The 112600-nt window shown below is 62.7% G+C and overlaps 2 protein-coding genes across 3 annotated transcripts in view; both read right to left on the bottom strand.

Annotated features, from left to right (window-relative positions):
- Positions 1 to 6787: 6787 nt before the first annotated feature.
- ZFPM1 (zinc finger protein, FOG family member 1) lies at positions 6788 to 82429 on the bottom strand. Its single transcript, XM_025371116.1, has 10 exons — positions 82080 to 82429; positions 50546 to 50650; positions 47685 to 47807; positions 25274 to 25407; positions 15008 to 15110; positions 13691 to 13897; positions 9718 to 9951; positions 9207 to 9302; positions 8982 to 9128; positions 6788 to 8791 (listed from the first exon to the last, which is right to left on the bottom strand). Exons 1-10 carry the CDS (start codon positions 82117 to 82119, stop codon positions 6972 to 6974), a joined length of 3009 nt encoding a protein of 1002 aa, XP_025226901.1. The 5' UTR covers positions 82120 to 82429; the 3' UTR covers positions 6788 to 6971.
- Positions 82430 to 94778: 12349 nt separating this feature from the next.
- ZNF469 (zinc finger protein 469) overlaps positions 94779 to 112600 on the bottom strand; it is a 61851-nt gene continuing 44029 nt past the window's right edge. Inside the window, exons 2-4 of one of the 2 annotated variants that reach the window (XM_025371115.1) lie at positions 110586 to 110650; positions 104959 to 108257; positions 94779 to 104868 (exon numbers count right to left, since the gene is read on the bottom strand). In XM_025371115.1, coding sequence (XP_025226900.1) covers positions 96234 to 104868; positions 104959 to 108131 — 11808 coding nt within the window. In that variant the 5' untranslated portion in view covers positions 108132 to 108257; positions 110586 to 110650 and the 3' untranslated portion in view covers positions 94779 to 96233. Of the gene's footprint in view, positions 108258 to 110585; positions 110651 to 112600 lie in introns of both variants that reach the window. The other variant, XM_025371114.1, reaches the window with a different exon arrangement.

The following is a 112600-nucleotide window of genomic DNA, read 5'->3' as shown; positions in this document are numbered from 1 at the left end:
AAAAAAAAAAAAAAAAAAAAAAAAAAAAAAAAAAAAAAAAAAAAAAGAAAGAAAGAAAAAGAAAGTCCTAAGTAATCTGCTCCTCAATTTGCATTAACCCATCCTTTAATTTGCATGTAATTGAAAGTGGGTTTAAGTGGTTATAAATACAGTGGCCAAGAGCACGGTGGACTCTGGGTGCACTGCCAGGGAGTTAGCCTCGCTCTGCAAAGAGTAAAATTGTTTAGTAACAGACTGCTGCCGTCTGACACCCCAGCCTGCCCTTGAATTCTTTCCCGGCTAAGCCTCAATCGCGTGGCCCACCTGTCCTGCATCAAGAAGAGAATCAAGGCCACGTGCTGCCGGCTCACGGCAATAACAGGGCATGTGGGGCTTGGGTCTCTGGCTCAGGCACCACACCTGCCTGGCTCTGCCTCAGGCTGGTGGCAGATGCCCATGAGAGCATATGAGACCTTCTCTGAGCCATCAGTGGCCTCCTGGGGGAAGCTGGGCTCTGCAGGAGGAGCCCAGAATTTGAGACTGGAGTTAGGGTGTGTGTCATGCCTGCTTCAGCTTCTCCCGGCTGCTTGGGGCTTGTGGTTCAACATGGAGGACTAGGATTGGCCAGGATACCAAGGCCCTCTTCACACTTCCCTGACCCTTTGCGCCTCCTGCCTGCACGTACCACATTCTCCTAGGCATTCCTTCAGCCTCGGCCTGTGCCCTGCGTTTGAGGGTGGGGCTACTGCCCTCGACACCCTGTTCACCAGGAGTGTCAGAGAAGGGGAGGGCCAAGCATGCACTCTGCGCAGGGCAGGACATGGCCCCTGGGCAGAGATCTGGGTCTGGCTCTCTCCCTGCCTTGTCCCTGCCTCAGCTGACGAAGGCCTGGTGAGCAGGGCTGTGTCTGCTCCTGCTGGTGAGCTAGTGGGGTCAGCGCCCATGGTCTGGGCACCTGCTGTGTGTGCAGTTCTCACACCTGCCAGAGAGCAATCTGCTGGGAGCTGGTTAAAGGCAGATTCCCAGGCCCTGGCTGGTAGGGAGGGAAGCAGCCAGACAGAACTACACTTTGGTCAGCGCTGCGGAGGCCGGGGGCTCTGAGGGGACCCTGGGGCTAGATGGGGAGACCATGCCGGCGTGAAGGCCGCCGTGTGCAAGGCAGGGCTTGGGCTGTGTGTGTTTCCCTTGCATCTTGATGGTTACTCCTGTGACCCTGGGCAAGTCGCCGTGCCTGTGAGCCCCCTGCTCCCTGCTGAAGGACAGCATCAGAGGATGTGCCTCCAGGCTCGTGTTGGAAGCAGCCTGGAGCAGCCCTGTGAGGTTGGGATTCTGTGGGGTTCGCCACTCTCCCCAGGTCCGGGCCGTCTGGCGGCCAAGCTCCTCCCGGATGCCCCTTCCCTCCCTGTGGAAAAGGATGCTGTGAGACCTCCTGCTCTGCACCTCCCTCCTCCATGCGTCCTGCCCTAACCCTAACCCCAGCCTGGAGCTCCCGACCCTCCCCGCCCCTGCCTGGCTCACCTCTGAGACACTCCCAGCCCGAGGTCCGGAGAAGAGTTTTGTCCACAGCCACACGGTTTGCTGTTCTCTTCACCTCTCCCAGGTGCCTCCAAGGAGGAGGGGGTTGGGTGTTGAGGGGGTGGGGCCGCCTCATCCCACCCCTCCTCCCACCCTTCCTCCCTCCCCCTCTGCAACGCCCCTGCAGATGCCTCCTGGCGTCCTGAGGCTCCGCCCGCCCGAGACTCCAAAGCTGGGCTCTCCCAGGGGTAGGCTGGGGGAGGAGCAGGTGGGGACGGGTTTTCAGAGCAGACCCATCCGATGGTTGTCGGCTCATGCAGCCCCCCAGCCACAGATGATGTCCTGCTCTGCATGTTGGTGTCCCGGTGTGGGAGACAGGGCCAGCAGCCGGAGCCCTGTCCATTCTCACCCTTCCTCAGGCAGGCCAGGGTGGGCTTCTGCTGGGCCTGAGCTTTCTGTAAGCCAGGGCGTGGCTGGGAGCCAGAACCCAGCAGTATGGCTGGTGGTCAAGAACCCTTGGGTGCTGAAAGCTGGCAGCGGGACGTGCCTCGGCCCAGCTGTGCCCGCCAGGTGCCTGGGCAGGAGGCGTGTCCCGATGGAACCTTGGTGCCCTCATGCAGTCAGGGCACCCAGCCCATGGTGTGGCTGAGAGGCCAGTCGCTGTGCCTGGCAGACAAAGGGGCCTCAGGAGGGCGAGGCTGCCCTGCATTGTCTCGTGGACGTTGAGTCCCAAGTGGTGTGAGTGACTCCTGGCAGGCTGGGCTGACCCTGCCTAGGGGTTGCCAGCCTGCACACGGCTTTTTATTTTTTATTTTTTTTTGAGACGGAGTCTCGCTCTGTCGCCCAGGCTGGAGTGCAGTGGCCAGATCTCAGCTCACTGCAAGCTCCGCCTCCCGGGTTTAGGCCGTTCTGCTTCAGCCTCCCGAGTAGCTGGAACTACAGGCGCCCGCCACCTCGCCCGGCTAGTTTTTTGTATTTTTTTTACTAGAGACGGGGTTTCACCGTGTTAGCCAGGATGGTCTCGATCTCCTGACCTCGTGATCCGCCCGTCTTGGCCTCCCAAAGTGCTGGGATTACAGGCTTGAGCCACCGCTCCCGGCCCTGCACGCGGCTTTGAGCTGTACGCAGCTCAGGTAGACGGGGGCAGGAGCCCTCCCGGAAGGAGGAGGGTGGAGGTGGGAGGCCGATCCTGTGCAGGGCAGGGGAGAGGCGCAGCCTGGCTGGGTGGCCCCAAGGGGGAACTTTTAAGCCAGTCTTGAGGGAAGGAGTTTCACAGATAAAGGTGGGGGGAGGGGGAGTGGGGGGAGGAGGGGGGAGGGAGCAGTTGGAATGCAGGGGTCTTAGCAGCTCAGTCACACAAGGGACTCAGTGGACAGTGTGACTGGAGAGTGGGCTGTGATGGTGGCTGTGCGCCATGTGCCACGAGTGGATCGTGTGGCTGGGACAGTGGGAGTGACTGCTGGGCGTGGGGAGACCAGTGGACCGTGTGGCTGGGACAGTGGGACTGACTGCTGGGCGTGGGGAAGGGTTGGCTGTTTTGTCTGTGGTCCACATACACCCTGTGACTTCAATGGATGCAGGCCCCTCCTCGGTGCCGGCCACTTGTGGGTGCCTGGGAGGCAGAGGTCCAGCAGGCGCAGCCCCAGCTTTCACAGGAGACAGGCCAGTAGGCAACGGGCAAGAGGACAGAGATGCAGAGTGACCGTTCCCACACGGAGTGAGCCGGGGACAGAGATGCAGAGTGACCGTTCCTACACAGGAAGAGAACTGGGGACAGAGATGCAGACTGACCGTTCCTACACGGAGTGAGCTGGGGACAGAGATGCAGAGTGACCGTTCCTATGCGGGAAGTGAGCCGTGGACAGGTGTGAGGGCCAGATAAGCGGACAGCCGGATGACAAGGGAAGCCTCCGAGGAGGAAAGAGGGCATCAGGAGGCACTGCCTGGAGCAGCCAGCTGCAGCAGGGGGTCCAGAGGGCGGTGGACTTGGCGGGGTCGGGGGCTGCCGTCAGGAGAGGCCACCATCGGGAGGCTCCTCTCCTCTGTGTGGAGGCAGAGAAGGGGGACTTCTGATCTTTGAAGGTGGGGCCAGTAACGAAAGAGTTTCACATGTGAAGCACAGGCACCCAGGGGTGGGGCCGGGCCTCAGAGCAGGGGAGAGGGGAACAGTGGCAGCTGTGTGGGGAGTGGACCCTCGAGATTTGGAAGCGGCTGTTCAGAGAGACCCAAGGCTGAAGTCCCAGGCCTGGGAGTCGGCGATGGTGGATGGGTTTGGGAAGCGGTGGGTTTTGGACAAATCAAGCATTGCTTTGACAATGAAGGGTGAGTAGGCAAGGCTGGTGCTCTCCCCCTTGAGGGGCGGGGGCCAGTGAGGACGCCTGTGCAGGTGAGGGGAGGGGACAGTGAGCCAGGGGGATGCTTGCACAGGTAAGGGGAGACAGGTGAGACAAGGGGATGCCTGCACAGGTGTGGGGAGACAGGTGGACTGGCGGGGGGGTGGGAGGGAAGCCTGCGCAGGTGTGGGCAGAAGTCACAGGTGTGTGGGGGGTGTAGTCACTCATGGTACATCAAGGGCCTGGAGGGACACCGGGGCTGTAGGTCTGCAGGTCTAGGGCTCAGAGGACGGGTGGCTGGACTAGAGAATTAGTGGAGAGAAGACCATGAGCCCACCCCAGGAGTGTGGAGGGAGAACTTCAAGGGGAGACCGGGGCAGACTCAGAGCCTTGAACCTGGCTCAGCAGAGAACCAGCTGGGGGGGCGAGGGGGCATCTGCGAGCAGGGCTGGCAGCTTCCTGGGGAGAGTTGGAGAAGGCCTGGGCCACCACCGCGTCAGTGGCTGCAGGGGAGGCATAGGGTGGAGGTCCAGGTGGGGGTCTGGTCGGGGGGGACTGGGGTGATGGCTTGAGGGAGTAGGGGTGACTGATGGCGTCTGCCAGGTGTGGGGGCCCCAGGGTCTGTGCAGAAGACGTGAGCCAGAGGCGAGTCCTGGGTGCAGTGGGGACAGGCTCCGGCCGCACACTAATTACCTGGGATGGGCGAGGGCAGTGGTACCCAGCCCTGCATGCTGGGGGCAGTGGGGGGTCATGCAAGCCAGGAAAGGTGCAGGGCCCTTCATGAGGCTCAGTGTGCTGCCCTAAAGCTTCACGTCCGGGCCATGGTGGGGCTCTCCGGGGTGACTTCAGGTCTGGGTCCCGGTCACACGGTCCTTGTTGCCTGAGGTGAGCTCCCAGAAAGGGCTGCAGGGCCCAGGAACTCCCACTCCTGTGGTGCAGGGTGGGTTTGTGCAGCGCTGCTGGGCTCTGTCTTCCAGCCTCTCCTCTGTGTCTTCCATTACGGGGCCTCACTTGGTCAGGTTTGGGGTGGGGCTCAAGGTGGGTGAGGATGCTGGAGTTTTTTTTCCCCCTTTGAGCACCTGTCGCTCACCAGAGACTGTATCCTTAAAGTTTCTAGGCACCTTTAAGTTTACTTTTAAATGAATACACAGTTGACAACCCCCACCAAGGTTTCTATTTCTTAGAACATCTTGTACCCTCTGCCTGCACCTGGGGAGGACCTGGGGGCAGAGCCTCCTGAACCCTCCATGCAAATTCATGTAGAACAATGCAAATGACGAGCAGGCTGAGGGATCCGTGCCTCCCGTCCCCATGATCACCTGGCCTTCAACAAAAGGGGTGTCTGTGAGGAAGAGGCTGCTTGCCTTCCCCGGAGCTCAGGCCCCTGGGAGGGGGTGGGAGCCCTGTCTGTCCAGTGGCCTTGGCCACAGGCCCCATCTGGCCAGACACCCTAGTGGGCAGGTGGACAAAGACATCAGAGACCACTGAAAGCGTTGCAGACCCAGGCCCAGGAGCTGCGGGCGGGAGAGTGAGCCCTGGACCGGCTGGGAAGTGCCTTGGGCTTCTGAGGCGAGACCACTGCCTCGTTCGCTTGCACTCACCAGGGCTGCTGGGCAAAGCTGAAAAAAATGCAGCTAGTTCAAGTAGAGCTGGAAATGGGCTGGGAATGGTGGCTCGCGCCTGTAGCCCTAATGCTTTGGGAGGCTGAGGCTGGAGGAGCACTGGAGGTCAGGAGTTTGAGACCATCTTGGGCAAGACCTTGTCTCTATAAAAATTTGTTAAGTTAGCCAGGTGTGGTGGGTCAAGCCTGTAGGTGGGTCAAGCCCAGCTAGTCGGGAGGCTGAGGCAGGAAGATGGTTTCGGCCCAGGAGTTTGAGGCTGCAGGTGACTTACGATCGTGCCACTGAACTCCAGCCTGGGGAACAGAGCAAGACCTCAGCTCTAAAAAAAAATAGGGTTGGCCAGCCTGGGCAACATAGCAAGACACTATTTCTACAAAAAATACGAAAATTAGCTGGGCATGGTGGTGTACACCTGGAGCCCCAGCTACTCAAGAGGCTGAGGTGGGAGAATCACTTGAGCCCACAAGGTCAAGGCTGCAGTGAGCTGTGAGTGTGCCACTGCACTCCAGCCTGGGCAAGAGAGTGAGACCCCGTTTCCAAAAATAAAAAAATAAAGTGACGTTGGGAATGGAGAAATGTTTTTGTTCTCCAGTGAGAAAGCATGCTGGAGGCTGCCCACAGCCACCCAGCTGCAAACGGCAAGGTGACGCCGTGGCTCACTGTGGTCAGCCACGTATTCCCTCAGTGTGGCCGGCCCATACAGCCCAGCACGGCAGGGAAGACAGGGTGGGGTGCCCTGGTCCTTGCACCGACTCTGCCATCACACAGCTGTCCCCAGCCCCGGTTCTGAGGGAGAGGTGCACCCACCAGTGAGCATCAGGACCCCCCTCGAGGCCAGGGAATGCTTTGCCCTTCGTTTTCCTCTCCTGTCCACCTACTCGCCCATTCTTCCCCCCCGTTGGCGACCACAGGGCTTCATCCTCCCCAGGGCGCCCCCACCCCTGCCATCCCTGGTGGTCTGTGACTGGATGGGGGACATCGGACCCCGAGGACCATGCAGGGTTGGGGGATGGTCAGCCAGGACAGTGCCCTTCCCTTCTGTGTCTGGTGGCCAAGTAGACCGCGGAGAGGGTCAGCAGTGCGGAGGCTGCCCTCCCTAGGGGTTTATGGACAGGGGTGGGGTGGAGTGGGCCCAGAGCGGCTGGCCCTGCAGTGGTTCAGTGTGTGCTGTGGTCTCCAACCTGAGGATCGGTCTAGCTCTTAGCACCACCTGCGGTGTGACTCCGGCAGGGGCCCAGCCACACTGGGCCGCAGGGGCCTGTGTACAAACCGGGGGTGGAGGTGACGCTGGCTGCGTGTGCCTGCCGGCTCGGAGAACTAGGCTGGTCCACCACCATGCTCATCAAACTGTACTTCTTTATTAAGTGCCAAGGGTCCAGGCGGGCGCTGTCCCTTGCGAGCCCCTCCGCCGAGGCCTGTGCATGGCGGGGTTCCCAGGAGCCAGAGTCCCTACGGCCTGGGGGCGGCCCCCCCACCGCCTCGCCGGGGGGCGTGCAAAGCGTCTGCGGCTGTAGTGTGGCGCTCACTTCACGTGCTCGGCGGCGTGCGAGGAGCAGTAATACTTCTTGTGGGCGATGAAGGTGGACAGGCTGCTGAACTTGATGTTGCAAAGGCGGCAGTACCGGTGGTTGCCGTTGGGTAGGGGCGCCGGCGTGCCCTTGCTGGGGGTCTGGACGCCCTTGTCCGAGTAGGAGGGGGGCGCCGGCGGGGGTGGCACGGCCTCGGGCGCTGCGGCTGGGGACGGGGGCGGGCCCGGCGGCGGCTCCTGGAGCTCCGGGCCGAGGCCGTCCCGGGGGCCGCGGGGCTCGGGCTGCGGGGAGGCAGCGGGCGCAGGTGCGGGCGAGGGGCCGCGGTCGGCCGGCGTCCGGGGCTCGACCCCCGGGCCGGCCAGGGGTGCGCCGAGCAGCAGGCCGTGCGCCAGGCGGAAATGCTCCAGCAGGTCCCCGCGCACCGGGCCGTTCGGGGGGCAGTAGGGGCAGGCGGCGGCGGGGAGGCCGAGGGCGCCGGGCGGTGGCGCAGCGGGGCACGAGTACTTCTTGTGCGCCAGGTAGGCCTCGAGGCTGTGGAAGCTCACGCGGCAGGCCGTGCACTCGTGGTAGTCGGCCAGCGCTGGTGCCGAGGCTCCGGGGGGCGGGCGCCGCGGCTTCTTGCTTAAGTCGATGGGACCGTCGGCCGCCGGGCCTGGCGAGCGCGCAGGGGCAGTGCCGGGGCCGCTTCCGCTTCCGGGCCGCGGCGACTCGGGGGCGGGGGCGTGGCCGGGCGGCGGGGGGGGCGGGGCGCCGGCCGCGTGCAGCTCGTAAAGCTTGCGGCGTCTGCGCGTGCGCAAGGGCGCGACTGGGGCGGGGGCCGGGGGCGCGGCCGGCCCGGGGGTTCCCGGGGGCGCGGCCGGGCGGCGCGGCGGCGGGTCGTGGCGCGAGGCGCAGTAGTAGCGCTTGTGCACGCTGTAGGTCTCGTGGCGGGTGAAGCGGATGTTGCAGGCCTCGCACAGCGTGCGGCTGGGGTCGTCCTCCGCGTCGTCCACGGAGCTACCCGGGCTCTGGCTGCCCTCGCTGCCCCGGCCGCCGGCGCCGTCCTCGGGCGTGGCCGCACCCCCGGCCCCGTCCTCGCGCGCTCCGGGGCCCGGGGACGAGCGCGGCGCGTCGGGCTCGGCGGGCGGGCCAGGGGGCGCGCGGGCCGGGCCGGGGGGCGCCTTGGGTCTGCGCGCGGCGGACGCGTCCTCGGGCGCGCGGCGGCCCGAGCAGTAGAGGCGCTTGTGCACGTAGTAGTTGTTGACGTTGCTAAAGGTGATCTCGCACTCGAAGCACGTAGCGCCCTTGGGGGCCCCCGCGAAGAGCCCGGTCTGCGCGCCGCCGGCTCCCGCGCCCGCGCCTTGCTGCAGCCTGCTGTGCACCAGCTCGGACATCTTGGCCAGGATCTCCGAGGCTGGGGGCGCCGCATCGGGCCCGAACACGTACTGCGGCAGGAACAGGGCCCCGGCCAGGCTCAGCTCGCCTGGCACCGGGCTGGAGACCGGCGTGGGGCTGGACAGCTCGGCCTTCACCCTGGCCGGGGCGGGGCTGCGAGGCGACGGCGTCCGCGACGGGGCCTGGGGCCCAGGCTCTCCGGTGCCTGGGGCGCGGGCGGCCTCCGGCTCCTCCACCGCCTCCACCTTGATGCTCCTGGGGGCCGCCGGGGGCTCGCTGCTGCCTCCATTCTGGGGGGCTGCTCTGGCCTCTCCGTTGGTGGCCTCTGCCAGGGCCTTTCTGTCCAGTCCTGGCGATGGGGTGGGCGCCAGACCCAGGTCCGCAGAGGCCAGGGGGCCGTGCAGGGCCGTGTGCTGCTGCTGGAAGCTACCCAGACTGTCTGCAGAGAGACCGCAGGGGTGGCACCTCAGGCCTGGGGCAGGACTTGGCCGGTCAGAGCTGAAGGGCGAGCTCCGGGAGGGGAGGGGTGGGCGGAAATGGTTTACACCTGTCTTGGGCGACAAGCCCGCTCCCTTCCCTCTGCTCAGGGGGCCCAAGGGGCAGGGGGTGGCCCCCACAGGGCTGCTCACCTGGGGGCAGCTTGGTTGCTGGGTGTCCGGCCCCTGGCGAGTAGATCTCACCCTTGGAGCCTGGCTGGCAGACCATGTGGTTGGTGACCAGGTGGCTGTAGAGGATGTCCCTTGTGGTGGAGATGAAGCCACAGCTGTGGCAGACACCTGTGGGCCATGGCGAGTTGGTCAGGGCCCAGGGCGGAGGGCGGGCCCCACACATCCCCCGGCCCCTGTGGCGCCTACCGCTCAGCGTGTCCGTGTGCACCTTGAGGTGCCGCTCGCAGTTGGCCTTGGTGGTGAAGGCCGACAGGCAGATCAGGCACACGAACGGCCGCTCTCCTGGAACACAGGGCGCATAAGAGCGGTGCCCGGGCCAGCTTGACCTTGGGACTCCGCCAGGGACGAGGAAGGCAACTGGGCCCAGGGCCGTGAACTGTGCCGGACGGGGGGAACCCTGTGCTGAAGGCTCTTTACACCCCTCCCCCTCCTCGGCCCTTTGTCTCTCGGGACTGCAGTGGGCCCAGCCCTCAGCTGACTACCCAGATAGCCCATAGGCTGGCCTGCCTGCTCTGGGCCCCTGCGGGGGTCTTGGGTGTGCGGAGACCACACAGGTGAATCGTGGCACTGTGGGTGCTTGCATGTGGGTTTTCCGGGGCGGCCTGCAGGACTGGGTGGGGAAGCAGCCGGCATCCTGAGGACCGGCGTCCGGGGTGGGGGCTCACCGCTGTGGGGGCTCACCGCTGTGGGGGCTCACCGCTGTGGCTGCGCATATGGATCTCCAGGGAGCTGGCGCTGGGGCAGCTCTTGCGGCACTGGGGGAAGGGGCAGACGCGTTCGTTGGGGTAGGTCTCCTTGGGCTTCTCGTCTGCAGCAGCTGCGGCCGGGGAGCCAGCGCCCTGGCGGCTGGCACAGTAGTAGAGCAGGTGCGCCTGCAGGTTGCGCTCGCTGCGGTACCAGATGCCACAGTCCTTGCAGGGGAAGACGTCTTCTGTGGGGTGGGAAGCAGGTGGGGGCAGGCTGAGGGCCAGCCGGGCAGCCAGGGCAAGGCTGTGGGCGGAGGGAGGGCCTGGCCCTGACAGACCCCACTGTCCTCCCCACCCCAGGAGCTGAGGCTTTGACCCCTCTCTGTAACCATAAGCCTCCTGGATGGTCCTGTGACAGCCCCACTCCCTTCCGTAGATCCCAGAAGCCCTGGGACCTGTGGGGCGTGGGGTCTGAGTGAACCCCCGTGGGTCCCCTTCCAGTGGCAAGCCCCATAAGGAGACGCTTTGGCCTCATGGGGGCAGAAGAAAGAAGTGGACACCGCTGGGCGAGGCCAGCATCTATGACATACTGAGGTGACCGTGTGGACCCGGGAGGCCGTGGAAGAGGAAACGTGTGTACAGATGTGCGTGCAGGTGCGTGGGAGTGCCAGGCTGCGAAGAAGACCCATGTGCACAGTCTGAGCACTCAGGCACACGATGGCTGCTGACTGGAGTTCTGGGGATGTGGGGCGTGAGACTAGGAGTGCAGAAGTTAGGAAGCCCCCATGCGCCCACACACCTGGGTGGCTCCATGTCAGCGACTGCCTGGCTGCTCAGATTTGCCAAATTCACCACACTGACCCCAAATGGGCTGCTTGTAACTGCTGAGAGTTTTGGGGGCTTGCACTCTGCTTAGGGTGGTTTTGCTAGGGGGGAGGACTTCTCTGGCATGTTCTCAGTTTGTCTTTATAGCAGTTTAAGGAATGTTCTCTGCCCCAGAGCCCTGCCCCACTGTCTGCCTGTGGCCCCTTGGCTGAAGACACGGAGGGGGAGGGCCTGTTCAGCGTGGCCTTGGCCTCCGTGTGGAACCCAGGGGCCCTGGGATTCCTTATCTGGCTTTCAAGCCCATTCCACTTAGAGCCCGATGTGATATCTGGTTTCTGCCTCTGCAGGTGAGTGCTGGTTTCTCACCCGGCTTCTCCCACGTTTATCCTGAGTCCGCAGTTAGCACGCAGGGGTGGCCCCTGCCCCGCGCCCTCCCCCCTGCGGCCTGCTTGCCCCCTCTCGCCTCTCAGGAGGAATTTCGGTGCCTGCCTGGGTGAGGTGGCTCTTCCTCCCACACCTAGTTGCTCTGGCGACTTTTCTGGCTCACGTCGCCCTCCTGTGCTCTTGATTAATGTTTCTCAGGTTCCTTTTACTTGGGGGCTGCAGGCGGCTCTGTCCTGTCTCAGCTGAGGCCTTGAGCTGGGTCCCAGATCTGGGAGGCCACCGGGTGGGTTTGTTTCTGCATCTCCCAGGTTATTGTGGGGACTGTTGCTGCAGGGATGTGGGGGGAGGGGCTGTGGCCGTGCAGTTTAGAAAGGCTGCCTGCCTGCTGATGACCACAGGCCAAGTCCGGTGGCCTGTGGAGGGGCCTCCAGGCAGGTGCCTCTGCATCCCGCTTCACAGGTGAGACGGGCCCAGAGTGCTGGAGGCTCAAGAATTAAACTGGATCTGACTCTGGAATTGGTTCCTACGGCTCTCCCAGAGCAGCAGCCAAGCAGCGGCTGTGCCCTGGACCTGCAGAAGCGCTAGGGCAGGAGTTAGGAATGTCAACAAGACGTCTTGCCCTCGGTGGTGACCTTCCAAAGCAGGACACTGCTGCCTGGGGATAAGGCATGTCAGACCCATGAGGGGGAAACCGAGGCAGAGGCTGAGCCTGGGGCACCCGCAGCTGCCCCTCAGAGATCGGGAGCTGGTCTCCGCAGGCTGTGTGGGCAAGGACCCGGCTGGAGGATTGGACCCTCCCCAGCCTACTGTCCCCACTGTCTCACTATCTCTATCAGCGGGGCACTCCCCTGGAGTTGGGTCTCCCGGACACCCTGAGACACTACAGGGGCACCCCCTCCCCATCCTGGTGGAGTGGCGCTCTGGCCTCCCATTCCCTCCATGACTTCTCCTTCCAGGGAAGAGACGAAGGCAGATGGGGACCCACTTTGCTCCCGGCTTCTTCCAGTCACCTGTGGCCCATGTTCTCTTTTGCCCTCCTGGCTCCCTCGGGCAGTGGCTTGCCCTGCCCAGACCCAGCCTCCAACCTGGGCTTGGGTGTTGACCTGGCCGCTCTGCCCCTTCTCTCCAGTGTCACCAACCGTTGCCACCAGCACATAACGTGAGCCGTTATGTCCTGGGTACCAGGCACACAAGCCCAGCCCCCTCTGGCCAGCTGGCCCCTGCAGGCCTCCTCGCTGACCCTCACTGGAGCGGCCTCGGTCAGCGTCATGGCGACCCCTGCACTGTCAGGACCAGCAGTCATTTCTCTGCCGTTGGTCTCGCCACAGCCTGGATGTGGCAGACCACCTGCCGCCCTCCAGGGCCCCCTCTAACCTATCTCAACTCACTCTCTGTCCCTTGGGAGATGTCCCCTGTCCCCTGACTCCAGGGTCCACAGGCCCCAGGGCTCCCTGAAGTCTGTCGTTGTCCCTCGACAGACTCTGTGACTTCTCTTGTGCATCTGGCAGGTGTCTTGAGGTCAGGACATTCAAAGAGTGGGGATCTGCTCCCCAGACTCCCATATGGGCCGACATCCCCCCAGTGGTCACACCAAAGCCGCACACTTGGCCCTGCAGGTCCCTTTGGCCCTAACCACTGGTTGTCTCCACCTACTTCAAGCTGTCTTCACATCTGACTTGCTCACAAGGGTCGCTTTTCTTCCAGTTTTGTAACTCTTTAGTCACCAAAGCTAAACCTGAGTCTTACTGTCCCCCTCCAAATGCTCTCTGGCACAGTCCCCGTTCCCCTGGGAAGTCCCAGCTGCTGGCCGGAGCCAGACTTGCCGTGTGTCCCCTGCATGCCTTCTGCCTATCCACGGTGGCCACACGCTGTCCTTGGCCACACAGGTGCACGGGGTGCACCATCACTCTTGGCTAAGTTTTAAAAGTTTTAGCTGATATGGGGTCTTGCTGTGTTGCCCAGTCTGGCCTTGAACTCCTGGGCTCAAACGGTCCTCCTGCCTTGGCCTCCCACAGTGCTGGGATCACAGGTGTGGCTCCTGCACCTGGCTGGGGGTGAGTGACTCCTGATTCCCACAGCCACCCTCAGAGGTTCCAAGAGAGTCACTGCAAGAGTGATGTCTGTCCACTTCAGGCGTCCCCAGGGGCGGCTCTGTCCCCAGGGACATGTGGCCACGTGTAGAGAGATTTTGGTGGCATGTGCCTGAAGTCCCAGCTACTCGGGAGGCTGAGGCAGGAGGATGGCTTGAGACTAGGACTTCATGACCATCCTGGGTAACAAAGTGAGACCTTGTCTCGAAAAACAACAGAAAACCAACAGGTGTCTGGTTGTCACCACTTGGAGGTGGTGGCAGCACCTAGTGGGCCCGGGCCAGGGCTGCTGCTCACCACCCATGGTGCCCAGGAGACCTCCACTGTGGTATGACCTGGCCCCAAACACCAGGAGGGCCGAGGTGAGGGTCCCGCAGTCAGGGCTGCCCCCAGGGAAAGCACAGGCTTCTGGTGTGGTATGCAGGGCAGAGCTGAGTCTGTGCCTAAGCCCGCTTGCCTACTGGCAGGGGCTTTCCCTGTGGTGGCCCTGGGCTCTGGGGACCCTCCTGTCCCTGTGTGTTCTGAACTTGGGACCACCCACATCGCCTCCTTCCCCACCTTCCCTCTCACTCTGTCGGCAGCCTGGGGCCCTTGAGCTTCCCACCCTCACCTCCCACCCTGTCCTGCCCTGCCTGCCCCTCCTTGGTCGAGCAGCCGCCCCGGGCCTGGGGAGCCCAGCACTCACTGTTGATCACTGCGGTGGCAAGGATGGAGGCCATCCCGGCCTGCTGGGGCAGGAGCTGGAGGTCGTGTGCAGGGGCTGGGCACGTGGGCTCTGCTGGCTCCTTCTTCACAGGGTGGCTGGGGGTGCTGCGGGGCTCGGCCGTGAGGAGCACGCTCAAGAGTCCCCCTGCGGGCACCGGCTTGGTGACCCTACACCAGAGTGCGTCATCTGGAGGGAGACAGGTGTCCAAACCTAGGACCTTGTGCCCCACTTCCCTGTCCCATCTTAAACGACAGGTGGAGGATGGGGTCAGGAGAGCGGCCACCCCGTGTTCACAGCTGTGGCTGGCTGGCTGCCAGGGCCATCTTGCCTCGGGGGCGAGGCTGGGTGGTCCCCTGTGGGTGCTCACAGTCTGCCTGCCTCCAGTTCTCCCTGCCCTGCGCCCATCCTAGTGGGAGGGCCCTGGGGAAGTCTCCCAGGAAAGGGATGTCATGGAGGGTGGGTGGTGGAGTAACTAGGGGAGACCATTCAGGGAAGGCAGCCAGAGGTGGGGCCCTAGAGTGGACCCTGCTCTCTGGGAAACCGTCCGAGGGCGTGTTCTTCCTGCTGTGGCCTGAAGGGGGCAGCCTTAGCCCACAAAGCCCAGGCTGCGCGGGGCCGGCTTGTTCACCTGGGGTGCCCGGGCTGTGCATTCTCTGCGGTGCTGGCCTCAGGCCTGAGCCGGTCCCGCCTACACACACCACAGCCCGTCCTCACCCTGTGCTGGGGCCAGGGACTCCACTGGCCAGTGGACCTGCCTACGCCCAGAGGGCCTCTCGCTTCATCCCTGGGCGCCCAGAGGTGCAGGCTGCCCAGACGTGCCACCCTCAGTAGCAGCAGCATGGCAAGGCCCCTTGTCCTTCCTGGATGGCCACCTTGACTGTTCTGGAGCCAGCCTGACGACGTGGAGCCCTGGTCCAGTGGCACCTGCCAGCTAGCCTGGCTTTGGGGTCCCTGCTGCTGCCCTTGGTGGGTTCCCAGAGGAGAAGCCAAGGTAGGGAGGAGATACGGGGCTCATGGTGTCCCCCAGAGGGGCAGAAGCCGCCCCCATTCCCCCTGCCACAGACACCTGTCGTGGCTCAGCCTGCCAGGCGAGACCTTCATACAGGGACTCGTGGTCTGGGCTGACTGGTCCCAGGGGAGTGTCTGCTTCATGCTGCAGCGCCCGGTTCCAGCAGTTCCCCGTCCCCCATCCCCGGCCCTAGCAGGCTGGTTTCCCTTTAAGAGCCCAGCCCAGGGACAGCCAAGTGACCCCCACCTTCCGGAAGGCTTGGGACGGAGGCGCCGCGTCATACTGACCCTTCCTGTGGATCTCTGTGTTGGCCTCGGCCTCGGTCAGGGCCTGGGGCAGCGTCCTCAGCCAGCAGGCTTCGTCCACCAGCAGCAGGGTCAGGGCTGGGCTCTGGGGGGGCAGGAACACGTGGGGAGGGGTCTGTCAGCAGCCTGCCTGGGGGTGCCCGCGGGTATGTGGGGCATCCGTGACATGGATCTGCCTCCTGGCTTGGCTGCTAGACCAAGCTGTGGACAGTCGCTGGCCCAACAGCCTGCAGAGCTGTGGCATGGGCCATCTGTGCCATAGCTGGCCGGCATGGCTACACCATGCTGGGGCTGGGAGGCTTGGCAGGGAGTGGTACTTTCCAGGGTTGGGCACAGGGTTCTTGTGGAGACTGAGGCCCAGAGAGGTCAAGCAACATGCCCCAGGTCACACAGCCAGTAAGCAGCAGAGCCTGAAGTCACACTTGTGTCTGCATATCTGTGTATCAGTGTTCTCCCCCCTGCTCGCCCACCCTGGCCCCAGGTGTGCTGGGTGTGGAACCACTGTTCCCACACGGGCTGGACCTGGTAGAGGCTCCTTCCACACAGGCCCTAGATACCTCCAGAATGACCTCTGTGGGCTGGGGCCGAGATTAGCCCAGAAGATACAGCACCTCCCTAGCAACCCTCAGGCCTCAGTGTCCCCCTGACAGCATGGCTCCCCTCCCTGCCACAGGGTGTGGCAGGGCCACCTGCGTTCCTGCTCGCTTCCGGGGCCAGCACACAGTGGATGCCAGGGAGCACCCACTGGACTCAGTGAGTCTGTCCCCACCCTGAGGCTGGTCAGCCCTCTTCCTGTGGGCCTGAGACACCAGCACTGTGTTGGATCAGCCCTGGCCCACCTGGCTTCACTGGCACCCTGGAAAGCAGGTAGCGCCCTCCTCTCCATCTCATGGGTGAGGAAACAGGCCTGGGAAGGGGAGGGACAGAGCTCATGCCAGTGCCTCAGGCCGTGCCGTGCTGTCGGCGGTGGCTTAGGCTAAGTCTAGAAGGAAAACACTCTGGGCTCAGCCCTCAGGGTGGCTGCCAGCGGAGCCTGTGGAGGCCGCCTCATTTCCTGTGTCCCTTGCGCCCCGGGCCCCAGCCGAATGGCACAGGAAATGTGAGGGGCCCCATCCCAGTGCAGTCTGGGGCTGGGACAGGACGAGGTGGGGCGGGCAGTCCGTGGCCTCGCTCTGTGGTGCCCAACACTGGTCAGTCATCAAGGGGAGAAAGTGGTGGTGGAGGAAGGGGTGACCGCCGTTGCCCCTCAGGCCTTGGTCCCTCCTGCAAGGCTGACTCAGCCTCAGCGCCCTGACCCTCGGTCCTGTGCTGCTGACTGCACTGGTGGTCCCCAGGCTCAGCCACCTGGGTGCCCAATCCGGAGGCACAGCACATGCACGTGCTCCAGCACTTCCTGTAAACACACTCACTTTTTCTATACAAATAAATGCCTTTTAATCAGAAACTTCCTACATCATGACCTTTGACTGAAAAGCCAGTGTCACCTACAAATGCTGCTGTTGGCACTGGACAGGTTTGTGCAGCCCTGTGGTGAGGACGGCAGTCGGCCCAACCCTGCCATGGTAGAAGGGGCCGGGCTGGTGACAGTGCAGGGGTGTCCCCCGTGGGTCTGGGGTACCTCCCCACCAGGTGCCAGCCCATGAGCTTTCCTGGCCTTTGCCAGCCACGCGTGGGACCCTGTGGGCCGCAGAGCTGGGCAGCGGGGTCCCAGCCAGGCTCGGCCTCCCTGCTGTGACCATGGGCAGGGCACGGCCAGACCCGTATGCAGGGACCCCTCTGGGCCACCCATGCCTCTCGGCCCATCTGCAGGGCACTGAGGAATCTAGCAAGATACAGCCTTTGGGCTGGGATGCTGAGTGACTACTCAGGCAAGGTTGGGGCAGGCTGGCCAGCAGAGCAGGTGACTTCCACACGGCTCAGCCACAGAACAGGTGAGCAGAGCTAAGCTGGCCCTGGCCGGGGTGGGTGCAACCCTGCAGTCCCAGTGTGAAGCCATCCCAATTCCTGGCTCAGCTTCTCTGCAGATGGGGCTCTGCCCTCTCCCACATGGCTGTTAGGGGGACGGAGGGGAGGCCGAGCCCCTGCTCACTCTGGACCCACCCCAAGCTCACCACTAGCCATTGGGGCAGCCTCAGGGGGGTCAGTCCCATCTCCCTTGACTCAGTTTCCTCCCAGTATGTTGGGAGGCTGTGATCTGTGTGAAGCCTTTTGCCTGCCTAGCAAGTTGCCAGCCTAGCACGTTGCCAGCCTAGCAGGTTGCCAGCACAGGATGCGTATTAGCTCCAGCCCTGGCTATTGCTTTGGGTTGGCCTGGCAGGACAAAGTGGGCAGGGGGTGCCTCCAGGCCCCAGGGGATGCCGTCCACGGGGCATATCTGGGGCAGCACATGCTGGGTGTCCACTGGGGTGAGCGGCTCCCCTGAAGAAGCTGCTTTGTGCAGGCTGGCATCGGGTGGGTGTCCCCCTTTTAAAGGACACCCCAGTGATTCCCAGGGCCACAGGGCAGGGCTCAGGAGCTGCATGCCAGCTGTGGGGCTTGGCCAGCTTGGACGGGGGCTTCTGCTGGGGCAGGCCGGGGGCAAACCCCAGGGGCAATGGGCAGGCACGTTCCTGGCACAAAGGTGGGTGACCAGCGGCTACTGTGTCCCGGCTGCGCCCAGGTCAGGCAGTCAGTGCTTGGAGAGGCTGCTGGGGCCTGGCCCTCCCCACTCTGGCCTTCCCGAGCCTCTAATGAATATTAATGAGTAGAGGAGGGTGAAAAAAATTAATCTGCTTGATCCTCCGATGGGTGCTGCGGTAACGATATGAAATCTAATTATTCGTCCCAATATTTCTAAACCCTCAAACTGAGACTGACAGCCTCCCGGTCGGTTAAATGCTTATCACTGCCAGGAGCAGCGTGTTCGCAGCATGATAAAAACACGCGCCGCAACTTTGCTGACGCTGCACAACCCCCCGATTTTTCTGTGGCAGTCCTGAGTGAAGGGAAGGCGCCATGTTCCCACCCGGCCCCGCCGAGTGTACCCCACGTTTGTGGGGCACGATGGGGCACCTGCCCTGGGGGTGCAGGTGGGGAGGGGCATGGGGAAGGAGGGCAAGGCTTACGTCTGGCACTCGCCCCCGACCCGGGAGGGAACAGGTGGGAGAACTAGGGGTGCAAGACAAGAAGCTCGGGCCGCCCTGCCACAGTCCCCCCTGCAAACACTCTCAGGGGGGCCTGCCACTCCCACTTCTGTGACCACAGGCTGGGAAGGGGTGAGGGCCTCCCTGCCAGTCTGCCCTGTCTTCAGGGGCCACCCCCAACACCTCCCAGGGGAGAGGGGAGTACAGCCTCACCCGGGGCCACCAGGGTCCCCAGCCTGGAGGTGGCGTGGACACAGCCAGCCCTGAGCCAGTGTCTTGCCCGGTGCCGAGTGGCAGGACCCCTGAAGCCAGCCTGGGGCCACCTGCCCACCCTGGGAGCCACTGCTGGGGCTGGGGCCAGGAGACGCTGGGGCAGGAAGCCAATTTCAGCTCCTGCTTCCCTTGCGGAGGGGCTGGCTGGGCACAGGTCTGTCTGTTGATTTTTTTCTCTGTCTCTTCTTTTTTCACCACCTCTGATCAGGCCTGCAGCAGACCTTCCTGACCCTGCTCTGCCTGTGGGCAGTGGGGAGCAAGTGGGGAAGCGGCCAATTTTTTTTTTTTTTTTTTTTGAGACGAAATATTGCTCTTGTCACCAGGCTGGAGTGCAATGGCGCGATCTTGGCTCACTGCAACCTCCACCTCCCGGGTTCAAGCGATTCTCCTGCCTCAGCCTCCCAAATAGCTGGGATTGCAGGCGCCCGCCATCACACCCAGCTAATTTTTGTAGTTTAAGTAGACATAGGGTTTCATCATGTTGGCCAGGCTGGTCTCGAACTCCTGACCTCAGGTGATCCGCCCGCCTTGGCCTCCCAAAGTGCTGGGATTACAGGTGTGAGCCACCGCGCCTGGCCTTGGGAGGGGGCCAATATTTTTTTTTTTTTTTGAGATGGAGTCTCGCTCTGTCGCCCAGGCTGGAGTGCAGTGGCCGGATCTCAGCTCACTGCAAGCTCCGCCTCCTGGGTTCACGCCATTCTCCCGCCTCAGCCTCCCAAGTAGCTGGGACCACAGGCGCCCGCCACCTCGCCCGGCTAGTTTTTTGTATTTTTTAGTAGAGACGGGGTTTCACCGTGTTAGCCAGGATGGTCTCGATCTCCTGACCTCGTGATCTGCCCATCTCGGCCTCCCAAAGTGCTGGGATTACAGGCTTGAGCCACCACGCCTGGCCTTGGGAGGGGGCCTATTTTTAACTTCCCAACCCGACCCTTCTGCCAAGACTCTCGGAGATGTGGGCAATGGCTCCCAGGGTGCCCCAGGCTCAGCACCCATCCTGGTCAGGCAGGTGTATCCAGGGTCCGCGGAGGACCCTAGAGTCCACTCTGCTTGCCGCCCCTCGGGGTTGCCTTGTCCCTCCTCCGGGCCCTGGCCGGCCCCACCAGCGGCGGCCACTTTAAATTCCCCGGGTGGACCTGAGAATACTCCTTGTTTCCTCCAACAAAGAGGTCAGTGTCTTGATTCTGCGGTGGCACCGATAGCCATCGGAAACCCTATCTGCACCGCATCCGCTGTGACAACTTTATCTGAGGCCGTTCCCAAACCTCGCTGTGCAGCTTGCAGGGCTGCTGAGGTGGCCCGGCCCAGGGAGCCAAACAGCTGGTTCTGCAGAAGCCCCCCAGAAGCCCCCGTAGATGTCCTGCTCGGCCATCCCCAGGTCACTGCGGGGTAGCAGGCCAGCAGTGGGTTCACGGGAGAGTGGGGGCTGAGGCTGAGGCTGCTGAGCCCATCCTGAGAAGTCCTCCACCTCCCCGTCACCTTACTAGAGACACCAGCTGGCCCCTCAGTGCCTCTGTCTCCCTCAACCACGCAAGAAGTACATTTCCCAGGTGAGGGCCTGAGGCCTGCAAGACTAAAGCCAGGTCTGTGAGACCCCTGCCACCTCGCTGCTGCCACTTCATCCACTCAGTCACTCACTCACTCATTCACTCCCTTATCCGACAGGCAGGGCTTGTGCATCAGCTGTTGCCAGGTGTGGGGAGCACAGTGAACAGAACTGCATCTCCCGTGGATGCTGGAGTGTGGAGCTGGCCAGAAATAGCAGGTAGGTGCCTGGAGGGGGCGGTGACAGAGACACAGGACAGGCTGAGACAGGAAGTGGGGGTGACTGTGCCAGGATGTTGGCTGAGGCCTGGAGGGTGAGGAAGGGAGGGTGTGGATATGAGGGGGCCAAGGAACAGCATGGGGAGGGAACAGAGAGGAGGGAACAGTACAGGGGAGGGTACAGCATGGGGTTGGGGAACAGCATGGGGGAGGGAACAGCACGGGGTGGGGGAACAGCACGGGGTGGGGGAACAGCAGAGAGGGGAACAGCATGGGGGGAATAGCACCTGGGGGAAAAAGGGGAACAGCATGGTAGGGGGAACAGCATGGGGGAGGGGGAACAGCATAGGGGAGGGAACAGCACAGGGTGGGGGAACAGCACGGGGGAACATCACAGGGGCAGGGAACAGCATGGGGGAGGAAACACGGTGTTTGTGCTCAGGAGACCTTAGCAGGCGGTCCCTGACCCATGATGGCCTGAGGCTTTCTCACCTGAGGATGGGGCTGGGACCCCTGGAGACACCACAGGGTCTCAGCAGTCCTCTGAAACCATGCAGGAGCCCCAGAGCCTGGCGTCAGGGGTCATCGTCATGGCAGAACCTGATCTCATAGCAGGGGAAGGCCGGGCTTGGGGAGCTGAGTCAGGCTACTCTCCCTTTAGTTTTCACAGCACGGGGGAGGGAACAGCATGGCGGTGGGGGAACAGCGCGGAGTAGGGGGTAACAGCGGTGGGGGGAACAATGAGGTTGGCCTCAGGCCATATATCCGTCTATCCATCCAGCCATCCATGCATCCACCCACCCACCCACCCATCCACCCACCCATCCATCTATCCATCCATCCATCTATCCATCCATCCATCCATCCATTCATCCACCTGTCCATCATCCACCCACCCACCTAATCATCCATCCATCCACCCATCCACCCACCCTCCCATCCATCCACCCACCCTCCCTCCCTCCCATCCATCCATCCACTCACCCACCTAATCATCCATACATCCACCCCCCACCCACCCTCCCTCCCATCCATCGATCCATCCATCGATCCATCCATCCATCCACCTATCCATCACTCACCCACCTAATCATCCACCCCCCCCACCCACCCTCCCATCCATCCATCCATATACCCATCCATCCATCCATCCATCCATCCTTTCAGCCACCCACTCATTCATTCATCCATTCATCTATCTACCCACCCACTCATCCATCCACCCATACATCTATCCATCCATCCATGTGGTTATCCATCCACCATCCATCTACCCACCCACCCATCCATCTATCCACCCATTCACCCACTCATTTATCCATCCATCTATCCATCTACCCATCCATTCATCCATCCACCCATCCATTCATCTATCCATTCGTCTATCCACCCCTCCTTCACCCACTCATCCATCCATCCATCCACCCACCCACCCACTCATCCATCTATCCATCCATCCAGCTGTCAATCCATCTACCTACGCATCTGTCCATCTACCCATCTACCCACCCATACACCCACCCATCCATCTACCCATGCATCCACCCATCATCCATCCATCCATCCACCCATCCATCCACCCTCTCAGCCACCCACACATTCATTCATCCATCCATCTAACCACCCACCCACTCATCCATCCACCCATACATCTATCCATTCATCCACCTGGTTATCTTCCCATCTGTCCACTTATCCATCATCCATCTACCCACCCATCCACTTGTCTACCCACCATCCATCCTTCCTTCCTTCCTTCCATCCATCCATCCATCCATCCATCCATCCATCCATCCATCCATCCTCTCAGCCACTCACCCATTCATTAATCCATCCAACTATCCACCCACCCACTCATCCATCCACCCATACATCTATCCAGCCATCCACCTGGTTATCCTCCCATCCATCCACTTATCCACCATCCATCTACCCACCCATCCATCCACCTATCCACCCATTCATCCACTCATCTATCCATCCACCTATCCATCTATCCATCCATTAATCTATCCACTCATCCATCTACCCACCCCACCTTTACCCACTCTCCCACTCATCCATTCACCCACCTATCCATCCATCCATCCATCCATTAATCTATCCACTCATCCATCTACCCACCCCACCTTCACCCACTCTCCCACTCATCCATTCACCCACCTATCCATCCATCCATCCATCCATCCACTCACTCATCCATCTATCCATCCACCCAGCCATCCATCCATCTACCTACGCATCTGTCCATCTATCTATCTACCCACCCAACCACCCACCCATCCATCTACGCATGCATCCACCCATCCACCCATCATCCACCCATTATCCCCCCACCCATTCATCCATCCACCCACCCACCCACCCATCCATCTGTTCATCCACCCCTCCAGCCACACATCCATCCATCCATCCATCCATCTACCCATCCATCCATCCACCTACCCCTCCACCATGAGTGTTTCTGTATCTGACTATAAATTCTGAAGCTGGCTGGGCCCCTCGGGTCCCTTCCTGCAGCCCCGGGTGTGGCAGAGGTGGGAGCAGTTGCTACATCAGGGAAGCGACCTGCCCCAGGTCACACAGCAAGTCGGTGCCAGAGTCCATACTCCTGACTTGGCTGGGGACTCGGGCACTCAGTTTCCTCCCTGGGTGCTCACCCCCCACTGTCCAGAGGTGGAGGACTGAGGGGGATGCCACCCTGGCCCCATTCACCCCTGCCTGTGAGCGAGCCCCAGGCCTGTGGAGGCTGCGGGGAGGGTCACAGGGTCGCATCTGCACCCCTCCCCCTTCTCCTTCTACAAAGAGAGAAGAAAAACCAGCAGCAGCTGGGGCGATCCGGGGCAGGAGGCGACGTCCTCCTCAGGGAGGGGTCGGGGAGAGAACTGGGACCTATCAGCCAAGAGCCACAGGGGCCCACTGAAACGCAAAAATATTTAGACAATAAATGAAGTATCGGAAAGGCGTGCATATCTTGAAGAAATCAATCATCTTGTACGGTGTGTCTGGACACTCGGCGCCAAGGCGGAGATAGCGCCTCGCTGGGGAGATAAGGGTTAATCAAGGATTTAATTCTGCAGGAGATAAAGCAGAGGAGGGAAGAGTGGAGCGGGGGCTCCTTCCTCCCCGGGCTCCCTGCAGAGCCTCAGCGGCTCCTCTGGCCTTCGCTCCCCTTGTGCCCCCAGACGTTATCTCCCCACTTGGGAGGGTTTCTAACCCTGCGCCCGTCTCCCCAGGATGGCCTGTGCCCCAGGCCAGAGCAGGACTAAATGCGGAGGCAGGAGGGCAGGCAGGGAGGGGTGACTGCAGCCAGGGCAAAGGGCAGCCCGTGGGGATGACTCCCGGGCGGGTGCCAGCCCCTCAGCCCCATCATTAAGGAGTCTGCGAGGGTCTCCGGGGATGGGCAGATGTGGGTTCTAGTTCTCCCTCTGCTGTTTGATCCTGGGTACTTGGGCAATTGACTTAGTGTCTTGGAGCCTCAGTTTTCTCATCTGTCAAATGGAGTGGCAGGACCCACCTCGTAGGATGCAGGGAGGAGGAAGTGAGGCTGGGCCTGTGGTGTGTCTGGAACTCACAGAGCCCTCTAATCTCAGCCCCTACGGCCTTCGCCCCTGGTGTCTACCTATGGGTTTTCTTGACACTTTGAGAGTTCAGAGATGAGAGCCACGGAGCTCCCAGCCCATCCGTTCCTTCCTCCTGGCAACCATAAACGCCTGCCAACATCCCCACATCCCAGCACTCCAGAAGGATCGACTGCCACTTGCACACGTACAGTGATGGGGAGCTCACGCCCCACAGAGCCAGCTCTGAACACCGTGGCTTCCTTCCTGTGGTGGAGCTGAAATGTGGCTCCTTCCATGGAGAAAACTGACCACCACTGAGCTTCCACTGCTATTCTTCCACCTCCCTGCTCCAGGCCACGGGGCCAGGGAGCCACCCCTCCTGCCGGGCTGCCGGCCGCAGCGCCCACTGAGCCATGCCCCGTGCCAAACACCACTCCTGAACATCTCACGTGACCTGCCCAGCTGCCCTGCCTGGCAGGCAGGGGTGCCATGGGCTTCCCTGCTTCACAGACAAGCTTGCAGCCCTGCCCATGCCCCTTCTCAGGGTCTGCAGGCTCAGACGTAAAAGGAAGCTTTAGGCGCCCCTGTGTCTCACCCAAGGTCCCAAAGGCTGAGGCAGTGGAGGCTCACAGCGGGCAGGGGCCTGCCTGCAAGGAAATGGCATAAAGGCAGGAGACTCCAGGGCCTAGCAAAGGGGGACGCCCTCTGTCCTGGGCCAGCTTCCCAAGGAATCCCTGAGCGGTCTGGGACACGCATCTGCCTGTTGAGCGGCAAAAGGCTGTGTGAACGACCCAGGAGGCCCCAGACCCTATGCCGCCCATGACGTGGCCCCACGCGTACTTACAGGTTTCTATATATCAGTGCCCTTTCTTAGCTGAGACGTGTTTTAAAAGAAACTGTTATACCATCTTCGGAGGAAACCGTACTGACTTGTCGTAAGTCGGAGGTGGCCCCAGAAGTACATCCAAGACAAACCACACAGGCATTCGTGTCTAGCAGCAAGGGGCTGCCTTGGAAGCCTCTGCCAGGCAGGGGCTATCACCAAGGAGGTGAGCACTCGTGCCGAGGCCATGGAGACCACGGGCCTGATGGCCGTGCCTATTGTCAGAAGGGTCTGCGGGGACAGACGCAGAACTACCCTCTCGCCCTCTGCTGCAGCGTCCTCACCGTCCCAGTACCCCCAAGGCCTGGGCCACTGCTTTGCTCCTCCCTCCCCTTGAATGCTCTTCTCCCCTGTCCCAATGCCCAGTCATCTGTCAAGGTCCTGCTTAAAGAACCCCTCCTCCAGGAAGTCCTCCCTGAGGCACCAAAGGCCCAATATCACCTCCTACAGGAAGCCCTCCATGGGCCCCCAGGCAGTGAATCCCTCCCTGCCCTCCAGGTCCCAGTGTCTCAGGCCCAAATCTTCCCACAGGCTCTACACACAGTGGCCAGAGCTCCTGGGCTGGCGTCTAAGCTGGGCCTGTCCCCTGGGTCGGTGTTGCCCTGTATCGGGTGGGTGGGCAGGGGCGGGGGTGGGGGCTGCTTACCGGCTCCACCTGCCCGGGCGACGAGGCTCCGGTCTGGACACTCCCGTGGAACGGGCCCCAGGACAGGCCCATGGCGAGGCTGAGTCGGGCCCGTACACGCCTCTGCCCATCCTGCATCACCGGCTCCAGCTCGTCTGCAGGGAGACATCGCAGGCATGAGGCGTGCCCGGTCTGGGCCTGTCCAGCCCACCTCCCGCCAGGGTTGGCCCAAAGGGCAGTGGAGCGTGGCAGTCCTGGGGGCCTGGGCTGAGTGGCAGGGGCCGGCAGGTGCTGGGTCCCGGGGGCCTGGGCAGCCCTGCAGCATGATCTCTAGGGCACTGTGGGGTATAGCGACGCAGCCGGGAGGATGCCTGCGGCTGGGTTGTGAGCCCTGCGATGGTCGTTCTCCAGGGCAAGGGCTGCAGGTTAGACAGGGCCCACAGAGCCCGGCCGCACGGTGCAATGCTGGCATGAGTTTGTGTCATGGCTGACGAGTGGCCCCCAAAAGATACACCAGCCTGCAGTCTACGAACATGCTCATATTTAGAAAAAGGGTCTTTGCAAATGTAATTAGATTAAGGCTCTTGAGATCAATGGGATTATCAGGTGGGTCCTAAAACCAATGACAAGTATCTTTCTAAGAGACACAGAAAAGGAGACAGGAAAGACCATGAGAAGATGGAGGTGGAGATGGGAGGCAGCCATGAGGGTTGCCTGAAGCCCCCAGAAGCTGCGAGTGGCAGGAGGGGGCCCCTGGAAGGAGGCTGGCCCTGCCGACACTTGGACTTGGGACTTGGAGCCTCCAGACTGTGAGAGGACACACATCCGCCGTCTGAACTTAGCACGCAGCCCAGGACACACACACACCTGGCCCTCACCCGCCCCCTGGAGTCTCAGCCTCCTCGGTGGACAACAGGGACGTGGCTCCTTCCGGGCCACACACCCTCTGCCCAGGAAGGCCGGGTCACCTCTACCTCTCCCGTGGCCAGGGCTGCCTGGGCCCACGGAGGCCTCACGTGGCCTCGCCTGGTCCCCTGGCCGCAGTGCTGTGGCGGCCCCACTTCCTGGAGCCCCGATTGGGCAGGCTGTGGCCTTAATGGGCCTGATGATCAGATAGCTGCTTGCCTAATGGCAGAGATAACATGTAAATACGCCGGGAGGCCCTGCTAAAACGTTTTAACTGGGTCTTTGTCTTCCCCAGGGCAGATAAGATGGCAGCGAACCAGGACTGAGAGGCCGAGGAGGCCTGCGTCCCTTTATCAGCCCCCAGGAGGGGACGAGCGGACTGGGGGCAGCAGGAGCGGCTCTGCCGTCTCAGCTTCGTGGCTGCCAGCCCACCCAGAATGCCTGGGTCCCGGCCCAGGGCTCTGACCACTGGGCCTCCCTCCTCCCCTGCCCCTGCCCCTGCAGGGCGTGGCACCAAGAGGGTGACCAGTGTGAGCTGGGTCCCAGTATCCCATTCACATGGGCCAGCCAGCACCACACGGCCCTACGGGGTCATCCCCCTGTACAGACGAGGACATTGAGGCCCCTAGAGGCTATGCGGCTAGCAGCAGGGCACTGGGGTCCAAAGCCCTAGGCCTGGCTCCAGGGGCACCCTGTGTGTGACAGTGGTGGGGGGCCTGGCCCCTCATGTCCTGGCTGCACCTGCGTCTCTGGCCCCTACCTGGTCAGGCCTCAGGGGTGGACATGGGAGAGAAGAGACTCCCCAGAGGGGAGCTCCCAGTGTGTGCTCATCCGTCCCTCTGTCTGTCCAGTCTCTGGTGGGTCCTGAGTGCCACCCCTCAGTCAGGGCTGGGGCCACAGGGAAGCATGTGGAATCCCATCCGGACCGTCAGAAACACTCGCAGCTTCGTGGGTGGGGCCCTGCGTGCGGGCCTCTGTTCTGGCGGGGCAGGGCGGGGTGGGGGGCAGAGGACCCTTGTCTGAGAAGCCCCTGAGGGCACATCTGGACCCATGAGTGCTGTGACTTCCTTTCAGAGAGGGAAGGGGTCGCATGCCTTCCCCTCAGGTTCCAGAACATTCCTGACCAGAGTCCCTGGGCCTGCTGGGCACGGAGCCCCCACTGGGCGCCCCTGCTGTTCCTGAGACACTGCCGTGCACCTGGAGCTGGTGCCCACCTTTCCAAGGGTAGGAGGAGCTTGGGCCTGCAGTGTCCACACCTGCCACATGTCACACTTCAAGGGTGTTGAGGTCCCTGTCCTGGTGGCCCTGGGCTCTCGCTTGCCCCCTGCCCTCATGGGGAAGGGGGAGGGCAGAACTGGTGCCCACCCTACCCGGTCCACGCTGCACCCACAGGCAAACGGTCCTGCTCCCTAATCAGAGCTCCAGGGCCAGCTGGCCGAGCCTCCCAGATAAGAGCGTGGCTGGCATTTCCCGTGGCGGCCGCCCCTTCTGGGTATCACGCACCGCCAGAGAGGGCTGGCTCCGATAAAGGTGGCCGTTCCGCTCGCCCAGGGGCAGAACCCACCACTCAGGGATGGCCAGGAGGCTGGGCGAGGGGCCTCCAGGGAGTCCAGGGATCGGAGGCGTGTGGGGCTGGGGACCAGGGCGATGGTCACCACGACAACCCATCTCCCTGGACCAGGGTTCAGGTTGCGTCTCCAAGGGGCTGTGCATGGGAAAGGTGCCTCTTGGGGGTGGATGCAGGGCCACGAAGGTGCCTGGATTGGTAAGGGGAGCATGGCTGATCTTAGCCCCAGCTCACCCCAGGTGCCCTTGTGCAGCTTACAACCTGTGCAACTGAACATGGAGGCCGTGGTGGTTCGCAACACTCATCTGCTCACGTAACCTATTTCCAGCCCCCTGTTCCTGCAGAGACCCTCTCCCAACCAGAAACAAAATCGCATTGGAAAGTGGGGGTGGGTGAGGCTCCTACTCCTGGCAGATGGGGTGCCTCCTGAGGACTTGACTCAAGGCTGAGAATGGATAGAAATGTCCGTGAGTGAGGGTGAGAGGCCTGGGACTGGGGGCCAGGGGATGCTGAGCTGGGTGGGAATGGGCGGGAAGACACAGGCAGATGTTTTTTTAAATGGTCTGTAAAATGGCTGGGGGATCCAGACAGTGGCAGCCATGGAGATGGCCAGCACCCAACCCCACCACCAGGAAGCCCAGGGCCCAGCGAGGCTGAGGAGTGCCCAAGCCACACTGGGAGCTCTGGCTGGAGGTGGGACCAGAACCCATGGTGAGCTCTGTGCTTGTCCCACCACAAAACCCTGTGGGGAACCCGGGGCAGCAACAGGCAAGCCACAGTCTTGGCCTTGGGGCTCCCAGGAAACACAGGCAGTGGCCGGACACCCCCATGGCACCAACAGCTCTGCGGGCAGGCCAGTCAGGGTGGGCTTCCAGGGGGAGGTGTCCTTCCCTGCCAGCCTCCTGTGACCGGTCTCTCTGCTGCCTCTTCCCCAGCTCCAGAGCAACTGGGGTGAGCCCAGCAGAGATGCCAGCTCCAGCCAGGTCGTCTCTGCAGATGAAGAATGGGGACACCAGCTGCGGCTCCCAAATCCCCACGGACCCAACATGAGTGCCCGCCCCACGGACCCAACATGAGTGCCCGCCCCACGGACCCAACATGAGTGCCTGCCCCACGGACTGAGCCTCAGCCGGGCCCAGCAGGACTTGCGGGGATTCTTCCCAGCTGCTCTGAAGTTACTCCTCCCAACACACGTGGGGGAGACAGCTCCAAGAGGTTCTGTCTCTGGCCCAAGGGTAGGCAGCGGGGGGGTGGGTTAGAACCAGAACCCCAGGGGTCTTCTGAGCTGGGGTGGGAGGGAGCGGCTGGTGGCCCCGTGGCTGACTCTTCCGGCTGTGGCCTCAATTTCCCCATCTCTAGACGGGTCTCCTGAGGAGGGGGCGGGCCCGAAGCCACATAGGTGAGCCCCGCAGGGGGCATGGGGCCGCCACTATAGGCACAGCACTGGGAAAAGGATTAATTTATTCAGGCAAACAGGACTGCACACGCCATCTCCAGAACAAACACACCGTGCTGGGATTCAATTTCACCCCCAAGCATCTGCGAGGAACCAAATGAGAAGTTCCAGCCATTGCATATTTATATGATTGAAACGTCCACATGGGTCTTAAAACCCTCCAGTGATACTCGCGGGGATGGAAGCAGTGGGGGGCTGAGGACCAGGCAGAGCTCAGCGCTGCCGGCTGGGCCAACCCCACAGAGTGGGGAGCCTGGCTGAGGGGAGCCTGGTGGGTCTGGCCAGGGTCCAGGGCCTTTTGGGGGTGCCTGGGGAGGGAGAGCTGGGGTCTGGAATCCACAGGCCTGGGGCCAATCCTGCCTCTGCCCAGCTCGCCAGTGGTTGTGTGTGCTCTGAGTCTCGGTTTACCCATACGGAGAAGGGGGTGCCCCCATGATGTTCCCCTGGGCTCATGCCATGAGGGTAGGGGTGTGTCTGCCGGTGCAGCCAGCACTGTTCTCTCTCCCAGCTGCCCGGATGGGCTGAGAAGCTGCACCAGGTGGGCATCCTAAGGCCTGGGGCCCAGCCCAGGGCTGCCCCCTGGGATTTGGCCTCCACCCTTGAGCTCTGGCTCTGCCCCAGAGGCCCTAGAGGTCCCTGTGGCCTCCCTCAACAACGTGGCCAACATGCCCAGCACAGGCACCACGGCCCCCTCCTGACGCACACGTGGCAGCAAGCCTGTGGAGGAGCGTTTGCTCCCATCCCACAGGCCCAGAGACTCCAGCAACCAGTTGGGGGTCACACAGCAGGGAAGGCAGTTGCCCCCGAGACCAGACTCCGAAGCTGCTCTCTGGCAGAGGATCCAGGGCTCCACCCAGGACCATCTGCCTCCTGAACCGATGCTGCTCAGCCACCCGCCTCCCCAGGCCTGTTTCCCCACCTGAACCACGGCCCTGGCAGGCTGGCTCGCAGCTCTGACTTGAGGAGGCAGGTGAAGGCGTCACCCTGTGGGTCTGTGGACATCCGGGAACCGGGGCCCCTCCTGCACACAGCTGGCCTTCCCGCCTTCCAGGGGCCAGCTTCTGTTTGTGCCTAATGGCTGGTAGCCTCTGGAGCGCAAAGTCCGGCCACCCCTGACGGTGGGCTCTGTGGTTGGTGCCCACCGTGGGGTCACCCCAGCACCCACTTATCTAATCAACCCCATCGCTCCGCCCTGTCCCGCCCTGTGGCTCCCACAGGCCAGCTGGGCCCGGCTTTGTTGGGAGCGGCCCTGTCTCAGGGATCATGCTGTTTGCTTTTGATAAAAGTCACAAAAAAGGAAAGAAAAAGGAGCTTCCCTCCCCCAGGCTGGCGGGGTTCTGGAAGTCTCTGTGGGTCAGCAGGTGAGGCTGGTGCACAGAGCATGTGGGTCCTGAGAACACATCCTGCACAGACACAGAAACAGAGGCCAGAGGGGCGAGCAGCTCCCCAAGGTCACACGGGAGGCAGACCAGGCTGGCCGAGGGTCGACTGCGTGGGGCGGGGCAAGTCGGCCCCTCTGTCCACCACGACGCGCCACGTTCGGATCCGCTTGCTGGTCACGTGTTTGGCTCCCACGCAGGCCAACCCTGCGGAGTCCATTTAACAGGGGCGAGGGGACCTGCCCACGGTCACCAGCTCCAAAGTCAGACCCTCCTGGATGGAAAAGCCTGTAATCTGGGTGGCAGCTGAGGCCCCAGGACAAGAGACAGGTGACAGAAGGGGAGTGGAGGCTAAGCAGCTCCTCCCCCGCCCTGTGACCTCCACGCAGGGTCTGTGTCCCCTCTGTAGCCTCAGCGGCAGGCCCTGGCCCTGTGTGCTGCAGCCGCCTACGGGAGGCAGAGCCCTGGTTCCCAGGATTCACCAACCACGGCCCACGGCGGGCACCGAAGGCCACGTCTGGGAGAGGTTCTGAGTGAGCCTTGGGATGGGCCTGTGCCAAGGAGAGGCCAGGGGAGCCCACGTGGAGCCAAAGGCCTGTGGTTGGACTCTGTGGCCTTTTCTGTGGCCACAGAAGCCTCTTGGGCAGTGAAAAGCGTGGTCCTGTGTGGATATCATGGCCTCCCTCACATGTGATCCTCCCAAGATCTGGCTGGGAACAAACGAGGCCTGGTGAGAAATGGATGGGGGACAAGGCTGGGGGTCCAACAACAACTTTCCTTTTCTTTCTTTTTTGTTTTGAGACAGAGTCTTGCTCTGTCACCCAGCCTGGAGTGCAGTGGTGCGATCTTGGCTCACTGCAGCCTCCGCCTCCCGGTTTCAAGCGATTCTTTCATCTCAGCCTCCTGAGTAGCTGGGAGTACAGGTGCATGCCACCACACCCGGCTAATTTTTGTATTTTTAGTAAAGAAGGGGTTTCGCCATGTTGGCCAGGCTTGTCTTGAACTCCTGACCTCAAACGATCTGCCTACCTCAGCCTCCCAAAGTACTGGGCTTACAGGTGTGAACCACCGTGCCCGGCCCACCAGCAACTTCTTGACACATCCTCGACCCACTGGGCCCCTTACTGTGGCCCCCTTTTTAGGTTCCTGCTTACAGATAGGGCAACCAAGGCTCAGAGGAGGGAGTGGCTACTGGAGGCCCCCGAGTGGAGCCCAGGATGGGCTGGGCAAGGGTGTCCTCCCAGGCAGGCGGTGGGGCTGGCCCATCTGCAGAGGGGCCTCACAAGGGTCCCTTGTGAGCGTCCAAACGCCTGGGTGCACGGGCAAGGTCAAGGTGCACTGTGGGCAGCTGGCTGTCTGCAGGGGGCCTTTCCCACAGCCACATGGGCCCCGCAGGGCTGCCACTTCTCCCCAAGGCCCACATCTGCCGGAGCTGGATGGCATCTCCCATGGGGGCTGGTGTTCCCAGGCCTGTAGAACCCACAAGACCCAGCCCACCCTTTGGACAGAGGCTGGGCATCGTCCTCTGAGCCGTACCCCATTCAGCCATCCTGCCAGGGCATGGAGAAGGCTGACACACCCAGGCAGCCCAGGTCTGGGACCAGGAGACCAGATCTATGCGGCACTAGTCAGTCAGTGTGTTCCCTGGATCAAGCCACACCTGAATGCCAAGTCAAGAAACACAAAGGGGCCCAGGCTTGACTCCAGCCCTGGCTGGGTCACTGATGGCCATAGCACCTCTGGGCAGGCCTCAGCTCCCCACCTCTGAGCTCTGGAGGCTGGGACACGGTGCTGAGGGGACGAGGCCAAGAGCTCGGGGGATGATGGGGGCTGTTTCTCCTGTTCTTGTCTGTGAAAAGCAAGGCCCGAGAAGCTGGGGGCCACGTGGGAGGTTACACAGCCAGCAAGTGGCATGGGAGAGTCAAGCCCAGGTCCTTCTGATCGCAAACCCATGACTGCAGCCCAGGCCATACCCCCACCTGCAGTGAGTCCCACCCACTGGGCAGTGGGCCCTCCGTGAAGTCCATTCCCTGTTCACAGACAGGAGCCACCAAGCAGAGTGGGCAGAAGGCCAGCTGGAAAGGTCAGCAGGACCACGGCCCTCACTCGTGGCGGTGGCCCTGGCTGTGGCACTCGGGACAGCCGAGATGGAAGGAACAACGTGACATGGGCTAGTGAGAAGGGAGACGGAGCCGCCGGATGAGACACAGAGACGGAGCCGCAGGCGGATGAGACGCGGGTGATGGGATCAATGGATGCACCAAAGCTCAGAGGCAAAGCCACTCAGGGCTCTGCAGATTAGCCCGGGTCTTGGGGGCCTGATGAGGGTTCCCACCCTGCCTCTCCCTGGGTCGAGGTCCTGGCAGCAGGGCTGAGTCTGGGAGAGGCAACAGAGGAGCCTGGGAGCTGCATGCCCAGGATGGGTAGAAAAATGGATCAGCTTTGCTGCTGAAAAACCAGATGTCACATACGTCTGGGCCCTCTGGCCATGCTGGGGAAATGGCTGTGCTCCTCAGAGCTGTGGCCTGTGCACACCCAGTGATGGCTACCGCCCTGTGGACGCACACTCAGTGCACAGCCTGCCCTGCGCGCCCGCTCTGGGGCAGCCTCTCGGCCAGCCCCCATTCAGTCGTTTCCGGATTATTCTGTGTTATTGCGTGCCCAGCAGTGGAACCAAGCCCCAGCACAAGACCCAGGTCCATTTCACTGAGGGGAAACAGAGGAGGGGCCTGCTCAAGGCCTCCCAGCACCCCGCCCCGGGAGACCCCAGGCCCACCACCTCCTGGGAAACTTCCAGCTCCTCCACCCTGGTCCTCCTGCTCTGGTGCCCTCACCCCTGCCCTGGTGCCCCCCACCCCTGCCCTAGTCTCCCCACCCCCTGCTGTGGCCTCCCCACCCCCTGCTGTGGCCTCCCCGCCTCCTGCCCTGGTGTCCTCTGCTTTCTGCCTGGCATGGCCCCTGTTGGCCTCCTGGCCATGGTGCCTGGCCTCTGCTGGGCCACAAACCTCAGAGCACCCCGGAGGCCAGTGGAGAGCCCAGGGTGGGGTTGGCCCAGAGCCCCAGGCCTCCTGGACAAGGGTTTTCTCCTCACCCCAGGCCAGAGGTTAACAAAGGGCTTCGAACGCCAGAACCTGCCTTCCTGAGATGTTTCCCTCGGACCCTGCACTCATGGGGGAGGGCTTCGGGGGGCTGGGGCTGTGAGGGGTGCCTTCCTTTGGGGTGAGGCACGTGGCTGGAAAGCTCCGTGGAGGCCCTGCCAGCAGCTGCACCTGCCGAGGCTCTCTCTCTGCTAGAGGTGGGCCTTGCACCCTGTGTGCCCACCCTCCGAGCGCCCGCCCACTCGGCATGGTGGTCTCCTTGCCAAGTCGTGCTCAGGGCCCACGTCGCAGGAGGCCTGGCTGGGATCAGCAGACAGGCGGCATGGGCATCGTTCCTGGGAGCTGACGGCAGGGGGTGCTGGCTCCAGGGAATGGTAGGTGCCAGGCACGGTGCTGCCTCAGGGCCAGCCCACATGGCATGGTGCCAGGACCCCAGGAAGCCATCCGTGCGGAGGGTGATGCCAGCCCCTCCCACCTCCTCCCTGTCTCCCAGGTCCCCAGAGTGTTCACCACCTCCTGGGGGCACCCAGGGGCAGAGGTCTTGATTTCATTAACTCTGTCTTCCTGCTAGACGGTCAGCCCCTCAGGGCCGGCTTTTGACGGCTGTGTCCCGAAGGCACTGGAACACCGGGGACCTGAGTGCCTGTGTTTGGAGGAGGACGGCACCACCTCCTGGGAGAAGACCCAGCCAGCGCACCTTGGGGAGGGACCGACCTCCTCGCCGAGGCCCTGGCCGGCTCTGGGCTACAAACGGGCAGTAAGGAGCGGCAGGCACAAGGGCCACGGCTTGGCTTGGCGCAGCCTGGGCCTGGCGTCCACTGTGGAGCAGCTGCGTCAGCCACCGGGTGAGGGAGCAGCAGGAAGGGCCGGCCACAGGTGCCGCAGCCCCCGGCTCTGCCCCGCCCACCCGCCAGCTGGTGCCTGTGAACTTCTCTTCCTATCGCCTGGAACATCGCTGTGATTATTGATTTTTTGACACAGAACAACAGCCCATCTTTATCGGGCTGAACCCTGGCCCCAGCTAATGGCAGAGCTGGGACCGCCTGGGAATAGCAAGGAAGGCAGGGTGGGGCTGAACTCCCCTGCAGGTACCTGGGGGCCCTCGTACCTGCAAGCCCAGTGGCCTGTCCTGGGGAGGGGTGTGTCTAAGGGAAGGGGCAAGGACCTGACCCTACGGGGGCAGTGGGGCAGTGCTCAGGCCCAGAACTGCCCTTTCAGAGGCCTCGAGGGCAGCTCGGAGCCAGGTCTTGCCTGTCTGAACCCCTTCCATGGTGCTCTCTTGGGGGCTGTGGTCTCAGACACCACCACCTTGGCCCCCTCTGGGGCAGCTGGACTGGCAGGCAGAGCCCCATGGTGCACAGGGGGGCCCGTGTCCCTCCATGTGTCCCCGAGGGGTCTGTGCACGGGGCCCAGCGAGGGACTCTTTCTCCGTCTCTGCCACTCTGCAGCGCCTCCCCAGGGCTGAGGAGTCTGAGGGCCACGGCCTCATGTTACCTCCAAGCTGGGAGACTGGCAGCCTCTCCGGGCTTCTGGAAGGCTAAACACCCTGGGTCCTGGGCCTTGGTATTCCTGCCTGGGAAGTGGGGAGAGGGAGCCGATTTACCCCCAGGCCCTAGTAGTCTGGTCTTCGGGGACCCTGAGGCCTGAGAACTGGGGTGGGGGTCCCTGGCTCTCCCCAGCCCTGCCTCATCCTATCAGTGGCTGGAAACAGGATGTTAGATAAGCTGTTTACACAGGACGTATTTTCTTTACCTTATCTGTGTCCTATCGGCCTGGGCGCCCCGGCCTCTGCCCTGTTTTTCCAGGGTCTAGATGCCCCTGAAGGCCCTTTCTTCCCACCAGGCCCCTGCTCAGCCTGTTCATTTGCCCTCTGGGGGCTCCGTCTGTGCTCCATAAATGGGAGAGGGTGAGTGAGGGCCCAGGGTGCTGCCCCAGCCTTGGGTGAGACCATCCTACCCAGCCTGGCAGGCACCCACCCCCACCGGGGGCAGCTGTGGACACCCAGGCAGGTGCTGATGAGGACGCTGGTGCCCACTGAGAGCTCCAGGACACTGCCACCCCCCGAGAATGGAAAAGTCCCTTCCAGAAAAGGCTGCTGCCCTGAGCCCTCACTGACCCTTCGGTCTTGTCACCTCCACAGAGGAGGTGCTAACCAGGGGAAGACTGAGGCCTCGGGAGCCCAAGGTCTGCCTGGCACCCTGAGGCTCTAACTGGGATATGGAGCCTGTGCCCCGGGGTGAGCCCAGCCCCATGTGAGTCCCAGAGGCAGAAGGTGCTTCTGTGAACTGTGAATGTGTCTCCTCTTCTAAAAGCTATGTGTGGTTTTATGGGCAGCCATAGAGAGAGCTGTCATGGCCCCAATCACCCCAACACAGATGAGAAGACCGAGGTCAGAGAGGACCTGGCCCCACAGAGCGGACCTGGCCCCACAGAGCGGACCTGGCCCCACAGAGAGGCAGCTGGCTGTGAGTCAGATACAGGCCAGGCAGGGGCTCGGGAGGGTGGGGAAGACCAGGAAGCAGGAGGAGCTCTGGAGGCAGAACAGGCCAGCTCCTCCTCAGAGACAGATCCCTCCACTCAAGAACCGGGGGGCCCCCCAGACACAGCTCCCTCCCCTGTGCCTCTGCTCAGGAACCACGGGAGTCTCCACTGGCCCCTGAATCAAGCACTGTGTTACAATGGGGGTTCCTGTCCCAGGGGCGCGTGCTCATCCACCCACCCTGCCCTGCTGAGGAGCACCACCCTCACCTGCAGAAGAGACGGTACACAGCCTTCCAGTCCCGCGGGGTTGGGGGAACAACAGCTAAAGGTGGGTGGGGGTGGTGACCACTCTGAGGGCAGCCCCGGATCTGCCGTTCGGCCACTGTGTGTGCAGAGCAACCCACAAACGGGCACCCACGTGGCCTCCGCTGCCCTTAGAACCATCTTCCTTCTCTGGAGGAAACGTGGCAGGACAGCAAAAATTTTAAAAAAATAAATGACTTGCCGTCTTCGACATGCTGCCCTGAGCCCGTCTATGCTGGGATGATTTTTCTGGGAAAAATTCCCAGGAGCCAACTGCTGAGTCAAGGGAGGCAGCACCTGGTGGTGCTGGGGCAGCCAGGACCGGGTGGCTTTGACCTGCGAGGTGGGGACCCTCAGCTGGGACAGGGTCGCCAAGGCCACTGCCTCCAGCAGCACCGGCTGGGGAGGGACAATGGGGCTCTGGGAGGCTGGGGGCAAGCCCGAGACCCACAGTAACTCCAGGGTGGATCCAAACAGACACCTGGGGCCAAAGCCCCTGTTCATGGCCCCAGGCCGCCCACAGGGCACAGGGACTAGGTTGGGGGACATGGAGGGGCACGCACAGAAGCATCACGCCTGTGGGGCAGAGGCGGGTCCTGAGTGTCTGGTGCCCGGGCCCTGGGCAGGGTGGGAGAGGGCGGGGGGCTGGGGTGGGAGGCACCCTCAGGAGACACAATAAACCCCGAGATAGCATCTTGCCGCATCTCAGGCCCTGCTCGGCCCTTTCGGGCAGGATATGACCAGCCCTCGAGCCGATGGCGGCCCCTTTGTCCCATCTCCGGGGACCGATCTTATCGGCTGCGTCCATGGCCGCTGTAATGGAAAAGCGCGGTGAGGAAATAAAAAGTTACATGCAGATACAGAGGAGAGATAAATAAATAAATAAATAAATAGGGGGCGGGTGCAGCCGCCTGATGGGGTGGAGGAGCTGCTGGGAGGGTTAAACCACGGGTGGGGGCGCTTGCAGGGCTGGGGTCAGGAGGTCAGGGCTCACCGGCCTAGTCCCCACCTCGGACGAGCCATGTGAACTCACTGCGTCTCAGTTCGCTCTTTGGCCCAGGAGCCCTCCCAGGCTGGGGTTGACCCCATGGCAAACAGCAGTGCCAGGAGGGCCCCGCACCCACGCCCACCACCTCCATCATCACCAGCACCGGCGGGAGGGCCCCGCACCCACACCCGCTACCTCCATCATCCACGTCCGCCATCTCCATCATCACCAGCACTGGCAGGAGGGCCTCGCACCCACACCCGCCATCTCCATCATCCACGCCCGCCACCTCCATCATCCACGCCCGCCATCTCCATCATCACCAGCACCCACGCCCGCCATCTCCATCATCACCAGCACCGGCGGGAGGGCCCTGCACCCACGCCTGCTATCTCCATCACCAGCAGTGGTGTCTCAGTTTCCCTCCTGGGCAGGAGGAGGTGGAGAAGTCAGGCCAGTGTGGGGAGGGGCCGGCCTTAGAGACCCTGACATGTCCCCAGCTGAGGCTGTACCCCACAGGGAGGGCCTGCTGTACCTGTTGGTGACGTGAGGACACCAAGGTGTGGTCTAGGGACCCAGCACTGTGCCCAGGACCCAGCTTAGCCCAGGGTGGCCAAGATCTGAGCTGACCATGCAGACATGCTGGGAAAGAGAAACTGTGGGCCCTGCCCTGCCCCAGCAGCTCCAGGCAGCCTGAACTGTCCTGTCCCCGTCTCACAGATGAGGGACCCTGAGCCCAGAACAGGGTGCAACAGGCCCCAGGTCTGTGGTGAGAGAGGTGACACCTGGAAGCTGGGTCTGCTGTTGTACCAGCGGGAGGGCTGGTGCCAGTAACAGCAACAGTCCTAGCGAGGTGACAGCACGACCCAGAGTGACAGTGACAGCACCAGCAAGGTGACAGCGGCCAGGCCAGCAGCAGCTCTCTCTAACAGCACTGTTCCTGTGCTAGTGATGGTCACGGCGCCCACACTGGTGGCAACATGGGGCGTAGTGGTGGGAACGAGGGCAGCTGGGGCAGCAGCTGCCAGCGACATGCTTGTGGCCTGCCCAGCGCCTGCCCACTGTCCCAAGGGTCCTCCCAAGAGCGCCTTGTGGCCATCTTCCTGAGGAGGCCACCAGCTCAGGCGGGGAGCTGACTGTGTCCCCGGCCATGCGGCAGGCCCAGGAGGGGCAGGGAGGGAAGCTTCTGGGCAGCAGCCGGGGCTCCAGGGGCTCGCCCAGGTGATACTGGTGGGCCTGCCCCCGAGATGTCTGGGAGGGGCCGGTAGGGCAACGGCGGGGGCCCGGGTGGGGGCTGGTGGTGGGGGATGGCCGGGGCAGGAAGCCGGGTGGGAGGGCGGAGGAGGAAGCCAGCTTGATTAGCGCCTGTGGCCGAGATAGGCTGCCCTGGCCACAGATAGCCGCTCCCGGAAGGTGGTGAGGCCAGTGGGCAGCACGGCAGGCAGCCAGGCCCGGTCCCCGCCCCCCAACCATGGGGACGGCTAGAGACTCAGGGCTCCAGCTGCACTCCTCATGGGGTATCCACTGTCCTTCACCCTCTGCTGCCATGGGGGCGAGGAGGGGCCCGGGGAGCCCACAGGACCCTGGGGGCTGGGCCTGGAGAGACTGGATGGGTGGGCCTGGGCCCTTCCCTGGGAGGCAGGCCTGTGGACTCTGTGCCCACTCGGACCCTCCCCAGCATGGGGGTGCGGTGGCTACCTGACCTCTCCTGGCCTCAGTTTCCCATCTGTGAAGGGGACACAGTGCCCACTTCAGCCAAGCACTTTCCTGGATCTCCCTCCGTCTGCCCCTGAGCTGTCCTCCACCCAGCCAGCGGGATTCAGGGGCCACCCAGGTGGGGTCCCCCACACTGTGCACAGACCTGCCCCGTGCCCAGCCTGCTAGGCACCAGGCTCCGCCCTGTCCACGTGCCCGGTCCTGCCTGCCCCTTGGCCCCTTTGCTGCTCCCAAAGTCAGCTGGGCCGGCCCCACCCCAGGCCTCTGCACCCGGCTTCCTCTGCACCAGCCCGCATCTCCAGCGTCACCCCCACGACTGCTCTCTCCTCCTCGGCGGCTGCTCTGGAGGCCGCATCAGGGTCTGTTTTGCTCACGCTGCATCCCCCTGTCTATGGCAGGGCTGGCACACAGTTGGTGCTCAATAAATGGAAGTACAAGAGAGTGAGTGATGCCGGCTCTGCCTGCAGTTTCGGGACCTCGAGGCCCAGGTGACTTTCCTGGGGTGGAGGCTGAAGTCAGGGCCAGGCTCAGGAGGCAGCTTCTGTATGGCCAGGGCTGGGGTGGGTGCGGGAGGTCAGCCAGGCCTCGGGGTGCTGGCAGCCTGGCCATGGGGAAGCCACAAAGGCCATGGGGGAGCTGGGGATGAAGGAAGAGGAGCCGGTCTCAGGGGCTGCAGATGGCTCTGGCCCCAACCTCAACCCTGACCAGGGGCTCTGCCCACAGGGCCTTGCATGGAGAGGCAGGCCTGGGGTCTGGTGGTGCAGGCAGGACCCGGGTGCGGCCCCCACCCAGGCCTGGGGCCAGTGCTTGGGAGAGGGGAGGGAAGGGTGTCATGGGAAGGCTCAGGGCCAGGGGCAGCCAAGGTGTCCACGCCAACCACCCAGGGTCACGCCGGCCAGAGCCTGCGACCTCTGAACTCAGTTTCCAAGATAACTACCCTCTGCCACCGCAGGCCTGACGTGATGGGGCCTCAGGCTCTGAGTTCGCTGCTGCCTCACCCCTGCGCTCACTCCAGATGGGCGGGGTGCCCCCGGCTCAGGCACTGCGCCCTCAGCCTGGGACACCGTTTCCAGACGCCCCTCACTCATTTGGGACTCAAACGTTGGCTCAGCGAGGCCAGCTCTGCCTGCCCCTCGGATACGTGGCGTTCCTACCTCGTCATGACTTGGGGTGTCTCCCTCACCAGAGAGCAGATCCTGGAGGGCCTGGGCTGTGCTGGCCTGAGCATGTCCCTCATACACACGCTGGTTGAATGAACACACCACCTCCTTCTCTTGACCGCTCCCGGGCGGGACACCCATGTTCTTTCTGGTTCCAGGGCCCATGTCCCTCCACCACACACGTCCAGGGCAGGCCCATCCCTGTCTATTCCCAGCACCTGATACATGCCTGGCCCCAATGTGCTGAGCAAACCTCCAGGGAAGGGTGTGGCTGCGAGACACACAGCCCCTCCTCGGGTTCTGGCTCCAGCTCCCCATGGCCCCTTCTGCCCCGCTGTGAAGTGGGGTGGGGTCTGGGGCTCCCTCTGGGGACCCCTCAGGTGGGCTCCTGTTCCCTAGGACAGCCAGAGGTGGTAGCTCCTGACCCAGCACTGGGTCTGGTCTATGGAGCTGACCCCAGGCTGACCCCTGCCATCCGCCAGGGTCCCCTCCCCCCCGTTAATCTAAGACTAATAGTGCTATCGGGGGCAGCGCCGGGCTGCTGATAAGGCAGAATGGCTGGAATGATTTCCCACCCACGCACGCCGGGTGGGGAGGGAGCGCCGCCGCCTATCGGCCCATCTCCCCGCTGTCCATCAGGCCGGGCCCCCGCCTCAGCCTCCTCCCGATAGCAGGCCTTGAGGTTTGCGTAGACGCTCGGCCGGCGAGATTAGTCAGATGGAGCTCGGCCCAGATAACCAGCCCGACGCCCTCACACACTTGGGTGAGGATTCCCAGCCTCAGGCAGGCCCCATCAGGACCCTTGGGTGGGGGCCCTTTGTGGGCCTCAGGCAGGAAATAGCGGACAGAGCCCTCCTCCGGACTCACAGCAGCCGCCTGCTCCCAGCGCCGGGACGCTGCACCAGATCACTCACGGCACAGCATCTGGACGAACGGCCCCCCAAAACCCTTCAGGATACCCATTTTACAGCCAATAAAACCGAGACGGCTCCTTGCAGTCCCTGGCACTGAGCCCCGCCCTGACCCCTCTGAACCCCATCCACACCTGGGCCCGAATGCTCCAGCCACGACTGACCACTTGAACCTCAGGCCCTGAGCTAGCTGCCTGTGTACACCCAACCCCATTCTACTGTGTCCGTCACGGCTCAGCGTGGGGCTGGGGCCGGGGCCGTCCACCTGCTGCCCCTCCCATCTCTCACACCCAGCCTGACACTTGAGTGTCCCTTCTGCTGGCCAGCAGTGCCCTGGAGACATGGCCAGCCTTCCCATCTCTGCCACCAGGGCCCAGGACAGAGCGGGGATGGAAAAGTCATGACTTGTGTGATCAGCTGGAATTCACCTTGTCCATAGTGGTTCCAGGAAAGAGCTCCAGGCCCTGAGGCACTTACAGGTGGAGCGAGCCAGGAGCAGGTGTTTGCGGATCCTGGGCAAGCAAGGGCAGGCCTGCCAGCCCCCCGCCCACAGGCAGCGCTGCTCAAGTCCCAGCCCCATGTCCACTCAGGGTTGGACCACTGTGGCCAAGCCACCTCACCTCGCTGAGCCTCCGTTTCCCTAACTGTAGAGTGGGACCCAACTCAGACCTCCCCTGCAGGACTGGCTGTTGGACATGAGAGACCCTATGTGCCAGGACTCGAGAGCTCCCCTCACAGGAAATGCCCAGTGAGAGGCGATCTCCTTAAGTCCCGTGTACACGACCCGTGCTGACGTGCTCTTATGCCCAGCAGTATGTGGGTGAGGGTCCCCGTCCCCACCCCAAGCCCCCTCTCTGTTGCTTTCTCTCCCCTGTGGCAGACCCTGGGCCAGGGCAGGTGGGGACTTTTGTTCCATAGCCTGAAGCCCCCAGGATGGAGAAGTGAGGCCTCCTTGGTGCTGCAGGCAGCCCTGGGCAAGAAGCTTTCCTCCCAGCCCAGTTCCCCTCAGTTCCGCCCAGCCTCACAGAGGGAGGTGGGGGAGGCCTGTTCCAGGGGGAGGGGACTCCACACTCCCAGGTCCAGCCCCCATGCTCTTCAGCTTCTTCCTGCACCTGTTTCCTTGTGGCCCAGGCTGCACGATTACTCTCAGGGCAGACGACCACACAGGGCCCGTGAAATGGGCCAGCCCAGGACCCAGGGAGTGGAATGGGACCCCAGCTCCACCCTTCCAAGTCCTAGTGGGATGGCATGTCTGAGTGCCTCCATTTTCCAAGGCAGGAGTGGGATGCCCAGGAGTTCCAGGACTCGGCCCCACATCCCACAATGGGACAGGCCTGCAGGACGCGCCACGGCCGAGCTGCTCCCGAGCACGTGCAGGGATTATAGATTATGGCTTAGCCATTTGCATAGCAGAATCTTAAGCAGCTGCCCCTCCGGCAAACAAGGTCATTTCAAAGATAAAATAGGAGTTCTCCGCCTCCTGCCGCCCATCCTTCCCTTCACATCCGGACTGGTGGCTCCAGGGAGGAAGACGGAGTCCAGGCCCTGGCGGCCCCAGCTCTGCCTCCAGCCGAGGTCCCTTCTCTGTGGCCACTCCTGGGATCACGCTCAGACCCTGGCCCTTCTCTCCTCCTGCCGGCGCCTCCTGCTGCCTCACTGGAGTCCAAGGCCACAGGCCCAGTGACCAGGCCGCACTCCTGCCTGTCCACGTCCGCCTCGCCCCCCACTCAGGCCCTGCGGCATCCTACCCATGCAGGGCTGTGCCCTCTCCCACTCCCTCTGCTCCCTACTGCAGGGCCCCGACTCGCCCTGGAGGCCTGCGGACACCCCTCCTGGAATCAGCTCCTTTCTCCACTTCTCCCTTGCTTCCGCGTTTGGTTTGGGTGGTGACGGCAGGGTTTGGTGAGGTGTGACTGGTCCCTGTGATGGGAGGCTCTGCCCGCGGCAGCCTCTCACCCTGGCGGGTGTCCTGCTTTGGACATCGAGGCAACGACCTCACCGGTGGGTCCTGGCTCCCGCCTGGAAGCTTCCCTGGTACTGGGCGGGTAACGGGGTTTGGGGGGTGAGCTTTTCCTGCCATGAGGCCATGATGACCGCCACCGACAGGGGAGCGCAAGGTGGCTGCTCCAGGCCCCTGCTTGGTCACCTCTCTTGGCCGCAAAAAGGGGAGTTCCAGGCTGCAGATGGCGGCTTCTCCCGGCAGAACCTACCTGCACCCCCTAATCCGAGAGAACCTAGGCCGCCCTGGGGTGGCCGACAAGCTCAAGGCCCACAGCTGAGGTCTGGGAAGCGGCTCCAGCCACACTGCACTACACACTCCTCAGTCCCCCTCCTCATGGAGGCTTCCTGCTGCGGCTGTGGCTCTCCTTACATCCATTTTGTAGATTGGGAAACTGGGACCTGGAGAGGTCAGGCGGCCTGCCTGCTGTCACTCAGCGAGGCTGGGCTGTAGAGTCTGTGCTCCCGTCTCAGAACAGCTCCAGGCGCCCCCATTTGAAGTCGTGGCGCTCCAGAGCAAAGCCGCTTGCAGCATACAGAGCTCAGAACTTTTGAAAACAAAAACCAGCACCCACTGAGTGCCTCCCTGATCTCTTTTTAGGGCTCTGGGAGCACCAGGTATCAGGTAGGGCCAGGAGGGGGCTGAGGTAGGGGCAGTAACAGGGCCAGGAGATCATAGGAAGTCAAGACAATGACCACGTGCACACCGGGACAGCTCTCCCCACCCGGGGACAGTTCTCCGCACCCCAGGACGGCTCCCCACACGCCAGAACAGCTCCCTGCACCCTGGGACAGTTCTCCCCACCCCGGGACAGCTCTCCCCAACCCGGAACAGCTCCCCGCACCCCAGGACAGCTCCCCACACGCCAGGACAGCTCCCCGCACCCCGACACAGCTCTCTATACCCCGGGACAGCTCCCCACACGCTAGGACAGCTCCCCACATGCCAGGACAGCTCCCCGCACCCCGACACAGCTCTCTATACCCCGGGACAGCTCCCCACACGCCAGGACAGCTCCCCACATGCCAGGACAGCTCCCCGCACCCCGACACAGCTCTGTATACCCCGGGACAGCTCCCCACAGCTTGGGACAGCTCTCCGGTGCTTACAAAGTCATTGTGTGCCCAGGACCTCACTTACGTTTGCAGTAGGTGTTGGGGACCTCTTGGGTGTCCCCTGGGAGGAGGGAGGGGCTGGGAGGCCTCCTGTCTGCCTAGTGTTACATGGTGCCTCCAGGGAGTCCCTGACCACCAGGGAGAGGGCAGCCTGGCTGGACCCATGGTGGAGCTGTTGGGGGAGGTGCCAAGGCCGGGTCTCTCCACCAGGCTAACCCTGTCTACCTTCTGGATGTCCCTGGGAAATGGGTCTAACCGGGGTTGGGGTTGGGGGGTTTCCCAGGACACCTGTGAGCCCGGGTCCAGCCAGCAGATGAGGGCCCTGGGCTCCAGGCTCTGCAGCGTGACCGGGTTCCACCCACATGCAGGACAGATGGGAAACAGGTTCAGGGCCCAGTCACTTCCCCAAAGCCACAGGGTGCAGAGTGCACCTTGGTCCAAGTTGGCGCTCCCTCCACCCCAGATAGGAAAGGAGGATGGCGCCTCCCAGGCCGCCTTGAGAACAGGGCCCCAGGCCAGGTTCAGAGGGGCTGGGGCAGGTTCAGAGGGGCTGGGGCCTGCACTGTTTCCCACACTTGGGGATGGGTGGGGTGGGGAGCAGCTGTGGGCCAGAGACCATGAAACAGAAATTGGGAGAGACAGGGGCAGAGACAGGGGTGAGGGAGAGAGGCATGGAGAAAGACAGAGAGAGAGAGAGAGAGAGAGAGAGAGAGAGAGGCAGGGATGGAGGAAGAGAGAAGGAGAACAGCAAAGAGAGAGGGAGAGAGGAAGGGAGAGAGGGAGAAGGCGGGGAGGGAGAGGGGAGAGAGAGGCGCTCACACAAGACAGAGCATCAGAGAGAGGGTCTGGAGACAGAAGGGAGAGACACTCAGGCCCAGCAGGGCAAATGTGGCCAATCCCCTATTGCACCCCAACCACTGGACTGGTCACCTGGCCAGGCACTGCCCTTGGGGCCACTGACCCTGCTGGCCATCGACGCATGGGCCGCCCTGCGAGATAAGAGCCCACAGAACCTCCTTGGCTTCCCCGTGGGTGATAGCTCGGCCTGTGTGGGCCTGATAGGCCGTGGCCACTGCAGCGGTTGGCCAGCAGCCGCGTATCAGCCCATCACCGCCCACTGCACAGAAATTCATATCTGCGGGAGCCGATAGGGCACCGCCCGGTCCAGAGGATGCACACAGCACAGGAAGCTCGGGGGTGCGCCCCAGCCCCAAACCACGGCCGACCTCAGGGGCCCAGCCCTTCCCGGCGCCAGGCTCCATCCCCCAGGGCCTCCTTCGTCTGGAGAACAGGAGGATGATCTAACCCCTCTCAACACTGCAGGGGTGGACAGGGACCCGTGGGGTGACGATCAAACCACTGTCTATGAACTCCAGGCCCAAACCCAGCTCCACCACCTCCCAGCCACATGATGGTGGACGTGTGCTGCATTCCCCGGCTGGGCCTCCTCCTCCAGAGACTGGGGTCACCATCTCGGCCCCTCTTGGGGCTGGCGTGAGGACCGCCCAGCACCCCGTCTGCCCAGTGGCCAACTGGGTCCCACAGGTACACAATGGTCCCTGCCACTGTGTGGGTGGTCTCTACTGATAGAGTGTGGGAGCTCTGAGGGCCTGAGGGGAGCCTGTGTGCACCTTCCCCGCTACCCTGTTCTACAGCTGGGGACACTGAGGCAGTCAGGGCGGCCCCTCCCAACCCCACAGCGCTGCCCTGCACGTGAAAAGGCCTGTCAGGCTGACCCCGCAGTGAGGGCCTGAGGCACCAGCACCTGACCAAGACCCCCAAAGACACCAGCGTCTGACCGACCCCCGACAGGTGTGTCCTGGGCCTCCCCCCACCTGGTGTCCCTGAGGAGAAGGCACGCAGCCAGCACGTTTCTGCCACGGCGCCTGGGCCCCCCACCATCTTCGGGTCCCAGGTGGGTAAGCCACATCGTCTGCTGTGCTGGATGCCCGGTCCCCCCTTCCTGGGGAACAGCAGGAGGAGCCCATGAGGACCGGTGGCCACGAGGCCCCAGCATTGCCTTGGGCAGCCCCACAGCCCGTGCAGGTGTGACTCGGCTTCCCCTTGGGGCCGGGTCATCCTCCTGGCTGTGGCTGCCCAGGCCCACCCCTCTCTCTGTGGTCCCGGCTGTCCCGTTGCGGGAAGGGGCTGTATTGAACAAGAGGCCTCTCCACGCATGTGCCGCTGCCTACTTGCACCAGCGGGCCCGTGGACCCATCTCTCACTCTCCCTTGCTGCTGGGACCTCGCTGACCCCTTTCTATCTTGGCCCCCGGGAAGGAATGGGGTCCCTGTGCCTCAGCGAAGCCTTCCCTGCTCCCCAGGACGGCGAGCACCTCACCACACGTCTTCTCTCCACAGATGGGGGCCCTGCTGGTGTCATTACGGCCGCTTGCGCGCTCTGCGACGGCCATCTGCTCCCGGCTGTATGCCTGGCACACAGCAGGCACTCAATAAATGTTTGCTGCATCTGCACATGCGTCTGGCTCGAGCACCTGCCCCTCCTCACGACGTCCCTCCTCCACGGGGACCTTGCGACCCCCACTCCGCCTCTGCTGGGCCTCCTCCCTCCCTCACCCACCAGCTCTCATGACGGCCTTGGTCGGGCAACCCTGGGAAGCCACCCCAGACGCTACTCTGGTTCCTCAGGCCGCGGGATTTATTAGGAACAACAGAAACAATCTGACTACCAGTGTTCCCTGTGTTCATAAATGAATGGAATTCACAGTCCCCGAAAGGGCCACAGGGAGAACACGTTTGTGGGACTTCTGGGGTGAGAACTCTACTACAAATCACGGAGCAGAGTCACCAAATCACCCTCTAGGACACACCCTGTGGCCCAGGCCCCGCGGGGCAGTGTGGCTCGGACTCCGTCCCCCACAGCCTGCAGCCACTCTGGAGTGGGGTGGGGTCCTCTCCTGCCCTTCAGGCCTGAGTGCCTGCCTGGGCACCTCAGCACAGCTCTGAATCCCGGCCCAGCTGGGAAGGCTGCGGGCCCAGGCCGCTGAGATGCAGCCTCCTGTTCCCATCTCCCTGCCTTTCCCACCTCTGAGGACTCCTTTCTGGCCATCTCACTAGCTCCTCTTCTGCGGCCCAGACCAGGCTTTGATCCAGGGAACCCCCCAGAGCTTCCTTGTACACCACGTGAGGCCCGGGATTGGCCCGAGGGTGCCAAGCTGCAGTGATACCACCAGCTGCACAGGTTGGCTGAGCTTTGGACTAGGCACAGGCCTGGGCCTGGTGGGTCTCCAGCAACCTACACACCTGCCCCAGTACCCACGTGGCCCTGTTCCCGGGGGCCGGGCCAGGCTGCCCGGGAGGCGATGTTGCTGCCTCCACTGCCCACATGGTTACCTGGCCCGCTCCAGGGACTGCCCGGCTCTTCCTTCGTGGGCCTGGGTTCCGGTTCCTGTCCTTCCAGCTCCTTGGGGCCTCCTGGGGATGTGGGGGTCGGTGGCGGTGGGGGTGAGCTAACATCTGCAGAGAGGAAAACACCGTCACATCCCTGCTGAGTGCCAGGCACTGAGCTGCCCCTCCCTGTGGCTGGGAGGGATGCTGAGGCACTGGGCACCGGGTTGGGGAGCTCAGGCCCAGAGCCACCCCCACCTCCTGGCTCACTCTCACTGGGGTGAGACAGACATCCAACTTTTCCTCTTGGTCTTGTAAAACCCCTCATCCCTCATTAATTGTTGCAATGATAATTGTTATTCCAGCTGCTGTTGATAATTAGGGCACAGGATGGCCGACCCGACCGGCCTGCCCCGGCCAGCAGGCACACACGCGGCCACCAGCTCCCCGGTCCCCTCTGCTGGCAGCTGGGGGCCCCTCCACCAGGTCCTGCACCGATTCCAGCCCAAAGGGCATGTTTGCCTTCCCAGCTGGCCTGATAACCACCTCGGCCCCGATCGATGCGATCCCATAAAGCCCCCCCCACCCCGTGACGTCACATGCCCACAGATTATTAATACCCGCGATAAGAGCTGTGATTAACATCAAATAAGTCAATCACACAGTATAAAAGTCCTATTATTTTTGGCTATAAATCAAAGTGGCTGGCATCTGAGCTCCAGCCACTGCGAGGGAGCCTCACTGGACCCGCCAAGCGGCAGACACAGCTCCCGCGCTGCTGTCTTATCGCGCCCATCGCCACGCTATCACTCAGGCCTGTGCCAGGTGCAGCCCTGGTTGTTTTTTCCAGCTCCTTCCCGGGCCCCACCCCCACCCCCATGCAGCCCTGGCTCCTAGATCAGATAAGGAGCCTGGCTCCCCGGGAAGCCGGCCTGGGCCAAAGTCCACCACTTGCCCTTTGTTGTGGCCCCTCCATCAGGGCTCCTGCAGCTGGCCAGCAGCACCTGTGTGCGGCACTAAGGCTGGCGGCGGTGACAGCCAAGGGCCTCGGGGTCCACATGTGCCACACGTGCTCACTCCCCATAGCCACTGAGGGACTGGCACCCGGCTCACATGTGCAGGAACTGAGGCTCCGCAAGGGTTAAGAGCCCGGCCCCGGGACCGGCCAGGCAGAGTTCTGACTGCACCACAAGCAGTGTGTGCCAATGGTGATGGCAGCAAGGGCAGGGAGGAGTGGCAGCCAGCGGGTCCCAGGCCTTATCAGAGGCTGGGCTGGACACCTGCACCCAGCCTGGCCGTCCTGGGGCAGGGATGTCCCTGGGTGAGCTGGGGGAGATGGTGGACCCAGCCCTGGGGTCAAGTCCCACTGGCTCTGGTGACCCCGGGGCCTGCTGCCAGAAAAAGGGGCCCAGGCGTAGCAGGCTGGGTGTGTGCAGACGGGGTGATGAGGCCTGCTGGGCTCCTGGGGCTGTGGCCCACCCAGAGGGGACTCTGACACTCAGACTGGGAAATGCGAGGGTGGGGGTCCCCACTGAGAAGCCCCCCTCCCAAGCGAGGGACCAAGGTCTGCCTGGGATCTCCACCCCAGCCCCTCGGCTACAGACCCCTCTGTAACCTCTCCCCCACCCCCGTTGGCCTTGGAGCCTTTGGACCTGCTGTCACTGCCTCCTGGCACCCCTCCGCCCATCAGGGACAGTGCCACGCACCCATCTCTCCTCCACCCCAGCTCACGCCACCCACCTAGCACCCCCCAGACGGTCCGGGTGGGGCCACATCTCCTCCACGCTGCAGTGAGGGTAATTCACAGTCTCTGTGCAAAGGGTTTCATGGCACAGGTATGAGATTGGTGCCTGGGGCTGCAAGTGGAGTGTGGGGGAGCTGGGCAGAGCCCACCCCACAACCTGCTGCTGTCTCTCTCAGACCTTGGAAAAAGGGGGTGAGCATGCTGACCTCTCCTGGCACCTCTGTCCCAGGGAGGCCCCTTCTCCCAGGGTCTCTGGGTGTGTCTGGGGTACAGCTGTCTCTAGCAGACCTCCTTATGGCAGGTTAACTCTCTCCTGGGAGGGCAGGCCCTCTTCTCGGCTTGCAAAATGCCCTGCCCCATGGAACTGGCCACCAGGAGGGCCCAGGGAGTATGGAGGTGCCGACGAGGGTGGAGGAAATCAGGCTAAACCCAGACCTGGGTGGGACCCCCACTGGGGCACTTGCCAGCTGAATGACCCTGGCAAGTCACCAAACTTCTCTGGTCTGTGAGTGGGGTGTGCTGCCTTAGCAGGAGACACCACTGTGCACCAAGCACCCACTTGCACCCAGCATCCACTGTGCATCCAGCACCCATCTGCTGTGCACCTAGCAACCACTGTGCACCCAGCACCCATCCACTGTGCACCCAGCACCCATCCACTGTGCACCTAGCAACCACTGTGCACCCAGCACTCACTTGCACCCAGCACCCACTGTGCACTCAGCCCAAGCAGCATGCCAGCAGGGGCCTCAGCTCACCAAGCCCCAGGGAGGGGGCCTTGTGGTCCCCACTTCACAGAGAGTTTACTGAGGCTGGGAGGGGCATGGATTCCTGTCCAACCCTGGGCCAGACCTGCCCCACCTGGGCCTTGGTCTGCTCATCTGTATGAGGGCCGGATTTCAGGCCGCACATGCGGTAGGTGTGCACATCTCCCTTTCCCCAGAGACCCCCCAGCCCCACCCAGGGCCTCTGGGCAACAGACCTCCGGCTGGAAGATGCCTGTCCTGGACTCTCGCATATGGCTGGCCCACACCGCTCAGACACCACTGAACTCTGAGTGCATGGTACGGGGAAGCAGGAGGCCCCAGCTGGAGGCATGGTGAGAGGGCTCAGTCTGACTCACCTGTGCTGGGAGGGCTCGGGGCTTCAGGCGCCGTGGCCTTTTGCTCCGTGTGGCTGGTGCCCACCAATTGCATCTCCTCTCCGGCCTCCATGTCTCCAAGGGAACCTGTGGACACAAGACGAAGGCGGTTCGGGAGGAGCTCTGGGGAGACGGTGTCTGCCTCCTGCCTCCTGACCCCTCCTGGCATAGGCACAGCCCTGGTGCCCAGGTGGAGTTGGCAGCTGGGCAGGGGTGAGGTCATCCACCCCTACGAGGTCGGAGACCAGGTGGCTGTTAGCCGAGGGCTCCCTCTGGGTCCCTCAAGACTTGACATTTGGGCATGGTGGCTCACACCTGTGATCCCAGCAGTTTGGGAGACCGAGGTGGGAGGATTGCTTTGAGTCCAGGAGTTTGAGAGCAGCCTGGGCAACATGGCAAGACCCTGTCTCTACAAAAAATACAAAAATTAGCTGGGTGTGGTGGCGCACGCCTGTAGTCCCAGCTACTAGGAGGGCTGAGGTGGGAGGATCGCTTGAGCCTGAGAGTTGGAGGCTGCAGTGAGCCGCGATTGCACCACTGCACTCCAGCCTGGATGACAGAATGAGACTTCTGTCTCAAAAAAAAAAAAACGACCTGATGATCCTTGACGAACCCCCATCCTCTGCAACAATTCCAAAGCTGCAGGATCGTCTCCACCCACCCTTACCTGCCCTGACCCCTGGCCTCCGCTGTGCCCACGGATTCCACTCTTGCCAGAGAAGAGTCACAACCCCTGTGTCTCTCTCCCACCTACTCCCCCCAGCACCAGGGGACAGGTCCCCCCCCACTCTGGCAGCCGTGGAGCAGCGAGGGGGCCCTCCCTGTCCTGTAGGCCCAGCGTCCATCCAGGCCCCGAGGGTCGCCATCACCACGGCCTCCGCCCGGCATCATCCTCCAATGCCCTGCCCAGGGGCCCAGTCCCCGTGCGCTTCCCTCACACTCATTCCCTCGGTCTGGGAATTCCCTGGGGTGACGCCCTCGCCCAGCACAGGCCCTGCACAAAGCAGACGCTCACGGACTTGTTGAGCGAACAAACCAAGCAGGGCACAGGTGTCTGCAGCACCGGTGGGTGGAGTGCCTCAGGGCCTGGGCCCCTCAGAGACTCACACATCGGGGTGGGGGACTCCAGGAGCCCACCTTACAGGTGACGAGGCAGACTGAGACAAAGCCATGTGGCCCAAGTGTGGGGGCAGCTGCCCCGGACCCCACAGTGGCTGTGGAGTGGCGCTGAGTGCAGGCGTGCATGCTGATGTCTGCCTACGGGGCTGGTGATGGGTGATGGTGTCCAGTGTGAACAGAGGACAGAGGTGTCCTTCCGTAACCTGCCTAACTGCTCCCTGGGCCCCCAGGCCCTGACTCAGTCGGCGTGCTGGGACTGCCCCCTCCACACCCATCCTCCACAAGGCCTGGACTGCCCTGCCCAGCCTTCTACTGTCCTGTGTGAGGCACGATGGGGGCAGAGCCTCCAGACCCACTCAGGAGTGGGAGGGGCCGAGGCCCTCCTGAGCCCAGGCCCCAGGTCCTGCAGCTCCCAAGTCACAGCAGAATACGAAGAAGAAAAGTCTAGAAACCGCGTCAGTGTCTGTGACTTCATGTGTCAGGGGAGCTGAAGGGGCAGAGTGCGCTTCTCTGGCAGAGGGGTGGTGGGGCAGAACAGAAGAACAGACCAGAAGGAAGGCCTAAGCGTTGCAGGCTGGAACCACCATCTCCTGAGGGCTGAGCTCCCCATCCCTGGAGGCGAGCAAGCCGCACGGATGGAGAACTGTTCGGGGTGTGTGCCTCTGGCTTGGTGGTTCTGGCTTTTCTTGCCTCATGGCCCCTCTGGGAATCTGATGAAACCCAGTGACTCCTTCCCAGAAAAACACGCCGAGGCGCCCACATGTGCCCAGCTTCAGGAGCTTCTCTCCGAATCCCCGCTGTCCTCCTTCACAGCCCCTCATGCTCCCTGCTTTGCTCCGTGTCTCCAGGGAAAGGCAGAAGATGGGAGGGAGAAGGGCAGGTCAGAGCTGGAGCCTGCTGACGCCTGAAACACCTGCCCAGCCAGTAACAAACGTGCCACCCGCCAGCGTCCAACGCCGGGTTCAGAGGCTGCCTCATGTCAGAGACCCCCAAAGATGCGAGAGAATGAGAAATGCTGTGACTTAGTTTCAGGCTGATGTCCGAGGCTGACCCCGCTGTTCCATGCAGCAGGGAGGTGGGAAGGTGGATTTTCTGTGTTTGGACTCCAGCCCCCTCTCTGATCATCAGCAGGCTGTGGCTGGCTGATGCCATCAAACCAAACTGCTCCTAGAGGGGCAGACGCCTTTTCTGCCTTCTGCTGACACCTGAGGGCCAGGTGCCCCTCCAGGATGCAGGGGTGCACCAGACCGCTGAACACTGCCCGGGGCGTCCAGGCCACTGAGGGGACAGTCAGAGAACCACCGATGGGCCCCGACCAAAAACAATGGCAAGTTCTAGAAGTGCAGTGAGGGAAGGAGCCATGAGAGAAAGAGAAAAAAACACGGGGAGGGGAGGGGCTGCCACCAGCAGATCTTGGAGGGAACAGCGTGGTTGTTGCGAGACCAGCCCCTGAGAAGACAGTTCTGGCAGAGGGGGCCACATGGGCAAAGGCCCCGGGCGGGGACAGAGGTGGTGGAGGAAGGGGAGCTTGGGGGCCAGGGTGTGCTGGCAGCCAAGGCTGAGGGCAGGCAGGGTCCTGGCCGCGCTGACCTCAGAGGCCACGGGGAGGAGGCGACCCTCATCCTGGGGCCACCGGGGAGCCATGGGGGGTCCTGGACAGGAGGGACAGGCTGGACTTTCCCAACTGCTGCCTTCGGCGTTCTACCTGGGACCCGTGAGTCCGGGCCTCCTCAGAGCACCTCAGAGCTGTAATTACAGGAGGGGGCTGGGCTCAGACCACACAGGAGCCAGCCCCAGGCGAGGGCTCGCAGCCTCCCATCAAAGCACCCACACGGGCAGCCTCCAGGGCGGGCTGGGCACACGCCTGACCGGTCCAACTCCTGCCCCTGGGACAGGAGGCCCAATCCGAGTGCCCTCCCTCAGCACACGCCAGGGCAGAAAAGCAGCCATGGCCGCCCCACCCCCTCACCTCTGGGCAATGCCATCCACAAGGCCAGGAGGTGCTCAGCCGTCCCGCCTTGGCGGCAGCACGTGAAGCACTCAGCTCAGCCCGGCTCCTCCCCATTCCAGAGGCCTGTGCTTTCCATGACTGTCATGGAGCTCCGAGGGGCTGCCCAGGAGCTGAGGTCCCTCCTGCTGAGCAGCTGTAGGGCCTCAGGGCCTCAGTCGCCTGCTCTGGCAAATGGGCTCGAGGCCACCTGCTTTCAGGGACTTTGGGGACCAGAGCACTGGGGTTGGGGTCCACAGGAGACGCAGCCCTGTGCATAGCTGCCGCAGCCCCAGGAAGGCAGGCTGGCTCTCCATGCCCCACCCAGGTGGGCCTCAGACACCCAGGGGGGCGCTAGGCTGGCGATGGGTTCTCCTATTTACAGGAGAACAAAGGCGCCTGCTCTACACAAAGCCGTGACGACGAGCGTGGAAAAGAGGCTGCCAGGGTAATTTCAGTTCCAGCACAATTAAAACAGCTCTGATAATGCGGGAGACAATTGTCAGCCCACAAATAGGGTGTGTCGAGGCGGATGCTGCCCTGGGCCTGCCTCGGCGTCTGAGAGCAGCTGCCCGGTCCCCGCTGAGCCCGAGTCAGTACCGGTCCCGTCTGTGGTCCACCGGAGGTCCATGGGGACTGTCCAGATGGGCGACAGAGCACTTGGGCCCCCACTGGCTGGGGGCATCTGTGAGCCACATTTCCTCTCTGCCGCTTTCCCCCTGGGCTAGCAAAGACTCCCCCGAGCCTTTTTGGGGACCCTCTCTCTGTGCCAACAGCCGGAGCAGGCCAACCCATGGCCAGGCAGGCTGACAGCTGCTGCGTCCTTGCAGTGTGACCTTGAGCAAGTCACTCCACTCTCTGTGCTGTTTCCTGGTCTACAGATGAAGCCACAGCAGCTCCCATCTCAGGAGATGAAACGTGCAGCCTGCCCGAATCCTCAGAGCCCGACACGGGGCAGGTGCTCAGTGAACATGAACTGTGGCTAGCACAGATTTTGGGAAATGGGCGAGGGTGTGAATGGTTAAGGCCAGACGGGCGGCACTCAGCACTTTACAAGTGCCCACCCGTAACTGCCCCCACCCACGTAGCCCAGCGAGGTGGTCGTCCAATTCCATTTCAGATGGGGAACCTGGGGTGTGGAGGTTGGCGGCCCACTCAGACCTCAGCAGGTAGGGGCGGTCAGGAAAGTGCATGGGGACAGGGTGCATGGAGGACGGGGGACCAGGACACGGACTTGGTGATGGCTGTGGCAGGGTGGAGTGGAGTGGGGTAAGCAGGACCTTGGGGGCAGCCATCGTGGAAATCCCACTCGCCAGCCACATCCCAATACCCACAGCAGGAAGCCGAGTCATGCCCACTTTACAGGTGAGTAAACCAAGGCCCAGCAAGGCCGACTTGTGAGCTGCCCTGTCCAGGGCCCCTGGCGAGGAGGCAGTGGTGGGGGCGGTGGGATAGGAACTTGGGGCTGGATTTCAGACCTGCACCCAGCACACAGCCCTTCCCCAGGCCAGACACAGCCCCCACACCTCCCTCGCCCCAGGCCCACCTGCAGTGAGGGTGATGCTAGCCCCATGGCCTGGCCCGGGAGAGGTCAGTGGCCAAGGCCGCACCTGCCTGGGGGTGTCCACAGGCCATGGTGGTGGTCACCGGTGGCCAGGGCAGCGCTGGGCTCAGCCCCTGCGGTGCCCGGAGCCCCTTGGTTATCACAGCTAGCAGACACCCGCGCGCCCATCCGTCTCCTGCTCATTAAGCCGGACGCCAAAATGGAAATGAAAACATAATAGCTATTTGATTGGGGGTGAGATATTTTGCATATTGGCTTGGCGCTGATAGCGGAATTTCATCAACTCCCTTTTTTCATGCTTTAAAACTGAATTACGGAGCTGGCTCTGTGCAGTGGGATGATCCCAGCTCCCTTCCAAGTCCCGGTGCTGACGATTAAGGTGGCCCCTCCCAGCTTTGATGGCGAGGCACTGGGGGGCTCCTTTGAACGAATGCCCTGCAGAAAGCCAGAGCCAGTCGCTGAGGAGTGGGGGGACATCCCTCAGACTGTGGGCCCCAGGGTGGCCATGCCAGGTGGGGTGCAGATGGGGGCTGTGGATGAGGAGTCTGAGGCCCCTGGGGAGGCCCCTGGGGTGCCCCTGGCTCTGTGGCCTTGGGCAAGCCTCCTGAAAACCAGGGCCCTGGCCCAGGGAGCACCCTGCCCCAGCTCAGGGTTCGAGACCAGCCTAAGTCCCCAGTGGGTGCCTGCAGGGGACACAGGTGCCTATGCTGGCCTCTCTTGGGGGTCCTCTCATTCTCGGTCTAGAGGGGAGGAAGTGGAAGTATAGGTGCCTGCCCAGGCCCCATGTGAGCAGCTGGTGGGGTGGGTGGCCACTGGCGGCCACATGGCCCCGCTCCTCCCCCACCAGAACCACGGCTCTTTCCTTCCCTCATTCATCAGCTCCCTCACTCGCCCGCCCCCTCACGCACTCAATTCTTCCTCCTTCACTTTCGCTGGCTCCTTTCCCCTTCCTGAGCCCTTGGCGTGCCCCACCCTCACGAGGTGCTGGAGATCCTGCAGTGACCAGCCCCACCCCCCCAAAAAGTGGAAGATGCCAGTGTGGGCACCACAGGAAAGAGTCAGAGGTGCCATCCAGGAAAGCTTCCTGGAGGAAGTAGCAAGTGGGTGGCAATCTGGATGGGGAGAGGAGGAGGCTGCCAGCACCAGGTCCAGGGAAAAGCACTCTAGGAGGAGGGAACAGCAGGAGCTGAGGCTGGCACAGGGCAGGCAGCTTCTCCCTGAGCCTGGTTTCAGGGGATGAAACTGTCTTGCCAAAGGCTGGTGTCGGGACTCAGACAGGTGTTGGCAGCGGGCACTGGGCGCAGATGTGAGGTTGTCACCACAGCTGCTGTTACTGTTTCTACTCCGCAGGGATGTGCCGTATCTTCCCCCTGCGGCAGAGGGTGTGAGTGGGTGAGGGCCAGGGCTTGGGGAGGGAGTGCTGTGGGGGGGCAGCGTGGGGGAGGGAGGGAAGGGGAGGGGAGCGGCGAGGGGCACAGGTCGGGGCAGAGGATGGGATGGGGAGATGGAAGACGGGTGGGGCTGGGGAGGCGGAAGAGAAAGACCCCCAGGGCTGGCCTCCTGGTCTTGCTGGCCCTGGGCAGCAGGTCGGCAGGCGGTGGGGGGGTCACAGCATTGCCAGGAGAGAGACCCTGGCCTCTGGTGGCACAGCGGCCAGATAAGGCCCTGATAACAGAGAGAAAACAGCAACAGATTCAGACTTTCCCACCAGCTGGGCAGCGGGCAGCTCGGGCCACGATGGGGACAGAGAGGAGACAGGGACAGCCCTGTTCGCTCTGTGGAGGCCACGCTATGGGAGTGCAGGGTGACTGGGGCCCAGGCCGGGTCTGGGGGCCGTGGTGAGCCATCATAGAGGGCCTGGGTCCCCCAAGCTGACCCGAGTTGAGCCTACAGCTTGACCTCTTGGCCGGCAGGCAGCATGACCTCTGGCCGAATGGCCCCCTCCCGGGTCCCTGGTGAGTGGCTGATGCTCTCCACATCCCCCAGCCCAGCTAGGAGCATCTCTCATCCCGTGAATCTCGCCAAGCAGGGAAACCGAGGCACAGAGAGCAGCAGTGGCAGCAGCCCAGCCCCACCGTCAAAGTGGGGTCTGCTGGCAACGCCAGCCCATCACCATCTGCGTGGGGAGCCCAGCCCCGCGGCAGAGACTCAGGACTCACCACCCACACCCTCAGGAAAAAGTGGCCAGTACCTCACATGCAATCCATCGAGCAGCCAGGCTGACTTCCAGGCACAAGGGCAGCTGAGGGAGCGGGCGGTAGAGCCTGGGAGAGCCCAGAGCAGACGGCGCCTTCTGTGCCTACCCACCTACCCACCAGGGAGCCCAGGCTCAGCACACACCCCTGGACCCTCATGCTTCCTTCACGTCCAACACATCACCCCGGTGTGGCCCGGAGCCGCCATTGCCATGTGGGGTCCAGGCCCCTGGGCAAGTCCCTGCCCCTGTTTCCCTCAGGTAGCATTTGTCACCTGGCTGCTTAAACCCACAGGTCCTCAGGTTGGCCCCCAATTCCTTCCCCTGCTGCCCCTGCCTCAGGGCCTCAGCACCCCTTGCCCCGTCTACGGGAACCCTCGCCCCTCTCTGCAGTTGAGGCCTCCTCATTCCTCTGGTGGAGGCTCTTTCTCCCGGTCTAGGTCTGTCCGCCGCGGTCCAGGCCTCCCTTCCAGCGCCCCAGCTCAGCCGGAGCCTCGCGTTTATTTGCAGGTCACACTGGTTCACCTGCTGGACTGGGAGGGGGCGTGTGTGCCCCCATGGGCCCAGCACAGCAGCTCAGTGAGCCCTGCGGGAGGCAGGATGGGCAATCCTGACAGCAACCCCTTACAGGGATGTTGGTGCAAGATGCTAAAGAAAGAACACAGGAATGGCTGTGTAGACGCAGACGCTGATGGAGATGCAGAATGAAGAGGCTCTCGGGGGCTATGAGAAGCCCAGGCTGGGAGGGTGCCCCACAGGAGCCCCACCCCTGGCCCACCAGCAGCTCCATTAGTTCGGGATCGGCACTCAGTGTCAGCCAGGGCAACCACAAAAGCGGATGCTGGTGAGAGAGTGCGGCTTACTAGAGCAGCGCCCTAACCAGCTCGGGAGCACGTGGCTGAACCTCCAGGGTCCCAGAGGGTCGTGGCGGGCTGAAGACGTGACCTGAGCCCACCACCTGGGCTGTGCCTTCTGGGCCCAGACACCCTCCCCCATGGATCCTGCCCCTCAACCGTGCCAGCGGGCCGGGATCAGGGGAGACATGGGGGTTGAGCGGCTCCACCCACAGGCAGACGGACAGAGTTTGCACACACCCTGCCACGGGGAGCTCCTGCCTCTTCTGAGTCCCAGACCCACCCGCCCCCAGATCTGTTCTCCCTGCTCTCTCCTCCGAGGTCGGCCTCAGGCTGTGGGCTCCAGGAGGGCCAAGCCAATTTAAGTAGTCTCAGAGCCCAACACGCCCTCCAGGCCATGCCTGGGGTGCTGCTGCTGAACCGAATGTCCCCAGGCTCAAGGAGGTGGCTGCTGTGCAGGGGCCCTGAGCCCTGACTGACTCCCAGGGAGAGCCTTATAAATTTTCCATTGAGATGGAATTCACATACAATCAACTGCATCCCCAAAAGCATCCTCTTGGCTTTTCTTTTCTTTTCTTCTTTGAGTTGGGGTCTTGCTTTGTTGCCCTGGCTAGAGTACGCCTGTGCAATCACAATTCACTGTATCCTCAAACCCCTAGACTCAAGCGATCCTCCGGCCTAAGCCTCCTGAGGAGCTGGGACCACAGGTGCATGCACGCCACCATGCTGGACTGTAGCAATCCTTCTACCTCAGTCTCCCAAAATGTTGGGATTGCAGGCATGAGCCACTGCACCCAGCCATGTTTGGCTTTTAAAGGCAGGAAAGTTTGCTGGAAAATGGGTATGGTGGTAACATGCAACCTAAATACAAACCAGGCCCCACCTGGCCCAGTCTCATGCAAAGAAACACAGCGAAGTGACCCAAATCTGTGCTTGTTTCTCTTCAAGAGTATTAAAGGAGTCACTGAAAATCTTACTCTTTCTGACATCAGCCACCTTCCCGTGCCCTTCTCCGCTGACCCGGGGCCCTCACTGGCTGAAGCTCACATGCCCAGCCCATGTGGCTGCTCAGCTCTCCCTTCCCGGCACTCATGTGAACTGTGCCCACTTCTCTCCCTCCTCTCCTCTCCTGTGGTTCCCTCTATGTCCATGTTCCGACTCCCTCATGGAAGGCAGGGATGCCGGGCTGGCAGAGACCAGAACTCACTTTCAGGGCTGTGGGGAAGCTCTGTGTGGCCCCGGTCTGCAGATGGTGTGGAGAAGGGACCCGGCATGTGGGCGTGCGCATGTCCACATCTTCTCTCCATCCCTTTCACGCTGTGTGTTTAGCATAAGCACAGCCTTGGGGGGCTGGGGTCTTGCAGCCAAAAGCGGTCCCCGGCCAGGAGTGGGGAGCCCTCAGGCCACCGGCTTAGCTTCTGACCATCTTGGGCCCTCAAACGCCCTGCCTTTCCCTGCCCCTCTGGGAAGCCCTCCCTGGCCCATCGTATGTTTGAGTCGAGTCCAGCTCCCTCCCTCGGTGCCAACAGCCTGGATTCCACGACACACTTGCTGTGTGAAGGACTATCACCCTGTCTTCCCAGCCACGCTTGGCCATGTGGTCATGTTCACTAAGCAGCCCCCAACCCCTCACCTGCTCTGCTCAAACGCCTCCCATGGGCCCCCAGGGATCTCAGAGCAAAAGCCAAACCCGTACCCAGCTCCCGCCTGGTTTCTGAAAATGGACCTGCCCTGGCTGCCCCCTCTGCCAGAACTTCCAGCAGGCACCTGCTCGGCCCTCCCCCTCCCTCAGCCCTCCCCAGTTCCCACGATGGCTGCCCTGCCACTTGGCGGCCCTCCTTCCCTCCCTTCACCTCTGCTCACAGCCGCACCCCCAGCATCTAGAACGGTGCCTGGCACACAGTAGGTACCCAGCAAATGTTGATGGACACGGGAAGGGTCAGGGCTGGAAACAGGCTGGTGGGGTGTGGCTGGCTTGGAGGCGGGTGTGGCTAGGTCATCCTGGGCTCCCTGAGCAGGGAGGTTGTGCAGAGGGATGGGGGCTTGGTTGGTTCCAGCGAGGGGCATTTGGGTCTCAGCCTGCTCATCCTGGGGTGGGTGAGCCAGACTGAGTCCCACCTGGCTGCCTGCCCCTGTGGGGTCTGAGGCCTGGGTGGGTGTGGGGGCACTACAAGGAGAGGGATGAGACTCAGGGTCATGGGGCACCAACATTGGGAGAGGGTCCTGCACCCACACCCCCTGAGCCCCACTACTTCCTCCTGTGGCCGACCCAGTAACTGAGGGGTGGACCTGGTGGGCTTAACTGCCCTGGGCCCACAGCCACGCCCAGCCTCTGGCCGCATGGTGTCCAGGCTGAGCAGCCGTCCGCAGGGCCAAGGGTGGGCCCAGGCACTCCTGCACCTGTGTGTCCCAGGCAGCATCAGCTGCAGGCTGATGGGGTTCCTCCGAGCCCGGCCCATCCCTGGGCAGAGGAAGTAACAGTGGTGGGCAGCGGACAGTAGGCAGTGGCCAGCAAGCCTTGGAGTGGCCACACAGATAGCACAGATCCAGGTGTCCAGACCCAGCAGACTGCCTGCACCTTTTCCCGAGCCCTGCCCTGTACCCGGCGTTGTCCTTGGGGTCCTCACAGCCAGGAGAGAGAACCTGGGCTTTCTCAGGCCCCAACTCGCTCTCCCCTCCTCCTCCACCTCCCTTTTTCTTGGCCGTGCCCCCCAGACTACTGCCCCTGCTCAGGGTTACTTGGGTGGAATTGGGACACAGGTCTGTGCAGCTCCCAGGCCCGAAGTCTGTCTCTCCCCTTGCTGGCCTCAGTTTCCCCTCCTGGCTCCGTGTCATAGGCAGATCACAGCTCAGCAAGGCCCTCCCCCGTCCCACACCTTCCCTCCCATCACGTGCGTTCCTGCCCTCGCCATGCTCCCTGTGCAACTGTCCACCCTCCCCTCTGACAGCTCCCCAAGGCCTGGGCCCTGCCAGGCGCCCGCTGCGTGGCTGAAGCCAGGGCACCCTCAACACCCCACGGGAGCGTCCACCTGCCTCGCCTGCTGTGGTGCAGGGCTGGCACCGGGCACGTCTCCTCCCAGAGCTGTGACTCCCTCTGACCAGATCCCCATCAACACGGGTGCACAGCTCTTCACAGTTTATGAAGCTCTGCCAGGATCAAGCACAGGCCTGTAGGGAAACTGAGGCAGAGAGCAGCATGGTCCCAACACGGGCCTCAGGCCAGCTGCCATTCAGGGACAAGTGGAATCCAGCCGGTGCCTGGCTCTGGGCGTAGGGGCTGCCCAGGTCCTGGTTTACACATCTGGCCGATGGGGATGGACTCATCAGTCTCGAAGAGCTGCAGTGAACAGAGGATGGGAGGTTCTGCAGGAGGCAGAGGGGCCCCAGATGCGGGTGCCCAACAGCCCTGGGGGTTCTGCAGCAGGGGCGGTAAGAGGGGAGCGAATGAACGTCCTGTGTGTGGGGACGGAGGATGCCGAGGAGGCTCGAACAGTGTTCGGGACAGAGAAGAGTGGGCTGGCGTAGGGGGCTGGCTTCAGACGAGGTGGTCACCAGGGCTTCTCAGAAGGTGACCTTTACCTGCGGCTGAGAACAGCCCTGGGCAGAGAGCGCTGAAGACAGAGTCCCCCACCCCGAAGTGGGAAGGAGCCCCGCACAGCCCAGGAATGGGAGGAGGCGGGTGGCGGGGAGGCAGGGGGCTGGAGGCGTCAGAGGGAGCTGGGGTTTTATTCTGGGCACCATGGGAAGCCACCATTAGACGCTGAGCAGAATGCCAAAATCTGTCAGACTGTGTTAGGGTCACTGGGCTGCTGAGGGGAACCCTGGCCCGGCAGCTGCTGTATCTGCCACCACCTCCAGGCAGCCCCCCAGCTTCTGGCCATCTCTTTGGGCTCCCTTGGATCCTCCCCCTGCCCTGAGCCTGCCCCTTCTCTGGGGCCAGGGCCAGTGGGCTTGTCCCCCACCCGTGTCCCCAGGGGCAGGGGCCCGGGCGGGGCAAGGCAGAGAGAAAGGGAGGTGGAGGAGCAGGGAAGAAAGAGCCGGGGCCTGAGAAAGCCCAGCCCGGCTGATAGGGGAGAGATTGGTTTCAGCCGGAGCCGCGGCCTGCCAAGTCCACATCCTATCGGTGCGGCCTGCGTTTACTCAACATTCATCACCGCTGAACTCGGAAACTTTATCGACGCTGAAGGTTGGCGCCATCTCTGGGCCCGGCCACTCCCGGCCCTCCGATGGGCCCGATAGCCACTGATAGATTACATGAGATTGCTTCACTCCGGAGAACCGATTCCTAACCCCCTCGGGGAAGAGCCGAGGGGGTGCCCAGGGATGGGATGTGGGGGTGGGGGCGAGGCCGCGTGGGGCCGTGGGGGGCAAAGACCACGGCCCAGGGTGAAGGTGAGGGTGGGGTCAGGCCATATGTGTGGCAGGGTGGCTGAGGCCTTGCACACGGCCGCAAGCTCGCCGGAGGCCCAGGGAGGAGGAGTGGTCCCAGCAGGGCCCCGAGTATCTGGGCTGGGGAGCGACCCCATCCTCGGATGGGTGATAAGGGCTGACAGACGGGGCGGGGGCCGCGGCTCACGGAGCTGTCGCTGTGCAGCCTGTGTCAGACGGGTGGAGGCAGCTGGCTCCCTGGAAGGGGGCAGGGCTCCAGCAGGACGGCCCGGCCATGGGAGAGGTGGGCGCAGCGCCCAGACCCCGGGGCAGCGGGGGGTTACGGACCTTCCCAGCAGCCAACCCTCCTCCTGCCCTGGGGTCCTCCAGGCCATGCCTGTGGGTTCACCTCACTCTGCCTTCAAGGCCATGGTGAGAGGGGCCCCTCATCAACGGCTGTACAGCTGGGCTGAGGCCTGAGGGGCAGCGGGTGAGCTCACCAGCCCAGGAGACTTCAGGTTTCATTCACAGAATTGAACCACAGCCCGAGGACGGGTGGTTCCTGCCATCCTCTTCCCGGTGGGCCATCCCGGAGATTCCCAGGGGCCAGGAGCAGGATTCACCCCAGACCCAGGGACCCTAATGTCCAGACCCTCAGATGCCTTTCAGAAAGGAGGAAGTCACGCCCTCTGACTCGGTTCAGCCTTTTCCTCGTTCCAGGGTCCCAGGCAGCAAAATCAACCGCTCCCACCGCACAGCTGCAGAAACAGAGGCTTCCCGGTCCCATGGGGGGATGGCAGAGCTGCAGGGCCTGCGCCCAGACCTCCTGCCCAGCTGACCCCTCGTCCCGGTGGGGCCCAGGGCTGCGGAGTCCTGGAAGCTTGTGGGACACTAGAGCTCTGAGCTCTGTGATGCCTGCCCTGGGCCTGCTTCCCTGCCTGAAACCAGGAGTTAACACATCAGCCTCCAACCCACAGAGGCGGAGCCTAGGATGCCGGAGTGGGGCTGTGGCAAGGGTGGGAGTCACCATCAGGCGGAGCCTGTGCCGGGAGTGCATGGAGTTCTGGGGACCCACTGCTGCCGGGTTCTCAGCACCGAATGCACACTGGAAAGGGTTCATATGGCAAATGTGATGTACACGTTACCACAATAAAAAACAGAAAATTCAGGCCGGGCGCGGTGGCTCACGCCTGTAATCCCAGCACTTTGGGAGGCTGAGGCGGGCAGATCACGAGGTCAGGAGATGGAGACCATCCTGGCCAACATGGTGAAACCCTGTCTCTATTAAAAATACAAAAATTAGCTGTGCATGGTGGCGGGCGCCTGTAGTCTCAGCTACTTGGGAGGCTGAGGCAGGAGAATCGCTTGAACCCAGGATGCAGAGGTTGCAGTGAGCCCAGATCGCACCACTGTACTCCAGCCTGGCGACACAGAGAGACTCTGTCTCAAAAAAAAAAAAAAAAAAAAAAAGAAAATTCAAACAAGCAGGAAATGCCGCCCTCTCTGTGCTGTGGGCGCAGCAGGCACTCCGGGTGCCTCTTCCCTTTCTCCTGGGACCGAGGCACAGAGCTGGCACATCCCTGCCTGTGCACCCCACCCTGCGGGCACCTGCCCTGCCCACCACCGTGCCTCCAGCCACTTGTGGGTGTGGACACTGAGGCTGGGGCTCGCTGGGGTTCAGTCCTGCACCCCCTCCGTGAACTGTGGGTCTGCAGATAGGGTGGGGTTGCTGGTGGCCATGCGTGGTGGGAGCCCAGATAAGGTGACCTGTCCCGAGAGTGGTCCCAACAAACTTCCGATACCCATCAGGGTTTGGCCCTGCCGGGCTCCTACCAGGGAGGCCCTAGCTTCTGGCTCCACCCCCTGCAGCCCACACGGCCCCTGCCCCAGCCCACCCAAGGCTCTTGTAGACCTGCAGGTCCCCTCAAGAATAACCCACTGGAATGGGGTGCGGAGCCAGCCCAAGGCTCAGAGCCCTCCCAGCCCGCGCGCACCCCCATTCACAGAGATGGAGACGCAGCCTTAGTCGTAGTCACAGGCTCAGGTATCTGTGGCAGATCTGACGGTGAGTAAGTGGTAGGCAGAGATTCATGCCCAGGCCGCTTGGCTTCAGAGCCGGGACCCCTGACCCCTCCACTGTGTGCTGGAGCCACCATGGCCACGGCCATCTTGGGGGTCCCGACCCCTCCACTGTGTGCGGGAGCCACCACGACCACGGTCATCTTGGGGCCCTGACCCCACCTCTGTGAGTGGGAGCTGCTACAGCCACGATCATCTCGGGGTCGTGATGCCCCGAGCTGTGAGCGGGAGCCACTGCAGCCACGGTCATCTCAGGGTCCTGAACCGTGAGTGGGAGCCACCGCGGCCACTGTCATCTCAGGGTCCTGAACCATGAGCGGGAGCCACCGCGGCCACGGTCATCTCAGGGTCCTGAACCGTGAGCGGGAGCCACCGCGGCCACTGTCATCTCAGGGTCCTGAACTGTGAGCGGGAGCCACCGCGGCCACGGTCATCTCAGGGTCCTGAACTGTGAGCGGGAGCCACTGCGGCCACGGTCATCTCAGAGCCTAGATGCTACAGCCCGAGTCAGACCCTGTGGCCGCTGGCCTTTTCGAGGGAAGAGGCCACACACAGCTGGAGCCCTGGAGGGTCAGCTGGTTGGGAGCTCAGGGAGTCCGGTTCTTGTCTGAATCCTCAGCACCCATCGCAGTCAGGGCGGAGTAAGTACAGAGGAAAAGTCTGGTCTACCATGGCTGCAGGGGAGCTGGGCTTTCCTCTTCCCGGCCCCCTCGCTCCTTCAGAAGGCAGCCTCTGGGCAGCCCACTATGTAGTTGGCAAGGGCACACGGGGAAGGGAATGCCTGTCGCAGAGGCTGGACCCCGCCGGGAGAGGTGCTGGCATCTGAGCTGGGCCCTGGGTCAGTGCGTCGCGCTGCGTCTCCCGCCCTTTCCTGGGTGACCTCATTCCCTGCTTGGAGCTCCCACTGTGTGCTTGGCGAGGACGTGTTCCCCATGCCACATCCTCACCCGTCACTGTGTCACCACCCGGTCCTCCACACCACCAGTCCCCCAACAGCCTCCCCAGTGGCTCTGCCACAGAGCACACAGACCCCTGTGTTCACTCTGTCCCATCAGGCTGGGGCTCCATGAGGTCACCTGGGGTCCCTGGTCCATGCCCAGTACACAGCAGGCACTCAGTACAGGTTTGGAGAGTACAGGGGACACCCGTGAGCATCCAGAGGCTGCCCGCCCCAGCCTGTCCAGCAGCCCCGTCCCCAGGACGGGTGGGGTGGCCCTGACAGCAAGGACCCCGCAGGAGTGAGTCACAGCCCCGGCACAGGGACAAGGACCCTGGCTCTCCGCAGGTGATGCCCCCACACTGGAGGGGCCTTTGCCCACAATGATGGCTCTGGAGGCCCTGGCTTTTTCTCCATTTCCTTTTTCCTTCTGCTTGCTCTGCCTCTGGGGACAGGGCCAGGCACAGGGAGCAGATCCAGAAATCAGCGGGGAAGTATTTATGGAGCACCTACTGTATGCCCCAAACTGTCCTTGGGGAGGACAGAGCTGCTCGTATGCGTGGAGACCCCCCTGCAGACTGGGAGGGCTGATGGGGAGATCCTTGGGGCTGGGCACGCACCTCTGACCCTTACCACGTGAGAGGCACCACACCCCATATTAGGGGGTGGGGCCCTGGCCAAGGTGATGTCTGGTTCTGGTTGGACAGCCCCTCCCTACTTCCTCTCCTTAGATCTCAGCCCAGACTCTTTCCCTCCTTGCCCCGCCACTATTTTCCACTTACACATTTTTCACAAACACCCACACCTGTGGCTGATTTTCAGGTGCTGTGGGAGCTGACTGGGCCTCCAGCCAGGTCGGTCTCAGGCCGGTGGAGCCTGCCTCAGCCTGGTCTTGCCAACAAGACCCACCGTGCAGTATGGGTGGTTTCAGAACACAGGCGCACGCCCCCAAGGTGTCCTGAGCCCCCCTGTAGACATGGTCTCCTGGCATGTGAATTTCTGACAATGGGAAATCTGGAAGACCCCAGGTTTCCAGGCTATGCCACAGCCACAGACAGAAGGAGGACCCCCAGAGAACCTGCCACCTCAGCCTCGCGGTGTGGAAGGGGAAACTGAGGCCCAGGCTGGCAAGGGACTTGCCGAAGAGCTCAGAAACTATCCTGGGAGGCAGACCTACTAGACTGCCTTCCCGTTTTACAGAGGGGAAGCTGAGGTGGGCAAAGGGGTTGGGACTGTCATTCATTAAGATGGTGCCACGTTCCCAGCCCGGCCGGCACTTCAGAAGTCTGGCAGAATGAGGTTCCGGACGGAAGTCAGGGCGGGGAGAGGGTGGAGTGGTGGGGGGCAGCCTGCAGGAGGGTCTGCAGTGGGCCCAGACATGGGGGCGGGAGGGAGGCTGGCTGGCCCCAGGCCGTCCCTGCCGGTTTGTGAAACTTGCTGTTCCCATCTGGGAGTGGCTGCTGGCTGCACTCCTCTGGGGAACTCCTGGGTCCTGGCCCCCAACTCAGGCCATGTGGGTCTGGGCTCTGAGGGTTGGCAGGTCCTCCAGAGGCCAGCCTGTCCATCCACCTGTGCCCAGGCAGCGAGGCCCCTAAAAGGCGGGCCTTTCCAGAGCCGGTGGTGGTGGTGGCAGAGGTCTCCCCTCCTGGGGCAGGGTCCGGGGTGGGAACTACTCCCCCAGGTCAAGGACAGCCTCTGGAGGAGGCCCCGCCCCCACACAGCAGCTCAGCCAATCCTTGAGCCTCACCCCTGGTCATTTGCATACTCCATTCCCATTGGCTGCCAGCTGTCCATTGGTTAGGACAGTGGTGCTCTGGCCATGGGGGCGGGGCTCTGGGGGGCGGGGCCCTGGGGTATCCGATTGTGGGTGACTCCTCCCAGCCCCAAGTCTAGGGTCAGAAAGCTGCATGGCGGTATTGGGGGGCTTTAGTTACAGTGTAGGCTCTCCCCTTTCCTCGAAGGCTCCCTGACATCCATTCAGGGATGACTCAGAGCAGGAAAGATACTGGCCCAAGCTCGTACAGCCAAGAGGCCGGCATAGCTGGGACCTGGCCCCGAGTCCCGGCCCCTCTCCAAGGCTGGCCTCTTTTCTCCTGGGGGGGTCTGTTTAGGGCAACTTCTTATTTTTGGCTGCCTTGTCTCAGGGAGGGCTATTTGGGGGCTTTCTTTGCAAAACGATGATGATGATACTTTCGGAGCACCCCGAGTGCTCATCTCTCCCTCTAGGCTGTGTGTGTTGTAGGCAGTGGGCTCACGGGTGCGTCAGGGGAGGTGGGCTCGCGGGTGTGTGTGCGGGTGAAAGTGTGTTCTCGCTTTTGTTCCTGGCATTTGGGTGGGGTGAGATAAGGGGAAGGGGGGCCACTCAGCTCGAGCAGGCAGATAGATAACGGCGATAGCACCTCCTCCACCACACAGCACGCATCGCCCTTTTCATCAAGTTCCCTTTTTTCTTTTTCGTTGGGGGGTGGTAGGGTAGAAAACCTCCCAAAGCCATGGAACTAGGGATGGGGGCCTCTCCCTCTCAGGCCCCAGCCACAAAGGGCGCGGGTCAGCTTAGGGCCTGCTGTGCCCAACACACCAGCAGCCAGCCCAGAGCCCATGATGGGAGGAGGGAGGGGATCCAAGGCAGCTGCGAGGCCCGGGGTCTGGAGGGCACAGGAAGACAGGAGCAGCCGCACACGTGCCCTATAGGGCAGGTCTCACGGTCTACACCATCAGCTCCTTGAAAGGACTCCGAGGCCGGGCACGGTGGCTCAAGCCTGTAATCCCAGCACTTTGGGAGGCCAAGTCGGGCAGATCACGAGGTCAGGAGATCGAGACCATCCTGGCTAGCACGGTGAAACCCTGTCTCTACTAAAAAAAATACAAAAAACTAGCCGGGCGAGGTGGCGGGCGCCTATAGTCCCAGCTACTCGGGAGGCGAGGCAGGAGAATGGCGTAAACCCAGGGGGCGCAGCTTACAGTGAGCTGAGATCCAGCCACTGCACTCCAGCCTGGGCGACAGAGTGAGACTCTGTCTCCAAAAAAAAAAAAAAAAAAAAAAAGAAAGGACTCCGAGAGGGGGACCGGCCTCCTGTTTTTTTAGAAAAGGACAGCAAGGCCCAGAGAAGTGAAGTGTCACTGGGGCGGGTGCTGAGCTCCTTCCTCGAGAAGCCCTGGTGGGAACAGCTGGGAGGGGCAGGGAGACCTCAGGGGGGTTGGCCATGGCCTGCAGGGCAGGCTTAGCGGTATCGGCCCTATTTGACAGATGTGGAAACTGAGGCCTGAGCCTCTGGGATGTGTGTGAGAACAAGGGCCATGGGGGCAAATGCTGTACCCCCTGCTTGTTTGCTGTGGCCCCCGGTCTGGGTGACTGTGGCAACTATGGGGGATTGATAAGGGGTGGACTCTTGGATCACAGGGACAAATGTTCTGGAGCCATTCTGGCCGCTGTGTGATGTGACGAGGCCCTAGGTGACATCACTGAGGTCATCTGCACACTGGAGCCACTGGCCGAAAACCGTGCAGGAAGAATGCCAGCAGGATTCAGAGAGGGTGGGCTGCGGGCAGAGAGGGCTTTGGAGAGGTGGCCCAACCCCAGGGACCCTTGCCCTGGCATGTGTCCCCCATTAATACCACCACTGTTTCAGGGTTTACTGAGACCCGCTGCACAAGGGCCCCAGATGCTTTCCCAGTTCTGCCCTGTCTAATTCCTCAAAGGCCAAGGAGGCTGAAACTGTGATCATGCCCGTGATACAGGTGAGGAAACTGAGAGGCTGCCGGCCAGGGGACAGGATTTAAACGCTGGTCACTGGAGCTGACGTTTACCCCCTTCCCCCGCATACACACCCCACTGTACTGGAAATAGCTGACTTCCTTTTAGAATATTGAAACAAAACAAAACTCAAAAGTTAGAAAGAAACCAACTTTCTCACCAGAGGAGCTTATTTTCTGGGAACAGATGAACCCAAGAAACAAGAATAGAGGCAGGCCAGCCTCCACCCATCCCCTCCCACTGCCAGGACAGGCTGTGTGGCCCTCAGCCATCCCCTGTCCTGTCCTCTCTGTGCTTGGCCTTTCTCCCTGAAGGGGAGGGATGAGCCCCCTGGGAGGCTCGTGGGCTGCCCCCAACTGCAAACACCCCAGAACCTCCAGCCAGGATGGAGACTCTGACCTCGGCTAGACTCTAAGCCAGAAGCCAGGGTCCCTTCTGTTCTCCTCATGCTGTGTGATCTCTGGTGAGTTACTCAACCTCGCTGAGCCTTCAGTTCTCCAAGGAGAATGAGGTCATAGGCACCCCTCCCAGGGCTGCAGAGTACTCCATGCCAGAACTGCCAGGGCTGGGTAACGGAGCTGTTGCCTAACCACGGCCACCATCAGGATTATTACAACTGGGGGTCCCAGAACCGCCCAGAACAGTCGCCATCCACACCGCCCCAGGGATCCTGCCTTTGGGATCCCAGAGGATCTCATTTTTCAAGAGTCACTTAAAAAATAAAATCCAGGAAGCGGGAAATGGCAAACTGGCCTGTACCCACTGGGACCCCAGGCGGCTCCACAGGAAGGCGAGAGAGCGGCTGGGCCACTGCCTCAAGGAGACATTGTAGCTGCGGGGCCTCGGTTTCCCCCCTGCACAGCGGGCCCCTTGGCCCCCTCCACCCCTATGGCTGCCTCACCTGTCCCTCCTCCACCCCTATGGCTGCCTCACCTGTCCCTCAGCAGGAGGATTAGCTGCACGCCGGGCTCTAATCGCCGCTAATCGCTCCATCAGCGCCGGATCTCGGATCAGCTGAAGGAGGCGGCTTTATCCAGACAGACGCTGCGATGGCACCTGAGTCCCATCTGGGCGCAGCTGTCAGGTGCAGCAGCAGGGCCAGAGATGGCTGGGGACAGGGTGGGAGCCCATCTGGGGAGCACACAGGGCTTCTCAATGCAGGCAAGCCCCTCCCCCTCCCCAGCTGGCCAATGGGGCTCTTCCTGGGCCCTTCACATTTATTAAGTACCTACTGTATAACCGGGCACTGTTCTAGGCACCAGGGGGACACCAGGGATCCAAACAGGTGAAATGCCCGCTCTGGGGCATTGCATGGCCCGCAAGGCTGTGAGGAGGGCCCCGTGCTCCCACTCATTTGACAGGTGGAGAAACTGAGGCACGGAGACATGGCCCAAGACAGGCGCAGCCAGCCAGGCCCAGACTTCTGGCTTTTCCTCCACCTTTTGCCCACCGCCAGGCTGCTGGGAGGAGCACTTCCCCGACAGAGGGCTTCCTCACAGTCCTGTGGCCCACGGTTACGAGCTCCCAAGTTTCCCGAGTGTCCAGCATTACGACGTGTTCCTGCTGTTTCTCCTCTGAGCAGACGCTGCGCCCTGCCTGTGCCTCCCCAGCCTGGGCCCTGCTGTGAGCTAACTCTGCACCGCTGGACACGGGGTCTGTGCAGAGGCCGCAGCGGTGTAGGCCGGACACTCTGTGGTTCACGGCCCGGCCCAGAGGCCAAAAGAGACTGGGAGAGACGGCCAAGGGCTCCCACCCACCCCAGGCCCCCATCCTCCTCACCCTCCTCCCTACCTTCTTTTTCAAAAACATAATTTATCTGTGTATTATCAAGAAATCCAGACACTTTAATCAGTGAGCTATGAAGTCAGAATTTCCATTCTTATCTTCGGGAGGAGTGGAAATGGAGGAGATAGGCGGCGGATCGCTGGTGGGGAATGTTAATGGGTGGAGAGGCTGGGCTATTGGCCACCGAGAAGCTGGTATCTCCTCCATTATCAAGGCTGTATCTCACCCACCATCTTGGCGCAGTAATGGGGCCAGTTCAACTTTCCCAGTTATCACAGGAGCTGAAACCTGTGCCCGCCAGAGGCCCGGACCAGGAGACAGTGCAGGGCGGACCAGGCCACAGCCTGCAGAGCTGGAAGGGTATGGAGATGGTCAGCTTGAGCCCAGGCCCCAGAGGGCCTGGGTGCCCACCGACCATTGCCACGGCGGGGGTAGGGGGTCTCTCTGCTCTCTGGGAAAATGTTTGGGTAGAGCTGGGTGTGGGCCTATGAGCAATGGGGGAACTGAGGCCGACTGCCTCAGGGACCCAAGAAGGCTGGGGTAGTCCCAAGCCTTCCTGAGCTGTTCCAGGCCCATGAAGTGGAAAGAGGGTAGGTGGTGTTGGGGACAGCAGCAGGACTGAGGTGCAAACACCCCATCCTCCTGCCTTGGGACTTGCAGGGTGTCCCGTCCCCTCCGGGAGCATATCCAGGGCCCAGGCCCGGGTTCAGGAACTATCAATCATAAACAGGCAGCCTGGGGGCACCTGGGGGCCCTGCCCCTGTGGGTCCCAACCTGAGACACGGCTCACGTGCTTCGGCCCCTCGGGCCCAGGTGTGCTCAGCGAACCCCTAAATGTTGAGGGGTTGCTTGCCTGTCCTCAGGGCCCCTCCTCGAGACGGGGCACCCAGGCCCTAAATAGAGCACCTCTGTCCATTGGGGAGAAGGCGCCTCCAATCCACTCCTTCCAGCCCCCAAGGATTGACTGACGGACCACAGGGCGCAGAACAGCAGCCTTGATCAAGGGCTCCTGGCTGGCTGGAAATGCCCAGGGCTGGCCCTGCCCTACGTGGGCCAGGTCTAGTCGTGGCTCTGATCTCTTTCCTACATCTCTAAGGCTCTGCAGTGGCCACTTTGGCCCAGAGCGGGGAAGGGACTTGCTCAGGGTCACACAGCCAGAGGACACAGTATTGAGGCCAGAGCTGGATCTGCCTGGAGACACAGGAAGGCCTCAGTTTCCTCAGCCTGAAGACGGGCGTCCCCTGGCCCAGAGGGAGCAGGGAAAGTTCTCCTGTAAAAACCACCACTGCTGCCCTCCTCTCGCTCCCTCCTCAAAATATTTGCTGGGTGGTTTCTCCGCCCAGATCTAGGAGCTCAAGCTCCAGGGCTGGGGCTGACCTTGAAACTCTCTAAGTCTCAGTTTCGCCATCTGCACACTGGGCCTCCCTCAACGGCTGCCGGGAGGACATGCAGCCACATCTATCAAATTCTGGGTGCGGTGGCCGAGTGCGAGTCAGGGGCCTAGTAAATGCCCAGTAAGTGCTGTGTCGCCGATGAGCCTGGGGCTGAGTGTGGAGAGGGGCTTAGGCCCTGGGATCACATCGGGGGGAGGGCCCTGTGGCCATTGATGGCTCTGAGTCTCGGTTTCCCCTCCCATCACCAGGGTCTGGGTGCCTGATGCCAGAGGAACCCCAAGAGAGGCTGAGGGAGCAGCTGCAGGCACCTGGTCCCTCACTGGGGGCTGACAATGTCCAGGACAGACGCACCATCAACCGTGAGGCCCCGTCCCCTGTCCCCGGAGGACTCCCCAGCAGGTCTTTCCTCACGCACCACTTCAGGAAGGAGCCACGACCAGCCAGCCCAGGGCCTCCCTCGCTCCTGCTCCCTCGGTCTGACTTGGGGAGCTGGGGCTTGATGGAAGAAAGGGAAGTTGAGGCAGGAGGCAGTGATGAGCACAAGTGCCCAGGAGGAAGTGGGAAGGAGCGGGCCCACGCGAGGCCGGCTGTGACAGAGACACCTGAGGGACGTCAGCAACCTGGGGAGGGGAGGGGGGCCCCTGCCCTGTGTGTGTGGATTTTGTTACACAGCACAGACCACACGGGGCCCTGGGCCAGGCCGCGCCTCTCGTGTTGGGTGGCATCCCTCCTCACAGCCCGGTGAGGTGAGCATCACTGCTCCATTTTATAGTGGGGAAACTGAGGGTGGCTGAGTGACTTGCACGAGGACCGGGCAACCCTGGAACCCAGCCTGGTGCCCCACGATACCCCCATTTTGCAGAGATGGAGACTGAGGCTTGGAGAAGCAAGGTAACCTGCCTAGAATGACAGAGAATCTAGGACTCTTCACTCCAGGATTCCAACCATGGCTGCTCACAGGGACGCTCCCGGAGGAACCCGGAAGCCCGCAGTGGCCGCCCCTCCTTCTCAGGAAGCCACACCCCTGACAGTCCAGCAGGTCCTAGGCACAGGCAGCCCGCCCGGGAGCTAGGGCAGGGCCACCCTGCCCTGCCGCTGCCTCCACAGCCAGAGCACCACTGTGTGCTGCGAGACTCTAGTACAGCCACCCACCCTCTCTGACCCCCGAGTTTCTCATGTGCGAAATGGGTGGAGAACCCAAAGCTAAGTGGTCTGGAGAAGGGCAGGACGGGGATGCCCATAGGCGCTTAGCAGACAGGAGCCCTCAGCACACCGGGCTCACTCCAGCCCCAGGTGGGGAACTGAGGGAACCAGGAGAGCCAGGGCCTGGGGTCTCGGAAGCTGCCCTCCAGCCCCCAACACCCATTTCAGAGGTGGGGAAGCGGAGGCTCCCAAGACCACAGCCAGTGGCCCAGGGGAAGCTGGGGAAGCAGACGGAGGCACAGGAGGCTGAGGGGAGGGGCCTGCTTATCTGCTAACCCGGCTCTGCCCAAGGTCAGCCGCCACATTCCTGCCCCAGCAGGGCCACTGCCTTCTCCCAAAACACGAGGCAGCTGGGGAGGGAGGAGGAGATGGGGAGGAACCTGGGCCTCTCTGGGCTGCAGGCTGCACTGGGGCTGGTGGCCTGAGGGGGCTGAGTGGGCACTGCCCAGAGACAGCTGGGCCCACCCCCGGGGTCCACGGCCCCAGCTCCCATGTCACGTAACCTCACTCATGTCACATGTGACACGTCCCATGTCACGTAACCTCACTCATGTCACGCCTCCAGGGCCTCCGTTCCTCGCCAGTAAAATGGGTTGGCCAATGCCAATGATGATCTTAGCAGCGGGCAAGAAGACGACGGCTGGGGCTGGGATGTTAGGCCGGCCCAGCCCAGGGTGTGGCACACTCAGTCCCTCCTCCCTTCAAAACCTAACACTGAAGGAGGGGAGAGCAGTGGCACTCTGCTAAATGTCCAGCCCTCAGGGCTTTTGGCAAAATATCAGTGATGCAACCAGCAGCTCCAGAGGCAGCAAAGTCCCTCATAGACGTGCCCGTAGGACAGCCCTTCCTAGCCCGCGCCCCACACAGCAGCCAGGCAGGAGGTGTTCTTAAAAAGCTCCTCCATCAACAGAGAAACAGAGGCCCCAGACACAGCCACTGTCCACAGGGTCATAGCAAGGCCAGGCCAGGACGTGAGGTTGCACTGTTGTCCGAAGTGGTCCCCAGACTGGTCACCTCCCTCTCCAGAGTCTGGCATCAGCCCGGAGCCCTGAGGGTGCAGCCCAGGTGGTGGGGCAAAGCCCCTGCAGTGGGGATGGGGTGGGAACCTGGGGCCTCCCCATTGAGCATCCTGGTCCTCACCGGGCCTCCCACCCCTCTGTCCTCAGCCCACCCAGTGACCCCATGAACAGGGAGCACCATGTCACTTGGCATGAACAACTCAGGTCGCCTTCCTGACCCGGGACCCTGGGTCTGCTCCAAACAGCTGCTATTAAGCACCCACTGTATACCAGCCCTGTTAGACTACTCAACACAGCTCGGATAGGAGGGACCCTGTTACTCCCACTCTAAAGAGGAGTCTCCAAGGCGGGCATCTGGGAGACACTGGCTGAGGCCACCTGGCTGAGAGCCACACCCCCTGTCCTTACTCTGGGGTCCGTAAGTCAGGGCCACATGCTAAACATGAAAGCTGGTGTTAGGCAGAGGGCAGGACCAGACCACCCCCCGTTTCCTCCTCGTACGGGGGCAGGACTTGAGTCTCGGCCTCGTAGGACCTTCTCATCCTCATTTGAAAAATGGGTGTGCCCACTGAACCCACTGAGGCAGGGAGGGCCGCCACCATGACGTCGCCTGGGCCCAGAAAGATGGCAGCTCCCCAGGAACTGCCAGTGTGCCTTCCTGCGAGGACCCCCACTCCTCCCGACCCACCTTCTCTCCTGGCCCTGCCAACAGCGGGCTGGGGACCCTCGATAAGCCCTGGGCCTCTCACTTGGCTGCCTGGCCCCACAGCCCTTCTGGCATGGCTTGGTCCAGGCCCTCCCAGAGCCGGGTGGGGAGGTGGAGAGGCACGCGCAGGAGCATCATCTCGGCCCCTCCGTGCTGCCCTCGCCAAAGGGAAGCCCCAGCCCAGAGAGGGCCACACAGCCTGGGGAGTCGGGCTGCGCTGGAGGGAAAGGCCAGTCAGCTAGAGGGTGGGTGTCAGGGGCTGCCCCGACCTGGGGCCCGTGCGGTGAGCTCCATGAGCAGCAGGGACCCTGTGTGTTTCACATGCTGGACTGTCCTGGGAGACAGCTTGGGAAGAGGGATTTCTTCATCTCAGATAAGCTGGAAACCACAGATCTGACCCAAGTGATTGACCATGAAGGGGAAGAAGGGGAGGAGGAGGGGGAGGGTGAGGAGGAAGGCAAAGAGGAGGAGGAGGAGGAAGGGGAAGGGGGAGGAGGAAGGCCCTTGCCAGATGGCACTGCCAGTCCCATGGGTGGGCATTAGGCTGCTGGGGAGGAGGGAGAGAAGGGGGAGGAGAAAGAGGAGGAGGGAGAGGAGGAAGAAGAGGAGCGGGCGGGGGAATGAAGGGGAGGAGGAAGGGGAGGAAGAGGAAGGGGAGGAGGGGGAGAGGGTTAGTAGCAGCTGTCTCGGATAACAGGTATTTTCCTTCCATTCTCACAACAATGCTCAAGGGGCAGGTACTATCATTACACTCACTTTGCAGATGGGAAAACGGAGGCTCACATGGGCAGGCCTTGCCCATAGTTCCATGGCCAGTAAGTGGCAGAGCTGTGGTGTGAGCAGGCCATGTCTATGTTGAGCCGAGCGTCCATCTGGTCATTTATCTGACAGAGAGTTCCGGCAGGCCCACTCTGTGGGGACAGGACTGACCCAGTCCTGCTCTCAGGGAGCTTGCGGGCCTGAGCGGGGAGTGGGTGATGGGATGGGCTGGCAAGGCCATCAGGCAGGTGTGGACGGGGCCTCCGAAGGAGCACTGAGCTGCATGGGGGCCGCCTGCATACAGGCGAATTCCAGGGGCCAAAAGGAGCCAGAGAGGAGCCACTCAAGTCTCGACTTGCACACAGGCCCTAACGAGGGGCTCACCCCCGACGGGCACCAGCTCTCCCCTGGTCCGTAAGGCCACATGCGTTGCCTGCAGCTTGTAAGTGGCTGATCCCTCACCCATGGGGTCATCTGCCTCCTAATGACACAACCAAGGACAGCGCATCCAGAGTGGTGGGACTCATGAAGATTGCGCAGCCAGGCGGGGCGCAGGCGACCCCCTCTGCAGGTTCTCGAACCCCCTTCCCTTCAGTCTGGGCCACTCCTGCCTGAGTTTAGGGTGGCAGACGAGGTGTGGAGAGCAGACCTGTGGCTGTAGCCTCAGTTTCCCCCTCTGTGAAATGGGGTCAGGAGCCACTGGGTACCTCCAGGAATACCCAGGGGTATGGTGGCCGGGTGGGCAGGAGCCCCACCAGGGCCCCAAGTGTGGCCGGGCCAGGTCCATGGGGTTGGCGATACCAATCGGCCAGGCAACAGCTGCCTCCAGGAGGAGGCTGTCGATGGCAGATAGGCCAGCGGGAGTATTATTCACAAGCCCGTCAAGCCCAGGAACGTCTGGTTGGCATAGAAACAGGAGATAAGGGGCACAATTAATGGCATCACATTCCCTCCTCCTTTCTTCCCCAACTGACCCATTTAAATCCCCAGCGGTGCTGGATGCCACGCTGGGTTCCTGGTGACCTCTGGGGAGGGACTGGCAGGGCTGACGGCAGTCCCAGGCCCAGGGAGGGCCCGGATAAGCCTCCCAGGGGACTCCCCCTCTGTGCAGTAATGTCTTAGGAAGGAGGCCGTCTGGGGGTCAGCCAGGGAGGGGCTGGGGAAAGACCTCAGAGGGCCTCTGGTCCCAAAGGCCCATTTCACAGATGTGGAGACTGAGGCTGAGAGAGGCCCAGGCGGCAGGGCAGACAGAAGCCAGAGGATGGAGAGAGGGCAGCGTGGTGTTCACAGACACACCCTTAAGGAGCGCAGGCCCAGCCACCTGGGTTCCAACTCTGGCTCCATCACTTGCTTGGGCAAGAAACTTCTCTGTGCTTCAGTTTCCCCAGATGTAAAATAGTGATCAGAAGAGGACCTGCTTTAAGTTAATACACAGCCTGGCACAGAGAGGGCTCTTAAGTATTGACTGTTAGGAATATTATTCTTACCATCAAATAAACACGAGCTGTCTGCCTTCCCTGAGGCCCAGGAAAGCGGGCAAACCACAACCGGCCCAGAGCTGGGTGACGGCGTGGGCTCCGGGGTCCGGCAGATCCTGCTGGAATCCAGGTTTAGGGGTGGGGGGCCTCAAGAGTACCTCCCGATCTCTAATTCCCTCTGCTAAATGTGGCTTGAGGGCAGGTGCGGTGCCTCATGTCTGGCACCCCAGTACTTTGGGAGACTGAGCTGGGAGTATAGCTTGTACCCAGGAGTTCAAGACCAGCCTGGGCAACATAGTGAGACTCCATGTCTTTTTTTTTTTTAAATTAACTAAAAAGAAAAAGAGAGAGAAAGAGAGAGAAAGGGAGAAAAACGTAGCTGGGATCAGGACTCTGAGATGATAGTGATGGCTTTGCAGCCCAAGCACCAAGCCAGCTGCAGGCACCATTTCCCTCAGGGTGGTGACTGGCAATGGGGCAACTGGGCCAAGGACCAAGTAAGCTGAGGGCAGGACCTGCAGCCCCTGGATGGCAGACACTATCATACCCGTTTTTCCAACAGGGGAAACTGAGAGCTATGGAAGTCACAGTAACTTGTCTCCCGTGGTTCGGCACCAGGATCAGCCAGGCTGCCAAAGCTCCTTCTTTCCTGGATGCTCTGCTACCACCCTGGGTCGTGGGCATGGTAAGGTGGCCTCTGAGAGCCTCGACACCCAGGCGCCTCCCACGCATGGAAGGCCACTGTGGATGGCTCTGTGCAGACGTCCCACTCACATTCATAACACATCACAGAAACCACCCCATTGCCCTCTGGGCCCAACCCAGCCCTCTCTGGAACTGGAACTGGCCCTTGCCAGATGGCACTGCCAGCCCCACGGGTGGGCGTTGGGCTGCTGGGGAGAGCAGGTGGGTGACTTTGAAGCTTGGAGTGAATTAGTCATCCTGTGGCTACCAATAATTTGTTTAATCAAAGTCTGAGAGTGTGTGAAAAGCACCTTCCTCTGAGCTGCGGCAGCTGCCTGGGCTGGGACAGGAGGGGCTCAGGGACGCCCTGCCCCGCCCCACACCCAGGCTCCTTCCGGAAGGCCCTAACCAGCCGGCCTGGGGTTCTGTCTGGCCTGTGGGATCCATGGGCCCTTCCACTGCAAAATGCCCCTGTGGACCCTCAATATCTTGACTGACCCAGGGACCCCCACAGCCCTGGGGACCTATTCTTGACTCCATTTTTCAGAGCGGGAGGCCAAGGACCTGCCTGACTCCACCACTCCCGACCTCACTCACACCTGCTGGCACATGCTGGCCCCCTAGCCCCAGGCGCCTCTCAGCCCTTGCTCCCCCGACAGCAGCGGAAAATTGAGGCCAGCCCTACAATGCCAAAGGTCACCCCCTTCCAAGAAGTGTCCCTGACCACCGGACGTGCCCCCTGCTCCCCTTGGCTACCCCCTCTGCCCCTCTCATTTGCCACTGGGACCCAGGGCCTGTATGCAGTAGTGCTCGGCAAACAGTGCTCAGCCCAGGCAGGTCTGCGGTGCCTCCTCACCAGGGCACACTGGCCTCCCCCAAAGCAGCCTGGGCCATGGAAACCACCCTGATTTTTTTTTTTTCAAGAAAACTCCAAGCAGTGTACACTCGGTTCTTGCCAGGAACTACCAGCAACGCCAGCAGGATTCAAGGGGAAAACAGCCTCTCTCCCTCTGGAGGTGTCAAACCCACCTCTGTACCGTCTATGAGGAATCGGGGCGGGGTGTCCTCCCCCTTCCCCCTCCTGGCCGGGCGAAGTCAGTTTTCTTTCATTTTGACGGACTGTACCACCGGCCACAGGGGAGGATCAACTTCTTGGCAATTAAGTGTGTTTGGGGAGAAAACTCCCCCAGACAGACCAGCGCAGGGACGCCGGTTCCCCGGCCCCAACCAGGCCCGTTCCAAGCCCCCACTCGCCCCGGTCGCGACGCCCCCGCGCTGTTCTCCAACCCGGCCGGGCCTGGTGGCCAAAGATAAGGCCCCTTATCGCTCTTGGCAATCGCCATCGGGCCGACCGGCCAGGCGCTTATCAGAGCTCACATCGACTCGGGCGGGAGGAAAGCCCAGCGGGCTGGGGGCGCCGGGGGTCCCGAGCTGCCCCGGCCCCGAGCTCCCCGCCGGCGGCCCGGCCTATCGCCTCCGCCATCTGGCCGGCCAAGGCCGCGCTCCCGCCTCGCCCTGCCCCCGCTCCCACGTTTGAAGTTAATAAATGGAAGCGCCTATCGCAGCCACCATCGGTTGCGCGCCTTATCAGCGCGGCACATCTATCTCCGCACGGAACAAAAGGCGCACAGAGGCGCGGGCAGCTGCGCCAGGGCTTTGATGGGGGCGCGGGTGGGGGGTGGGCGGCCCGAAGCGCTCGGCCCCCTCCGCTCTGCACTCGCGGCCGGGCCGCAGGTGAGGCCAGGGCAGCGGGCACGCACAGGCGCTGGCAGAGGGCGGGCGGGCGCCTCCGCTTGGTGACAATCAGCCTTCGCATCTTAACGTGCTGAGATCTGCCAGGGGGAGGAGGAGCCCCGGGCTGCGAGCGACAGGGAGGGTCCGCGGCCCCGCCTCCCTCGTCCGGGCCCTTCCTCTGCCCCGGTCCCAGGCCACAACGAGGATGGGCCGCTAGGGCTCACCGTGCACCCGCCGCGGTCCCAGTTCCCAAAGTGCGCGCGCTCTGCCCGCCCCGCTGGGCTGGGCTACGGGCTCTCGTAGGCGCTGGCTGCCTTATCGGCGCTGGAAATCGGTTCCCAACCTGCGATCTCCCTGCCTGAGCTATCTGCATTTCTCATCACAGCGAAACACACACACACACACACACACACACACACACACACACACACACCCCAGAACCGAACACAGGCGCTCAGGGGAGGAAGGAAAAAGAAACCAGAGCATAAGCGCGGATCGGGACCTGTGGGTGGTTTTTAATACTTGAGTTGACATGATAGAAGGCGACTTTCGGGAAACAGGTCCCATTTGCACTGAGGGAGTTGGGTTACGGGAACCGGTTCATGCCGGTGACCCCCGCCTCAGGAGACCTCCTGAGTAGGGAAGCTCCCACAGGCCCTGCGCAAGGGGTCCTGGTGGCAGTGGTCGTGTGGACAAAGGAGGCAGTGCCCGGGCGCCTGCGGCTGGGCAGCGGGCCGGTTTCCGTCGTGGCCTCCTGGTAGGGCTCAGACGAGCTGCCCGTCAGGCTCCGGGGAGGCGCCCCAGGGAGGAAGACCTGTGCCTGGGCCCTAACCATGAGGCGCAAAGTTATTATTGGCCTAGGGTGGGGAGGGGAGCTTCCTGTGCTCTTGCTCCCTCCTGGCACAGCCCAGAGGCCCAGGCCAGACAGTGGTCCAGAGAGCGCAGTTCTCATCGTGGGGGCACTGGCAATGTGGCGGTGGGGCCGCAACCTCTGACCCCCCAGGGAGCCCGACCAGCAAGAAACTTGGTTGCGTGCAGGGGCGACCCCGGCCTGGGGCTGCGTCCTGGGAGGCCCTTCTCTGACTCAGAGCAGCCCCCTGGGATGCCAGGGGGTACCCGCGGGCATCCGAGGGCACCATTCGTTGCCCATGCCGCCTTGGCTGGGACATTTGCAGGGTCCAGGAGGTGTCACCAGGCAGGCAGGGCCTGGGTTCAGGACCTCAGCACTAGGGCACGGGGTGGAGATGTCTGGGGGGCTGGAGCCAAGTGCCTAGGCTGCAGCAGCTGCGCGCTCCCCCCTCCCCTGCCCTGCGGCTCTGCGACGGCACCGGTGGGGGTGGGCGCGGGCGGGTCCTTGCCACTTGGCCAGGCATCTCCACGCGGCCCCGGGTGTCCCCTCTCCCTCCCAGGTCTCTCTCCGCTTCTAGATACAAAGCCTGGGAGAGTCAACCGCGCGAGATAAGATCACAATTTCAGCCCGTCCCGACAGAACGATCTTATCAGGACGGGACTTGCAGAATGGAATATTTTAAACTTTATCTGAGCCCAGATCGGGGCCGCCCTATCGCCGCACCATCTCGCAGATGCGGGGGAGGGGCAGGCCGCGAGGGGCCAAGCGCTGCCCGGGCCGCGCCCCCAACCACCCTCCTCCCGGCCTCCGGGCGGCCCCCTCCTGGGCTGGACCCCCTGGTGCCCAAGTCGAGACGCGGGGGCCCAGGCCGCCGGCGGAGATTAGATTACGGCGCGCTTGGCACAGCGCGGGGGGCGCGGCGCGGGGTGAAGGTCGCCTGCGCCCGGGGCAGAGCGGGGACAGGCGGGGGCGGCGCTGGCGGCAGGGCCCCGGCGGGGGTCGGGCGCGCGGCGGGGACGGCGGGGACGACGGGCAAAGTTTGACTCACGCTTGATCTGCCGGGGGTTGCTCTGTTTCCTCCTGGACATGTCTCCGGCGCCGCGTGCCCTCCCGGCGGCCGCCTCTAGCCCCGGGCGGGCGGCGGCGGGCGGCGGGGGCGCGGCGGGGCCGCGGGGCCTCTCATGCCCCCGGCCCCCGGTTTCCGCGGCCGCCCCAGCCCGCGCCCCCAGCCCGCACGTCCAGCCCCGGAGCCGCTGGCGCCGCCGCGGAGGCCCGAGAGGCCACGGTCCTGCGCTGCGGGTGCGCGGACTGCCCGGCGGGCGGGTGCCGGCTCCTCCGCTTCCGCGCACTCGCCGCCGCCGCCGCTCAGCTTTTCTCAATGGAACCCGCGGGCGGCGAGCGGCGGAGCAGGCGGCCACTGCGAGGGCGCTCCGGAGGCGCGGGAGGCGCGGGAGGCGCGGGAGGCGCGGGGCGGGGCGGGGCCTGAGCGTTGTCGGCCGCCGCGCCTCCAGCCCCGCCACGCCCCCGAGCGCCGGCCCCGCCCCTCTCCGCCTGCTGGGCCCTGCACCGCTCCGGTGCCGCCCCCAGCGCCGCGACCACGCCCCAGGCCGCCGACTCTTCACGGCGCTGTCTCCGCCCCCAGCGCTGCGGCCCCGCCCCTGTCCGTCTGGGCCTTCAGGGCACTGGCCCCGCCCCGTTCTATGCCCCGCCCCTTCCTGGTTCGGCCCTGCCCCAGTCCCGGGGAGACCTCTAGCCTCCCTCCCCGACTCCTCCTTTGCCCGGAGGCCACGTCCCAGGCCCGGCTGGGACTCTGAGACCTATTCGGTTCTGTTCTGTTCTTCTGCCCCGCGGCACGGCATCCCGCGCCCCGCCTCTTGGTGCCAGCTCCGCCCCCAAACCTGACCCGACCTGGTTGGGCCCTGAGACGCCGAGGCTCCGCCCCCGCCCTGTAACTCCGCCCCCAGCCCGTGGTTCCTTCCCAGACTCTTGGGCTCCGCCGCCAGCTCCACGTGCGCGGTGGGGGCAGTGATGACCGGCTCAGGAAGCTCGAGGCCTTGACGCCCACGTTTGTCTTGGGCCAGACTTGGGGTGTGGAGCGGATTCGGGCCGGGAAGGGGGCTTCCGTCCCAGACTGCGGTGAAAGCAGCACGGGGTCCGCCACCTGCCATGGCCCCCAAATGGTGTTAGTCCGCACCCTCAGGACAGCGAGGAGAGCGGGATCTCGGGTCTTCCCCTGTGAGCTCAGACCAGGCTGGAAATCGAGGAGGGGGTGCGGGAGCCGGCAGCCCTGGGCGTTGCCCCTTGGGGCCTCTTTCCTCACCGAGCCTCTCCAGGGCGCCCCACAGGAGACCCACGAAGGAGATGCCCACAGCGCCCGGGCCACAGCCCCCTCTCGGGGCAGTCAGAGGTCAGCGAGGTTTGTGGGCGCTGTGCTGTCAGCTCAGGCCTGGAAATGGAGAACCGGGCTGTTGCCCTCTGGGGTGTGTTAATGGTGCCCAAGAGCCCCACCTGATGGAGGCTCAGGGACTTGCTCAAGGTCACGCACTGGGAGGTGTCCCCCACTCCCAGCTGAGTTGTATCATTTCCTTTTAATGTTCTCGGCCTGCACTTGCTGCCTGCTTCCCCATCCCCATACTCATTAGAAACAGGGGTGAGTGGGCCCAGGGGCAGACAGGAAGGACCCCTCAATGTGGCGACGAGACCGTGGCACAGCAGGTCTGTCACACCACCCACCAGCCTGCTGGGAGCTCCTGAGACCCTATCTCATGCCGACTTCTGTGACCTATTCCCTGGCTCCAAGGAACGGGAGAAGTGGTCTCTCTCCCTGGCACAGGAGAGTGGCGAGTGGGTAGGAAAGACAAGGATACGTCACTGGATACACGCGGCGCCCCCTCTCCCCTGCCCCACCACCATAGACAGACAGGAACACTGAGACCAGGAGGCCAAGAGAGCTGCCCAGGGGCATACGGGTCCTCCAGCCCTTCCTGCTCTCTACCAGGGTCCAGTGGGCACAGCCTTCCCACAGCTGCTCTCTGGATGGGGTGGGGCCCATGTCTGATTGGTTCACTCAACCCAGGACCTCTGCCCGCGCCCCCACCCCACCCAATGTTTGTCAACTGGATGGAGCCCCTACCCGTCTGGGTTTCCCACTGGACCTCACCTCCTTCCCAAAAGGAGGCCAATTTAGAGTATGTGGACCTGGGAGTTAGGGGAGTTCCTGGAGGAGGTGGCCATGGGCTGGCACCTGGGCTGGGTCTGAAGCTCCATGCACAGCAAGTGGCACCCAGGCTGGCGCTGCTGGAACGGGTGGAGATCTGTGTTGGGGTGGATTCTGAAGGTCAGCAGGAGATAGCCATGATCATCCATGACTGATGTCTGTCTAGGCTGCAGGAGGAGATGATGGGATCATTTTGGCTGCTTCTTTGCCTGAGCTGAGATTTCTATGAGCCCGTATATAGATGAAAACATGGAGGGACACTCCCAGGGCAGCCAGCGAAGGGGGCCGGTGGTAGGTCCAGACCACAGCCTGCTGCCCTAGCTCGTCACTCGCAAGGCCCCATGCAAAATGAAAATATGAAAATGTGGTGCCACCTGGATCAAAACCCCAAAACCCCAGGGCATCAAGGGCAGGATGTTGAGCCCAGTGTAGTACCCTTCACAGCTCAGGCCCTGTGGCCCTGCACTGGTCACAGGCCCTCTAACCCTGCCACGGCTGCTTTTGTAGCACATTCCTTCTACACGCTGTCCCTCTACCTGTCCCGGAGGGAGGCATTATTACAGATGAGAAAACCGCGGCCGAGAGGGGAGGCTGCCTGCTGATGTCAAGTGGTAAAGCCGCAGGACCTTGCACACACCACTAAACCCTCAGGGAGGTCATGACGATAGCCATACACTGAGGAAGAGAAACAAGGCATGCTGTCTAGATGATGGCCTGGGGGAGCCCAGAGCAGGAGCGGCCATCTCTGCCTGGGGAAATCAGGGAAGGCTTTCTGGAGGAGGTGACATCCAAGTGGGGCTTTCAGGGGTCCCTGATCAGGTGGGAGAGGAACAGGGTGTGGGGTTGCTGAGACTGTCTAGGCTGAGCCCACCTGGGACCTCTGCCCCCCACCTGCTGCCCATTGTGAACCCTAGTTTCCATCTGCCTCTGCGTGTTCTCGGGGTGTGTTGAGATTCACATCCAGTCACTGGTGGGGAAATTGGAACTGCATTCAGCCCGCATGGGGTTCTCCCCTGCTGGCTCCCAGGCAGAGCAGGGCCTGGAACACATAGGAAGTGCTGTCTGGCAGTGGCCTGGAGACCACCTCCCCTCCGAAAACAACCTCAGCCCAAAGAAGACATTTTTGGGGTTTGAGCAGTGAGGGTGTGCAGGGGTGGGCTGGGCCAGTGGACATGGAAGTCCAGCCTTCCATTGTGGTAGAGGGGTGTGAGGGGTATATACCTTACTATGCCTCTACTCTGCCTCAGCCCTGCCCCTGATGCTCGGTTGGTTTTCGGCGGGGGTGGGGGGGTCTCCTGTGCGTTGCTGACCCTGTACATTTGGAGGTCAGGGAGGAGGCACTCTGAGATGGCCTAAGGGATCCCCACCTCCTAGCCTCCCCTCCCCTTTCTGGGACCTGTGTCAGCATCACCAGCACCGCACTGACTTTGTGCTTCCAGGCTGTGCCAGGTCCGTGCCACCTTTGCACAACTGGCTGGGGTGGGGGCTCAAGTTATCCCCATATTACAGATGCAGAAACTGAGGCTTGGAGTGGGCCAGCTGCTTTTCCGGGGTCCTATGGCTTGGAAGTGCTGGAGCTGGGAGGGAGCCCAGGAACTCTCACTCCAGAGCCCACGTTCTTCACCCTGAATGGGATATTGGGAAAACTGGGTTTGAGTCCTGGCTCTGCCACTTTCCCTCCGACCTGTGGGCTATCGGCTGTGGACCTGGCTCCTCTGACAGGCCAGTGCCTAGCTGCCCCAGCCCAGGAGGGCCGCCGGGGCTGGGCAGCAGCTGTGGATGGGTGAGGGGCTAATTGTGGCACCACCTATGTGCCAGGCCGACTGTTAAGCTGTGACTCAAGGAGCCACAGAATGTTCTAGAAACTTAAGCTGGACCTTGAAGGATGAGGATGAGGAGGATGCTCAAAAAAGAGTGATGGGAGAGAGAAGGGCATTTCTGGCAGAGAGGGTGCAGGGGCAGAAGCTGGAGGCCGGGGAAGGTGGTCCTGGGGCCCCAGCAGCTGCAGGGCTGGTGCACCTGGAGGTCAGGCCATGTGAGGGCCTCGGAACCAGGCTGTACCCAACTCCTCTGTCTGCTCCCCACCACTCCCCACAGCTGGCCCATCACCAGGATCGGTGACTTCACTTCCTTATGGCTCTGAAAGGCCCCTCCCACCCTGCTCCAAACCTTCATCAGCCTCATCTTGCCCACTCTCCCCAACCCTGGCTGGTCCCTGATGGAAGGCTGAAGCCAGGGGGGCCTCCTAAGAGCCATGTGTGATAGCCTCAGGCTCTGCCCTTCCTTCATCTTGGAGCCTCCCTCTATGTGGGTCCAGGGGTCCCCTTTGGCACAAGCTATTGGGCTGCTGGGTGCACCCTTCCCTCTGTTGCCTAGACTGGCCTGACCACCCCTCCTGAGGGAATCCCCTGAGTGCCCCAGGCAGGCTCAGGCCTCTCTGTCCCAGCACGCAGGGCAGGCCTAGCTGTCTCCTCTTCCACAGTCAGTCCTGCCCTCCTACAGCAGCAGCCATAGCAGACACTGCCGAGGGCCCTTCTGAGCTAGGCTGCACATTGCCTATGTCAGCACACTCTGCTCACAGCAGCTCTCTGCAGAAGGAGCTGTCAGAATTCCCATTTGGCAGATTTGTAAACAGAGGTTCAGAGAGGGGAAGTCACTTGCCTGAAGCTGCAAAGCAGGGAAGTGCAGAGCAGGGCTCTCCCAGGGACGTGCATGCTCTGAAATGCACAGGGGCAGCTGAGTTAGGGGAAGGGAGCCCAGGACCTGTCCTGTGGTTCCTGCCTGGGCCAGGACTCACTTCCCCCACTGCCAGTCATCCCCAGGCCTTGGCGCCGCCGGGCAGCCGTGCCAGGGGCCCATTCTGACATTTGTCAACGCTGGCTCTGTGAAGGGTTTAATTAACTTCCTGTTTCAATGGGGGGATAATGAGTTTTAAACACCACGTGACTCCATAAGGAGGTCAGGCGGCAGCAAAGATGTCAAAATAAATTAAGTTAGGAATCGGGAGGCCACCCGCCGTGGGGGGTGGTCTGGCCGGCTCTGGGATGCTGGGCCACCCTGGGCGGGGGCTGCTGCTGTGGCCCTGTCGTCACTGGGGCTGACTCTGGCTTTGGAGACGCGGCTCCGGCAGTCCCACCCGCAGCCAGGGACCCATCTGATCTATCAGACATCCGAGGACAGCAGAAAGCGGGCTTGGCCCGGGACCACACTGGACAAGCCCCTCTCCTGTGGGTCTCACAAGCTTTGCCCTCCAAGAGCCAATGGCCAGGCTTCTGCCTGGAGACCGTCCTTGGATATCAGCCGGGAGTGACCTTTTCACACAACTGCCCATCCGTCCCATTTATCCGGTGGGGCAAGGTGATACCAGTGCAGACAGGAAATCTTATCTGGACATTTCTTAATCTCTGAGAGTGTGGGTCACGTACATCACAGATAGGACTCGCTTCCTTCCTCTCTCTCTCCTCTCCCTCCTTTCCTTCCTTCCTTCCCTCCTCCTCCTCCTCCTCCTTCAGGAGTCTCACTCCGCCCCCCAGGCTGGAGTGCAATGGTGCGATCTCGGCTCACTGCAACCTCCACCTCCTGGGTTTAAGTAATTCTCCCTGCCTCAGCCTCCCAAGTAGCTGGGATTACAGGCACCTGCCACCATGTCCAGCTACTTTTTGTATTTTTAGTAGACAGGGTTTCACCTTGTTGGACAGGCTGGTCTTGAACTACTGACCTCAGGTGATCAGCTCACCTCCCAAGTGCTGGGATTACAGGCGTGAGCCACTGCACCCAGCCTCCTTTCCTTCTTTCCATCCACAAATATGTCTGGAGCTCCCAACCCAGGCACTGAGATTAGGCAGTGAACACACACAATTCGTCACTGTGTGTGATGGACTGTGCCAGGTGGAGGTGGTGGCCAACAGCAGTGAGTGGACAGCGGACGACAGGGGCTCCCATGTGCTATAAATCAGGTGGGGTGGGAGTTGCCATCTGACCAGGTGTCTAGGGGAGACCCTGTAATGCTTGGGGAGGGTTTCGGGAGGAGGGCAGAGCCAGCGCGTGGCCGAGGCAGGCTGTGGGCTGCAGCTCAGTTCGCCCGTCTCTGCCCACCTTGGGCCTGACCCCGTGGCCCTGTGACCCACTTCGGTCAGTGGAGCTCCAGCAAATCGGAGGCAAGCAGAGGCTCACGGAGCAGGTGTGTGCACGGCTTCCTGAGGACGCCTGACCTGGGGCCTTGAGGATGAAAAACTGCCTGGAGGCAGGGGGCGTGCAGCCCTGCCCCTGCTGACCCGCTGGTGGGTGGCAGCTGCCAGAATGAGCCCAGGTGAGGCCAGAAGAAAGGCTGCCCAGCCGACCTGTGGAAGCTTGGCCTGTCGTCAGCCCTTCTGTTTTCAGATACCAGCTTGGGGGCTGTTAGTGACACGGGCGTGGATGGTGCAGACGAACGCGGGTGAGCGGAGGTGGGGGCTGCGCACAGCTGCGGGACGCAGTGGCCGTGCATCTGGCACTGCTGGGGAAGCTCTTGGCACTGGACCCAAGGCACGACGAGGAGCCAGGAAACCTGTGCGCCGCAGCAAGCTCGGCCCGGCAGGGCCTTGAAAGCGGCCGTGGCCTGTGCGGTTGGTCCTTGGCGATACTGCAGGAAGACCTGTTTGGTTTTCAAGCAGAACTTAGGAGCAGTATGTGAGACCGTGGATATGCCAGGCTGGAAAGAAAACTGCTGCAGGTTTCCACTCTCTCTCATCAGAGAAAGATGCCCCAAGGGAGCCCTGGCCTCAGAGTGAGGAGCTGGTCCAAGGTGTGGTTGCAAGACCGCGTGCCTGGCCTCAGGAAGACCCTGTTGCTTCATCTGGACATCGGCCTCCGGAATCTGAAGAGCTCGGCCACACAGCAGCCATGGCTGGCAGAGTGGAGAAGGGTCTGTCCGTGAAGGTTGAAGGGGCCTTGCTCTGGTGGATGTGCCATGAGATGAAATGGAGGGAGGTGGAGACAACACAGTGTGAAGAGGCCCGGGACCCCATGACCTTCACCAGGCTGGGGAGCGACGGGAGGTCCCTGAACGGTGGACTCAGCCTCCTCGAGGAGAGGACATCAGGCAGGGGAGCTATGGGAGGTCCCTGAACGGTGGACTCAGCCGCCTCGAGGAGAGGACACGTCAGTGTGGAACCAGGCCCCAGGCGGCTGGGCTAACAGTGCAGTCACTGTCAGGGGCAGGACCCGGGGTTCGGAACCACCTGTCTCCTCCCAGTTCCCGACAGGGGCATCGGTGGCGTTTGTCCTATGTCCCGTGCCCTGCACCCTGAGGCATGGGCATGCTTCACTGGAGGAATGACTCGAGGGCCTCAGGCACGCCTGGCCCTATCTAAATGTCAGGGCCCTGGGCCTGAGCCTGACGCTGAGACACAGTGAGACTTTTGGGGAGACTTTCGGAGGAGGGAGTGTGCCCTGCATCTGGGTGGAATATAAATAATTTGTGGCCAGAGGGCAACGGTGATGGTTTTAAAACATGGCCCCGGATCTGTGACACACCTCCACGTGGGCGGGGAGACCCAGGCCCTGTCTTGGATTTTGGCTCTGGGACTGCTTGGCCGGAAGGATGTGCAGGGAGCCACACCATTTCGGCTCCCAGCCCAGTCCTCGAGAGGCCGGTGGCGTCTGGGTCTCGTCTTTCGGGGCCTTCGATGTTGGAACTCAATCACCATGTTGGGTGGAAGCTCACTGGGAGACGCCAGCCCCAGCAGATGCCACGGGCAGCAGACGAGCTGTGCCCAACCAGCCCTGCCCAAACTGTAGATCTGTGAGCAAAAGACATGATTGTTGTTCTGAGCCACTGAGGGCTGGGGTGGTTTGGCATGCAGCCAGAGATGACTGAGACAGAAGGGTGGGAAGGGTGGGAGATGGAGTCAGAGAGAGGCAGGGCCCCAGCCGCGCCAGGCCCTGGGGGGCGAGGAAGCACCACCGTGTGACTTTGACTCCGCAAGCCTCGCAACAGGGGCCCAGGTCAGTGTGGAAGGCGCCAGCCACGGTGTGCGCTTCTCTCCTCACAGAGAGAGCGCCACTGCCTGGCATGAGGCCAGCAGTTCACAAACGCCATCTCACTTCTCATCACAGTCCTGGGAGCTCTCACTGAGCCCATTTTACAGACAGGGGAAACTGAGCCTGCATCTGTGAAATCCAGTTGGGCTCAGGGAACCACAGCTCCTTTCCTGGAATTGACCCTCCGAGGGAACTGCTGGGAGCCAGGGCTGGAAAGGGTCTTGGTGGTCACTTTGTCCATTTAATGGATCGAAGAACTGAGGCCTGGAGGGGGGCTGCTGGTGACCAGCCTGAGGCCTCTGGCCCCCAGCTCAGGGCTCTGCTGCTCCTGGGTACCTCCTTGTGCTGGCAGAACACATCTGCCCCCTCCTTGGGCCCAGAAGCAGCCCTGGGGTTCTCTCGGGCAGTGCAGGCCAAGGGGTAGTGTGTTCACCTCCCTGTCGTGCCCCGGGCCTCGGGGAGGACCAGTTCTGCCTCCTCTCCTCATGGCCATGCAGCTGGTCAGTGAGACAGACACTGCACTGGGGAAAGGGCTCTGCCTCCTCTCCTCAAGGCCACGCCAGCTGGTTAGTGAGACAGACACTGCATTGGGGAAAGGGGCCGTGGCCTTGGGAGCCAGGCCAGGGCAGACCTGGAAAGACAGCCACCCCTGGGCCTCAGTGTGGCTGTCCCGGGGCTGCGATTTACCCAGAAGTGGGGACTGCCTCCCGCTGCTTCCCAGCTGGAACCTGGTATGACTTGCTTGCTGTCCTTGCCCTGGGAGGGGGAGACACTGGGGCTGGAGCCCCCAGCTTCAGCTGCATCTCTGTGGCCCATATGTGGCACGTGGGCAGGACTGAACTCCCCATGGGCTCCAGGGCCTCCAAGTCCCATCACCTCAGAGGCGCTTCAAGGAATCGCCACATCAGCCATCCACACAGTTACTGGGACACAGCCCCTTCCCTGGGGCTGACCCTCTCCATCCTCCTCTTCCCACTGTGTGAGCCCGGCCATCCACACAGTCACCAGGCTATCCACACAGTTACCAGGCCATCCACACAGTTACCAGGACACAGCCCCTTCCCTGGGGCCGACCCTCTCCATCCCCCTCTCCTCACTGTGTGAGCCCGGCCATCCACATGTCTTCTTAGGAGACCAGATGCTTCAAGGTGTAGGAGCGTGTTGGAGAGCCTGCTTTCAATAGTGAGTTTCCCGGTAAACCGTCCCTGCATCTGTTCCCTGAGGAGGGTGTGCCCCCATCCCGCGGAACCCCCGACCCTGCCCTGCACACCTCCTCTCTGTGTGGCGGGGTGAGGGGATGAAGCCGGGCCTGCCGCTCACCACTGGCACCCTCCTACCCTCCCTCCGCTTCCTCGCCCCACAGGCTGAGACCCAGGGGCAGGCACCTGGCACGTGCTCCCCTGCCTGCGTCTCCTCCACGGCTGCCCACTCGCTCTGTCTCTTCAGCCTGGCCCAGGGCACCCACTTCTCTTCTACCCCACCTCCCCAGCGGCTTTGGGGTCAGGCCTTGGAATCTGGCTGTGGATGTTGGGAAATAATGCTGCTTTCTATGGGAGCTCTCTGCATATTCATGGCCTCCCCGCCTCCCCCTGCTGCTTCGGGGCAGCCCATCGGGGGTGCTGGCCACAGAGGGACTCTGCACTCTTGGGGTGAACTGGGCCTCAGAATCCTGGGTGGGAGAGACACAGTCCCCAGGGGGAGGGTTGGTGTGGACGGTGGCCCTGACTGTGACCAGGGGGAGGGCTGGTATGGAGAGTGGCCCTGGCTGTGCACAGGGCCGGGCCTCAGTGTCCACTCCCTCTGCAGAGGTCCTCACGGGGCCTGCACAGCTCACGCCCAGTGGTCCTCTGCTCCCAGCTCAAACACCTGTCCTTCAGGGAACCCTGCAGGAACTCTGCAGCACTCGCTCCTGTGGCTGTGCGAGTGGACTGGCAGGCACCTGAGTGTACCCCGGGGCTGAGCAGGCGTGTGTGTGTGGGCGTGCGTCTGAGTGCCCCAGGTGTCCGCATAGGTGAGGCTGTGCTGTGTGCACATGTGCAGTCGAAGGCTTCCTGCCTGTCTGTCCCCTTTAGTGTATGGAGGTCCCGGGTGTGCACGTGGATGGTGGGCAGGTCGGGTGGGTGTGGGGCTGGCAGGTGTGGTGCCTCTGGAGGCTGCAGGCAGCCGCCCTGCCCAGGTGGAGGCCAGGCCCCCTGGCCAGGCGAATGCTGCCACCTGGTGGCCAGGCGGGGGCCATCCACGCCTTAGGTCTCCGGCCACACGGTGGTCTCAGGCCCCATAGGAGGAGAGGTGAGTGTCTAGGGGCAGGGCTCACTCCTGGCAGTCCCTGAGCAGGGCCTCAGATGGCTCAGAGCAGCAGCCCTCCAATGTCAGCCCCCGAGGCTGGTGGGAGCGAGTGCCCAGCCCCGTCCCAGAGCCGCTGACCCAAGTGGGGCACCCTGGATGCTGCTGGCCGGGGCCCTGCCTGAGACACGCTGCACTGAACAGGAGCAAGTGTCCCAGACTGCAGACCTGGCGGGATCTCAAGGGTCTTCACCCATGAAGTCCATGGGACCGTTTCACATACCGAGCCCAGACAGGCAGCCCCGTGACCCACCGCTGCCCCAAAACACCAACTCAGAGCCCTGTGCGGGGTGCAAGGTCCTTTCCACGCCCTTCCCTCCAACACCCGTCTACAGCCCTCCTGCGGGGCCTCCTCACTGGAGAGGAAGCCACCCGCTCACCCGCCAGGCATTGTCCCCGTGCCAGACCAGCACCTGTTCAGAAGGCCCCGCCTGGGGGCTGCGTCTGCGTTTCCCTGAGCTAGGCTCCTTGCATAGTGGGTGGACAATGTGAGCAAAGAGGGAGGGCCGATGGCCTCACCCCCACTCACCAGCCCCTCCCGCAGGCAGGCCTGGCCCAGGCTGCCTTGTGGCTTTTGCCACCATCAGGGCCTGGAAGACCCAAAAACCAGGGTCCAAGCAGAGAGCCACCTGGGCAGAGGACAGCAGGTGTGAGGGGAGGGGCCCGAAAGGAGGGAAGGGGCCTTGTGAGGGCCTGGAAACAGTGCTCTTGGCCAAGGGAACCCTGCAGGCAGGGGCCTGGCGGGTGGGGAGGCGGCGGGGGTGGGTGGGCCACAGCCACAGACCGCAGGTGAATTTGCCGTCTATCAGGGAAGAGGGGCACCGTGTGCTTGGACAGAAGTGGTGAGACCCTGGTAAATGTCTCATTTAGGAGTTCCGCTTCCCATGGAAGAGGGGAGGAAAGACAGCCTGGTGAGGCAAGGAGGGCTGGGGACTCCTCTGAGCAGCCTCCTCATCTGCCCAGAGGCCTACTGTGACCCACCCTCACTGGGGAGGGTCACTTGTTCCCCAGACACTGGGATCTTTGAGGGGCTCTGTAGGACACAGGAGGCTGGGTGGGGAGGATCTCCTGGTTCCACGCCTCCTGCGGCCCTGGCCCCTTCCCTGCGTTGCCCCCCTCAGTGGAGCCACTCTGCTCCCTGAGGACCCCATCCCAGAGCCAAGAAGCTTTGGAAACAGAGGGGAAGACTGAGGCATCGCTGCTGGCGGCCTCATGATCTTCGTGTGTTAACAAGAGGGAAGGTGTCGCTGCCCTGCTGGGAATCATTTGTAAGATCCCGCCCAGGTCCTGCTGGGGTCTGGAGCTCCCCATGTTCCCAGCCCCTGCAGCTGGCAGGACGCATCCGCCATCCACCCGAGAGCAGGGCTTCGAGGTCAGGCACTGCCCTCCCCACGCCGGGTCCCTTAGCAGACGCCCTCACGGTGTGAGTTCCACCAGCAACAAGTGGAAGGCAGGGGAGACCCAGCGCCCACCTGGGGGAGGGGTGAAAGCTGACCAAGTCCAGCAGCCAAGAAGATGAGAGGATGCTGTGATGGTCAGTGGCAGGTGCTTCCACAGAACATTCCAGAAGACAGTCTCGGGAGAAACCTGGAAGGGCACACGAGGGAGCAGGCTTTGAGGCAGGGACATGTGAACACTTGCAGGGACCAGCGTGTGGGAGAGAGGAGGGGACAAGGCTGTCTCTGTGTGGGTGAGGGGGCCTGGCTCCCCAGCTTGGCATGTGAAGGCTGGAAAACTCATACCAGACGGGTGCCAGTGGGGAGGCCCAAGGGTGGCAGAGACCACGCCCCACACCGGCCCTCCCTCAGCCCAGCCCCATCACTCCCTGGGCTTCTGACGTGGGGGAGGAGTGCCAGGGCACCTCAGCCTCCCCTCTGTTCTTCCTCAGGGTGAGGGGGGGCGTCAGCGAGGATGGCTGGGGTGGGCTTGCCCCTTTCTGGAAAACCTGGGCCAGCCCCCCCTGCTGAAGGGGTGTGCTTAGGACACAGCCATGGCTGCATCACTGGGTCCTGCACAAGGCCCCACAGCCCTGGCCGGGCACTTGGCCCACGGTGGCCTGAGAGTGGCAGCCGGTGCAGACACCCTGGGAACCAAGTTCTGAGGCTCAGGGAGGTGCAGGTGAGGGGTGGGCGACTGGCGGGAGGACAGACGTCACACAGCTGGAGGTTTTCTGCGAAAATAGTGGGAATATATTTGAAAAGACAAGTCACTATGATGTTTACAGTACAACCTCAGGGCCCCTCCGTGCTTGGTTTACAACACTCCGGAGGCAGGAGGCATTTTGAACGGCCCATAACACCTTCCAGAGAGGCAGTCTGGGCCTGATTTGGTCTCTTTCAAATATCAAAATAAAAACTTTTGTCATACACATTGCACTCAAGATAAAAACTAAACAATAGAGCAAAACAAACCATGGATCTTCAAGATACTTACGGAGAGAAGGAAGCCCTCCCACCCTTTGACCCACCTTCACAGGCACAACTCTGAGAGGACACGTGCGTCCTGGGCCTGGGTCAGGTCAGTGCACGAGGCTGCCCTGGCTGGGGCAGCGGCTCTGCGGCCCCAGCCCTGAGCATCCCCGTCTGGCAGCACAGACCTCGGGCTTGCAGCCTGGCAGGGGAGGCAGGGAGAGTGCCACCACGTGGGTGCCCGTGCCCTCAATGCAGCCGTGGTGGGGCCTCCCTGACTCCGTCTGTTCCACCCAATACCCCCATTAAAAAAAAAAATCAAGGAAGCCTGTATTCACATTACAACATGAAAATAGCACCAGAAACTTCAGAGTAACATTGCAGATAGGTGGAGCCCAGAACTCCGTACAGCAGGGAGGCTCTAGAGGGCGGCCATGGAGGCTGGGGTGTGGGGGGTGAGAACGGGGAGGGCCCGCAGGAGCTGGCACAGGGCCAGTTTCTTCCCAGTTCCATACGGGAACCCAGTTCCCGGGGTCAAGGTGCGCTAGAGATGGGCTTTTCTCTGGCAGCGCAAATGGAGGCTGGCATGACCCTGTGGTCAGAGGGAGGAGGCATGACCCTGTAGTCAGAGGGAGGAGGCATGACCCTGTGGTCAGAGGGAGGAGGCATGTTGTGCTCTTGGGGGACCAGGCGGCTCAGAAGCAGCTCTTCTAAGTAGTGAGCACTGCCTTCCCCAACGTGGTTTCTAAGGTCACTTTGGAATTCCAGCAACAGCAGCAAGACTAAGAGGGAACCTGCCACCATCCCACGGCTGCCTCAACTTACTTCCCTTCTCCATATGGGGAACGGGAGGGTGCGCAAATCTCCAAACATTGGCTTCTATGGTGTCGGTGCCAACAGGGCGCAGGGGTGGGGGTGGGGGGATGGGCTGCTGTCTCTTCAAGTACTTGGTACCAAGAAAACAGCTGTATGATCTCAAAGGGGCTGCAGTGGCCCCGTCTTTCACCCGCAGCCTTCCAGCAAGAAAGGGAATGCTGCCTACCCTGGGCCCTGTTCAAAGCGTCACAGCCTCAGCTCTGACATCAAGAACTGAGCAGTCGCACAAGAAGTCAAGTGGCCACAGAGTGAACCATCTCAGGGAGCTGGAGCTGGCCAAGGAGGCAGGCCCAGACAGGAACCCCCAGCTCCGCTCCCAGGCTCTTGCTCCTAGAAATTACTCAGAAGCATCTTTCTTTAAAGGGATTTTGAAGCCAGTTAGTCTCTGCCCAAAGAGCTGGCTGAGGAGGTCACTCTGGGCCTCGGCCGTCCGGTGGGTGTGCGGCTCGGCAGGTTCAGCACCGTGGACAGCTCTGCCCCTCTTGGGGGTCCTGAGCAGGGGTCTCCCCTGGGGGAAGGCCTTGCCCAGTCTGTCCTTCCTGTGTGTGTGGCCTGGCTCTGCCTTCCGCTGCTCTGAGGGTGGTGGCCTGGGTTTGTTCTGGCTGTTGGGCTTGGTCTTGGTCGGGAGCACTCGGCTGGGAGTTGCCTGCTTCCGAGGGGTACGGGGGGGCTTGTCAGGGGCCGAGGGGGCTCTCCCAAAGCCCCCCACACTTTCACTCCTGGCTGGCCCTGGAACCTGGCCCTTTTTCCTCTTCATACTGTTTTCTCCCTTCTCCTTGGGACCTGGGCTCCCGCGCGGCCCCTGCTCACCAGCTTCCCTTGGCCCCTTGGTGCAGCTCTTGGCTTGGGCTCGAGGGGGGAGCCTGTCTGGTGCAGGGCTCCGGCTGGGGAAGCTGGGCTTGGCTGGGGTGGTGGCTGTCTCGCTCTGGAGCTGCCCGCTGGCTGGCTGGGGCTGGCTGCCACCTCCCATCTTCGTGCTGGGGCGAGGGCTTCCACTGCCCTGGGAGCTGGGGCCTGGTTTGGCTTTGGGGGTGGCGGGCTTCGTCCCATTCTCTGTGCCACGGGCCAGCTCTCCGGGTGCCAGGCTCCCCACCGCCTTCCTTGGGTGCACTGGGATCTTGGGTGCTTTGCTGGGGGTGGACGCTGCCGACCTGTCCTTTGACGAGCTCTGACAGCCCGAAGGCTTGGTGGTGCTGCCCTTGTGGAAGGGGCCTCCGGGCCCCCCCTCAGACACCATGTGGCTTGAGGACACCTCCTTCTCTTTCTGAAGCAGGGTGTGATCTTCCTGGAAATGGTCAGGGGCACATCTGCCATGGGCACCTGGGGCCCTGCGTTTCCCTGAGAACAGGAGAGGAGCCCTCTTTCCCTCCGCATCTTGGCCTCTGGCCCCCGGCCGCGGCAGAGATGCCCCCAGAGGGAGAGCTTGCTGGAGAAGAGGCCTGGGGCTGCCTGGGGAAGCCTCGTTCTCTGGACTCTTCAGGGCTCCGTCCAGCGCACACTCCCCTCTGCCATCAGCCAAGGCAGCTGGGAAGGGAGACAGAGACGGCGGCGGACACTCCCCACGGTCGGATGGCAGATCGCAACCACTGATCATGTGGGTCACGGGGTCTACAGGCCTCTCTGGGGTCTCAGGCCATCCCTTCGTGGTGCTGGGAGCCACCTCCGGGCAGAGGTGGAGCAGGGCTGGGAGGGAGCCCTCTGTCAGCATGGGGCTGCCTTCCCGGGGAAGAGGCTGGTCCTCGCTGGGCCCGGGGGCACTGCCGGGCATGGCCACCTTGCGCCGTTTGCTGGGCAGTGTGCCCTCGAGGGCCCGGGCCTTCTGCCCTGGCGCTCCCGGCCTCCGCACGCCGCGGAACGTGAAGGGCTGCCGCCCTCTCCTGAGGTGCTTGTCCATGTGGCGGTCGAACTGCTCCTTCTTAGCGAAGGTGTAGTTGCAGGAGCTGCAGGCGAACGACTTCTTGATGATGCGCATAACCGTGGCGCAGAGCTCGCAGGCGTACAGCGGCGTGTGCTGCAGCTCCGGCCGCTCCCGCAGCCCGTGCGCCCCGCCCAGGTGTGCCAGCAGCTCCCCGTGCTCGGGGTAGACCCGGGGGCACCGCGGACACAGGTAGACGCGCTGCGGGCTGTGCACCGCCAGGTGGCGCTGCAGCTTGAAGGGCTTGGGGAAGCGCTTCCCGCAGTGGTGGCAGTCGCGGGACGGGTCCTTGCAGGCCTCGTGCACCGGGGCGGCTTGCAGGAGGGGCTCCCCGCCGGCCCCGGGGTCGGGGGACGGGCCGGGGGTCGTCTTGGGGAGGCCCGGGCTGCCGGCCGGAGCGGGCTTCTCGCAGGCCGCAGGGCTGCCGGCGCCGTTGGCAGAGGCGCTGTCTGGTGCCGCCGCCCCCTCGGGGTTGCTGGGGGTGCTGCGCGCTCGGGGTTTCGCCCTCTCTCCGGGGCTCTCTTTCCCGGCTTCTCCCTCTTTCCCCGACGGGTCTCCCGGGCTCCTGGCGGCCTTGCCCACGGAGCGCTTGCCCCTGTGGGGTTTGGGCACGGGTTCCATGATGCTGTTCAGAAGGTGGGCAATGGCGCTGCTGCCCTCCAGGCCTCTGGGCAGCTCCCCCAAGGACCTCCGCGCCTGCCCCTTGCGGGCGAAGCGCACGGCGTGCTCACGCAGGTGCTCGTTGTACATCCAGACGTCGGCCACCTCCTTCAGACACATGCCGCAGGCCCAGGGCCCCGCCTTGCTCTGCGCGTGCCTCTCCTGCAGGTGCCCCCGCAGCAGTTCCCGCGAGCCGAACCTGCGCTCCACGCACATGTAGCAGGTGGGCGGCGGCGCGGGCATGTGGGCCAGCTTGTGCAGGTCCAGTTCGCCCAGGCCGCGGAAGCGCTGGAAGCACACCCTGCATTTGTAGGAGGCCCGCTTGCCCTTGGCCGGCCGGCCTCTGCCTTGGGCCCTCCCTGCCCCTGCAGCCTCCTCTGTCCTTAGGCTCTGTGGCCCCTGGGAGCTCGCCGTGGCCTCCAAGTCTAAGAAGCTGGTGCTCGGGAGACCCACTGGGTCTTCAAAGGGTCCCAGAAAGCACAGGTCTTGCATCTCAAACTTGGTGCTGAGCACCTCAAAGTCCGCCGCCCGGAGCTGCAGCAGGTGGGCGTTCCCGGGAAGCCCACTGTCACAGCGTTCTCTTTCCAGGCTGGGGGGCTCGGGGCTCACGTCTCCGAGAGAAGAGGAGGAGTCATCGGCAGGGGCCGGCAGCTCCAGGCCTCGCCAAGCCGCTGGGACCATGTGCAGTTCAGGAATGGACTCGGGCCGATCATCCTCGGGGCAGTGAGAGGGCAGCTTCTCTGCACTGGCTTCCCTGCTGGACTCCAGGGCCCACAGGCTGAGGCCGGGAGCCCAGGGGTCAATGCCAGGCACCCTGCTGCTGAGGAACCCATCCAGGAGGAAGGACTCGGGCAGACCTGCGGGATCCTCATCCTCCCACGGGTCCTCATGGCAGAGGCAGAGGGAACCAGAGTCGCTGAGGTCCGTGGGCAGGCCGGCTGGGCCCAGCGTGGGGCCGCCGCCCTCCTCGAAGCTGGGCTGGGTTGGCAGCGGGCGCTCCGGCTTCTCACAGCGCTTCCCATAGACACGCGGGTTCCTCTTTCGAGTCAAGCGGCCACCCGGAGGGAAGAGCTGGGAGAAAGAGACCTCATCATCAAACAAGCTTGGAGGATCCTCAGCACTGGAGCCGGAGGCATCAGGAGTGGGGCCCTCAGGCTCCTGGACTCCACCCTGGGCATCTGGGTTGTCCGGGAGGCCCTGGAGGCAGCTGCTGGTAGTGCCATCCGCTGGAGAACCGGAAGTCTCAGGAAAACCCAGGGGGCCCAAGGCGGGCGTGTGCTCCTCCCAGACGCCTTCCTCTGATCTGCTGTGGGCCCCACTGCTGTCCTCCGCAGGCTCGCTCCCAGACTCTTTGCACACACCCAACGCCTTGGTCTCTCTCGGTCCCCAGAGCCCCCTTGCCGAGGCTCCCTTCTGCCCAGCTGGCTGTTCCCCCAGAGCTGCACCATCCATCCTCCCTGGACGCAGCATCTGATCTCCAGGTGGCTTCTGGACCCCAGTCTCCCCTGCACACAGAGCCTCCAGGTCGGTCTCCGCTGCACCCTCCATCACCCCAGGCCCCGGCGTGGCCAAGCGAGGTGGCTGCTCCCTGTCAGTCTCAGGCCCTCCTTCCACAGAGAGGCAGTGGCCCAGAGGGGCTGCGTAACTGGCCGTTGCAGGGGATGGTCTGGAGCCACGCCCATCTGAAATCGCATCAGAAGAGGCTGGACGAGCGCTCTCCTCCCGGAGCCTTCTACCTCTTGGCTTTCCCCTTTTCTTATTTGACTTCCCCTCTGAGTGGCTGGGGGAGTCCACAGTGGGTTCTCGGCGCCACCTCCGGCCTTCTCTTTTCTCTACCTGTTTGGGATGGAGCTCATCTTCCCTGGCCTGGTCTGATCTGGGCTTGGAGGCCGGAGCCTTCACATTCACCCCATGCTCAGTGGGGCTTGGAGGCTGCAGCTGTTGGCTATGTGGGGAGCCCGTGTTCCCCTGTGTTCTGAGAACCTCCTTTGGGCTCTGGGCAGGCGGTGGCTGGGCCACGTGGCTGGGGTCTCCCCGTGAGTGATTTGGTCTCTCCTTCCCAGGCACCTTGTGGCTTTTCTTCCTGGGGGACTGGCACTTTTGGGCTAGGGGCTCCAGAGGCTGCTGAGCAGGTAAGGCCGCTGGGCTTGCCTCCGCGGGGGCTCCCGGGTGTGGCCGGTGCTTCCTGGCCTTGTGCCGGCTCAGGCCCGGCCTGGAGCGGAAGGAGGCTGCGCAGACCTCACAGGTCACAGGTCCGTGTGGAGCTTGGCCCTTCCAGTGGCCATTCTCTGTAGACGCAGGCTTCTTTTTATAGCCACGAGGCCTCTGTTTGAGGTCTTGGGGGCTGAGGGGGTCCCCCTGGGGAGTCTGGTGGGAGGCATTTCTGTGACTTTGGGGGGAGTCAGACTGGAAGTCACTGGCTGTGCTGCTTGGAGCTGTGGTTCTGTCCAAGGAGAGTCCTGTGGAAGGGCAGGTGACCCTGGGCATCTTGGTAACACCAGAGCGCCCGGCCTCAGGGGTCCCTGGGTCCTCTGGCTCCTTGCTGCTGCTCCCCACCTCAGCTTCCAGGCAGGTGGGGGAGTCTGGCCCTGTACCCTGTAGTGTGGGAGGCTCAGTGGGCACAGCTGGGACAACCTGGTCCTCCCTGTGGCTGAGGCGGGCAGTATTGCTTGGAGAATACGAGGAGTGGCCCCTGGGCATCCTGTCAGGGTTGGTGTGGGGCGGGGCTCCCCTGTTCTGGAGGTCTGGCCCTGGGAGCCCCCTGCCTGCCTGTGCCTCATCTTCGGTGGGAGTGCTCGACAGGCCAGCAGCCCTGATGGCCACGCAGGGGGAGACAGCCCCCGCCAGAGGAGGAGAGGTGGCTTGGCCAGGAGACTCCTGCAGCTTCTCTTTTCTGGAATCCTCTGGAATTCTTAAAGTGCTATCTTTGGGGCTGTCCCTGCCGCGACTGCAGGTTATGGCACTGACGGAGCCAGGATGCCAGGAGGAAGGGTCTTCCAGGGGGCTGCCCTCACCCTGGAGAAGGCAATGAGCCAGGGCTTCCTTGGGATCACAGGGGCTTGTTGTCAAAGACAGGGGAACCACTGGGGGATCCCCAGCTCCAGTATCTGTCGTGGCTTGAACACCATTTGCCTCTTCCAGAGGTGCCCAGTCAGGAGAACAGGCCAGCAGGTGCTGGGGGCCGGGAGGGTCCCTGCAGGATGGAGATACTGGCAGCTGCCCCCCCAGCCCACCTCGGGCCTTGGTGGCACTGGAAGGCGAGGTGGGTGGGTCTTCACGGGGGAGGGGCCCGAGGCTGCAGGGCATGGGGGTGGCTGAAGTGGGTGAGGGGGCGCAGGCGGTCAGGTCCCCAACAGAGGGTGTTGGGTTATCCCCTTCGGCCAGCAGTGGCTTGTTCAGGCCAGCGCTGGACGCCCTCTCTGGAGTCCGGCCCTCAGATCCATTTTGGGTGTAGGCTGCTGTTAAGACCAGCGCTAGGGACTCCCTATCAGGGGATGGGGGGCTTGGGGTGGGCTGGGTGTCCTCCTGAAGGCTCGTGGCTGCCCTGCTTCCCTTGTGCTTCTCCAGCAGGACTGCACCCTCGGCGGGGCTGGCCAGCACTGTTTTGGGACTGGCACTGACTGAGGCGTGGTTATCCATCCCCCCTGGGCTCCCCCCGTTCTCTGGCTGAAGCTGGTTGCCTCTGCCTTGGCCCTGGGTTTTCTCAGCCTGGCCAAGCAAGCCTTGATGTCCATCTGCCTCCAGCCCCAGCTGACGTCTGGTCACTGCAGGGAGAGTTGTCACCTGCACACCCCCTGGAGAGCCCTGGGCAGGGCCACAGGCCACCTTCCCTCCTTCTACAGTGCCCCCTTTGCGACCTGAGAGGTTCACTCGCCGAGGGCTCTGGGCAGCAGGTGTCGGCTCCTGCAAGCCCAGGATGCCATCTGCACTCTCAGCCGCTCCGGGCCCTGGGAGCGGGAGCTGACGTAGGGGGCTCGAAGCTGGGTCCTGGGACCTCCTGCTGGGGTGGGTGTTGGACACACAAGCAGGACTTGGCACAGGGACCAACCAAGCCTCCCTGCCACGGGGGGCAGTCAGTGAGGAGGCCCCTGCCGGTGCAAACTCACTATCCTCAAAGTCAGGCCTCCCTGCCGTCGGGTAGCAGCGCCCACCTGCTTTGCCTGCAGAATGTCCCTGGGCAGTATGGCTGTGACTGGCACCAAAAGGCCAGGTGGCATCCAGAGGTGGAGCCCCGTCACCCTGAAATGCCAAGTCAGGGGCCAGATGGACAGCAGGGCTGCCAAAAGCTTCTGGAGCAGGAGTCTCTCGGTGGGGCTGGTCTGCTGTGCTGGGTTCTGGGAGGAACCCTCCTCTCTGTTCACAGGGAAGCGGCCACAGGGAGTCTTCACTTTCTTGTGAGCCGGCGGCCTCCTTATTCTTAGGAAATGAAAGTTCCTGGGCGGGGCTGCACTTTGCTAAGCTCCCGGCATCCAGCTGTGGCCCCGGCTGTTTGCTGGGGTCAGGCAGGCAGATATCTGGGGGGACCCCGCTGTTTCCTTCTGCCTGGGAGAGTCCAGTCTTGGAGGCTCTGGCTTTTTGCACCGGCTGAAAATGGAAGTTGGCTCCCTTGGGGCTGAAAGGAGCCCCAGAAACCAGGTCTTCCTGGGCACAGGGGAGAAGGGTTGCCTCTCCCGGATGGAAGGAGGCTGGGCAGGGCCACGTCCCCCCGGGCCTCCCCTGAACCCCTTCCACGGTGGCCACAGCCGTTTCCGCACCCTCTCGATGTGCGGTAGATTCCCCAACGCCCCTGAGGTCAGCTGCTGAGAACGTGTCCCTGTGGGGCGCAGTGGCCTGGCACGTGTGCGGTTGGGAGGGTGGCTCTGTGCCTGTGTCCAGCTCCACCCGGCCCACAGGCTCAGCTTCTCCAAGCTCTCTCGGGGCCCCATGCGTTTCTTTGCTTCTTTGCAGCTGACTTTCTAACTCGGTGACCAATTTCTGGATCTCCAGTTCGTCCTCGGACAGGTGACTCATAAGAGCGACATTACATCCGCTCCCCTTCCCAGGCAAAGGTGGGGCACCGGGAGCCACTCTCCGTTCAGGGGGACACATCTTACTGAGCACCTTTCCCCCCGAGAGATCAGGAAAATGGCTAGGCAGCATCGGGGATACTTCCTCAAGCAGCAAAAAAGAGGGGTACGGTGGATCTAACGGTGGTGTCTTCTGGGGAGGGTCGGCACATGCGAATGGCAGCTGGGGGTCCCTGTTTGCAGACAGGCTGCCATAGAGGGGTGGGTCAAATCTATCCACCGGCAGGTCTGGGAAAAGGGATGTGGACTCCAAGGTCAGTGGCGACGTGGCTCTGCCTGGGTCCGTTTCAGCCATGCCAGGTGGCCTCTTAGGCAGCTGTGGCTCGAGGGAACCGGCATCCTGGCCATCCTGGCAAAGGCAGGAGCTGCTGGCCGGCGGGGCATCTGTGGCTGAGGGCTTGGGGTGCAGTTCTTCCAGGAAACAGCCAGCCAGGTCTTTGGGTCCAAGGAACAACTCACTGTGGGGGCTGCTGTAGGACTGAGGCCCCTTTTTGGCAACCGGAACCCCCAAGGGGTCTCCGTTAAAACCAGCAGGGTCACAGCCCAAACTGGAGATCTTTGAAGACAGAACACTGGGTTTGGGGCAGGCGGTACTTGAGGGGTTAGCCATGGGTGCCAGAAATTCTCCAGGCTGGTGGGCAGGGGGGTCCTCGCTGTTGTGGGAGACAGGGGCCTGTGTGCACCCAGGACCACCCAGCAGGCTGCCCACGCCTGGCGTTGGTGAGCTTCCGTGGGGCACTGTGTTGGCGAGGCTTCCGGATAACTTGGGGGTGCCGGCGTCATGTCTGCTGAGCTGCGGCTGCTCTGGCGTCAGGAGACGGCGGCTTTCTCCCACACAGGCGGCTGGAGGAGAACGCAAAGGCTCTGTGAATTCTGCGGTGTCTGGGGGTGACTCTTTGGCAATTTCAGGCTCCTTGGCCTCCTGGGGCAAGTCCAGCGATGGGGGGGTTTCCTCTGGGGTCTCGGTGTTGGTGGGGACCTGCAGGGGATCCTTGGGGGCCACTGAGGGGCGATCAGCACACTTGGGGCCTCTCTCCCTGGCGGCCACTCCCGGCTCCAGGCTTCGAGATGGGCCATGGGCCTGAGGGCTCCTGCCCAGGCCTGGGCGAGGCCTGCCTGGCTCCTCGGGGTTCGGGGGGGCTCTGTCCCCGCCGGCTTCCTGCCTCACTGCCTTCCGGGGTATCTGCTGCTCTCCATCCTCTCTGGGACCCGGGGTCGAGTCCACTTCCTTCCTCTTCTCTCCTCGGCACCGCCGGCCTCTGAAGCCGGGGCCCCGCTGCGGAGGCGGCTCGTCCTCCTCGGACTCCGAGGCGTAGTCGTACTCGCGGAGCCTGCGGTCCTCGGCACCGGGCTGGGGCCTCTCCGCCGCCAGCGAGCTGCGCCTGCCCGCCTGCCGCCCCAGCCCCAGCCGCCGGTAGCGCTTGTTCTTCTGCTGCACGATTTTCAGGATGAGCTCCTTGCCCCAGGTGCCGCCCCGAGCCTTCCTCTTCCTGGGGTCCTTCTTGGGGGGCAGCCGGAGGCGCTGGGAGCTCCGGGTCTCCTCGGGGAGGGCGGCGGCTCCCCGAGACTGGCGGGCGGGGTCTGCACGGCCTTCGGGGCCCTGAGTTCTAAGGCCCCGGGGGCGGGGTGGGGGCTGCTCCCCGAGACTGCCCTTCCTCCTGGGCCTCAGGCCGGAGGCTCTGCTGCCCCCGCCCGACCCCTCTGCTGCGCTGGCCGTGCCCAGATCCTTCCGGAACAGCTTCAACTGCTTCCCTCTCCTCTGCTGCCTGCCCTGGCTGGGCGCATCCGCCTCGATGGGGGCCAGACCCAGGGAACGCGTTTTGGGCCTGCCCCGGGCTGGGCCGCCCCTGTCCCCAGGGCAGGGGGCTTGGGGGTCCGGTGTGGCTGCTGGGAGCGGGGGCGGAGCTTTGTTCTCCGGAGTCACCCCCGCCTTGGTCTTGGGGGGCTGTCCAGTGCTGGGACCTCTGGGCCCGGAAGGCTCCTCGTCCGCAAAGACGTCGATGAAGCTGCTGTCGATCTCGGGGTTGTCTGACTGGTACTCCATGCCGTTGAGCGCCTCGGTGATGAGGCTGTCCAGCTTGGCGTCGTCTTCCATATCCAGGTCCGAGGCGGGGAGCGGGAATGGGGTGGCGGCCAGGCTGGGCAAGAAGCCCGTCCTCAGCGGGTCGTCTTTACCCTCTGCCTGGGCGTCCCCGGCCAACAGGAAGGTCTTCGTGTGGTTGAGCAGGACGGGATGTGCGTCGTCGGGGACTTTGGGGGCAGCGGTGGGCGAGGGGAGCCCAGGGGGGCCTGGGGACCGCTGGTGGCCATCCTTGGCCCTGGCCAGGAGCAGGCCGCAGAACTGCCGATGTGCCAGGAAGGCCGCCAGGCTGCTGTAGTTGCGGTCGCACTGCCTGCAGGTCAGCAGCACGTCCAGCTGGTCCAGGCTGGCACTGCTGAGGGAGAAGTGGTGTGTGGGGTACGGGGGCGGCGCGCGGGGGAAGCCCTGCAGCCCTGCCCGGCCCACCTCGGGGCCCTCCTGGGGGAATGGGGTCTCCTCCAGGCACTGGAAGGCACCCTCGGCTCCCAGCCCATCTGCGGGAAAAGGAAAGGCCTTGGCTGGCTCTGGCTGGTAGTGGGTGGGGAGGGAGTGGGGGGGCTCCGGGGACGGGAAGGGGCTGCCCGTCTCCTGGGGGTGAGTGGGTGGGTGGAAGAAGGCCGGGGGCCCCAGTGAGCTGGGGAGCTGGCTTTCCTCTGAGCTGGGGTTGGCGGGGCTGCTGGACATCGGCGACAGGGAAGAGCAGGTGCTGCCGGCCGTGTTGGTGGCCGGTGACGGCAGCGGGGACTCGCTGGGGGAGGCTCCCACCACCCTGGGTGGGGGCAGGCTGGGTGTCCCGTGGGGTGAAACCTGGGGCTGGGCCACCCCGAAGAACAGGGGCTGGGCTCCAGGGTCTGTCATTCCGTTGTAGGTGAACAGCACCGGGGAGCCGCCTGGGCTGCTTCTCACGGCTGGCAGCTTCTCCCCGGGTCCCGGTGTCTTGCCAGCAGTGCCCAGGGCTCCTTGGCTGCTCCCCTGCCACTCGGGGGCCCCCGCGGGGAAAGGCAGCCGGCTCAGCATCTCCATTCCATGGGGGCTTGGCCCAGTGGTCGGGAGCACCTGGGACCAAGGCAGGGGGGCACTCTGGGGCAGGCAGAGCCGCTGGCCTGGGCTGGGCTGGCTGTTAAAGAACACACTCCTGGTGGCAGCCAGGGGGCCCCTGGGAGGTGTGGGGTAGGGGGCTGCTGTGGGATCCCACAGCTGGGGCAGCCTGGCAGGTGGGGGCCCTGGGGCAGCCAGCTCAGTGTCCAGAGGCCCCGGGCTGGTGTCCACCCCGCTGGCTCCGTATGCCTGCCCTGGAAAGTGCCTCTGGGGTAGGGAGCTAGGGGGCCCTCTTGTACTCCCCAGCCCATCCTGGGCTGAAGGTGGTCTTTCGGGAAGGATTTTGGTCAGGCTCTTGTGCAAACTGTCGGAGAAGGGTCTCGGGGCCGAGTGAGCAGCTCCAGGGGGAGAGAGGGCACCACTGAGGTTGCTGTGGGGGTTGAGGCCACCTGCCTGGCCCTGGTAGCAGGGTAGGGGTGAGGGCGCAGGCTGGGTGGGCAGCGGGTAGGCAGGGCCTGTGCCCACGGCCTCCTCCGGCCACGCTCCCTGGGGCTGGTGGAAGGCAAACACCAGTGGCCCATCGGTGAATGCGTGCCCAGCCACATCCGCAGGGAAGGGTTTTGTGCTGGCCCCATGCAGTGCCGGGAAGGGGAACTGGAAGGAAACTCCCCTGGGGCTGCCGCCGGGCCTGCTGCCTTTGGGAATGGGCTCCGGCTCGGCGGGGGGAGCCCCGAAATTAGCACCTGGGAAGCTGTTCTCAGCAGCGGGAGGCCAGGAGTCGGCCCCACTGGCCTGGAATTCGGGATAGGAACCGGGCCGGAGGGGGCTGGTGCCCCTGCTCTCGGGGGGCCCCGGGGCTGGGGGTCTGGGGGTGGCGCTTGGTGAGGTATAGTTGGTGGAGGTAAAGCTGGAGGGTGTCTCCTGGAAGCACCTGTGGAAGCCAAGCTCTTCGGCGGTGGACTGGGCCTCAGTCCTTGGGAGGCCCGGCCTGAGTGGAGGTCCAGTCCCAAGGGCTCGGGGGGCCTCCGCCTCAGGGAGCTGGGCAGCCTCCAGCTGTGGGTTCTCTGTTGTCTCGTCCAGGATGGGCTTGGTCCTCGAGCTGGCGATGCTCAGACTGTAGCACTGCGGGGGGCTGCCCTCTGCCCTGCCCGCCAGCCTTGAGGGAGCCTGCAAGGGGCTTCTCCCTGGCGGGGTCTGGGGGCTGCCCCCATTCCCAGGGGTGCTGCTCAGGGCCTGGCCTCTCAGGGGTGGGGGCTTGGGCTCCCCATCCCTGGCCTGCCTTGGCTGGACCTCAGGGAGCTCCATGGCCTGGGCCCGGCCGCCAGCCTCCCTGGCATCCTTGGTGGTCCTGCTGGCTGGGGTGTTGTCCTCCAGTGGGGGCTGGGAGGAGCGCCCCAGGCTGCTGGCAACTTGGCAGGGCTGCAGGTCTCCAGTCATGGTGGGGGGTGGCGCTCCTCGGGGGCGCTCGCCAGGCATGGCCCCTCCGTCCTGGCGCTAGGACGATGCAGCTGTCCGAGTGGGGCCCCGGGTAGTGGGCTGGACGGCCATCCTCAGCCCTCGGTGGGCCCCAGGGAAGCCTGCGCTCATGGTCCTGAGTGGAGCCTGGAAGGAAAGGTCAGGGGTGAGTGGGGTGGAGGGGCTGGGCGGCCCTCGCCTAGGCGGGGAGCTTCCAGGCTCTCCATGCGAGCGTGGCTGGGCCGGAAGCAGAAGATGCTACGTGCAGCCATCACAGAAACTCCGAGCTTAGAAAGGATGCTCGGCTCGGCCCCTAGGAGAAGCAGGAAGGGAGAGGGCATCCCGCCAGATGGAGCAGGGATCCTTCCCCATCTCAGGGAGAAGAGGGGCGGTGGAGCGTAGAGAGCGAGTGGAGGGGGAGGCAGTGGGGAGCTTTCTGGGGTGTGAGAAGGCCGCTTACAGCCTCAGAGCAGTCCTTGGCCAGGCTGTGGAGAGGACAGGCCCCTGTGTGGGGCACAAGCTCCGGGCCTGCAGGAACTGCCCCAGGGCAGGATCCTGGGAGCGTCCAGGAGGGCCCAGGCGGATGCCTACACCTGCCATGGGGAGGGCCTTGCGGCAGGAGGCTGCGTTGCAGGACGTAGGGAACTGAGGCAGCAGAGGCTCAACCTGAACCTTCTCCAGGCCTGGGCGGCTGGTTCTGAGCAGAGCCTCCCCTGCTATCAGCCAGGGTTTCCCTGCCACCAGGTCTCACAGGGTAACCTCCAGACCCTGCTCCGGGAAGCCCCCAGCCTCTGGACGGTTCTGGCTCCCATTCTGGCACATGCCAGATGTAGCAGGGGCCGCCCACCCAGAGGAGCCTGGCCCCTTGCTCACCCAGGGCTCGCTTCACGCTGATCATGTCTGTTCTCATGTCATGATATACAGGACTGTCCTCTGTGTGGACAGGACTCAGACCCGAACCATGGGCTGTGGCCATGCGGTGCGCAGGCCGCTAGGTGTGGGGTCCCCTTCTGACCTGCCCAGCAGGGACCGGGCATCCTTTACACAGGGAAGCGAGGAAGGACTCAGCCCTTGTGGGCATCATCCTTGCCACTGACCCCTGGGTCCTCATGGCAGGCCCAGAGAGGCAGATGACTTGGCCAGGGTCACACAGCCAACAGCAGAGCAGCTGGGAGCTGAAGGGACAGGCCTCAGGCCTGGAGCGCTCTCAGAGACCCTGCTGCCTCTGTGGAGTCGGGGGGCTGCCTCCTGCAGTCACAGGACCCTCCCACCGGCTTGAGCTGGTGGTATCTCACGCCCCTCCAGAAGTTCCCACACTACAGCTGCCTGGGAACTCCTAATGCAGAGGGTCGCAGGCCCTCTGTCCCCAGCACGAGACTGGTACCTACGCTTCCAGCCGGCTCTTCCTGCTGTGCCCGGGGACTGCCTGCACCGGGGGAGGAGGGTCCTGCCCAATTTGGGCCAAGGTCTCCAGGGTGGGCGAGGTCCCAGCCTGCAAGCTCCACATCACAGCACCAAGAAGAGTCATGCCGGGTGGGGGGCCTGGGTGCCCCTTCCTCCTCTGCCACCACCACTGAGGTACCTCCTGTCCCATGACCCCAGGAGGAGTGTCCCTTTCCCTCTTCTGGGCTTCACTGCCAGGGGGCAAAGGCCTGGGAGTCCTTGGGGCCAGGATTCACAGGTGAGGTTTGTTGAGTGAATAAATGACGCCGGGCATCTGAGCACCTTCCTGAACTGCCTCCCTCATGCTCATGGTGGCTCAGAGGTGATCTGTGATTGTCGCCCTGGATTTATGGGTGAGGAATCCAGGCACAGAGAGGTGGGGAACCCACTCAAGGCCTCAGCCAGTGTAGGCGGGGTCCTCCTGGGAGGGCTGGCTCCTAGCCCTGCACATCTCCTGCCCTGCACTGGGCTTAGCCGTGTCCTGCACGGCTCAGACACCCACTGGGGCCAGGCTGCAGGGGGTAGGAACAGCAACAGCCAGGCCCCACATGAAGCCCAGTCCCACATGTCAGACCTCCTACCCATGGCCAGAGTCCTCCAGGAGGTGATGGAGGAGGAGGGGGCTCAGAGCGGGGGCCTCAGCCCAGATGGAACATCAGAAAGGCTTCCTGGAGGAGGTGGCTTTTACTGAGTCCTGGATGTGGAGAGGAGTGTTGAGAACACAGCTGTGCCCAGTGGCCTTTGTCAAGGAAAGGAGTTGGTCTGATTTATCAAGGGAAGGAGTGAGGCCTGCTGGCTCAGCGGCTGCCATGAGGAACATCAGGTGACACGCCCACCTGCTGGCTCAGAGCTGTGGCTGGAAGCCCTGCCCAGCAGGCCCCAGGAGATGGCTCTCGGGAGGCAGTGGGCAGGCCCGATTACTGTCCTGAGAGGGAGAGGAAGGCCGGGCGGGTGGGGGTGGAGGGGGCCTCAGGACCATCAAGACCAGAGCATCTCTGGCCAGCCTCGGCGCAGGCTGCTGCCTCTACATACCTGGGGAGTCGGGGGCCCCTCAGCTGGGTCACCGCACAACTTCCTGAGGAATGAGAATTTCTTGGCTGCAAAGAAAATGGAAAGCATGTCAGGACTGATGTGGTGCCTGACTCTGGGCCAAGAGCCCCGGGAGGAGCAGGTGGGAGGGAGCAGCTCCCGGGCAGAGCCGGCTGCAACCTCAGGGCACCAGGAAGCCACCAAGGGCCACCGGGAGATGGGTGAGCTCCTCCCAGAGGTCAGCGGGCAGCTCAGCCGGTCTGGGGGACCCCGAAGGGTTTGGAGGTCACCTGGCTGCCTCAGCCGCAGGTTTGATGGCTATCTTACATTTCTTTTTGTTGGGTCTTTTGTATGCACAGATTGTGTATTCATGTGGCTCCGAAGCTCAAGACTCTATTACAAGTCAGTGAGAATACTGCCCCTCCCATCCCTGCCACGATCCCTCCCCAGCCCCACTGGGAAGACTAGAGGAGCTTCCGGTGTTTCCTCCCAGAGTCCCTTGATGCAAACACCAGCGCACAGGAACACACACTCCCTTTCCTCCTTCCTTGATCAGAAGATCATCGGCTACACTCACTGTTGCGCTCCTGACTTTTTTCATTTAACAATATATCCTAGAGATAATTCCACAATATTCCATAAAGAGCTTTCTCACTCTCTGTCCACTTGTCCTCCCATCCAGGCTGCAGAGCACCCAGACCTGTCTGGATGGACACTGGGCTGCGGCCTGCATTCGGCCCTTAGAAACAACACAGCAATGGTCTTCACATGGTGACAGCCTGTGCTGCAAACACTGCGGGCCTAGCTGCATCAAAGGGCACCTGCGTTTGACATTTGGAGGGAGATTGTCCAATTGTCAATCTCTGCGATGGTTTTAAAATATGGCCACACATTCTTTTTTTTTTTTTTTTTGAGACGGAGTCTCGCTGTGTCTCCCAGGCTGGAGTGCAGTGGCGTGATCTCGGCTCACTGCAAGCTCCGCCTCCCGGGTTCACGCCATTCTCCCGCCTCAGCCTCCCAAGTAGCTGAGACTACAGGCGCCCGCCACCACGCCTGGCTAGCTTTTTGTATTTTTAGTAGAGACGGGGTTTCACCATGTTAGCCAGGATAGTCTCGATCTCCTGACCTCGTGATCCACCCGCCTCGGCCTCCCAAAGTGCTGGGATTACAGGCTTGAGCCACCGCGCCCGGCCTGGCCACACATTCTTTAACCCTCCTCCCTTCAAGAGGTGGAGCCTCATTCTCCCCACTTGAACACAGCTGAGCTTTTTTTTACTGCCTCACCGCTAATGAACAGAATATGCTGGAAGAGGGGGTGCTGGACTTCAAGACTGGGCTCTAAAAGGCATTGCAGCTACCTCCTTGCACACTTAGATTACACATGTGGGGAAGCAGCTGCCATGCTTTCAGGGCACTCAAGCAGCCCCGTGGAGAGGCCATGAGGTGAGGAACAGAGGCCTCCTGCCTGTAGCTGTGTGAGGTAGCCACCTTGGAAGTGGCTTCCCCAGCCTCAGTTGGGCCTTTGAATGATGCTGCAGCCCATGCTGACATTCTGACCACAACCTTGTGAGGGAACCCGAGCCAGAACCACCTGCTAGGCTGTACCTGCATCCTGACCTTTGGAAACTAAGAGATAGTAAAGGTTTGTTGTTTCAGTCTGTTCTTTATTATACGGGAATAGACAACCAGCTCATGCCCCTCCTAGCAATGTAGAGAACGCAAAGGCCCTAATGTGAGTCCCTGTGTCACAAGAGGAAGCGTGACCTTACCAAGAGATGGATAGACTGAGGCTCAGGGAGGGTGAAGAACTGTAGGAAGCCACTGGGACTCAGCAGTAGAGCCTTTGCCACACTGTCCTATCCATCTGTTCATGTATCCATCCACCCACCCACCTATCCATCCATCCACCCACCCACCCACCCATTCATCCATCCATCCATCCATCCATTTACCCACCCACCCACCCATCCATCACCCACCCATCCATCCATCTATCCACCCACCCACCCATTCATCCA

This window comes from Theropithecus gelada, chromosome 20, assembly GCF_003255815.1.
Source record: "Theropithecus gelada isolate Dixy chromosome 20, Tgel_1.0, whole genome shotgun sequence".
In the NCBI taxonomy this organism is placed as follows: domain Eukaryota; kingdom Metazoa; phylum Chordata; class Mammalia; order Primates; family Cercopithecidae; genus Theropithecus; species Theropithecus gelada.
The sequence above is the reverse complement of the archived record's forward strand: the minus strand, read 5'-3'. Positions and strand labels throughout refer to the sequence as shown.

Coding starts and splice junctions, on each gene's coding strand:
- ZFPM1 (XM_025371116.1), bottom strand. CDS start 82,119: ATGTCCAGGAGGAAACAGAGCAACCCCCGGCAGATCAAGC. Junction 9,952..13,690: donor TGCCACCGCAGTGATCAACA/GTGAGTGCTGGG, acceptor CCCACCCCACAG/AAGACGTCTTCCCCTGCAAG. Junction 9,129..9,206: donor GCACACGGACACGCTGAGCG/GTAGGCGCCACA, acceptor CATGGCCCACAG/GTGTCTGCCACAGCTGTGGC.